Source organism: Bos indicus x Bos taurus, chromosome 3, assembly GCF_003369695.1.
Source record: "Bos indicus x Bos taurus breed Angus x Brahman F1 hybrid chromosome 3, Bos_hybrid_MaternalHap_v2.0, whole genome shotgun sequence".
NCBI lineage: Eukaryota > Metazoa > Chordata > Mammalia > Artiodactyla > Bovidae > Bos > Bos indicus x Bos taurus.
In genome coordinates, this window is record NC_040078.1 from 106493241 (window position 1) to 106603457 (window position 110217).

General features: G+C 49.8%; 3 protein-coding genes across 7 annotated transcripts; all 3 read left to right on the forward strand.

Moving 5' to 3' along the window:
* Window positions 1-23164: 23164 nt before the first annotated feature.
* HPCAL4 (hippocalcin like 4) lies at window positions 23165-35203 on the forward strand. The gene is made up of 4 exons (XM_027537706.1): window positions 23165-23355; window positions 29208-29377; window positions 29522-29737; window positions 31062-35203. Exons 1-4 carry the CDS (start codon window positions 23196-23198, stop codon window positions 31257-31259), a joined length of 744 nt encoding a protein of 247 aa, XP_027393507.1. The 5' UTR covers window positions 23165-23195; the 3' UTR covers window positions 31260-35203.
* Window positions 35204-40237: 5034 nt separating this feature from the next.
* Window positions 40238-58767, forward strand: NT5C1A (5'-nucleotidase, cytosolic IA). The gene is made up of 6 exons (XM_027537707.1): window positions 40238-40542; window positions 48259-48426; window positions 49460-49589; window positions 51035-51157; window positions 53544-53728; window positions 55294-58767. The coding sequence occupies exons 1-6, from the start codon at window positions 40417-40419 to the stop codon at window positions 55657-55659; spliced, it is 1098 nt and encodes a 365-aa protein (XP_027393508.1). The 5' UTR covers window positions 40238-40416; the 3' UTR covers window positions 55660-58767.
* Window positions 58768-79365: 20598 nt separating this feature from the next.
* On the forward strand, window positions 79366-94925 carry HEYL (hes related family bHLH transcription factor with YRPW motif-like). Of its 5 annotated transcripts, XM_027537718.1 has the most exons (6): window positions 79429-79516; window positions 81142-81271; window positions 86940-87002; window positions 88021-88104; window positions 89324-89405; window positions 91965-94925. In XM_027537718.1, exons 2-6 carry the CDS (start codon window positions 81215-81217, stop codon window positions 92636-92638), a joined length of 960 nt encoding a protein of 319 aa, XP_027393519.1. In that variant the 5' UTR covers window positions 79429-79516; window positions 81142-81214; the 3' UTR covers window positions 92639-94925. The 5 variants fall into 5 exon arrangements, with proteins under 5 accessions (XP_027393518.1, XP_027393519.1, XP_027393522.1 ...); XM_027537717.1 differs by lacking the exon at window positions 81142-81271 and having other exon boundaries at window positions 79366-79516; window positions 86936-87002; XM_027537721.1 differs by lacking the exon at window positions 81142-81271 and having other exon boundaries at window positions 79433-79516.
* Window positions 94926-110217: the final 15292 nt, after the last annotated feature.

Here is a 110217-nt window from a genome sequence, read left to right on the forward strand (position 1 = left end):
ATTATTCAAACTAGCCAGTCCTAAGCCTGCTTACCCTGCCTTGTCCATTCCTTCCAGTGAAAACCACAGTAAAGACTCTTTCCACATATCCCCCTCACCCCTTCTGCCTCCTGGCCCACCCTGGTGCTTCCCCATGAGACCCTGGGTGGCAGCCATGCCTCCTGTTTCTAGGGAACTGTGAGCAAACTTCTTCTTTCATGATGATCCGTTCCATTATCTGTGTGTCATGACTGAACAAGTTCCAGGTACCCTTAAAACATTCTGCAGCACCTCCTAATGACAGAGCCTAACAGGAAACCAGCTAGCAAAGCAGAAATGTGGGCTTCAGAGGCCCAGCTCCAGCCTCACAAAGGAGGGTACATAAGGGAGGGTCTGAAGCGGAGAGACCACAGTGGATCGTCTAGCCGGTGTGCGAGTTAAATAAGGTCCGTTTGTGAAGGAGCTTCTAGTCTAGGACAAGATTAGTTTATGACTGTACTGTAATAGTGAAAACCGCACCTTTGAGACATGCTTCGCCTGAGACCACCACACAGGGAAGTCCAGCAGGGAGGGCCTGGGAGAGCTGGGGCTGGTGGGGGTGGTTTGTAACTTGAGATGGGGCTGTCAGAGAAGGCTTCACTGAAGGGACAAGGAGCAAAATCTGCAGGAGGGGAGGGAGTGAGCTGTGCGGTTGTCTAGGAGCCATGTGGATATCTGAGAGCAGAACATTTGGGGAGTGAAAAGAGTAAGGGCAGGGACTTACTTCCCTGGTGGTCCAGTGGTTAAAACTCTGTGCTTCCTGCAGGGGCCCGGGGTTCCATTCCTGGTGGAGGAACTAGGTCACACATGCAGCAAATAAGAGTACATGTGCTGCAGTTAAGATCTACTGCAGGCAGATAATTAAAAAAAAAAAAGAGTATATAGCACAGAAAATTTTTTAAAAATTAATAAGGGCAAGGCTCTGAAATAGGATGGCCCTGTCAGTATTCTTGGGCTTCCCTTGTGGCTCTTTTCCCCAGTAAAGAATTTGTCTGCAATGCGGGAGACCTGAGTTCAATCCCTGGGTTGGGAAGATCCCCTGGAGAAGGGAATGGCTATCCACTCCAGTATTCTGGCCTGGAGAATTCCATGGACTGTATAGCCCACATGGTCGCAAAGAGTGTCAGACACCACTGAGCAACTTTCACTTCATTTCACTTGTCTTCAAGAAATGACAAAGAGAGCGTGTGATGGTCATTTTCTGTGTCAGCTTGGCTAGGGTATGGTGCCTAGTTCTTTGGTCAAACACTAGTCTAGCTAGTGCTATGAAGGCATTTTTTGGTTGTGGTGAACGCTTAAATCACTCGACTTTGAGGAGAGAAGATGTATGTGTTTGTTGGGGTGGGGGGGCGGGGCTCATTCAGCCAGCTAAAGGCCGTAAGAGCAAAAACTGAGGTACCCCTGAAGAAGAAGGAATTCTGCTCCCAAACTACACAGAAATTCTGTTTGAGTTTTCAGCCCTCAGACCCAAGACCACAACATCAACTCTTGCCTGAATTTCCAGCCTGCCCTGTGGATTACAGGCTTGCCTGCCCCTACAATTTAGTGAGCCAATTCCTTAAAATAAATCTCTCTCTCCATAGTTATAATGTGCACCCTATTGGTTCTGTTTCTCTGAAGTCCTCTGACTAATACAGGCCAGGGTAGCAGAAGAGAGTGACTAATGGGCTAAGTACCGTGAGATGGAGCCAGAGATGAGGGGTGGGAGGGAGGAGCCATGGCGTAGGGCCTTGGAGCCAGCAGGAGGGCTTTGGCCTTCATGTGGGCTGGGAAGTCACTGGAGGGTTCTGAGCAGAAGGGTGACACCTTCTGACTCGTGTTTTCAAAGCTTCCCGGGCTGCCATGGGGAGAATGGGCAAAGGGCAAGGGCAGAGGCAGGGAGCCCAGGAGGAGGCAGCTGCAGGGAGGGACACGTGGTCTGGAGGGTCGGGGAATGGCAGTGCAGGTGCTCAGAAGTGAAGAGATGCCTCTTAGACACTTGGCTGTTGGTCTGCCAAATCTGGACTTCAGGGGCCTGGTCTGGAGATGTACCTCTGGTGGCTTTGGGCCGGCCCCGGCCATGACCACACAGGGATGCCGGCCAAGCTCTGCCCAGGACTGAGGCCTGGGTTCTCCACTCAGCACCTCGAGTGTGGGCTGTGTGCTAGAGAGCCTGCCGCAACACCCACACCTCCCCCAGGCAGGTCTCCCAACAGAAGCACTGGCCTCTGTGTCCGAGGCTATCACCCAAGCCTCGGCCCCACTGTTCACGGCACAGGGTCATTCCACTGCAGGCCAGTTATTCACAGAAAACAGAAACAAGCTTGGAAAACCCTAAACCCAGTTGTCTATTAACCCAGCCCTGGGGAGGGCCAAGCAGACAGTCCTGATTTTCTTACCAGAACTGGTTTCTGTTAGTCCTGGCAAGGCAAACAGGTTTCATCTCATGTGCAAACCTAGATTAGTTAGGCTTGCATGTTGTTGTAAGTCATGTCCAACTCTTTTGCGACCCCGTGGTCTGTAGTCTACCAGGCTCCTCTGTCCATGGGGTTTTCCAGGCAAGAATCCTTGAGTGGGTTGCCATTTCCTTCTCCAGGGGATCTTCCACCCAGGGATTGAACCCGTGTCTCCTGCATTGGCAGGTGGATTCTTTACCACTGAGCCACCTGGGAAGCCCCTTGGCTCTGAATAGAGCTATATTAACCAGAGGGAAGTGGCATGGTCATCCTTCAGGAATGGAGACACGGAAAATGAACAGGGGCAGAAGAAAGGAAAGGCTGCTCTTCCAATACCCGTGACATGGCTGCAACATTTAGCTCTGTCCTCTCAAAGCAGCCCAGGTAGGGGATCTGTGGATTGGCATGGGGGTGGCAGATAGCTAAAGCAGTGGGCTAAGTAGGGAGAAGTTTGTGTGGAGCCCATTCATTTATTCAGCAAATAATTACAGCCTACATGTAGCAGTCATTAAGCTCAGTGTAAGGGATGAAAAAGTAGCAACAAGCCGACTCTGTAAATCTGCTGTGCTGTCTTAGTCAGCTCCAGTTGCCATAACAAAGGAGCACAGACTGGGTGGCTCAAGCAGCAGAACTGTATTGCTCACAGTTCTGGAGGTCAGAGGTCCAGGGTTAGGTGCCGCGGCCAGTTCAGTTCCTGATGAAAGCTCCTACCGGCTTTTGGACAGCCATCTTCTCATTGTGTAGTCTTCTTCTGGGTTCTTACATGCCTTTCTTCTGTGTGTATTTTCTAGGGGAAAGAGAACTCCCTCTCTTCTTTTTTTCCCTTTCCTTTTTGGTCATACAGTTTGGGGGATCTTAGTTCCCTGACCAGGGACTGAACCCAGGCCCCCTGTAGTGAAAGCACAGAGTCCTCACCACTGGACTGCCAGAGATTTCCCTCTCTCTTCCTAAGGTCAGCAGATCTATCGAGGGATTAGGGTCCCACCCTTGAGACTTTGTTTAATCTTGTGTGCATGTGTGCTAAGTCGTGCCCGACTCTTTTGTGACCCCATGGACTATAGCCTGCCAGGCTCCTCTGTCTGTGGGATTCACCAGGCAAGAATACTGGAGTGGGTTGCATGCCCTCCTCCAGCGGATCTTCCTGACCCAGGAATCGAACCCACATCTCTTCTGCCTCCTGCATTGGCAGCAGGTTCTTTATCACTAGGACCATCTGGGAAGTCCTTATTTAATCTTAATTACCTTCAAAAACCCTATCTCCAAATAGTCACATTGGGTGTTAGGATTTCAACATGAATTTTGTGGGGATAAAATTCAGTCCACAGCACCTGCCCTCATGGAGACTATAGTTTCATGAAGACTGACAATTTAACATTATAAGAAAGTAAACAAATATATAATTACAAGTCCTCTTAAAAAAGTAAACAGAGTGGGGGACTTCCTTGGTGGTTAAGAATGCAGAGCATGCAGGTTTGGTCCCTGGTCTGGAAACTAAGATCCCACAAGCTGTGGGGCAGCTAAGCTGGTGAGGACAACTACTAAAGCCCATGCACCACAGCTAGAGAGAAGCCTGTGCACTGCGACAAAGAACCCATGGGCTACAATGAAGATTCCATGCAGCCAAATTAATTAATTAATTAAAAACAATAAACAGGGCACTGTGATCGAGAATAGTAGAGGGAATCTAATTTCTACAGGGAGGGAAGTGCTCTGTGAGGGTGTGACATTTAGGTCTGGACCTGAAGGATTAGAACTACCCATTCAACAAGCAGGAAAAAGGTGTTCCCGGAAAAGACACCCACAAGTGCAAAGGCCCTGGGGCACGAAAGAACTTAGTATGTTAGGGGAACTGTAAGCACAACGTTGGCTTTTAAAAGATCGCTCTCCTTTCTGTGCAGAAAATAGACCATATAGGAACAAGAGTAGAGGAAGGCAAACCAATTCCAAGGCTATTGCAGTCATCCATATAAAAGATGATGGTTGGAACTAGAGTCTTAAAAGAAGAGATGGAAAGAATTGACTGATTTTAATATCTCTCAGTTGAAGCTAGACTTGATAGGATTTGATGATTGATTAGAGTTTGGAGACGTGAGAGCAAAGTGAAGAGAATGCTTCCTAGGTGGCTGGCCTGAGCCACCAGATAAATTGTGGTGCCATGTATTGGTGTGGGGATGCCTGTGGGAGGCACACATGTGGCAGGGTTATTCACGAGTTCTAATGGGGATGTGTTTGACTGGAGATTACTAATAAATACCTAACTGAAGAGCCTGCAAAAGAGTCCAAAGTGAGGCCAGTGAGTTACAGAAAAGGTGTGTGGCAGAAGTTGATGAGGAAAGTATTTCAAGGAGGAATCTGTTCAATTGCATTGAAAGCTGTTGAAGGGATTAAGAGGGACAAGAATGTAAAATTGATATTGGATTTGGTAGAGTGGTGGACTTTTGTACTCTGGACTGCCTTTAGGTAGGAAATGAACACTTTGCATTTGCATAGGGACAGAAGAGATAAATCCAGACAGGAGCGGTTTGTAAACTTGGTGATAGAAGGAGAACAGAGTTCCTCTTTTGTCCTAACAATATGTCAATAAAATGACCTCATGAGTTGTGGCCATGAGTCAAAAAAGGCATATGAGATCATAAAAATGCCATCAAACACATTTTAGGTAACATGACCTACGAGACCAACCTGCGACTATAAAAAGGGCTTATGTAACAGTCATGATGGTGAGAAAAACCACCATGGATGTTCCCAGTGCCAGGTCTCACCATCTGAACGTCTCCAGCCATTCATAACTTCAATAAACGACTGGAGATGGTTGTTCGTTAGGATGAGTAACATTCACTGTTGCAACAAACATCCCCAAATGTAAGTGGCTGAACTTAATAGAAAGATATTTCTCATGCATGTCACCGTCCAATGCAGAATGGTGAGGGCTTTGCTCTATAGTCAGTCAGAGACCCAGACTTCTCCCACCTTAGGAGTCTGCCTTCAAGGTTCCCGAAGTCCTCTCCATTCAGCTGATAGATGGAGAAGACAAAGGGTCATGCTTGGAGGTCTGTGTGAAGAAGTGAGGCACATCACTTCCACTCACATTCTGTCTGTTAGTTCTCAGTTGCATGCTTACACCCCAACAGCCCCACGGGGGGTTCCCACCAAGACCAGCATCAAGCCCCCAATGTGTGTGTGAGGGTGTCTCCAGATGACTTCAGCCCTCAGCTGTTGAATTTTCCCAATTGAGGACCCAGACACCAAGGAACTGAAACCCACTGCTTCCCACTCTGCCCTGAACAAAATCCTGCAACTGTATACATTTTAATCCTTAATAAATTCCTTTTCCTATACTAGTCTCATATTTCTATTTATATGACCCAAATTCTAACCAGCTATGGACTTGAACTGAACATAATTGTCACTCCCAGTGGTCAGAGCGCTGCACCCGTGGGTTCTGTATCTTTTAAGAAAACAAAATCCTACTGACTTACTACTTATACAAGTGTTAGAACACACCCACAATAAAACCAAAGTAAAGGGTAAATTATTTAGGCGCACTAACAAGTGAGTAATTGGAGGATAAAGATAACCTGATGATTCCTCTGAAGCACAGAGCAGAGTTCTCCCTAAAGAATGAGCAATGTGGTGTGTGCCGTGGGCAGGGACGTGGGCGAAGCAGCAGAATGCCATCAATTTTTCTCAGAAGTGGCTATTTTAGGAGGCCCGTTTATCAATGTTCATGATGAACATTATATTTCATGATGTTTTCATAAGTTTTTTCATGATTTTCATGATTTCATATTTAATGATTTCATAAGTTCATGATGAACTTATATTTATAAATAATTGATTGTACTATTTATTGCAGTTGCTACTTACCGTTTCCCAACTAATATCTTCATATTTCAACATTTCATCCACTGTCACAGGCTGCACAGGGCACACCCACCCAGCAGCCCTGCTAGAGCCTGCTATTTTGGGGGGCAGGGGGCGGGGTGAACTGATCATCTAGTTAGATGTCTCCCCACCTGCAAGTCTTCCTTTCAGAATTCAAATTGTAGAAACATTTTGCTTGGTCTTTTCAAACAAGAAAAACATTTCCCAGATGCAGGCCATTCCCATGTCCTTACCCCATGCACATCTGGTTTATTCTGGGGCCCTTTCTTTCCCATCCAATGCTCTTCACCTGAGGGCACAGACTACCCTGCTTTTATTTCTCCTCCCTGGGTCTCCAGTTTTCCTGAATGTAAAATAAATAAGATGGACAGGTCAGCAGTTTACAAACTTTATCACAGTAGATTGACTACAGTTCTCTGTGCCAGTAGGACTTTGCTGTTATCCGTGCTGTGTATAATGGCTTGATCTGCTATCCCAAACTCCAGTCCATCCCTCCCCCAGCCCCTTGGCAAGCACAAGTCTGTTCGCTATGTCTATGAATCTGTTTCTGTTTCATAAATGAGTTCATTTGTGTCCTATTTCAGATTCCACATATAAGTGATATCACATGGTATTTGTCTTTTCCTGTCTGTCTTATTTCATTTAGTAAAATAATGTCTAGGTCCATCCATGTTGTGGCAAATGGCATTATTTCCTTCTTCTTTATGGCTGAATAGTATTCATTACACACACACACACATCTGTATATATGCCACATCTTCACATCTTCTTTATCCAGTCCTCGGCCAGTGGAAGTTTAGGTTGTTTCCATGTCTTGGCCTTTGTAAACAGTGCTGCTGCAAACATAACAGGGGTGCATGTATCTTTTTGAATTATAGTTTTGTCTGGGCATATGCCCAAGAGTGGTATTGCAGGATCATATGGCAACTCTAGTTTTCTGAGGAGCCTCCATACTGTTTTCCATAGTAACTACATTGATCCACATTCCTACCAACAGTGTAGGTGGGTCCTGGGACCATGATTAATCCTACTTCTGAAAGGAGGACACCAAACATCAGTGAAGCCCGAGTAGGGAATGTAGGGCAGAGTCGGGACTCCATTCAGACCTGTCCTGAAACCTTCTCTTTTCTTTCCTACGTGCTCACCCAAGAGCAGGAGCTGGAACTGGGGTCCAGAAGTGACCCTGAAACTCACTCTAGCTCCCTGTTGTCCATCAGGAAGAGCGGGATGAGCTTAGCACTTCCCTCTCCATGGCGACGACTCTCCCCCAGGCTTCCCCACTCACCCCCAGCCTCCTAATGCACAGACACCCCTCTGCACCCACAAGCCAACTAGTCCCCAATATCAGGAATGGGGAGCCAGGCTCCTGATCACCTTCTGTACTCTAGGTGTGGCAGGTCTGCAGACTCCCCTCCCAACAGCGCTCATGTGCTCACCCCTCTCCACCACGTGGCAGCACTTCCGGTCCAGGCCCCCATCCCCTGAACCACTCCAGCTCTCGGGCCCCCAGCTCACTCTACACCTGGAAGCCTGAGAAATCCTATAACGCGTGATTCAGGTTGTTCACCTTACCTACCCCCAGCCACAGAACAGCCCGGTGGCACTGGATATAAGACTCAACCCCTCAGCCGAAGTCTTCTCTCAGGGAACTCACCTCTCTCCGGCTGCAAGGGTCTCCTCTGAGCTCATGTGAGAAGCCACTCTTGCCCCACCTCAGGGTCTCTGCCCACGCAGTCCCTCTGCCTGGCACCCTCTTCCTCATCTCTCACCAAGCTGGCCACTCACAGACCTTTAGATGCCATCTTCATTGAGGAGCTTCCCCACACCTCCTGTTTGGCTCCAGATTCCACACCCCCTTACTCCTTCAAGCACTCTGTTGTTTCCCTCAAGGCCTATTATAACAATGCGGAATTATACAGTTATTGGCTTACTTTATGTCTATTGTTCCTGTTTGACTGTAAACTGTGAGAGGGGTTGCCATGTTGGACTCTATGATGGTTAATGTCATGTGTCAACTCAACTGGGCCATAGAGTATGCCTGGGAGAGTGTTTCTGGATGAGGTTAGCATATGACTCAGTGGACTCAGTAAAGCATCTGGGCTTCCCAGGTGGCGCTAGTGGTAAAGAACCTGCCTGCCAATGCAGGAGACATTGGTTTGCTGGTTTGATCCCTGAGTCGGGAAGATCCCCTGGAGGAGGGCATGGCGACCCACTCCAGTATTCTTGCCTGGGGTGTCCAGAATCACATGGACAGAGGAGCCTGGTGGGTTACAGTCCATGAGGTCGCAAAGAGTGGGACATGGCTGAAGTGACTAAGCACGCATGCACGCCCTCAGTAAAGCAGTGGGCCTCAATCCCTAGCCTGGTGGGCCTCATCCAATTCACAAAGGCTCAAATAGAATTAAAAGCTAAGGGAGAATTTGCTCTCTCTCCTATCTCTGAGCTGGGACATTGGTCTTCTTCTGCCACAAACTAGGACTGGGACTCACACCACTGGCTCTTTTGGGGCCCCGGCTTGCTGGTTGCAGACGTGGAAGATGCTCCTTCTCTCCTTCTCTCAATAGATAGACAGATAAATGCTTTTAGTTCTGCTTCTCTCAAGAACCCTGACTAATACAGTCTGCTTCACATTTGTATCCCCAGAGTGTAGTACTTAGTACTACTTTAATCCAAAAATGTGTATTAAATGAATGAATGATGCAAGTTAAGAGAAGAATGATGGAAGAATGATGCAGGATCCGCATAAAAAAGGAGGCTCGGGGTTGTGAAGGTGGCGGGGCTGAGCCTCTCTCATCAGACCCTCACTGAGCCGGTGGCCAGCTTCACAAAGATGAGAGGCCCGTGTGAGGGGAGGAAGTCTCTCAGCTTACACGCCTATCCTCAGTTTTCCAGTATTTGTCCTAATTTCCCTTCTGATCACCTCAAAGGAGAGTGTGTCCCCATTTCCCTTTCGCAGATGGTTCTTCCAAGCTTTGTCGTCAGAATCTTCCTTTTACCCCTTCTCCTCTGCACCAAGAACCCTTCCCCTTATCTCAATAACATCTCTGTCCTCTAGAAGCATCTGAAGTCAGTGACCACTGTCCAGGGGCCCTCTTTTGTTGTCACTTATCACTTTCTGGCTCTGTCTCTGGCCTTTTCCTAAGCACTTAAGATGCATTGTTGCAGACTCACAGATAGAGGAAACAAGCTTACAGTTTCCAAAGGGGAAAGAGGGTGGGGAGTAAATTAGGAGTATGAGATGAACAGGTATACATCACTATATATAAAATAAACAACAAAGGTATACTGTATAGCACAGGGAATCATATGCAATATCTTATAATAATCTATAACGGAACAAAACTGAAAAATTACATATAATGTATAACTGAATTGCTTTGCTATTTACCTAAAACTAACATGGCACCCCACTCCAGTACTCTTGCCTGGAAAATCCCATGGACAGAGGAGCCTGGTAGGCTGCAGTCCATGGGGTCGCTGAGGGTCGGACACGACTGAGCAACTTCACTTTCACTTTTCACTTTCATGCACTGGAGAAGGAAATGGCAACCCACTCCGGTGTTCTTGCCTGGAGAATCCCAGGGACAGGGCAGCCTGGTGGGCTGCCATCTATGGGGTCGCACAGAGTTGGACACGACTGAAGTGACTTAGCAGCCACAGCAGCAACACAATATTGTAAATCAAGTATACTTAAATTTTTTTTAATGCATTTTTACATTTACTCTTCATAACAACTTTGTAAGGTCAGTTCTAATTTTATCTCATTTTCACAAATGAGGTAACCAGAGAGGTAAGGTGACCTGCCCAAGGTCACACAGTGAGTGAAGTTAATGATGCAACCATGGCTGGAAAAGAGGCTTCAACTTTTCGTCTCACCATCTGCTCATGCACCCTCCCTGCTCTTGCTAGAATAAATACTTGAAGGAAGAGCCACCCATCTCTGCTTCAAAGGCCTCAGAACCTTTATGAAAGTGTAAGTCTCTCAGTTGTCTCCGACTTTTCAACACCATGGACTGTTGCAAAGAGTACCTTTGCGTGGAATTCTCCAGGGAAGAATACTGGAGTGGTTTGCCATTTCCTTCTCCAGGGGATCTTCCCAACCTAGGGATCAAACCCAGGTCTCCTGCATTGCAGGCAGATTCTTTACCATCTGAGCCAAACCTTTGGGACCACTAAAAGGCCCCCTTGCAAAGTTAGCCCAGAGTGCCCTCTGCTGACACTGCTTCTTATTGCGCCTCCTGTCTCTGACCTTATGTGGCCTACATTAATTGAGAGTGGTTTGGCTGCAAGCCCTAGAAACCAGCTCTGGCTAACTTAAGGTGAAGAGGGCAGGAGGTAGGTGGGGCGAGCAGGGGATGAACATTAGAAGGGTCAAGGGATAGCTCATAGATTCCAAGACAGGGTTGAACAGCCAAGAAATTGCCACAGAAGGGCAGACCTGGAGACCTCCCAGCAAGAGATTACAGGGCTTTTTTCCTAGAGCACTGCCATCAATGGGCTTCTTGTCCACTGACACTGAGATTTCTATGCCTCTCCATTCAAAATTCCAAATTCCTAGCATTTGATCAGTTATTTCCACAAGCTGTGGGGCCGCATGACAGCTCTCTCCTCTAATGGCCAGGCTGGCTCCTGTATGCTTTGATCTGTTCCAGTATCCCCAAAGGCCCTTGGAAGTGTTAAGAGGCAGCCAGGCATGCTAGGATGTGTGTGTGTATGTGTGTGTGTGTGGCCAAAGGACAGGGCTTGTCATGGGTTCAGTGGCTGAGCATCCCAGGGCCAGGGAGAAAGAGGAGACGTGCCAGAGATGCACAGTGGCAGACAGGAGAAGATCAGCAACTGGATCACGGAGCACATTCCTTGCCCCTGCCCAAACCACTCTTCAGTCCACCCTTTCCATCACCTTTAAAGATTGAAATTCAATTAAAGGTACAGTTTCCCAGCTCTACTCTAAGAAGGGCAGACTTAAAGCTCCAGCTCCTGGGGGTAGGGAGGGAGCTCTTACACACCCACCCCCTTCCTTGTGATTGCTTCTCTGCTGTGAGTTTCAGGGAGGAGGGAGAAAGGAAAAACAGGTTTCTCATGTGACTGCCCATGGTGAGTTTGGGCAGGCCTCTTTGGGCAGGTAGGGTCATAACCGCCCTTCCCCTGCACAAGTAACCACAGAGCAATTGCTGCGCTTTCAGTGGACTAAACCAGGGGTGATGCTCCAAGCATCTAACAACCTCAGTGGCACAGGCACCAGCCCACCGGAACAGTGGCTGGCGAGTTGCCAGTCCTGAAAGCCCCTTTCTGTGTCAGGCCAGAGGCAGATGGGCAGGGCTGATTCCGCATGGTGGTTCAAAAGTCCAGGGAGTCCTACTGGGGTTGGGGCAGGGTGGTAGGGGTGGCAGGTGGCGCTTGAGAAAATGGCTATTTACCAACTGATGTGGAAATGTCTCAATATTTTAATGATTGGTATATTGTTCTGGTAAATTTCAGCCTTTCCACCACTAACCCAACTCACTGACTATAGCCTCAGAGTCCATAGTGACATCCCTACAGACTGCTGTGAGAGATTTGACCCTAAACCATTCTCTTGGATATGGATGGACTCTTTTTTTAATTTATTTTAATTGGAGGCTAATTACTTTACAATATTGTATTGGTTTTTCCATACATCAACATAAATCTGTCACGGGTGTACACATGTTCCCCATCCTGAACCCCCCTCCCACTTCCCTCCCCGTACCATCCCTCTGAGTCATCCCAGTGCACCAGCCCCAAGCATCCTGTATCCTGCATCGAACCTGGACTGGCGATTCGTTTCTTATATGATGTTACACATGTTTCAATGCCATCCTCCCAAATCATCCCACCCTCTCCCTCTCACACAGAGTCCAAAAGACTGTTCTATACATCTGTGTCTCTTTTGTTCTCTTGCATACAGGGTTATCGTTACCGTTTTTCTAAATCCCATATATATGCGTTAGTATACCGTATTGGTGTTTTTCTTTCGGGCTTACTTCACTCTGTATAATAGGCTCCAGTTTCATCCCCCTCATTAGAGCTGATTCAAATGTATTCTTTTTAATGGCTGAGTAATACTCCATTGTGTATACGTACCACAGCTTTCTTATCCATTCATCTGCTGATGGACATCTAGGTTGCTTCCATGTCCTGGCTATTATAAACAGTGCTGCGATGAACATTGGGGTACACGTGTCTCTTTCAATTCTGGTTTCTTCAGTGTGTATGCCCAGCAGTGGGATTGCTGGGTTCTAAGGCAGTTCTATTTCCAGTTTTTTAAGGAATCTCCACACTGTTCTCCATAGTGGCTGTACTAGTTTGCATTCCCACCAACAGTGTAAGAGGGTTCCCTTTTCTCCACACCCTCTCCAGCATTTATTGCTTGTAGACTTTTAGATCGCAGCCATTCTGACTGGCGTGAAATGGTACCTCATTGTGGTTTTGATTTGCATTTCTCTGATAATGAGTGATGTTGAGCATCTTTTCATGTGTTTGATAGCCGTCTGTATGTCTTCTTGGATGGACTCTTGAAACATAGTCACATTTTTCTGTTGACCTTCAGCTGGCAGCACACTAGGTTCCTCTGCAATAGTCCCAGCAAGCCTACAGCTCCCAATCTTAGGTAGCCTTTTTATTTTGAACTTCAAGTTCTGCAGCAGGTGCTGTCCAATCTAATAACCACAATTTTTATGTGATTGTGAGGCTTCCCTCATGGTTCAGCAGTAAAGAATCTGTCTGCAATGCAAGAGATGTGAGTTCCATCCCTGGGTCAGGAAGATCCCCTGGAGAAGGAAATGGCAACCTGCTCCAGTATTCTTACCTGGGAAATTCCATGGACAGAGGAGCCTTGCGGGCAACAGTTCATGGGGGTCACAAAAGAGTCAGACAGGACTTAGTGAGTAAACAACAAATGACAATATGCAATTATTTAAATTAAAATTAAATAAAAATGTTAAATTTATTTCTTCATTAGCACTATCCACATTTCAAGTACTCAACAGTCATGAGTGGCTAGAAGCTACCGTATTGGATAAGCATGGAGGTATAACATGCTCATTGTCACGAAAAGTTCAGTGGATCACTGCTGGACTACAGGTCTGTTTGCTGTAATCCTCGGGAATTGACCACTCTAGGGCACGCTGTTTTCTCTCTCCAACTGGCACTATCACTACATCATCTCTTCACAATGCTTTTTCCTATATTGTCCTACCCCAGCCATGGAAGTAGTGACAGATGATACATTAATTTTATTAATACCTTATGGGTCAGCGGAGACAGAACTGAGAAATGAGTTGACTCCCCTTCCTGATTGTGTGAATTATAATAAATATGTATATTTTGTCTTTAGTGTCCACCTCCACAGTTTCCAAAACCCTTGGAATTTCCTAAATGGATAGAGAATGGTGTCTTTCATCACGTTAATGAGGTGACTTTTAGCATGCACTTGGGTTACCTAAGGATGGAGCTGGTTGCCAGGGGAACCAACTTTTTGGTTGTAAGATTGGAACTTTCTGTCCCTCCCTGGAAGGGGAGGGGGCTGGAGATTGAACTGATCACCAATTACAAAGTTGTTGTCCAGTTGCCAAGTTGTGTCCAACTCTTTGCAACCCCACGGACACCCAGCTTCCCTGTCTCTCACTATCTCCCAGAGCTTGCCCAAGTTCATGTCCACTGAATTGGTGATGCCATCCAACCATCTCATCCTCTTTTCTTTCTGCCTTCAATCTTTCCCAGCATCAGGGTCTTTTCCAATGAGTCAGCTGTTCACATCAAGTGACCAAAGTATTTACAGCATCAGTCCTTCCAAAGAGTATTCAGGGTTGATTTCCTTTAGGACTGACTGATTTGATCTCCTTGCTGTCCAAGGGGCTCTGAAGAGCCTTCGCCAACACCACAGCTTGAAAGCATCAATTCTTTGGTGCTCTACCTTCATCATTGTCCAGCTCTCACGTCTGTATATGGCCGTTGGAAAGACTATAGCCTTGACTATACGGACCTTTGTCAGCCAAGTGATGGCTTTGTTTTTTAAAACAAAGTTTAACACATGTCTTCCCTGCCGAGAAGCAATTGTCTTCTAATTTCATGGCTGCAGTCACCAACCGCAGTGCTTTTAGAGCCCAGGGAGAGGAAATCTGTCACTGCTTCCACCTTTTCCCCTTCTATTTGTCATGAAATGATGGGACTGGATACCATGATCTTGGTTTTTTTTAATACTGAGCTTTAAGTTGGCCTTAAGAAAATTAATTTGTTTATTTTAATTGGAGGCTACTTACTATACCCTATTGTGGTGGTTTTTGCCATACACTGACATGAATCAGTGTACATGTGTCCCCCATCCCAAACCCCCTTCCCGCCTCCCTCCCCATCCTGTCCCCCTGGGTTCCCCCAGTGCACCGAATCTGAGTGCCCTGTTTTATGCATCGAACTTGGACTGGTGATCTATTTCACATAATACATTAGTTGCAATGCTGTTCTCTCAGATCATTCACTCTCCTCCTTCACCTTCATCAAGAGGCTCTTTAGCTCCTCTTTGCTTTCTGCCATTAGAGTGGTATAATTCGTGTATCTGAGGTTGTCGATATCTCTCCCAGCAATCTTGATTCCAGCTTGTAACTCATCCAGCCTGGCACTTCACCTGATGTGCTCTGTGTATAAGTTAAATAAACAGGGTGACAACAAATAGCCTTGTCGTACTCCTTTCTCAATCCTCTTCCATATGGGGTTCTAACTGTTGCTTCTTGACCCGCATACAGGTTTATTACATAGCTAATCATGCCTATATAATGAAGCCTCCATAAAAACCCAAAAAGGAGAGGGTTTGGAGAGCTTCTGGGTCGGTGAACACCTGGAGGTGCTGGGAGAGCAAGGCACCTGGACAGGATGTGGAAATTCTGAGCCCTTCCCACATACCTTGCCCTGTGCATCTCTTCACCTGGCTGTTCATCTGTATCCTTTACCATATCCTTTAATAAATGGATAAACCTAAGTATTAATATTTCCCTGAGTTCTGTGTGGCACTAGCAGATTAATCGATCCCAAGGCACTGATCTGTAGCCAACTGGGCTAGAAATTGTGGGTGATCTGGGGATCTACTACTTGTGATTGGCATCTGAAGTAGGATGGGAGAAGTTGGTAAGACTGAGCCCTTAACCATAAAATCTTCCAGCTTCTATGTCCAGGTAGACAGCATCAGAATTGAGTTAAATTTTAAGACACCCTGATGGTGTCACAGAGAATTGCTTTGGTGTGGGGACCAGAGGGTCAAAAATGAAGTCTTCTGGGTGAGTGTGATAGTAATGTGAATGTAAAGGAGACACACAGTGGGGCTTCCCTAGTAGTCTGTTGGTTGAGATTCCACACTTCCACTGCCAGGGATGTGGGTTCAATCCCTTGTTGGGGAACTAAGATCCTGCATACTGTGCAGTACAGCACCTCCCCCTCCTGACCAAATTTTTTTAATTCTAAAAAAAGAAGACACACAAGAAAAAAAGATGCATGAGGCAGAAAACTGAGGTTCTTCCTTTATACTGAGGATACCCCAAAACTCCATGAGCTAATTGTTGGGATTCCCCCTCCAAGAACTATCAGAAAGGAACCATATGAATAGACTCAAAAGGAAAGAGGGGCGAGGGCAGTTTGTCTCCATCTTCATAATCCTAATCTGTTCAGGTCTCAGTATTCTTTACAGAAACCTACTGGGAGAGTAGCAAGGTTCTCTGGCTAGTTTTGAAGTTGGGCATCTCTCAGCAAACACTGAGGAAGGTGGCTGAAACTAAGTACTAAGTCTTAGTACTTTGAATTTACAATACCAGCCACTTACCTGCTTGCTCTCTCTTTTCTCATCTTACTATGCCCTCCTCTGTATAGCCAGGGGCTGGAAGCCTACAAATGACATTTCTCAGACTTCTTTATCAACTGGCTTCCCGTACAATTCCATTTATTTAAGTTGCTCCATTGTGTCCAACTATTTGCGACCCCATGGACTGCAGTACCAGAGAAGGCGGTGGCACCTCACTCCAGTACTTTTGCCTGGAAAATCCCATGGACGGGGGAGCCTGGTAGGCTGCAGTCCATGGGGTAGCGAAGAGTCGGACACGACTGAGCGACTTCACTTTCACTTTTCACTTTCATGCATTGGAGAAGGAAATGGCAACCCACTCCAGTGTTCTTGCCTGGAGAATCCCAGGGACAGGGCAGCCTGGTGGGCTGCCATCTATGAGGTCGCACAGAGTCGGACACGACTGAAGCGACTTAGCAGTAGCAGCAGCAGGACTGCAATACACCAGGTTTCCCATTACCAATTCCTGGAGCTTGCTCAAACTCAAGTCCATCGAGTTGGTGATACCATCCACCCATCTCATCCTCTGTTGTCCCCTTCTCCTCCTGCCTTCAATCTTTCCCAGCATCAGGGTCTTTTCTAATGAGTCAGTTCTTCACATTAGGTGGCCAAAGTATTGGAGCTTCAGCTTCAGCATCAGTCCTTCCAGTGAATATTCAGGACTGATTTCCTTTAGGATTGACTGGTTTGATCTCCTTGCAGTACAAGGGACTCTCAAGAGTCTTCTCCAACACCACAGTTCAAAAGCATCAGTTCTTCAACGCTCAGCTTCCTTTATGGTCCAACTCTCACATCCATACATGACTACTGGAAAAACCATAGCTTTGAATAGATGGACCTTTGTTGGCAAAGTAATGTCTCTGCTTGCAGCAGCAGGTTGGTCATAGCTTTTCTTGCAAGGAGCAAGTGTCTTTTCATTTCATGGCTGCAGTCACCATCTGCAGTGATTTTGGAGCCCAAGAAAATAAAGTCTTGTCACTGTTTCCATTGTTTCCCCATCTATTTGCCATGAAGTGATGGGACCAGATGCCATGATATTTTTGAATGTTGAGTTTTAAGCCAGATTTTTCACTCTCCTCTTTCATCAAGAGGCTCTTTAGTTCCTCTTCACCCTCTGCCATAAGGGTGGTGTCATCTGCACATCTGAGGCTATTGGTATTTCTCCTGGCAATCTTGATTCCAGCTTGTGCTTCTTCCAGCCCAGTGTTTCTCATGATGTACTCTGCATATAAGTTAAATAAGCAGGGTGACAATATACAGCCTTGACGTACTCCTTTTCCTATTTGGAACCAGTCTGTTGTTCCATGTCCAGTTCTAACTGTTGCTTCTTGACCTGCATACACATTTTTCACGAGGCAGGTAAGGTGGTCTGGTATTACCGTCTCTTGAAAAATTGTCCACAGTTTGCTGTGATCCACATGATCAAACGCTTTAGAATTGTCAATGAAGCAGAAGTAGATGCTTTTCTGGAATTCTCTTGCTTTTTCTGTGATCCAATGGATGTTGGCAATTTGATCTCTGGTTCCTCTGCCTTTTCTAAATCCAGCTTGAACATCTGGAAGTTCTTAGTTTACATACTGTTGAAGCCCAGCCTGGAGAATTTTGAACATTACTTTGCTAGCGTGTGAGATGAGTGCAATTGTGCGGTAGTTTGAACATTCTTTGGCATTGCCTTTCTTTGGGATTGGAATGAAAACTGACCTAGCTGTGTGTGTTTTTATAATTTAGGAACTTCTATTGTCCTTGGTAAGAACACCCTCCTTCCCTACTCTGGATACACATGCTTTAGGAGGAATTGAACTTACCTCCCAGTTCTAGGGGTGGGTAACCCAGCCCTAGCTAAGGAGAGCACTGGATCCCCCTGTTTTCAAAAACTGATTCTGAGTTTAGCCTGGATCCCAAATCAGGCCAATGAGAACCAACCCAGGTGTTGACTGGCTGCTCTGCAAAAGAGAAAGTCTGCTTTTCTGTAGGACTCCCCTGGAAAGGATGGTGGCTAGAGATGATAGCAGATATCTTGCCTTTATATGGATCCCAAGAACCAAAATTGACACTGACACAGGAGAGCGAAGCCACGCCCCAGAAAGAGGTCAGATATTAATCACATTGCTTAAGCCTCTGAATCAAGTCACCCCCTGAAGTCCAATCTACTTGTGGAGTTTTCCCTTGCTAGAGCCACTTTATCCTATTTTTGCTTAGCCCATTGTGAGTTGGATTTTCTGTCTCTTGCAACCAAGAGTCATAACTGATAGAGAAATATGACAAACTCACATGTACTTCCTGCAAGCAAACAAAAGTCACCTCTGGGGAGCTTAAGTTTAAAAAAAAAAAAAGAAAATAAATTTGAGGGAGGGATGTGAAATGGCTCACAGAGCCAAAGGAAAAGCAGAAGTAAGTCTTTGGAAGAAACGTGTACCAAAGTGGTTCTGAGGATTCAGATAGCAGGAATGAATTATAGCATCATCAGGGCGCTGCTCTGGAATAAACCAGAGCTAATCATTTACCACCCTTGAATCACTTTACTCAAGATTCAGATTAGCTTGAGAGGAACAGCGAGAGAGACTATTTAGCCTTATTTGAGTCTTATGACCAATCCTTGTCCATAGGAAGGCAGGACACTTAGATTGATAGTCCCACCAAGACTGTATACAATGGGGAAGGAGTGATTCCCCAAAGTAAAATCTGTTCTAAGCACTTGGCATGTATTAACTCATTTTAATTCTTAGAGTAGCCCTTGGTATAGGTACTGTTACTATTATCCTTGTTTTATAGATGAGGAGATTGAGACGCAGATAAAGTAACCTGCCTGTGGTCACCCTGCTGGAAAGTGATAGATGCAAACCCAGGCAGCCCAGCCCCAGGGTCTATGCATTTGACCCACTACACCACAGGGCTTCTGCAGCAGAAAATAAATGAGAGCAGGGCCATCAAAACACAAGGTCTCCTGTAGGTAATGCTCAAGGGAGAGAGTATGGGGAATTTTTTAGCCACTGTGTATTAACAAGAAAAAAAAATAATAGATTTCTATTTTGAAAATTAAAAAAAAAAAAATCCTGCTTAGCCAATAGAGAAAAGGAAAGAGCCCAAAGCTGGTGATCTCACTCTCTCCCAGCCACTAAGAAGACTACAAAATATCTAGAACCCAGGGGAATTCCAGCTGTCACCAGGCTGCACTGAGAAGGCTGAGGAAACCCAGGGAGTCAGGAAGCGTTATTCATCATAAAGGCACCGTTTGGGACCAGCAGGGGAAGAACGCTAGCATTTCGGCAGAGCAAACTGAAGCGCCGGCCACTGCCTACAAATGTCTGCCCTCACCGAAACCCCGCTGGACTCAGTTCTTCTGTGCCCCCTTTTGGGGGTCTCCTACACAACCACACTGCTCCTTTTTCCCTTCAGGCTGCTCTGCCCTCCTCATTCTGCCGAGCCCCTTCCTTCAACATACCTCACAGGTGCTGCCAAGCCTGAGAACAGATCGGTCACAGCAAAACTCCAGAACTTAAACCTCACTCCTCTGGCTCAGCCTTTAGCTGCAGAACAGTGGAAACAACAGCTCTGTTCTGAACACTCTCCTTTCCCAGGAACACAGGTCAGTTAGTGGTCAAGAGCATGCACTTTGGGGACTTCCCTGGTGATCCAGTGGCTAAGATTCCAAGCCCCCAGTGCAGGGGCCTAGGTGCAATGCCTGGTCAGGGAACTAGATCCGCATGCTGCAACTAAAAGATACTGCCTGACCCCACTCCAGTACTCTTGCCTGGAAAATCCCATGGATGGAGGAGCCTGGAAGGCTGCAGTCCATGGGGTCGATGAGGGTCAGACACGACTGAGTGACTTCATTTTCACTTTTCACTCTCACGCATTGGAGAAGGAAATGGCAACCCACTCCAGTGTTCTTACCTGGAGAATCCCAGGGACGGGGGAGCCTGGTGGGCTGCCGTCTATGGGGTCGCACAGAGTGGACACGACTGAAGCGATTTAGCAGCAGCAGCAGCTGCAACAAAGATCAAAGATCCCACATGCCACAGCCAAGACCCAGTGCAGTCAAATAAATAAATATTTTCATTTAAAAAAGAGTGTGTACTCTGGAGTGGACCGAGGTTGGAATCTCTGTCACTGATGGGCTGTGTTACAATGGGCAAGTTCTCTAACATTTCTGAGCTGCCATTCACTGTCAAGAAATAAAATAATGATACCAGGACTGAAATTTAGTCTGTACACACTGGTATAGCAGGTTGTTAAAACATCAAAATATTTCTAAATTGATTGGTAAATGGTTAGCCTAGCCTTGGGCCCCTATCTTCCTAGCTTCTCTTTTGCCTGCTCCCCTTGATCCAGTAACTAAAGTGTTCATTTTTGGAAGAACAGAGTCCTTGATCTAAAACTAAGGCCAGCATCCGTTCTGACTGGTAACGCTTGTGCCTGAACTGGTTGTTAGATATTTTAAATGTCACCCTTGGCAGAAGTCATATTTGGGATGATACAGATAAAGGACTTGGCAGAGTGTCTGGTACATAGTGAAGCAACTCAGTCAATGTCAGTTGCTATTGCTTTAAACATCTAAAGGGCAGAGGCAGGATCAAGATCAAGTCTCAAGTGTCATAAGCTGGTGAAGATGGGTTATGACTGGCAGTTCAGGAACAGTCACAGGGCCTGTGATGATTCATGGGCAAGGCTGGCTAGATGTCCTGCCTGGTTTAAAGAGCCAGAGGAGGACCAATATATCCCACTGGGCTTTGCCTTTCTAATGCCTTGGGGGATCAGAAAAGAATATTCCAATCCAAAGCCCTTCCCATTGAGGATTTGAAGGATCTTTAAAGAGAGACAATACTGTGTACTGGCTACAAGTGTGGACTCTGGAGCCAGACTGCTTGAATTTAAATCCCAGCTCTGCAGCTTACCAACTATGAGAACTTGAGCTAGTTATTTAACTGTTAAATGCCTCAATCTATTAAATGGGAGGGATAGAAGTACCTGCTCTGGGGTACTTTCCTGGCAGTCTAATGGTTAAAACCGCGTTCCAATGCAGGGGTTGCAGGTTCCATCCCTAATCAGGGAGCTAAGATCTCACATGTCTCAGGGCCAAAAAACCAAAACATAAAATAGAAGCAATACTGTTAACAAATTCAATAAAGACCCAAAATAGTCCACATTAAAAAAAATCTTTGAAAAAATGTACCTGCTGCAAAGAGTTCTTATGAGGAAAAAAAATAGGCAATACATATAAAGTGTTAGAATAGTATTTGACACAAAGTAAGCTCTCTATATGTCACCTATTGTTAAGAAGCTCATAAGTGTAGCAGAAAGCAGTCGGATTCATGTCCACAAAATTCTGTCCAGAATGACAGTCTTTCTTCAGCCTCCTAGTTGAAATTCTTCCCCTGCCTCCTGTGTCCCTGGGCCTCCTGTGTCAGCTCCCAATTTTACAGACTGAGGAAGGCACAGAGAGGGAAGGGTCTTGCCCATGCTCATCTGTGGACTCCCTGGCAGAGATGGGATTCCACCTGAGTTCCAGAGTCCGTTTCCAGCATCTCACGCTGCTTCTCCCCACTTGCTTATGCCTTGGTTATGATACCTGTGAGCAGGAATGAATTTTTGCTCTTCTCTGGGTTCCCAGGGCCAGGTGCTCAGGACGTGACAAAGTCAGGGTTTTCAAACACCTGTCTTGGGATGTCACCCAACTAAGGGGCCAGGGACGTGCCAGGTATGCTGTCATTCTGCTAGTACCTCAAAGAGAAGACAAAGCCTGCAGCTGGGAGGATGGGACGGCAAAACAGATTCAAGGGGGAACGGACGCTTCCTAAGGAAAAAGAGAGAACTCCACTGGCTCCTCCCCAGGGAGTTTGGCTCTGAAGTTTCTGGGATCAAGCCTCCACTCTCGGCAAGGTTATCCTCATCCCCTATCGCCCCTCCCACCTCAACGCCCTCAAAATTGGCAAAAGGCCCCGCCTCCCTTTCAGCCCCCTGTCCCCCAACATTCTCTCTCCGATTCAACCAATCCCCAGAAGCCCCGCCCTACTTTTGACAGATCCCTAGACGCCCCTCCCCGCACGTGGCCCAACCCGAAGCTATCTGCTCCCCTTTCGCCCCCGATTTGGAGTAAAAGGGTTCCTTATTATCGCCTTGGGTTGGAAGCTCTCAGCTGCCAGTGCAGCTGGGGCGGGCGGCTGGGCCCGGCATTGGGGAGACCCCCAAATGCGGGGAGGAGGTGTTCCCAGGGCCCTGAAACCTTCCAGACCCGCTCAGTGTAAACCGCTTCCAGCTTGTGTCAACATCCGAGGCCAGAGACTGGCGGGGGCTGGGGACAGGCTCCGTCTACAGGACGGAAGACGGGAGGGTGGGAAATGGAGGGGTTCATGGGGCAGGCAGAGAGATACCTCTCGGGGAGATCCCGTGAGGCCTCCTAGGACTCCGTGAGAAGTAACGAAGGCCTGTGTGGGGGAAGGATCGAAATTCTAGCGTGGGGTTAGGTCGAGGCTGGGTACTTCGCCATCCTCGCCCACCTGCCATGGCTTGGGGGGAGTGGGTGTGTTGGGGGAGGCGATGAATGATGTGAAGGCGTGGGCTGCTGACCACCTCATCTCTTCCCTCCCCACTCAGTTCCTCGTGGCCCTTCTCCGATTTTGGGTGGGATGTGCGGGGGAGGGGGGATCACATCTTGTGACTCATCCCCTTTTCCATCCCCACCCTCTCTGGGCCCAAGAAGGAAAGGCTTAGAGCCTCTGCTGTGGTTCTTCCGTTCCCATAGCAACCGTGCAGTTGTTTTTGCGAATCCACTTCAATCGTGGACACTTTTAACCTCAGACGATGGCCTGGGGTCTGAGTCTCGGGGCGGGATACAGGCGAAGGTACAGCCCTCCCCTTTTCATCGCGACTCTGGGAAGGTCAGGGAGGTCGGGCGAGGCGCGCTCCTGTAGCGGGGCCTCACTGGCCACCCGGTCCCCACCTGAAACCCCGCCTGCCACTCCGCCTCAGCCGACCCAATCAACGCCCAACATGCCCGGGGTGAGGCGGGGCTTATGCAAATCGTGTCGCCTCCGAGCGACAGAGTGATCCAAGAGCTGGGAGGCGGCTTCGGAGCGGACCTTGGAGAACCTGGAGGCCGGCCCGCGAGCCCGTCTCGGTCCCCGCGACCCGCGGAGGCTCAGAGTCATCCAGCGACCCGGCGAGCGGCCTCAGGTAACGCGGGTAGGGCCGGGCGGAGGCACGTATCCCCTCCCCCTCCACTCTCCATTCCCTCGTCTTCTGCTCCCTCGGATTCATCTCCCTGACCCCTGATTCCACCATAGGCGGCGGCTTATGGGGGTCCCGCCCCTGGCCAGGGGACCACCCACTCGAGTCCTGGCCCCGCAGGTCCCAGGGAAGCAGGCAAAGAAGCCTCCTTAACCCCAAAGCAACAACTGCTCTGGTCCCCAACACACACACACACACACACACACACACACACACACACACACACACACACACACACACCACACACACACACACACACACACCCCTGGGGGTGTGGTGGCTGATGCTAGAGGAACCCATCCCCCTCCCCCATGGGTAGTCAGCTCAGCCCCATGACCACCTCCCACCTCCACAGACAGCCCCTAGCCACACCACCCAGCCCCAGGAGCAGTTCACTGCACTTCACACCACAGTGTCCCTGTCCCGAAAGACAGCCTCCACCTCCACAGAGAGCCCACTCCCACTTCACACAGCTCCTCAGACCATCTCCACCTCCACTTCTCAAGCTGACAGAGCTCACAGCATACCTGGGGGCCACCCAGTTCTCCTCCTCATGACTCTCTCTCAGCAGGCCCCCCTCCCCATGGTCTCAGTGAGAGACAGAGGCCCATCTTCCGCCTCTTTCACCTGGCTTCAAGATAAACACTACCCCTCAGCAGACCACCCAGACCTGTCAGTCACTGCTGCCAAGGTCCCAGCCTCCTCCGTTCCCCTCACCCCTCACGGCCAAAGCACCAAGTTTTCTCATTCCACCTCTCAAATATCGTTCTAATTCATACCCTCTCTGGCCTTCTTGCACCCAGCCAGCCGCTCCCTCTCCCGTCTTCCTTCTGCTCAGTGGGGATCATGCCAAAGCTCCATGGACTGTTTGGCTCTTTCCCTAAGGCAGCCTGAGTCTGGAGGGCAGAAGAACTTGCCTTTGCTGTTTGACCAAGTCAAACTTCCCTCTCTGATCCTTCATGAGATAGCAGACAGAGGGTGGGTGGGCAGGACAGAGAGTGGATCTGATGAGACGATCTTGGATAACCTTCCAACTCTGACGCACTCTGATTCTATGGCTAATTATGAGAAAACAGGACCCTTTTTTTCTTTTCCTGAACCGTTAGGACATTTCAGAAAGGAGGTCTGAGGGGCTTTAGTCCTCACCAAAAGGACATTGCTTCTTACCCAGGCCTGGGTATGGGCCTCCCCCTTCCTACACACTCTCCAGGCTCAGGCTCCTCCTTAGCAATTAGGAGTCCCTTCTTGACCAAGAGCCCACATGACATGGGCAGCTCCAAGGTGGAGGTAATCAACAAGCCCACCTTTGGTTTATCATCCCCTGCCACTCACTAATAAGAAGGAGAAGACCTAGCTATTGCCGCCATGGCTGCTGCTTGGAGAAGAGCAAAGGGAGGAGAAGAAAAAAATCTCCTGACCAGGGAGCTATTGTCACCATGGCAACAGTCTCAGCACCAGCTCCTCTGAAGCTTGGTGAGGGTGTGGGATTATTGCCTCCCTCAGTTCCTCCCACCCTCTCTGCCACCTTCCCATTTGGAGCCCACAACTCTGAGTTCTGCCCTCTGAAAGAAACCTCTGAGCCCAGAGGCACAGTGTCTTCACGCATGGGGAAGAGCCAGCTTCTTCAGAGCTGGAGGCAGCCCTCAAGAGGAGCCTGCCTACGTTCAGCCAGGCCACAGCTCCAACAGAACATGCCCCCGCAGGTTCTGGCCTTCTTCCTGCTGATGGACTCCACTTGACCTTGGGTGAACTCTTCCTTTCCTCAGATCTAGGTTCTGTTGTCTCTAAGAGGGTGCAACGGCAGGAGAACACAGATAAACAGCCTGATGCTGTTCCAAGGAGAAAGAAGGGGGTTCTGCCCCTTGAGTAATCCACAAAGGGACATTCATTGAACATCTCTGGGTTCCAGAGTAGGTCTCTGCAGGGCACCTCTGTCCTGCCACAGAGGGCAGAGTGGGAACCTGTGTGGGCAGCTACAAGAGGGAAAATAGGAATAAGGGAAGATGACTTTTCTCACTGTCCGAGCTGCTCCCAAGCAGACAGGGTTAATATTGGGAGAGGATAAGCTCTTTACCATTGAGCAAAATGTCTGGAGAAATGTTTCTGGCCCAGACAAGAGAGTAATGCAAAACTCTTCCCCAAATCAGGCTCCATTCTGGAATTCTAGAACACCAGGTGAGAATCAGAGAGCTCTGGAGTCTACACACCTGTCAGGATCAATTCTGTGGCCTCACAGGGTCTACTCATGCCCAGAATGCCAAGTCCAGGCTGCTGACTGTCCGCTCTCCAGTCTGGGAGAGGCTGATCATAAGGAAGTGGGCTTTAGTCAGCCCTGAAGGCTGATTGTAGCTGCATCAGCCCAGAAGAGAAGGAAGGATTATGAACAACAATTGAAGTAGGTTCTGACTGAAGTATGTAGTTGTGAGGGGAGTAGTGGGAGGTAAGGGTAGACAGTTGACTCGAGACATGAGATTTTAGAGGGTTCTGGAGTTTAAGGGGACCCATGGGTAGAGCAACCCGTAGCCTACATTGTACCTCTGGGCAAAACTAGAGAAGACATTCTGTTGAACAGAGGAATCACAAGGAAAGCCCTCCTTCTGAGGCAGCTGAGTCCATAGGATGGCTTGGCAAACAGTGCCTCAGCTGGGTTTCAGCCCCTTTGGCTGTGCCCCTGACCCTGACTATGCAGTGGCGGGGGCGGGGAGGAGGGGCACGGGGAGAAGATGTGGTGTACATTCCAGGAGCACTTCAAAAGAAGGAACAATAGGCCTTAGTAGCAAGTGGGATCTAGGGAAAAGGAAGAGGGGAAACTAAATGTAACTATGATTGTATTCCCTCCCTGATCCCAGGGAGGGAAGGAAGGGTCATGGAGGGAGAAGGACCATCACAGGTTGAGGGTGAATCTGGCTGTAGGTGTGCTGAGTCAGAGGCCCTGGTGGTCCACCCCAAGGATGGATATTTCCTAGGTATCAGATAGTGTGACTTGGAGCCAGCAAAATGGTCCCATCTATGCCAAGAGGCAGAGCAGAGCCATAGTTTTCCTGGAAGGCAGGTAGGAGTCTGTAGTGGACAAGAGGTGATTCAGAGAGGGCAGTCCAGGCAGGTGGCATAGATTCAGCCTGGGTGTAACTTTGAGCCAATTTTCTCCTCCCTCTGGCTTCCAGTTTTTCACTAACATAAGGGGATGATCTTAAAGGGGATGATCTTAAAAGCTTTGGCCTGCTGACCTAAGAGTGGTAGAAGGAATGAAGAGAGATGAAGCCTCCTTCTTAGTCCCTGGTGGGCCAGGAATCAAATGGGGACTGAGAACAGGTATGGCCAGGAGACAGAAAATGGTGGGAAGGCAGCACAGAGCGGGGGAGAGAAAAGGGGCAGAAGGTAAGAGCCACATAGACTCCATCACACACACAAACACACACACACATACGTGTGTGTGTGTGCGTTCTGGCAGATTTGCAGTCTTATACACTGACGTGCTCCCACCCACTCCTACTGCTTACGCAGACACTTGGGTACGTCTCACAGGAGACAGAGGGAGAGGCTCTGCCTCCCCCACCAGACACCACTACCTCTGCATTCTCGAACTTTCTTGACGGTACCTGAGCCTTCAGTGTGCTTTGGAGGAGGGGGCAGCTGAGAATGGAGCCCGCCTCCTTCTGCCCATGTGTGTTTCAGTTGTGCTTTTGATTCCGGTCCCAGGACAGCTGTGTGGGACCCCCTGGTTCCAGGTTCCCGAAGATGGCATGCCTCCCCGTCCCTGGCTTTCCCTGGGAGCGTATAGGATTCATCATCCTCTGGGGGTGGGAGGCAGGCGAGGATGTTGCCGCCTCCACTGCTTCTTGATCTTCTTGATGGCCCTGTGGAGGGTCTGAGATCCAGAGGTATTCTATAACTCAGGAGTCCCCAACCTCTGGGATCTAACGCCTGATGGTCTGAGGTGGAGCTGATGTAATAATAATAGAAATGAAGTGCACAATAAATGCAATGCACTTGAATCATCCTGAAACCATCCCCCCACCCTGGTCTGTGGAAAAATTGTCTTCCATGGAACAGGTCCTAGGTGCCAAAAAGGCTGGAGATCATTGCTTGAAGTCATGAAGCGAGAGAGGGCATGGAACTGACCAAACTCAGACCTGGCTGTCTAGGGTACTCCCAGCAGTAAGGATTAGAAGCCACACAGGCATGCACTGGGCTGTGGAAGTGGAATTCCTTCTGCAAGCCTGCGGGTGTCCTTTTCCAGAGTGTCTTCATGACAGGCCACCCTGCAGCTGGGGTCTGGCACTCTTCCAAAGAGACTCAGAGTGGGTCAAATTCACCTCCCAGGTCATGTCCTGGGGAAGTCAGGCTCTAGCAGGACGTTCCCCCCATGGAGGTCTGACAAGAATGTCAACTCAGCCTTCAGGGCCTGCCAGGGGCCTCACTCCAGCCAGGCTTCCTGGGGAGGGTTTGTACCTCCCTCTGCAGGAACTTCCTCAGGCACAAGATACTTGAGGGGCTCATGGTCCCACTGGGACCTGATTCTTCACCCTCCCCAAACCTGCTTCTCAGAAATACCACCTCTATCCATTCAGCCCCGGTTCTGAGCATTGGCAGCAGTCCTCTGTCACTCTCAGCCCCACATCCATTCAGTCCCCAGGTCCTGCCAGTGCCTCCTCCTAGCATCTCTCAGTCCATCCACATCCCTCTACCACCCCACCCTATTGTCATCGCCTCCCACCTGAACTCTGCAGCAGAGCTACCCCTCCTCTCCCGACCCAGGTCATGTCGTACACTGTAGCCAGGGAAAAATCTGAAAAATGCATTCCTTCTCTGTGGGTTCCCAGCACCATATTGTAAACAATCTATAAGTATTTATGTAAACCACAGGAGCTTCTGTGCCCCACGCCAAACTCCCTGGCATGGATTTAAGGTGCTTTACAATCAGCCTCTTTGATCCAATTATGAGTTAGTGAAGTCTGGCTCATGTTGACTTTATCCCCATCATCAGCACAGGGCCTGGCACATGGTCAGCCTCAATAAATGCTCAGGGAATGAATGAACTAATGAAAAGGAGAAGACAGTCAGGGTCATCAGGGCTACCAGCTAGGATTTCTGTTGTACAAAGGAAGGAGGGAGAGAAGCTTCTTGCTCAGGTGCCCTGGAAAGTCTTGAGGAAGGACTTGGGAGACAGCGCCAGGGGAATACATGAGGAACCTGCCAGGTAGGAGAGGAGCTTGTAGTGGTGGGTAGAAGCTGAGTGCAGAGAGCTCTGAAGAGCAAGGAGAGGATTACGACTATTCTATGGGTGTAGGGAGCTATGGAAGGTGTAAAGAGGAGAGGAAAGAATGAAGACTGTGATTTGCAAACCGGTCAGTGAGAAAGAGGAGAGCTGAGCCCTGGGAGGCTAGAGACCCTGGTTGCCAGGGGAGGAAAACTGCTGTGAGGATAGGGGAGGGGCCTGCTTGGAGAGGAGGCCCTGTAATCGGGATGTAATAAGGGGAAAGCCCCCACTTTGTGTGCGGGGAAAGAGGGGAGCAGAGGAGAGGCAGGAGCTTCTATGGGAAGGAGTGTGGTGGAATGACAGAACCCATCTGTAGGAGGCGGGGGTGTCCACCGTGTAAGTGAGAAGAAGACCCCTCCCCCCCTACCCCCGGCTGTGGAAGGAGGGGGGGGGGTGGTCCTGGCTGTGGGAATGTGGAGTTGGTTAGAGGAAGGGGCTGTTGTGGAGAAAGGGAACCCCGTCCTAGAGAGACTTGGCGGAAGGCTGCAGAGGTGACGGCCTTGCCCTGGACCAAACTGAGGGAGCCCCTCTCCGCCAGGCCCTGCCATGGGGAAGACCAACAGCAAGCTGGCCCCAGAGGTGCTGGAAGACCTGGTTCAAAACACCGAGTTCAGTGAGCAGGAGCTGAAGCAGTGGTACAAGGGCTTCCTGAAGGACTGCCCCAGCGGCATCCTCAACCTGGAGGAGTTCCAGCAGCTCTACATCAAGGTAAGCGGAGCCCAGCACTCCGGGGGCGGGCCGGACGGGCGGGGGCGGAGCCAGGCAGCCATGGGGGCGGGGCCAGGCAGCCAGGGGGCGGGCCGCGAGCGCGGGGCTGTCGCTGGGCTCCAGCCCCTCGTGTCCTCGCCTCAGTTCTTCCCCTACGGCGACGCCTCCAAGTTCGCGCAGCACGCTTTCCGCACCTTCGACAAGAACGGCGATGGCACCATCGACTTCCGGGAGTTCATTTGCGCCCTTTCGGTCACCTCCCGCGGCAGCTTTGAGCAGAAACTCAACTGGGCCTTTGAAATGTACGACTTGGACGGTGACGGGCGCATCACGCGTCTCGAGATGCTGGAGATCATTGAGGTGGGTTGGGTATACACGCTTCCTGTCTTCGCTGCGAGGGCCGTTCTCCAGCCACCCTCCGCTCAGGCCTCGGGAGCCCACCACTCCCTCCTCCCTCTTCCCTCCTCCTAGGATCCAGCGGCTAGCCTTGGTTGGGTGTTCAGAATAGGATCGGTCTTGTGCTAAGTACTTTACCCAACAAGTCTAGGGGGTAGGTACTGTTAGAAACCCCATTTTACGGTTGAAGAAATGTATCAGGTGATGGTTCTTGATCCCAAATCTAAGGAGTCTGACTCCAGAGTCCCAAGATCTTAACTCAGTGTTCTTTCAACAAATATATATTCTTTCAACAAGAGTCCAAGTTCTTAACTCATTCTTTCAACAGAGACTGCCACAAGCCAGTCTCTGTTCAAAGTTCTTGCTTTCACAGGGCATTCCTTCTACCAAGAAAATTTAACAAAACAAAGCCTATGCTATGTCAGGCAGTAAGTATTACAAACAAGATACGCAAAGCAAAATAAGGGGAGAGGGCAATGAAGTAAAAGTGATTTTGTGTAAGGTGAGATTTGAGGAGTAACCTGGATAAAGTGAGGGAGCTAACTGCATAGGTGTCAGGGGGAGGAGTGTTCTGTGCATGGGGAAGAATAAATGCAAAGACCCCACTAGACTGTGTTTCCAGTGTTCAAGGAGTGGCTGGGAGCCCAGGGTGGTGGGAGAGAAGTGAGCAAGGGGAGAGTGGTAGGAAGAGGTCAGAGAGGTAGTCAGGAGGCCGTTTCTTAGCATCATCTGGGGTAGAGACTTGACTTTCTTCGAAGTGAGATGTGAAGCCCTTAAGGGCTCTCTCTATTCTCCATGTGGAGAACACACTGAGCAGGTGGGAGGGCAGCAAAAGTAGGGAGAGACCAGTTGCGAGGCTTCCAACAGCAGTCTGGTCACAGGGGGATGGAGGCGACAGCCACGGAGCAGTGGAATAGCAGGCGGTGGCTCGTTATTGGACCTATTCAGAATTAGGGCTGACAGAATTTGCTGTAAGATTAGACATGGGTGTGAGAAAAAGAGAGTCAAGAATGGTGTCGAGGCTTTTGGTCTGAACATCTAGAAGAATGAATTTGCTGTTCACTGAGACAGGGCCCTCTGGGGCAGAAGCAGGTTGGAGGTGAAGAGTTGGGTAGTAGACATGTTTGGTGTGAGATGCTGATTAAATAGCCAGTCTTAGTGACTATACATCACCTTCCAGTATCCTCACACGGCCCCTTGTTCTCCATGCCACCCCTGGGTCCCTTCGTACATCTCCCATCTCCTGTCCCCGTTGTGAGTGTTCACATCCCCCTTCTTGCCCCACCAGGCTATTTACAAGATGGTGGGCACTGTGATCATGATGCGCATGAACCAGGATGGGCTCACGCCCCAGCAGCGTGTGGACAAGATCTTCAAGAAGATGGATCAAGATAAGGACGACCAGATTACACTGGAGGAGTTCAAGGAGGCGGCCAAGAGCGACCCGTCTATTGTGCTGCTGCTGCAGTGTGATATGCAGAAGTAGAGGCTGGTGAGGGGCAGGGCCTCTGGCCAGGAGGGGCGTGGCCACCTCCCAACCCAGTGACCTCTCTGGCTGGCCCTTCCTTAGGGGGAGGGGGACTCCAGCCTCACTCTCTGGCCCACCCACCCCTCTGCCCAAGCCCTTGCTCTCCTCAGTCAAGATCTTTAAGGGACCACCTCACCCTGGAATAGAGAAGATCCTCAGGTATTTAATGGCCTAGCCCCAGCCCCAGTCTTGGCCCAGAACCAACATCTGCTGGGCATAGGGGAACTGGTTTTTGCCCCAAGGTTCAGGGTAAAGGCAGGGGGGCTGGGTTCTGCTTTGAAATTCTGTTCTTCTGGGATTGTGCTTTATAGGATGTGGTCCTACAGACCCCAGTTAAAGGGCCAGATTGGGTCTGTCCTTCACTGAGGACCCAGAACCCTTAAGGGTGGTCTGTGCCCTGTCCCACAACTCTACCTGGCCCCTCCGGCCCCAGCCTTTGGAGTGTTCACTCAGTCCTTTCTTCAACTAATGTTTATTGAGCACCTATTCAAGGCCAGGCACCGCTAGGTGCTAAGGCTATGGTAGTTTACAAGACACATTCTGGCCCTCTGGCAGCTCATAGGGTAGTGGTCAGGGACTCAGACGGACATTGAACTCAGGTGAGGAGAGGGTACAGCTGGTTAGTTTGAGAGGAACAGTTAAATCTTTCTGCTCAGCTCCACACAGAGCTGCAGAAGGATGAAAGGGAAAGTATTTGGAAATCTAGGAACCACATCAGTGGGGATTTTAAGAAAAATTGAAATTGATGTAATACTTATTTTTTAATACCCTTTAAAAGAGCTAAACTCATTTTATTAGTTGAGGATGTTAAAACATACTTTATATTACTTGGTTTCTTGTAAAATGATTAAATGAATATAGAAAGTGCTAATTTTCAGGGGGTAAAAAAGAGCTGAGAGAAAAAGAGGAAAATATCACCCAGCTTACCAGATGACACATTTTCTTATCAGGCTACATCCTGAACTGTCACTGTCAGCAGCTTCTGCTGCTTCCTTTTAAATGGTCTTTTTTTCAATTCAGTGAGCAACCCTCTACTGTGCACTTAATGCTGGTTAGGTGCTGACTTCAGTAACAGAGAACACAAGGCTTGCCAAGAGTGAGACAGAAGTAGTTCCCACATCTGGATTTGGTCTAGTTTAAGGATGGGCTTTGTTCTTTCACTGCTCCAGAAGCAGAAGGAGCTAGAAGAAGAGGACCAGCCGGCCACTGTTTAGGCTGCCAGGCTGCATTTATGGATTAAATGCCTAAAAGCATGCCGGGCATGCTCCACTTGAAAGGCTTTTTCTAACTCCCAATCCTGAATCTGCCAGGTAATTTGTCATCTTCCAAGTACACTGGCTTTGCTTTTCAGTGTCTGCTTTCCAATTCTGGATCAGTGAGCTCTACAGCTGCATGCTTTGACTGCCGGAAAATTAATCTTGCTTCTTCATCAAGTCTTTCACTTTACTTTCTCCTGTACTTATAATCAGAAGTTAGCTTTGATGTGCAGTGACAGTGGATTTCCTCTTGAACTGCTGGTGAAAACAGTCTAGTTCACAGGTGCTGTCAACCCAGTGTGGGAGCAGGGAATGATTGCTGGGTTGGGGAGTACAAGAGTATATCTTCAGGAAAGGGATGCGGCATACCTCTTACTTCTGAGTCCTCCCTCTCTGCAAATGGAGACTCGGGGAAGCTGACTTTTTCCCTCAAACTCTCCTAGACCTTCCTTCTTGCTGCCCTTGGAGATGGCAAGTCCACTGAGTTGTCACCCTCTTTTCATCCTTCTGCCTATGACCAGCCACATGGTCAGGCTGGGGAATTCACATCCTTGGGCAGTAACCAGCAAGTTTTTATCCAGTAATGCCTCAAGGGATGTTCTATTACTCTCAGGAGCTGGCTGTTAAGTCTGTTTTATGCTGCCAGTCAGCACCAGAGATACATAGGACTCTACAGCCCAGCTCAGCTTTGACTTTCAGTGGGAGACTTTTTACAAAGTGGGGTTCCTATCCCCCAAATGTTGACTCTAACCTAATTCACAATCACACAGAACTTCATGCTTTAGATCTTGCCATTGACCCCCATCTCATTCTATCCTCACAGCCTAGGGAAATAGGATTCTTCATTCCATGTCTCCACGCTAGGAAACTGAGGCACAGAGTGGAGTTCCTAGCGCATGAGCACAGCCAGGAGGTGGCACAGTGCCCAGACTTGAGCCCGGGGCTCTATGAGGATCTCTTCCCTGCTCGTTCCTCTGACTCTGAGTGGTACAGAGGTTGACCGTAAAGAAAGCTAAGTTGGTTTTGATCCTTTACAAGCGTCCTTCTAAGAAGTATCTGAGGCTCTGGTCTTCCAAAAAGAAATAGGAGCTTGATTGAAGCCCCCACGTTTTCAAACATCTTATTTTCTATTTCTGGGCAGCTCTGCTAACAGGTCAGTGCTGTCTTAGGAGGCATCTGACTCAACCTTGGAAGCATCTTGCAGTGTCTTTACTATTTTCCTCCCTAAGGGAACTTTTTTTTCCCTCTCTCTTTCTTTCTTTCTAACTGGCGGGAAAATCCTACTCATGAAAGCATGATCACTCCAAGCTTCTGGACACATACCATGGGTGATACTTGCTGTTCAGGTCAAAGGTTCTCAGCCATCCCAGCAGGGTGAACACATAATGTCAGGCTGGGAACTGAGACCCCCATCTTGCTCATGGGAGGAGCCACAGGCAGGCCAGGCTTTGCTCCCACATGCTCCTGGATGTCCTAGGGACTGTGTGCTTGGGAATTCCTGTGGTAGAGCACCAGCCCTGCCTTGAGAAGAGAGGCAGTCCTCCTATCCCTGCCCCAGCAAAGAAGGGCTTGCCACAGAGTTAGCAGAGTATGAAGTATGACTTGCATAGACACGAAAACATATGGACAGTTAAAATGTTGATATAGCCAAACTCTCCCTTGAAGTTCTGTATCTTTTTGCAGCAGCTCTGTGAATTGCAAGGTCCCCAATCTGCCTTCTAACTGTATTTTGCCCTCATTCATCCTTTTGGGCTAACTGATGAGCCCTTTGTTTCTTCTCTCTGAAAATCATCACTGGGACTTCATGGCGATCCAGTGCTTACGATTCCACGCTCTGACTGCCAAGGATCCGAGTTCAATCCCTGGTTGGGGAACTAAAATCCCACAAACCAAGTGACTCAGCCAATATATATATATATATATATATATATATCATTATGAAGGGGAACTTCAGATGTCCACTCTAGTCTTTTGAGTTGTAGTCAAGATTATATGACTTACCTTTAAATCAAAAGTTAAGAAAAAGGAAGCCCATAAGCAAAGGCACTGAAGTGTTTCCTGACAATAGCACAGTCCCTCGAGGAAGAAATTCATCCTACAGCAGATCAAGAGAGGAGGAGAGGGGAGAAAAAGGAAAGAGAGAAGAGGCTGGGCAGGGGAGTAAGCTGACCCTGTAAATACTTTTACACAAAAATTTACTAAAACAACAAGTATTTCCTGAAGATCCACCCTGGGTGAGGCTTTGTGCTGACTTTGGAGATCACTGTGGGGGCAAGAATACATTGCTTACATATTTTATTCATCAGTTTTGAAAAAATGTCATTCGAAGCTGCAATTGAAAAGTCTCAGAAAAATGTGGAATTTTCTTTCCAAAACTTTCAGGGTTTTCTTTTACTTTTTCCAGAGGGTGGAACAGGACTGGGCCTCCCAGGGCATCTGGCCCTGCTTGCTTTGGTGGAGGCCTGGAGAAGTAGGGGGCGCTGGGTGGCAGAAGGGGGGCCTCCCAACCCATTCTCCAGCGTGGCCCCCTCTCTCCTGATGTGCTCCTCCTGGTTGTGCCTGCAGTGACTGTCCTCACTGTTCAACCCTGTGCTGTGTCGTGTATTTTTTTTTTTCACTGACATTGAATAAAAAGTGTGACCGTGCTGGGGGCCTCTTCTCTTCCTCCATTGGAGACAGGGCTGGGGTGAGGAGAAAAAGGGGAGAAGAGACCTGAGGGAGCTCACACAATGGGGGAACCTCGACATCCTCCTTGGGGCAGAGGTCCTTGTTCCAAGTTACAGGGGACAGAGACCCACTCAAGCTAGTTCACAGCAAGGGGTGAGCAGATTACAAGGGACCCTAAAGATGGAAATTCAAGAATGACTGGGCCTCAAGAGAACAGGCACTGTCAGTGGGACCTCTGCCCTCTCATCTCTGGGCCTTGAGGGTTCTCATCCCTTTGGCAATGTTCGCGTCTATACTCTTTTCTTTAGTTTCTCTTAAGACCCCTTTGGTTTCCCTGCACAAAGTGGCTGCTTCTTCAGCTCTGTATCCAGACTCACCAGTGACTAACAGCTCCCTTCCGTGTCTCTTAATTCAGTTTTCAAGCAAGGGAATCTGATTGGTTCAGCTTAGATTTTCCTGGGAGCCCTTGGTCCATTCATCGGCGCCAGACCAGATGCTGATTTGGGGGGCCTGGGGGCAGGAGTACTGTCCCCAAAAGGGAGCTAGTGGCGGCAGACCTTGGACTCAGTTTCTCCCTCTGTCCAATGGAAGACGTGGTTAGAGCCCACATGAGTTAGTGGGCAGAGGGCAGCGGGGACAAAGGCCAAGAGTCGGGATTACAATTAGTCCACCTGGTGCTCTTTGCACATGTTAGGAAAAGGTGCCCCTTTGAATGTAGCAATCCCATAAGCAAGCAGCTAGGCCAGTAGATGGCACATTTGAGCTAATGAGAACGATCTACCCCTTTCTGAACAGTCAGCCTGTCATGCCCCAGTTCACAGCTTGGCAAGGGGCACACAGCCTGGATCTCAGCCCCTGCTTGCCCCCCTGGTCAGGGGTGTTGTGCAGACACTGTTCCACCATCTACAGGAGCCCAGAGCCCTGAGACCCGCTTACGCTGACCCAAAGGTGGTGGGGTGGGGATGGGAGTTGGTGGCAAAGTGTTTTTCTCAGAACATGCCCCCCTCAATAGCCAGAGAAGCACTGTTCTCTGCAGGGAGTGGGGGCCAGTGAGGGGGGAGCGGTCAGCTGCAGGTGTCTGCTTCCTCCTGAAACGCTCAATTACTTTCACAAGGGTTTTCTCAAGGACGCTTGGAGGGGGCCAGCTCCCTTGACAGGAAGCAATTAGGACAGAGGAGGGAGGCTGACCTGGCCTCAGGGCAACAGAACCTAAGGAGGTGACTCAGAGGCCTGAGAACTGGGGGGGCTGCTGTTTCCAGCTGAAGCCACACTGGAGGGAGGGAGAGCCTTGTTCCTGCCTAGTTTGAGGGCGCAGGTCAGTCCACCTCCTGCTTTCACATTTGCCTTCTGCGCCATCTGGCCCTGAGGATCCAGAATGTTCCTCCTAAAGCGTGGATGTTACCACGTCAGCTCTCCAAGCCCTGCTTCTTCCTCCAGTATAATAAGCTTCTTCAAAGTCCCTCTCCACCCTGTCACCTGCTGACCTCAGAAACCAGCTCTGCCCCCTACCATCCCTCCTGCACATGGATCACTGTGAATTGCCCTCCATTTCCCTAAGGGATCTCTTAGGCTTCTGTGCTTCTGCGCAAGCCACTGCCCCTCCCTGGGCCAGCCATGCCCCCATCTCAGTGATCTCCTCTGTGAAGCCCTCCCAGATCTCAAGCAACTGGCCCCTCGCGTCCACACAGTCCATCATAGTCACCAAACAGCTTCCCATGCGATTCCCTGCCAGCTGAGCTGAATGCACACTTACGTCTCTGTTTTAAAAAAAATTTTAAAGGAAATGAAGGCTCAGAGAATGAATGGTAAGGCCAGGACTTGAACTCAGATATCTTAACCTCAAGGCCACTATTTATCATGCATTCTCATCCGTGGGGAGTGAATCCAAATCTGAATGTGAAAACAGAGGTAACAGACCTCAAGTTCTGTGCTTCAGAGGAGGGAGAGTCTTCCCTGGCAGGCCAGGGGGTAGAGGAGGGGTAGGGGAGGAGGACAGGTGAAGGATGAAGCTCCTGTTCATCAAGAGAGCAGGAGGTGGTGTCCACCCCTGGTCTTGCTAAAGACCAGCCCACAGGGGAGCAGTTCAGGTAGAATCCTGAGTCCTCCCTAGATGGGCTTTTCCTGTGCTTTCACCTGCCACAGGGAAAGATGGATTCTCAGCTCATATTGTCCCAAATTAATAACCCTGGAGAAGACAGAGGCAAACCTCCCAGCACCTGTATATAAGAGTATAGGAGAGTGAGTGATGCAGCTGAGGTCATGTGCCCATCCTGGCTCAATCACTGTGTCCAGGGAAATAGGGTTCTCCCATTGGGCAGGTCTATGTCACATGCCTATTCCTGTGACCAGGGAGGCAGGGCCTGTTACTAGAAGAAGAGAGTGGGAAAGGATGCTAGTCAGCAAATCCAATAGCCACCAACTTCTGAGGAACATTTGTAGAAGTGATGTGGAGAATCTCATGGAAATTTAGAGGTGGGGACTATAGCCAGGCTTCAAGCTAGGACTTGGGAAACTGTCAGGACCAGAAGTAGCTCCCTCTCAGGGCAGCATGGTTTCTCTTTCATGGAGTCTCTGCTGCCTTCTGCTCATTGCTTCCATCTTTATATCCTGGTGGGCTCAATCTGCTCACAGAGTTTTTGCCTCCTCTCCGCTTTATGTTGCACATAACTACAGCTTGCTAAGGCCCATCTAGGTCTCTTAGAAGCCAACTATATTTTGTAGTATTCTTAGCTTCTTTTCCTATGGTTGACTAGCCAGCCTCTGTTTCCCAGTTCCCAGTTCCCGAGGAAGAGAAATCTGATTGGCCCAGATCTTTCCTTTCAACTCAGGCTACACAGGTCAAAGGTCACTAGACAGCAAGGGGATGGTTCACCTTTGCATCAGGTACTCACTGCCAGCCAAATAACGACTATACATTCTCCTCCTCCATGAGGCACCTGAGAATAATGGAAACCCTTCCTAGAATTTCATTATTTATTGTTGTGTAGCAAGACACCTCAAAACTTAATGCCGGAAACAACAAAAATGTATCATTTTTCATGATTCTGTGTGTTGGCTGGGCTCACCTGGGAGATTTTGTTGCTTCACACGCTGTTGGCTGGGGTTACTCATCCCACAGCACCCCACTAAGAGATGGGCTGCGACTGAAACCGTTAAGATGGTCTCATTCATATGTCTGCAGCTGAAAGCTGCCTGAGAAATCATTGGCTTCTGATCCTCCAGGGCCTCACTGCTTCTGCATGTGAACTTTCCAGATTTCTTTACACTGTAACTGGCTGCCAAAAGGGCATAAAAAAGATCTGCAAGGCCTCTTAAAGCTTAAGCTTGGAAACCGCACATCACTTCTACAGCACTCTATCAGTCAAAGCAAGACACTGGGTCGACTCAGATTCAGTGCCACCACTGGAAGGGAGGAATATTCAAGTCACACTGCCAAGGGGCAAGCAGGATGGGAGAGAGTTTGGGGCCGTTTATGGAAACAATCTACCATGAGTGGAGAAAGACAACTCTAAACATACTTCCCTCAATCTTAAAATGTCTTGTTATGATTACAGTAAGTCCCCTACATACAAACCTTCAAGTTACGAACACAGATGTGAATGTACAATCACCTGGCCAATCGTGTCAGTTCATGTGTCTGGTGTATATTGTCACATGGGTGCCTCCTGTACAAGTGGTTGTGCTTTTGTGTATTTTATAGCACTGTATAGAGCACAATAGTACAGTATCTATTTCAAGCCCAGAATGGCCAGAAGCAAGCATAAAAACAGTGGTGATGTAGCTGGTACTGCTGTACTTTTCAAAGTACTCTACTGTAAGATTAAAAATATTTCTTTCATTTTTTGTGTTTGTTTTATATGTATTATTTATGTGAAATATATTATAAACATAGTACAATGCTATATAGCCGACTGTGTTAGTTGGGTACCTAGGCTAACTTTGTTGGACTTACAAACAGATTGAACTTACAAATGTATTCTTGGAACGGAATTCGTTTGTATGCAGGGGACTTACTGTATTTCTCCCTTCCTCCCATGCAGTTTGGTTGGTTCCTCCCAGGTCATGATGGAGAGTGGGCAGACCCCTGCATTCTGTACCCCATCCCAGTCATACTTCCTCCAAGCTCAGCCGGTATTTTTCTCCTGCTGCCCCCATCCACCTTTGCACTCTTTTAGACACACACAGAGATGTCCCTTGATCGCTTCCTAACCCGTGCCTTGGAATGAGTGGCATCAGTGTCTACACCTCGGGCTCTGCATCAAGGAGGACAATGCTCTAGAACTCCAGGACGGTGGTCCAAGACTCCTGGTTTCCTAGGCTTTTCTATCCTCCTTCCATCTAACCACTTTAAGGCCTGTAACTAACCAAGCTCAGCCGGTGGGACCTGGGAGGGTGCGCCCCCTGCTGGCCATCGATGTCTGGTCTGGGTTCCTAGCCCCGCCAAGGGGAGCCTGGTGTTGCCACCGACTTCAAGGGTCCCTCCGCCTTGTTGGGGAGGAGCTGACGGGCTGGGCCCTCCAATGTGGCTCCCGCTAGAAGCAGGTTCCTGCTCTAGCAGGAACTGTCCATCCTGCTGGATGGAGCTGTCCATCCACCACCTCCTCTCCCTCCACGAAGTTGACTAGGATCCCAGGAGACATCGCTCAGGGTTCCAGGGTCCTGGCATCAGAGAGGAAATACGGTGGGGGCGGGGGAGGGGAGGGGAGAATAGCTTTTTAATTTTTTTTGGGGGGGGGTGGCTAGAATTTCATTTTCTCCTTTGTGGATCACCACCCTGGGTTTAAAAAAAAAATAGTAGTCAGGCTTCCCCTTCTTTCGGTGCCGTTGACCGCCTGCGAAGAATAGGATTCCCGCAATCCCGAAACCTCAGCAGCCCGAAGGCCTGGTTTCAGGCTCAGTCCTGCGAGCCGAAGGGTCTAAACCCTCAGTAGGGGTGGGGCGGTCGGGGAAGGAGAGCTCAGTGTCCCGAAATATAACTCCACCAGCAACAGCAGCTACACACCGCCTGCCGACTGGTCGGGTTGAGCACCCAGCGCACTGCCCCCCCTCCTGCCGGCCCGCACGCGCACTCTCCCGCGGCTGCCCGCCCCCTTCTCACGCCCTGGACGCGCCTCTCTCCCTCCCGCAGCCCAGTCCCGCCGGCTCCGCTTTCCGCAGCCTCCTGCTTCGGCCAGGCCGGGTCAGAGCCGAGCATGGAACCCGGGGAGCCCCGGGAGCCCCGCGAGCCCGGGCCAGGAGCAGAGACCGCCGCGGCCCCGCAGTGGGAGGAAGCCAAGACTTTCTATGACAACCTCGCGCCCCAGAAGAAACCCAAATCAGTAAGACCAGGGCATGGGTATGGGGCAGGGCAGGGTGAGGGTCACTCTAGGAGGGGTCGTCAGCCCTTCGGAGAGGGACCCGTGGTGCCCCTCCGAGAAGGGACGCAGGTCCTCATCACCAGCATATGCCAGGCCGTTGGCACAGGCTCCGTTTTATTTTGAGAGCTCTGGTCGGGTGTTTTTTTTATCTCGGGACTCCGGTTCCACGCCAGGATCCTCCTCCCCCATGCTGTCATCAGGGCCCAGCTCCGAGCCGCGGCCCAGCCGGGGGCACGGGGGCAGCACTTGTTGGCAAAGCCGGTCAGCGGCGCCTGCAGAAGCGCCGGGGCTCAGGTAACCGAACTCTGTAAATCCGGCTCCTTGCTGTGCGCTCCGGTTTCTGCCATCCTGCGCACAGGGCTCCGGCTCGGGGTCCCAGGCTCCCTGGGTTTTAAGAGAAGGGAGCTGCACTGGAATCTGCGCTCTGAGCTTAGGGCTCTGCGTCCCTGACTCTGGGGTCCCAGCGCTGGACTGTGCCCCAGCTCCGGGCTCTCCTCCCCTCACAGGGTAGCCCTCGCTGGCATCAGCGTTTCTGCTACCTAGGTGGTCGCCTCAGCCCTCCAGGACTCACACAGAGGAGGAGTCTCGTCTCCCCTTGGTTCCTGGGCCTTGCTTACTCCAACTTCCCCGATCTCAGAGCTTGGGAAGGGGATGGAGGATGGAAGCTAGCTCAGAGCATCCTCCAAAGAGCTCCAAACTGACCTTAAAGCACCCTGCTGCTTCCCTCCAAAGACCCCTTCCATGAGGCCCACCTGGTCACCAGTCATTCCCTGCTGCACCTCCAGTCCTGCTCAGCAGTGCAGATTGAGAGAGGAATTAGGCTGAGTCCCTGCCCCAGGAGCTCACAGAGACCCTAGATATGGTGAATGCCCAGGTGAAAACCTTAGCAGTGGGAGCATAAGGCAGTGACTGCCAACTCAGGAAGTCTTGTAGAGGTGGCTTGGTTTGAGCTGATCTTAAAGCCCGAGTAGGTGGACCTTCCCAGACAGGGAAACAGGATGAGCAAAAGACACACGGTCGATGTCTTTGAAACTGAGTGAGAAAGTAAAATGCAGGATCTTTAGGAGAGGAGTTGGGAAGATGCCAGAGACCCACAGAGGGCCTTGAGTGCTGCATTAAAAAGTCCAGATCTTATTCAGTGGGGTTGCTGCTGCTGCTGCTGCTAAGTCGTGTCTGACTCTGTGCGACCCCATAGACAGCAGCCCACCAGGCTCCCCCGTCCTTGGGATTCTCCAGGCAAGAACACTGGAGTGGGTTGCCATTTCCTCTTCCAATGCATGAAAGTGAAAAGTGAAACTGAAGTCGTTCAGTCGTGCCCGACTCCTAGCGACACCATGGACTGCAGCCTACCAGGCTCCTCCATCCATGGGATTTTCCAGGCAAGAGTACTGGAGTGGGGTGCCATTGCCTTCTCCAGTGGGGTTAGAGGTCTTAAAATTAGGCTCCATGAAGACCCATGTTTCAGGGTGTCTGCTTACAGATGAAGTCAATTCATTTTCTTTCTTCCTCAAACTATGTTTTACAAAAGTAAAAATATGTGATAAAACTCAGCTCACTCAAATGTGTTGGTGGACATGTTAGCACCTTGCAGACCGCCAGTGTGTTACCTTATGCTACAGGTCGATGATCTCTTTTAGCAAACCTCAGAATGAAGTTTTTATGGTGATCTGTTTTAAAAGAAGAGTATCGTGAGATTGCTGACAACTGTGGTTGAGTTTCCTGAGGCTTGTAGTTTAAAATAGAACAAAACAAAAAAGCCTTTTTACCATTCGCAGCCACTTATTGGTATGAATCAGGACTTTCTCAATGCTGTGCAAAACCCAGCAAATTGAAACATAAACAAACTGACTAGATGATGAAGTTTAAATTCTCACTGGCCTCCTGTATTCATTGGTGGACATTAAATATAAATATACCACAAACATCTGAATACATAATACATTTGAATTTATGTGTGTGAAAGTGAAAGTTGCTCAGTTGTGTCTGACTCTTTGGGACCCCATGGACTGCACCATGAAATTCTCCAGGCCAGAATACTGGAGTGGGTAGCCTTTCTCTCGTCCAGGGGATCTTCCAAACCCAGGTCTCCCACATTGCAGGTGGATTCTTTACCAGCTGAGCCACCGGGGAAGCCCAAGAACACTGGAGTGGGTAGCCTATCCCTTTTCCAGGGGATCTTCCTGACCCAGGAATTGAACCGGGGCCTCCTGCATTGCAGGCAGATTCTTTACCAACTGAGCTGTCAGGGAAGCCCTATTGAATTCATGGTATGAATTTATACCAATAAAATATGGTACTATATGGTTTACATATTGGGGCTCTCCCAAAAAGTTTATTTGCATCAATGTCAACCTACTTTTTAAACAAGTATGAAAACCATTATGAGCTACTACAGGATTTTTCAACAAGGGATTAACTTGGTTCGTTTTCATTTTAGCAAGGTCACTTTGGTAAAGTGAGGCTGTGTTTGTGGATGGCTTGGAGAGGGTGTGCCTGGTAACAGGCAGAGCAGTGAAGAGGCTGGTTCCTGCCTGGGGAGGAAGCTGGACTAATGTCACAGCCTCAGGGATGGAAAGAAGGGGATGGAGACTAGGGTGGTGAGTGGAGCTCACCAGTCCGTTTCCTCCGGGAGCTCAGGCCCAGTCGTCAGTTATGACCTCTCGGTCAGTCCCTGGACCTTGCTGTTCTCTGGGTGGCAAGGAGACTGGCGGCTTCCTGGCCCCTACTCCTTCCTGTGGGAACCCCTCCCCCCACTGGCTATTTTGGGGGCTTTGGGCCTCCTGGGCTGGTCTGGCCTAGACTTATTCTCATCCCCCGGCTCCTGAGTGAAATAGTTAACCCTGAAGGTCTATATGAGGCCCTCACCTCAAGAGGTCAGAGGACTTCCTAAGTCCAGACCTATCTTGTTCCCCTCTCCTCCAGCAATTCTTCTGTCTCTAAGTCCTTCTAGAAACAGCAGTTTGTGGCCATGTTCCTATCTTGGGCCCAACAGGCAAAATCCCAGGGCCTCAATGCGAGCTCTTCGGGCAGGCAGGTGGGGCCAGGTTGCCCTGCATGACGCCTCAATCTTGTCCCTGAAGCAGGAGTAACCAGCCGGTTCCCCAACACCACTCCAGTGAAAGACAGAGAGAGCTGGAGGGACCTGGCTTCTTGGAGTCCAGAGCTCTTAAACTGAGACCTTGGTCTGGCATAGAGGGTCTTTCTGATCCATGGTTCAGTCCGATGTCTGGACTTCTTCCTGATTTCTGGAGGAACTGCCCTGAGGTACACCTGATGGCATTTGACAGGGTGGCCTCCCTCTGCAGCGAGGTCCAAGGACATCTCTAGGTGCTTGGCTTCTCCCCAGCTCTGAGCAGCCCCTTTCCCCTGTTCTTTCAGCTCTGCCTGGAGCCTGGACAGGCTGTTCCTCTCTTCCAGCTGGGATCTGAATTTTCCACAGCATCTAAGGCCCTCTAGGCCCTTAGACTCCTCCTCACTTGTACAGAGTCAGAGCAGGCTAAGCAGGAGAGCAGGGTCCCATCCTGGGACTCTCCATTTTGGGGGTAAAGAGTCCTACCCTTTGAAACCTCCGTCTGAAGGCATGGTGCCCCTCACCAGTTCCCCCAGATCTGGAAAGGGAGGCCAGGAGGGTAGGGAAGCATCCAGGACAGTGGATATAGCAGGGGTTGGGGTCTTCCAGGAGTGCTTGAGGAGGGGAGTAGAGGTGGGTGGTGCTGCTGTGTGGACGGAGGCCAGAGGCTTAAGATCTTATCCTGGCTCTGCTGTGGCTTTGCTGGATGACCTCGAGTAATACTCTGCCCGTCTCTGGGCCTCTTTCCCCATCTGTCAAAGAAGGAAGTGGAGACTCCTGGGACTGAGGCAGCTGGGATCTTTTTCTTGCAATGGCCAGAGGTGGGATGCAATGGGATATGTGCAGGTCAGCCGGAGAAGACCCAGGACACAGCAGTCTGGCAGGGACTGTGGGACAGAAAGTGAGGAGCGAGACCTTGGCTGGCTGCCTGGGCTGGAGCGGCGGCTTGGGAACCTGCCTGAAGGGGCTGGGAGGGCAGCTGGCTCTCTGTCCTTGAAGGGGTGATGGGCTGTCCCTGGGGCAGTAAGTCCAGGGGGCGAGGCAAGCTCAGCTCCTGCCTTGAAGGCCAGCAGACCTCCTGGGTTTCTGAGAGCGGGTCTCCCCACCCCCCTCGCAACTGTACTCTTACCGTCCCAGGCCATCCCTCTATTACCCCTTTTCTTTAATTTTTACCTTCCTTCCTTGAAGGCTCACAGTGGCTAAGGGGGTTGGGAGGTACCCAGCCCAAGGACACACAGACACTGGGGGTGGTTGGTGGCTGACAGAGTTACTGGGCTGAGCCCCAGATGACGGTCACCTGTCCTGCCAACACCTTAGACTCGCCCTGCTGGCCCCACACACTGTCTTGAATGGGGTAAAAGTCAAATGCAAACTGAGGTCTGCCTCATGAGTCTGGGGACTCTGGTCTTCTGTTCCTACTTTGAGGTTCTAAAGCTTCATTAGCCACTATGGCTACTTAAGTTTAAACTGATTAAAATTATATGCAATTAAAAATTCAGTTCCTCCTTCTCACTGGCTGCATTTCAAGTGGCTCTCTAGCCACATACAGCCACACGGACAGTGCTGGACATTTCCATTTTCACAGAGAGGTCTATTGGACATTGTTCCTCTAGAGGAGGCATGGACCTCTGCCTTGGGGATAGATCATAAGCTCCCTGGGGGCGGGGATCACATCTGTATGGTCCCCCAATCAGTGCCTGTCACATGGTCATCACTCAGTGTTGTCAACTGATTGGGACCCAGGCTTGACTCCAGAGAGAAAAATTGGGATTGACTGCGTGGCTGCCAGGGCTGCTAGGAGCAGGCCACAATGCAAGGTCCATTTATGAGCCTTGCCCCCAACTTGAGTCCCTGCTTCCTCATCTGTCGAATGGGAACCATGGTCCCAAGATTGCTCAAGTCACAGAGATGTAGTGGGACTCTCTAGACAACTGTGAGTCCCTTGGGGACCTGCATTCTCATCCTCTGCAGGGATTATGCAGGGTCCGGCTGCTGCCTGTGGCGGCATTCCCCTCTCCCTATTCCACAGGAGGTGCTGAAGGAGTTCTGAGACCCTCGTGGGCCCCTGAAAGAAAGCCTTCTGGCATCTGGCACCTGCCTACTCTTCTGGGCTCAGCTACACTCTGCCCCCATGCACAGGGCTCTGCTCACCTTTGTGAAGGCACGGCATGTGTTCACAGCTCCTCATGCCTTCCTTCACCCCACTCCTCCTTCAAGGCTCTGCTGAGACGCCACCTCTCCCATAGCAGCTTCCTCTGAACTTTGCTTTCGCCTGGTTCTAGCATTCATTTCAGGTCCTTTTGCACCTCTGTTTACCCATCTTTCTCCCCCACCAGCTTCTGACTCTCAGGGCAGGAGCCGAGTCTCTACCAGGACCATCCTCAGGCAGAGCCCAGGTGCTTGGCACAAAGAAACAATAATAAATGTTTATCAAATCTGCGTCAACTCAAACAGTATTCTCTGAGCGTCTACTATATTTCAAGCAATTTGAACAGTTAAGGGCACTGCAGTGAAGTTTCTTGTTCGTGTTAAATTTGTTATGGCAAATACTGTCTTTCATTAAAATAAATTGCTTAAAAGTTCAGAGACATTAAATATTTACTGAGCACCTACTATATGCTAAGCACAGTTTGGAGGACTAGAGATACAGTAAATGAACAAGATAACTCTGGTTCCTGCTCCCTCATAACTTAAGCATGGTTCCTGCTTCTAGAACTCTGCCTAGAAACGGAAATAGTTAAATAAGCAATTGCACTTCCCTGGTGGCTCAGTGGTAAAGAATCCACCTGCTAATGCAAGAGACTCTGGTTTGGTCCCTGGGGTCAAGAAGAGCCCCTCGAGTAGGAAATGGTAACCCACTCCAGTATTCTTGCCTGGGAAATCCCATGGACACAGGAGTCTTGTGGATTACAGTCCTTGGGGTCGCAAAAGAGTCAGACACGACCTAAGGACTCAACAACAACAACAGATAAGCAATTATGTATATTAACATATATGCACATATATAGTTGTTGTCAGAGGTTTATTGAAAATATTACAGCAGAGCAGAAAGATTCAAATGGCTCCACATGGTCTTTTGAAATTCATCCCAGCTGTAGGCTGAGTGACCGGCAGATTGGACAGACTACCAAAGTCCAGGAGATTCAGCATTTCCTTAGTGTCAAGCATCTACATCAATGAATTATACTAAAAGGAAAAAATTTACTAAGTTTACTAAAATTTTACTAAAAAGGAAATTGGTAGGAAATGTAGCAAGCCCATTACTAGGGATAAGGGACAGTTTTGTAAAGATGATATGTAGTTTGAGACCTGAGGGTTGAGTAGAAGTTGGCTGGATGGGGAGTCAGGGAAAGAGCAAATCAGGCAGAGAAAACATCCAGTGTAAAAGTTCAGAAAAGGGGTGGGGGAAGATGTGCTCAGACATAGAAAGGTCAGATAGAGCAAAGCAGGGTAATGAGAAGGTAAGAGAGGAGACAGAGGTAGGAGTCTCATGAAGGGCTTCCTACTCCATCCTCAAGGCTGCTGATCAGAGTGTGAGAAGAATTTGATGACAGTGGGTGCATGTGTGCTAAGTCACTTCACTTGTGTCTGACTCTTTTCGACTCTATGGACCGTAGCCCACCAGGCTCCTCTGTCCATGGGGTTCTCCAGGCAAGAATATCGGAGTGGGTTGCCATGCCCTCCTCCAGGGGATCTTCCCAACCCAGGGACTGAACCTGTGTCTCTTATGTCTTCTGTATTGGCAGGCAGGTTCTTTACCACACAGAGGGCACTACTGAAGGGGGTGGGCATGATCAGATCTGAATTTGAGAAAAATCCCCTGACAACAATATGGACCACATATTGGAGGGAATAAGAAATGGTGATGGCTGGCCCATGGTAGGGAAGACGGGAAGAAGTGGATGGATTCTAGTAGAGTGGATAGGTTTTGGTGACTGATTGAAGGGAAAGGGAGCAGAGGAAGAGGGAAGACTTGAGGTTGACTTCTGGGCTCTGGGCTGGGGGATGAGTGATTGGTTGTGCGGAGCACTGAGATGAGGAAGAGGGGAGCGGGGTGAGGCTTGAGGGTGGACAGATTGCTGTCCTTGGGAATTCAGCCTTGGGCATGATGAGTTTGAGTGTTTGTTAGTCAACTGGGCAGTTAGAAATAACAGTCTGGAGCTCAGGAGAAAGATCTAGGCTGGAGACAGATTTTCTTCTATAATTGTCATGCTTCTGGGCGCCATTTCTTCCCAGGGGCGTGTAGCTCCCATTTTATAAAGGACACCTTCTGAAGACCATCTTGAGCATCAATCATACTCTGGCTGCTTACACTGTATTCATTTTTCTGTCATGTCAAGCTGGGCAGCTAGACTGCAAACTCCCTGAGGACATGGCCTCCCACCAGATTGTCCTCCTCCTTGGGGAGCCATCGTCTCCCCCCAGTCCCCAGCTGGGTCCTTCACAGAGGGGATCCTGATCTAGGTCTGTCCCTGCCCAAGACTGGGCTCCTTTAGGGCAGAGGCCAGGCCTGGGCTCTCTCCCTGCCCCAGTTCCCAGAAAGGCTGGTACATGAGACCCGCCTCAGGGAAGTCTGAGGGTAGACCCCTTCTCCTGCATCCCTGCAGCCCAAGCCCCAGAATGCCGTCACCATCGCTGTGTCCTCCCGAGCCCTGTTCCGCATGGACGAGGAGCAGCGGATCTACACGGAGCAGGGCGTGGAGGAATACGTGCGCTACCAGCTGGAACACGAGAACGAGCCCTTCAGTCCTGGACCAGCCTTCCCCTTTGTGAAGGTGAGGGGCAGTCCCACCACTGGCCATACAAAGCCTTCATGGGCATTAGCTAAAAGCCCTCCCACGGGAGTTGGGGTTGGTAGATTGCATTTAGGATGGATAAACAAGGTCCTACTATATAACACGGGCAACTATATTCAATATCCTGTGATAAACCATAATAGAAAAAATAGGAGAAAAGGAATGTATAAAAAAGTATATTCTGCCGCAAATCTTGTTATAATTTCAGACATAGTATTCATCCAAGGAACACTGTTTTTGTTGTGTTTTAATCTTTATTTATTTGGCTACACCGGGTCTTAGCTGTGGCATGCGAACTCTTACTTGTCACATGTGGGATCTAGTTTCCTGTCCAGGGATCAAATCTGGGCCCCCTGCATTGGGAGCCCAGAGTCTTAGCCACTGGACCACCAGGGAAGTCCCCCCAAAGAACACTGTCTTTTATTACAGATTAACTAGAGAGGAACATAATAATGTAACTGAAAAATACCTTAATCTAATATATTGAACTATTTTATATTTTGTATTTATGATTATCTACTGAATTTGCTTTCACTTAAAGAAATCTTAATTACTTCTTATTTTTTTAAAAATAAAAGCACTCCCTTAGGGGTTTGAGTAAAGGAAAAGGGTCCCCTCTGGGTAGTGCTACCCCACAGGAGCGTGACTTGGCAAGGGGACAGCCATTGTGAGAAGAAGAGTCCTCCCCATCCCCTGAACGAATGCAGCCCCACTTCAGATACCCAGCTTAGTTCATGGAACCTGAGATGAATTTCGACTTCCACTCACCCTTTTAGTGAGGTGTCAAAATCTAATAATTTACATTATTGAATGGGCAATAATCAACCCATACAAGGACAGAGATTAGGAGGTGATAGTCCATGTCCACTGATCTGACCTCGAGCCCAGCCCCTGACTTCCCCTCCCCTCCAAGCATTGGATCCCAGCCCACCCCTCATCCACAACCCTGGCTACTAACCCCAGGCATCAGTCCCTGGGGAGTCTGAGCCCTAGGACCCACTTTCCCATCCAGGCTCTGGAGGCTGTGAACAGGCGGCTGCGGGAGCTGTACCCTGAGAGCGAGGACCTCTTCGACATCGTCCTGGTGACCAACAACCACGCTCAAGTGGGTGTCCGTCTCATCAACAGCATCAACCACTATGGTAAGCATGACAGCTTTGGCCATGACATGATCCCTAGCGGACACCCAGGGTTGGCATCCCAGCTCTGCAGGGTGCAGGTATGCCCACTGGAATCTTAAGCCCAGTGGGGTTCTGGTAAATAGGCTCTTTCAAAAAACAAAACCACCCCTCCCCAGACTCTGATCATAGCGTTGCCATTTTCAGGGTGTTAATATTCCCATTGTGGCTGATGTCCAGCTATCAATAACTGAACAATCTAACTGGCTCCAAAGTCCCTGAATGTTTGACATTTGGCCCTTGTAAGCTGGTACAAGCCAGCTCCAGCACATCCTTGCACAGGCCCCACTCCCTTTGCGATGCAATTGGATATTTGCTGCCTCTGTGTCTCAGTTTCTCTTTGCAGTGGGGCTGACAGGTCTTACAGGGCTGTTGGGGGAGGCAGGTGCAGTCGTCAGAGTGAACAGACTTTGTGTCTTAGTCCAAACTCTTGACTGAAAGTAATGGACCCTCTAGAGCCAGCCTTAGCTCAAGAGAATGATTTCTTACTAGGTTATTGGAGTGCCTCTTGGAACCACAGGGAAGGAAGTAAAACTGAGCCCAAAGGGCCTGAATCCAAGTACTGGTAATCTCTCCAGGGCTCTTTTTCTCTCTGGACCACAAGAGCCCTGATTTCTGCTTCTCTCAGCAAACCCATTCTTATTTTCCTTTGTTGTCTCTTTTTCTCTTTCTCCAAACTGTGTTTCTTTGCTTTTCTTGAATATGGCCCAAATTTACAAGTTTACGAGTCCTTGTTTTCAGCAAGCAAGAGAACCAGTTGGCATTGTTTTAATCCTAATTTCAAACTCTTGGAAGCAGGGGTGATATTAAAAATATTTACCCACTTTGTGACACAAGCTCCGAGGAATAGGATGGACACCACCTATGGTACTGAGGCAGGGTCCTGAAGGACCCCTGCTGTGCCCTTCCAAGGTGGACCGTCGTGTGTGAGGGGCTGGGGCAATGATGCGGTAACTCCGTGGGTTCAGAGCAGCAGCTGTTGACTGACAAGCAAAGTTTTACAACCTGCACAGACATGGGTACCAGTGACTATCAACCCAGGCTGGAAGAGAATCTGACTGGCCCAGCCTGAGGCAGGTGCCTACCCCGATACAATCAACTACGATCAGGAAGGATTGACCGTGAATCACATGGCTGGGGACCTGCCTTTGTAGTACTGTGGTTCCCTGACAAGGGGATGTTACTGTGAGCCAGGCAGCTCCTTCAGAGATGTGGTCATCCCCATTTCATGGATGAAGGATGGGGGAAGCTCAAAGAGGGGAACGCTGGCCTAAAATCGCTCAGAGAATCACTCTGCTGCCCCACCACCACTCAGAACCAAGATGGCATCCACTGGACACGGAGGGACCACTCTGAGGTGCTGAGGGTTGACCCAGACATCACCTGGCTCCTCTCTACCTCCTCCCCAGACCTGTTCATCGAGAGGTTCTGCATGACAGGCGGCAACAGCCCCATCTGCTACCTCAAGGCCTATCACACCAACCTCTACCTGTCGGCTGATGCAGAAAAAGTGCAGGAGGCCATTGATGAAGGTAAGTCAAGCTGGAGAAGCAGAGTGTGGGGGATCTGGCAAAAAGGAGTGTAGGGAGCCAGTGTCAGAGATGGGCAGCCTAGTCCTAAAGCTCTGAGCAGGCTCTAGGGGTTGCCATGGTAACTGGAAGGGCAGTACCTCCCTTAATTCCTATGGCCTGTCCTGTCAACCCTGAGAACAAGGTCCCATCTGTTTCACTCATTGCCCATCTAGTTCCCTCTCCCACCTCCTGCCCTACCATGTTGAGGATGCTTTTACTCATCCACATCACCCAGCCGTCAGTTTCTGTGGGAACCCTCTTTGCAGCCCAGAAAGCTATTCCCTTCTAAAAAAATCCTCCAGATCAGTAGGAGTTCTGATTCCTGTGTGACCATGGGCAGCCTCTGTCCCTCTCTGGGCCAGTGAGGAAGGAGATCAGTACTTTTCCAGCAAAGCGTAGAGCAAAGTGAGTCAGTTATGCATATATTCATTCTTTTTTTAGATTCTTTTTTCATATAGTTATCACAGAATATTGAATAGAGTTCCCTGTGCTATACAGTAGGTCCTTGTTGGCGCTTTGTCTTGTATATAGTAGTGTGTGTATGTTCATCCCAAGCTTCTAATTTACCTCTGCCACCAATATTTCCCCTTTGGAAATATTGTTTCCAAATAAGTTTGCTTTGCAGCCAACAATGTGTTCGCTTACTTCTTCCTCTCTCATGCTATCTCCTGCCTAGAAGCCTGGCCTCTCTCCCTGCTGAGGCTTACTCACCTGAGCTGCATGGGGCTCCAAGAGGCTTTCTTTAAGCCCAAAGCAGAACCCATTTTCCTAGACAGATGTCACACCCTCTGGTTGAGACCTTGGCACTGTCCTGCTTGAGTCCCTCTATATGTCTTTAAGTTAAGCCCAGGCTGGGGAGCAGGGCATAGTCAGAAGGGAGGCCCTGCTCAAGATCAGATGATTCTGGTTCATCCTGGCTCTAGCACTGGCAAAGCTGAGAAGGAAGCTGGCCTGATGTCCAGGGCCTGAGCTTGCTTATAGCATCCTCAGGCTAAGTGAAGGTGAGGTGAAGTCGGCATTGCTCACTCCTCCCAAAGCTCTGCCTCTTCCCAGGCCTAAGGACCCTAGATCCCCAAAGAGCAGGGCTGACGTGGCCTTTGGAGAGGTAAACAATCAAGGATGGGCTGAGCACATTGGCCAGGTCTCCAGCCTCCTGAAACTGCTCTCTGTCATCCAGTGAGCTCTAGTCTGGAGCTAGGGTTCGCAACAGGCATACTGGACCCCATGGAGAAGTCCAGAGTCTGTACTGAGTCACATGTCAATAGTGCTGCCTCCCATGGCCACCCGGGTTACCCCAGGGAAACTTTAAAGACCAGGCAGCCCTAAGGAGGGCATGTAGGGGTGGTTTACCTGCTAAGTCGTGTCCTATTCTTGCAACCCCATGGATTGTAGCCTGCCAGGCTCCTCTGTCCATGGGATTTCCCAAGCAAGAATATTGGAGTGGGTTGCCATTTGCTTTTCCAAGGGGTCTTCCTGACCCAGGGATCAAACCAAGATCTCCTGTGTTGCAGGCGGATTGTTTACCATACCAGGGAGTAAGGCATACCTGGCTGTAGACTAGGAGCTGCCCACAGTGCCCCCACCCCAGACTGAAGCCTGGGATCCCTGGACAGAGATGAAGCATCCTTAATTTTATCTGGGTCTAGAGAGGGTGAGGGTCTTGCAGGAACCAATAGTAAGAGAGTAACTGAGGCCCAGCCAGGGTCAGGAGTCCTTCCTGTAGATCTACATCAGGGGCCTGTGAGGAGCCCCAGGAAGGACAGTGGTGACCTGGGGGGCCCTGCCTTCTACTCAGGACTGATATTCAACTGTCCACACCAGTCTGCCCTTTCTAGAGTGTCGAAAGGCCCCCATACTGATGCATAAAGATAAATAGCTCCTGCCCTGTGCCTTCCAAGTGCCCTCCTGTTCGCTGGGAGCCCCTCGCCCCAGACCTTCCCTCAAAGCAGCAACTAAAGGGGAAACCCTGGCTTAGTCTGGGGTCCTCAGAGCCCTACTCAGAGATAAAGCCACTTTCCATTCCTTTTTTTTTTTTTTGGCCTCATTTCATGTAGCATGTGGGATCTTAGTTCCTCAACTGAGGATCAAACCTGCATCCCTGACATTGGAAGCCCAGAGTCTTAACCACTGGACTGATAGGAAACTCCCTCCGCTGTCCACTCTTACTGGCCTGTTTTGTAATATTCTGAATGTTGGCCCTCCTTTGCTGGGCCCTGAGTCCTGGGTGAGGCAGATGGGGCGACGATAGGGTGAGATAGCCCTCTCCTGGCCCCCCAGGCAGCTGAGGTGGGTGTCGGGGTGCCTATTACCCAGATGAGGGGGGACAGTCTTGCCTCTCTCCATGCAGGGATCGCAGCGGCCACCATCTTCAGCCCCAGCAGGGACGTGGCTGTGTCCCAGAGTCAGCTGCGCGTGGCCTTCGACGGGGACGCTGTGCTTTTCTCGGACGAGTCAGAGCGCATCGTGAAGGCCCATGGGTTGGACAGGTTCTTTGAGCATGAGAAGGCTCACGAGAACAAGCCTTTGGCCCAGGTGCTCCACACACTCCTGGGAACCCTTCGGTGGAGGAAGGAAGCTCCCCAGAACCTGCCCTTGGCTGGAACCTCCAGCCCAGAGTCAAACCCCAAGCTCAGCCCAGAATCCAACCAGGGCCCCTCCCCAGGCCTCCAGCGAGCCTTTCTCTCACCTTGACCCCTGGCCCCCCTCAGTAAGCTTCTACCTCTTCTCTGAGCCCCCACTGCTCTCATGACATTCCTACCCCCTCTTTGAAGCCCCCATTCTCTCTTGAAGCTGCTCTCTGAAGCCCTCTGCCTCTTTGCAGCTCCTTTATGAAGTCTCTGTCCATTTCCTGGAGTCCCCATCCTCTTGCTAAATTCCCATCCCCTCTCTGAAGGCCTCTATCTTCTTTCTGGGTCTCCATCCCTTCTCTGAAGTCCCCATCCCTCTCTGAATGCCTCACCCTCTCTCTCTCTGAAGCTGCCCTTCCCTCTCTGAGATTCCCCCACCCCTCTGAGCAGGGTCCCATCCTCTAAAGAAGCCCCCGATTCCCTCACTGGAGGAAAGGAAGAGCCAGACAAGTGTCCCTCCTCGGGGCAGGGAGATCCAGCTGGTGTGGGGTCTGGGGCAGCCCGTCTGCTCTGGACCATACCAGCCCTTCTCACTTTCTGTCTTCCATCCATTGGCCAGGGGCTCGGGGATCCTCACTCACCCTCAAACTACTCAGAGTCTCCCTAAGAGCAGAACATGACCTAGAGCTGGTGGAAATCCCCTGGGGTCGGAACTACTGGGATTCTCCAGCCCTTGGGGAGCTCCTGTCTATGCCTTTAACAAAAATCTGGGTGCTCAGTAACCCCAAAGTCCCTCTCTCCAAGAGCTCAGCTGGCTTTAGCTATGACCCCTGAGTGTTCATTTCACTTCCTTTCTTGTTGGTCCTTCCTAAATCCTTGGGAATCCAGAGCAGGACGGTTTTGTGGGGTTTTTTTTGTTTGTTTGTTTGTTTTACATTAAGTGAGAGGCAGAGCCCCAGGAGACCTCTGCTTTCCCCAGGTCACCCAGCAAGTGAGGGGTCTCCAAGATTAGAAGCACACCTTTCCTGATCCTTTCCCTGATCCTACGAAACTGGAGCACGACACTCTGAGCCACCCATGCGCCCCAGGAGCAGGGTCGATACTGGGCAGTGACACACTGGTCTGTCTGTCCCAGTAGTCTGCAACCAGAATCCATTCTGTTTAAAGGGTGCCCATGCCATAGTTACTAAATATTTTTAATCTCCTCCCTGCTGATGAGCACAAAAGCCACACTTACAGAGCTGTAGGACAGACACCCATATACCTGGTGGGCTGCTATAGTAGCAGGGGCCCAGGTGTGTTTTTTCTGACACAGCAGTGTGGACACCTAGAATGCCGTGGGTACCTACAATCCAACTGATGCATGCAGTAGCCTGAGCAGGCAGAGCAGAACTGAGAGATTAATAGGGATCCTGCAAAACACTCCAACCACAAACAGCAAGATCTTAGTGCTGTAGGGAGCCCAGCTGGTGAGGGGGCAAAGTGTTTGGGAGATGGGTAAGCTCATAGCGTTCCTTCACCTTCTTGTAGGGCCCCTTAAAGGGCTTCCTGGAGGCACTGGGGAGACTGCAGAAGAAGTTCTACTCCAAGGGCCTGCGACTGGAGTGTCCGATTCGCACCTACTTGGTGACAGCACGCAGTGCAGCCAGCTCGGGGGCCCGGGCTCTCAAGACCCTGCGCAGCTGGGGCCTGGAGACGGATGAGGCCCTGTTCCTTGCGGGAGCACCCAAGGGCCCCCTTCTGGAGAAGATCCGCCCGCATATCTTCTTTGACGACCAGATGTTCCACGTGGCTGGGGCTCAGGAGATGGGCACGGTGGCCGCCCACGTGCCTTACGGCGTGGCTCAGACATCCCGGCGGACCTCACCTACGAAGCAGGCCGCCCCAGCGCAGTAGCTGAGCCACCAGCGCCACCCAATGGACCTTTCTGGTTCCCCACCTCTCTGCCCTTCTGCATGTCTGCCCTCATCCCTGGGAGTGAGGTACCTGTAGAACACTGCAGACGGGGCCAGCATCCTCACCAGCCCTCCTTTTAGGCAAACACTGTGCCATGATCCTGGCTCAGAAAGTAAGACTGTGCACAGTAGCTGGGTTTCAGGGGGAAGTTGATGAGACTGAGGGTGGGAGAGTCAGAGCAGCCAGGATGCCTCAAGGAGGGCTGCTGAAACTAGCTCAGTGTAGTACAAAGAAATGGGATCTGGCTTCTAAGCTCTGTCTTGGCAAATTAAGTGTATGACTTTAAGCTCCCTTGCAAGGGACTCTAGGATGAGGTGGCCTGCCCCTGAGGTGCACTGGTGAACACTCCGTCCTTGCAGGAACCCCTGCAGCCCCTTCGTCACCATCTCCGAGGAGAACGCTCACTACTTGATGAGTCAGTTTCCCCATCTTCTAGGTGGTCTTCAAACTCTCCTTTAGCTAAAGAAGCTTGGGTTTTATGAGATTGCCCTTTTTGAAGCAAGCATTGTATGCTGGGGCTGCTCCTGATATATATGGTGCTTTTGTACAAGTTATAGAAGGATGAGGTCTTTGGAATGAATTACGAAAAGAGAACCATTCCTGTGAACTGACCCAGACCACACTGGGGTGCACAGCTTGGTTAGCAGGATATAGGCTGGATTTCAGCACCTGCTGGCTCCTCAGCCCAGAGGCCTTTGTCAAATGGGCAAGATGCACAATCAACCACAGCCACTTCCCTACAGTTTTACACATTTGGGAACCACTGGACTAGACGACCTGTCTGCTTCCTGCGATCCCCTGAGTTATCAAGGGTCAGCAGACAGGTGCAGGAGTTTGTGGAAGGAGTGGAGTGAATTTAACCTGCATGCAAACTCTCCTATGGCCAGCAGGGGGCACTGCCTGATCAATGCTTCCTTTGCTTTTGTGTGTTTTTTAGCCAAATTTGATTTGTTCCTCCCTGCCAACTCTCTCATCTCAGCCCTTACTCCCTCAGTGGTTGTATCCTGCTCTGCTGCCAAGCAGCCGTGTTGGTGGAGGAAGCAGTGGAGAACTGGTGTTTACCATGGCAATCCACTCCAGCACTCTTGCCTGGAAAATCCCATGGACGGAGGAGCCTGACAGGCTACAGTCCATGGGGTCGCAAAGAGTTGGACATAGGCTACAGTCCATGGGGTCGCAAAGAGTTGGACACGACTGAGCCACTTCACTTTCACCTTTCATTGTGAGCTCAAATGCATGGAAGAAAGCTCAATGACTGAAGTGGGAAGTCATCCAGGATTAGCCTGAGGGAAGGCCTGCCTGGGGTAATGTAGGAAGTGTGAAGAGGTCTGGTTTGGGCTGTGGCTGATTAGTGAGGAAGGAGTGAAATGTCCACTAGCAAGATTCTCCAGCGCTGGGATTCAGAGTGGAGGTGGTGAGCTCACTGTCTCTAAAGACGCTGCGCAGGGACTCCAGGATGAGGTGACCCGGTGGGCTTGCAGGATCCCCTGCGGCGCCTTTGCCACCACTTGCAGGGGAGAACTCTCATTGCTTGATGAATCAGCCTCTTCCTTTGCTGACAAGCCTGGCTCTCTCTGGAGAGAAAGTGGGAGCTCCAGTGATTAATCCCACAGGAAGACCCAGAGGGATAAGCAGACATCAGTGGTGGGGACTGATTGTCTAGCTCCCCAGGGGGAATCCCAGCTGTGAGCAACCACTTTATGAGGCAAGCCAAAGGTGCGATTGGAGGTGTGTGCAGGGGAGCTGGAATGCTTCTGGGGGCAGGGAAAGGAGTGATGGGCAATGTGGAGCCTGTCCTTTGTCCTTTTGAGGACTCAGCCCAGGGTCCGAACGGCCCAGGTTCTGGGCAATGTAGGGCATAGTAGCAGAGTCAGACAAATAACCCAGGAGGGAGAACAAAGCGAGAAGACTGAGCTGGCTCTGGAAATGAGCGGCAGTTTGTGTGAGAAGAGTCCTGGGCTCGCTGTCCCTCTCAGTGCTGGAGCAGCCAGGAGTCTGACTGTGGGGAGGAAGGGTAAGACCGTGCCGTGGGTGGGGAGTGGAAGGTGCTGAGGCAGCTCTGCTGACGCCTTATCAGGGAATGAGCAAGTGATAAAGGTGTCCTTGCACAAGGTCATTCCCAGCCACAGCCAGGATCCTCCCCGGCCTCCAGTCAGAGGCCCTGGTCGGGAGCTCTTTCCTCTGCCGAAGCCCTTGGCCCAGCCAGAGATACTGTGAGGCCTGAGGACGACCTCGAGGAGATGAAAAGGAAGTGAGGGAAGGAGCTCAGCCCCAGTCACCCTTGCTCTTGGCCGAACCACACCAAGGCCTTCTGCCTCGCCTCCCTCTGGGGTCAGAATCACCGGTTGGATGAGCCTCTGGGGCTCTCAGAGCTGGCCGGTAGCCATAAGAAGCCTGAGAGTCTGGGCACAACCGCGGCTCACTGCTTGGACTGGGCTGAGTGAGCAGGGTGGACACGTGCACTCCGAGGGCAGCACCAGATGTCACCTAATTAAGACACACCCCAGGGACTCTGAGGCCAAGAGGTCCTGCCTCTAGGGCCTCGTGATTACAGGGCTGATTCTTCCAGGGCTCTCGGGAAGCAGGAAGATATGACGTGGAAAGCAGCAAGATAAGGTGCGCTAAAAGCTATCTATTTCACTGGAGCACGGTTAATAGACTTGGACAGCCCTGGGCAATGAGAGACACGAGGGTCCAAAGTCTATAATTGAAACCATAAATGAGCATTTCAGGCCTGGAAGAGCTTTCAGTGGCTGCCATAAAAGGCCAGAAGTCCTGGGGGCAGGCTGAGGCAGCTGCCAGACACACCTTCTGATCATTTCAAGTGGTGAGGAGGTGTGCTGGGGAGAAGATTGTTAATTGTGTCAGCAGGCAAATTAAAAGTGAACGTGAAAGAGGAGAGTGAAAAAAGCTAGCTTAAAACTCAAGATTCAAAAAACAAAACAAAACAAAACAAAAAAACCTGAAGATTCAAAAAGTGAAAATCCAGTCCCATTCCAAAACCGGTGTCCGGTCCCATTACGTTATGGCAAATAAATAGAGAAACAATGGAAACAGTGACAGACTTTATTTTCTTGGGCTCCAAAATCACTGCAGATGGTGATTGCAGCCATGAAATTAAAAGACGTTTGCTCCTTGGAAGAAAAGCTATGACCAACACAGACAGCATATTAAAAAGCAGAGACATTACTTTGCCAACAACGGTCCATCTAGCCAAAGCTATGGTTTTTCCAGTAGTCACGTATGGATGTGAGAGTTGGACCATAAAGAAAGCTGAGCACCTAAGAATTGATGCTTTTGAACTGTGGTGTTGGAGAAGACTCTTGAGAGTCCCGTGGACTGCAAGGAGATCAAAGCAGTCAATCCTAAAGGAAATCAACCCTGAATATTCATTGGAAGAACTGATACTGAAGCTGAAACTCCAATACTTTGGCCACCTGATGCAAAGAGCTGACTCATTGAAAAAGACCCTGATGCTGGGCAAAATTGAAGGCAGGAGTAGAAGGGGATGAAAGAGGATGAGACGGTTGGGTGGCATCACTGACTCAATGGACATGTATTTGAGCAAGCTCTGGGAGTTGGTGATGGACAGGGAAGCCTGGTGTGCTGCAGCCAATGGGGTTGCAAAGAGTCAGACACAACTGAGCAACTGAACTGAGGCAAATTAAAAAGCCATACAAGCACCAGAGCCCCTGGCCCAGCCAGGGACTGAAGCAATAGAGCAGAGAGGACACAGCTTCTAGCCAAAAGCATGGCACTCCTGCAGAACATGTCCCAGGAAATACTTACCAACCAAGTCCCAGACCCAGCGGAAACTGCCACTTAATTAAAACAGAAGCCCTGTTACTACACACTGAGATTTCCAAGGTCACTGCAAAACAGTCCTCTCCGCTTTCTGAGAACCCAGTCAGAGCGATGGGGATATAGCAGAAGATGCCAGAGGAAACTGAAATCAGAAAGAAGTCTAAATCCAAGGTGGATTCAGCATTATAATGATATTCAACTGGTGTGCACCAGTCCAGCCAAACTGGTGCTTATAATACTGAAATGCCTCCGTAACAGTTATAAATAGCATTGTCCTGAGCCCCTGAGTGCCCCCTCCCCGTTGCCCTGGCCCCTCTATCTTCTCACGTTTCAGCAAAAAGGGGCTGTGGGAGCATGATGGATGGCCAGTGTCCACTCTGGTGGTCTCCTGGGTCTGCTGGCTTAGAGAGGTAAAGTGAGTTGTCCAAAGTCACACAGCTGGGAAGTGGCAACAGGAGAACTCGAGCTCATGTCTGTCTGATGCTGGGAATCAGGCTCTTAACTGTTCTGCCAAATGGCCCATCCACGTGCATAGATGTGACGCTTCTTAACACCGGACAGTCTGTTGAACATATTGACTCCCTGCCTGGCAAAATGCCACAATAGACTTGAGTGGGTACATCTTTGTTGCAGCTTCCTAAACAGCAAAGAAGAATTTAAGCTAGAATCAAACATTTGCAGACTTTCTGAAGCACCTCCAGACACCCCCATGTTCTGTGGAATCCATATGTTTGGGCTGATGCTGGGTTTGGCAAACTGTGGCACCTTGGGCCAAATCTGCTGCTGCTGCTAAGTCGCTTCAGTCGTGTCCAACTCTGTGCGACCCCCTAGACGGCAGTGCACCAGGCTCCCCCGTCCCTGGGATTCTCCAGGCAAGAACACTGGAGTGGGTTGCCATTTCCTTCTCCAATGCATGAAAGTGAAAAGTGAAAATAAAGTTGCTCAGTTGTGTCCGACTCTTCGAGACCCCATGGACTGCAGCCTACCAGGCTCCTCTGTCCATGGGATTTTCCAGGCAAGAGCACTGGAGTGGGTTGCCATTGCCAAATCTAGCCCACCAGCTTTTCTTTCAAATGATTTTCTTTATGTCTGGCTGCACAGGGTCCTGGCTGCTGCGTGGGCTTTTCTCTAGTTTCGGCAAGCAGGGGCTACTTTTTAGTTGCGGTGTGCGGACTTCTCCTTGTGGTGGCTTCTCTTGTTGCGGAGCAGAGGCTCCAGGGTGCGTGCAGGCTTCAGTAGCTGCAGCACGTGGGCTTAGCAGTCGCGGCTCCAGGCTCTAGGGGGGCCTTTGGCAAGTGCCTCAACTTTCCTGGGATTATTTTCTCCCCTCAGTCACGTCTGACTCTTTTTTGTCACCCCATGGACTGTAACCCGCTAGGATCCTCTGTCTATGAGATTCCCAGGCAAGAACAGTGGAGTGGGTTGCCATTTCTTTCTCCACCTACCACCTGTTTTTGTAAAGAAATTTTATTGGAATATAGCCATGCCCATTTGTTTACATATGTCTTCAGCATTTGAACTACAGCAAGAGAGTTGAATTGCTTCAGCAGAAATCAAGGAGGTGAAAAATTTCCTCTGGATCTTTGTAGGAAGAGTTTGCTGACCCCTGGGTTAAGGCAAACATCCCTGGCCTACTCCTTAGTGGGAGAGACCAGCTTACATCCATTCGGAGGTAGAGGCTGGCTAGGTTGCAAAGGAGGGCAGCAGGAGTAGGTTCTGTGCCCAGCTGCGGGCATCATCAGGGGTTGTAGGCATTGGGAATCTTGATGCTAAACACAGTAGGCCCTTAGCATCCGAAGACTGAAGATTTCAAGGTCTGTTTTCAAGTGCCTTGGCACATAGTAATTTGGAATTTCGATGCACACGTATGACTTGAGTGCTGGGTGCAGGGCAGGCAACAGGACCCCTGGCTAAAGCTGAGCCCAGCTGGCTAGCTAGTATCTGCTCAGCACAGCCGTGTGGTTCTCAGCTCATGAGTGCCCCTGAGGAGTTTCTTGAGAAGTGATAAGTGCTGGTAGATACATGGGCCTTAGGTAAATATTAGTTTGGGATAAAGTGAAGTGCCCCCTGTTGACTTAAGGACCTGGATCTAACGAGTCATCCACATGCTGTCTGTGGAAGCAAGAAATAGCTCTTCACAAAGAGGATTCCAGGGAGAATTTCAGCTGGCTCGGAAGTTACTGATCAAGTAAGATAACACTCAGGTGAAAGCTGGAATGTCAGTTTCCTTGTGGTTGTGAGAGAGTCACAGACATACATACCCTCATGCTGGAATTGTGGGTCAGGGGAAATCTGGAGATTTAGGGAATGGCAAGTGTAGAAGTGGTGCTTACTGCCATGATCGCTGGTGCTGTTCCACAGTAGAAGGATACCCTTCAGTGCTAAGCGCAGACCTGGCTTCAGAAGCCTTCTCAACCCAGCATTCTAGGCAGCCACCACTGGTGAGCTGGAGTTGACACGGAAGATGAAAAACCTGTTTTGCCATCCCTGTTAGTGGTGGATATTGCTCTCCAGGGCGGTGTGCAAGGCCCTGAATGTTCGTTCTCCGATGCTCTGCTGCAGCTCTGAGGATGCCAGGGTCTCACCTGGCTAGGTGAGAGGAGGGAGCGGGGGGACGGAGAATGGCATGCTGGGTTGGCGGCTTACTTAGAAGGGGTGCCTGAGGACTTCCCTGGTGGTCCAGTGGTTAAGAATCTGCCTGCCAATGAAGGGGACACCGTTTCGATCCTTGGTCTGGAAAGATTCCACATGCTGTGGGTCACCTAGGCCCATGCTCCCCAACTGTTGAGCCTGTGCTCTAAAGGCTGCGGGCTGCAGCTGCTGAGCTTGCACGCTAGAGCCTGTGCTCTGCAACAAGAGGAGCCACTGCGATAAGAAGCCGGCGCATCACAACTAAGTATCCCCCACTCCCCACAACTAGAGAAGACCTGGTGCGGCCAAAATTGAAATAAAATAATTTTTAAAAAATAAAAGAAGAGGTGCCTGAGAAGCAGTGTCTCAGGTTTCACTGTCTTCAAGCAAAGTACAAATGCCCCTCCTACCAGTAGGGGGCACTGCAGGCCAACACTCTGCTGCTGGCCGCAGTTTCTGGTTTTCTTTGCTGATTACTTTTCTCTCCCATGTTACTTGGTGCTGTGCTGGACTCCTGCAAGTAGCTCAGTCAAAAAGGACTTTGGGTGCTTTGAAGATGTTCATTAAACATACCTTTGTGATGAGCTGCTCTTACCAACAACCACTGTGATGGTGTGTATGGACACACTCATATGAATATGTGCAACAGGAAAAAAACTGCACACATGCATGCTTTTTGTACATGTTGTGGTTTTGTGGGTTTGTATAATGTTTTGTGGGTGTGTATAACGGGGCAGATAACTCTGCTAATGACTGAATGTGTGTGTGTGTGTGTGTACAGGATGGTTATCTCTGTTAACCAAGGGGTCCTGGGTATACTGATGGCCAGCCCTGCTTCCTGGAACTAGTCCTGGCTCTTCCTGTCATCTCATGGGCCTTTGCACATGTGCAGTGTGGGGCCCTCTGAGGCCAGGCCCCTTATCTATTTCTCCAGCTTCTATCCTCTGGCAAACAAGGTCTTGGCTCCTCACCCTCTGCCTCCCACCCTTCATCCCTGCAGCCTTAAAGACAAAGCGGTAGAATCACTTCTGAATGCACCTGCATCACCATCTACATTTATTTCTTCCCTTCTCTTGACAGTCCCGAGGCCAACATGTACAGTCGGGCAGATTGTGCACTGCACAAATGCAAATGGAGCCATTTACACTGTGAGTGATACCTCCTAGGCATTTATAAAAGCCGCTAACAGTACCCAGCTTCCCTGGTCATCTCATGGCCATAGCTAGGAAAGCTGCTTTCTTCCCTGCCCTCCTGGTCCAGCCTGGCCTACACTGGGACTGTCCTCCACTTGGGTGTTCTGGACTGATCCAGAAGGGACTTACCCTTGGCCTTGATCAGGAAGTATCTGATGGGTCATCCCCCAAGAGGGCTTTGGATTCTGTTTATGAAATTGAAATATGGCTGGCAACTTTTCGGTCACAAACCAAAACTCTGCAGACAGGAACCCTGAGTTCCACACTCCTGGCCTGCAGGTGAATACATCTTCATGAGCCAACTGTTAAAATGGGTCTGCTCTGGAATTAGGGTAGAAGCCTCAAGGCTGGGCGTGTAGCTGCATCAGATAGAAAATGATGAGGTCACTATAGACTGGACATCTGGGCCAGGCCACAGACTCTGATGCCTCCAAGGGCCAGGCAGGAGACATGAATGAGCAAGAGGATTAGGCAAGGACTGTAGCAAAATGGGGAACACAGATACTGTCGTCTGACATGGTTGCTGCTGTGTGGGAATGTGGGCTGCTGTTGCCAAATATTCCTCTCCATTTTCCAAGAGAAGCTAGAAATTTGGACTTTTAAATGTTGGCAGATATTATGGATTTAGAAAACACTGTGCATGCCAAATAAAACACATCTTACAGGCCAAATCCGGCCTCTGAGTTTCCAGTTTGCACCCTCTGACCCAGGCTTGGTGAATTGGGTTTTTCAGAAACGAGTAATTAACAGTATGAAGATATAATACTCAGACTCACAGAGCTTTGGATCCTAAGAGACCCTGGAGATAACCTGGTTCATCCCTTTGTGTGTTTTAAACTGTGTGCATATAAACTCCTTTATTAACAGTACACATGTCTCTGGGCTTCCCAGGTGGCGCTAGTGGTAAAGAACCCACCTGCCTAATGCAGGAGACTTAAAAGATAGGTTTGATTCTGGGTCAGGAAGATCCCGTGGAGGAGGGCATGGCAAACCACTCCAGTATTCTTGCTTGGAGAATCCCATGGACGGAGGAACCTGGCAGGCTCCACTCCATAGGGTCACACAGAGTCGGACACAACTGAAGCAACTTAGCTTGCGCACACACATATCCTTACGTTCTAGTGGAAGTGTTAGTTGTCCAGTCGTGTCCAACTCTGTGGCCCTGTGGACTGTAGCCTGCTCGGCTCCTCTGTCCATGGAATTCACCAGGCAAGCGTACTGGAATGGGTTGCTATTTCCTAGTCCAGGGGATCTTCCCCACACAAGGATTGAACGCAGGTCTCCTGCACTGCAGGCAAGTTCTTTACCATTCAACCCACTAGGGAAGCCCATATCCTTAAGTTCTAATTTCTACTTACAAACATCTTGGTACCCCCACTTTAGAAGAAGATTTAAAATGAAACCTCTACACACAGTGGGCTTGTGTCTACCTGTCAGAAGCCCTATTTTATACCATTTGTTTTATAGTAGGTCTACTTCAGTCTTTTGCAAACATGGGCTGCCCTGGCCTTCCTTATAACCTAGCTTCTCTCGGTTACTTTCCGTGGTAGACCAGTAAGTGCCTCCTTAAACAGGTGGAGCTCGTGTTTCTTCATCTGTGGGGCTTCCCTGGCCTGGGGGTGAGACTGCTCCCACTCTTCCCAGCATGGCCCCTCCGTGGTCTGCCCTCAGCCCTCCGCAGGCCCCAGCCCTGTCTGGCTCTGTAACATTTACCCAGTCACAAAAGAAAGGGTGCTATGTGCTTGCTGGCGTGGGTTCCTCTCACTGCTCATGCTTGTCCTACTCCTAGTGTTACAATCTGGCCTTCTGCTTCTTAAAAGCCACTCAAATAAATAGAAGACTTTTAAAATAAACTTACATTGCCTTCTTGTCGCCCCCTCACAATTGTACTCACCAGCTGGCTCAGGGTCCCTTCAAGGAATGCCAATAGAGGGACTCCCCTGGTGATCCAGTGGTAAAGAATCTGCCTTCCAATGTAGGGGATGCAGGTTCGATCCCTGATCAGGAACTAAGATTCCACATGCTGCTCAGAGCAACGAAGCCCACACACTACAGCTAGAGAGCCTGCGCTCTGCAAGGAAGACCCAGTGCAGCCAACGTTTTTAAAAGATTAAACAAAGAAATGCCAGTGAGGACCCATGGAGTGAGCAGGCCTGGTATCTGTCCCATCCTTGAGTATCAGTCCCTTTCCATGGTCTCTCCCTATCCACTTGAATGCCAACTTGCAGGGAGATGGTGTGAGCCCATCAGAAGGCCAGCTTCCTCCAGAAGTGCTCTCGGTGTGGACTCAGTATCCCCATCTGAGACTACGAGGGGGTGGGGAGGGGGACGGAGTGGGAGGAAGAAGAGGAGCTAAGAGAGCATTCGAGCTGCAGAAGGAAGGGAGGAACTCAGATTCCAGCCTCGGCCCCCACGTCATCTGTCCTCCAGCACCTCCGCCCCCGCCCACAGCCCACCCAACCTAGGGTACCTCTCTTCTGCTCCATCCACCACCTTCATTTCTCCTGCACTCTCCTTTACCTCTGTCTGTTGAGGCCCTGTCCAGGCTCATCTCAAACACAACTTTCTCAGCTAGGCTCCCTCAAAACTCTGTGTATCGAGGGACAGATCACTTCCTCCCTTGAACAGTATTTAGGTCCACGCTTCTTTCTCCCGTAGCCCAACAGGGCATCTTCAGCTTTGGTTTTGGTGTCCTCCAGCCTGAGTAGCTGTCAATCAACATGCCCATCGTCGAATGGCTGAACTCAGGGCTGATGGGACTGAGCCAGCTGTTTGCAGCCGAGGTTGTTTCTGAACTGGTTGTAAAGTATTTTAATTATCTCTTCTCAAAAGGAAACCAAAAGCATGAGAATCTTATGGTGGATTAGTTTATCTGTTGCTATGTAACAAATTACCCCAGTACTTGGCTGCTTAATACAACAAACATTTGGTATCTCACAGTCGCCATGCCGCAGGAATTCAGCAGCAGCTCAGCTGCGTGGTTCTTGCTCAGAGTGTCTCGTGAGGTTGTTACTGAGCCAACAGCCGGGCTGCCATCATCTGAAGGCTTGACTGGGGATGGAGGGAATGCTCACAAGATGATGTGCTTGTATGGCTATTGGCAGGTGCTCTCAGTTCCTTGCCACAGGGTGGCCTGAGCGTTCTCACAACATAGCTGTTTGCTTCCCCTAGAGTAATCCAAGAGAGAGGAAAGCAAATTTGCTCTTAAAAACTGCCTTTTGGGACTTCTCTGATGGTCCAGTGGTTAAGAATCTGGCTTCCAAAGTAGGGAGTATGGGTTCAATCCCTGATTGGGGAACTAAGATCCCATATGCCACAGGCAACTGAGCCCATGTGCCCTCGTGCCCATGTTCCAGAAGCCAGCACACTGCAATGAAGACCAGGCACAGCCCCAAATTTAAAAACCGTCTTTTATGACCTCGCCTCAGAAGTGACATAGTATCACTTCTACCATCGTCTACTGATCACAAAGACCCACTTGATCCAGTGTGAGACAGGACCATACAATGGTGTGAAACACTCGGGAGTGGAGATAATCAGGGGCTGTCTGAAGTCGACTCCCTTGTATTATTATACCCCCTTCAGCCTAGAATAACTAGGGGCCTCTGTGTTTATCACAGCTAGTTCCTTGCCTCTGGCTAAAACTAGACCCAAATTTTTAAAAAAATAATAAATTAAAAAAAGGAAACTTAAAAAAAAATTAGACTAGACCCAAATGTGCTTCCTCAATTCTCCAACATGAAGTCCCCACTTCCCACCCAGTCACCAGGGATAAGGTCCTTCTTTATACTCCTGCCCAGCAGACTCATTCAGGAGCCCTGGGGTAACCTACTTAGGAACGTCATGGAAACTTTGTGTTCTGAGTGTCTTGGTCTCACTGTGAAGTTTCTACAGCGTCCATGAGGCTAGTGGTACTGGAGCTGCTTACGCTGGTTTGTACCCAATGGACCATATCTAAGGTGAGTGGAAGGGCAGGGGTGGGGAGGGGCTGGCCCTTGCCTGCTAGGACCTTGGATGAACAGACTCAACCCTCTGGTGCCAGAATTGAATCTTCTATTTTCTGACATGATCTTAGACTAGATTTGGGAGCAAAAACCCAGCAACATGGTTGAGATGGAACTGTGGCTTACAACAGACAGAGAAGGAGCAATGGGATGGAGAAATGAGGGACACGCTTCTTTCTCCTCCTCTATTCTTTTCCTTTTCCACTTGCAAAGCTCTCCTAAGACCTGAGAGCTATGTGTTTTCTTCTTTTGTCTTTTTTTTTCTTATTGGTGGTCAGTTTCACTTGCTCATAAATTATTTTTTAAAAACTTTACAAACAGATCAGTCAAGAAATAAAATCACAAATTCACATCTTAACAGTGAACAGGATAGACTCTGTTCTAAACACTTAATCCAGGGACGTCCCTGGTGGTCCAGCGTTAAGACTCTGTGCTTCCACTGCAGGGGACACAGGTTCGATCCCTGGTCAGGGAACTAAGATTTCACATGCTGTGTGGTGTGACTGAAAAATTAAACAAACACTTAATCCAAATCAATCCATTTCATCTTCACAACAATCATATGAAGCAGTTACTATTTTTATCCTCATTTCGCAGATGAGGAAACTAGGGCTCAGAGAAGTATGTTAAGTCACTAGAGGTCCATAGATAGTTGCAGAGCTTGATTTAAGTTCAAGTTGTCTGGCTCCAAACTGCATATCTTAAGTGCTATACTATACTGATTCTCATGTACATTTTAAGATTAAACACATGTAAAAAACTTTGAGTTTACACTGTTAGTTTGAGATATGCCTCAGAGGTAATACAAATAATTTTTGGCCATTTGGATTACTCTAGGAGAAATGTTTGAGGAGTGGTCTTTCACAGGCACCTCTGGAAGAAGCTGAGCCATCTTTCCAAAGACAAAGCTACTGGTTCCCCTTGCCCCGTTGTTTTTGGATCTGGCAGGAGAGGCATGGCTGAGCTATTCTGTCCACATCTTGAAAAAAGTGAAAACCCCGTCTTCGAGACAGAAAACAAGTTGTCCGAGGACACATGTCTGTGATGCCAGGCTGTTGCTCCAAATTCAGTGCTTTTCTCTCTGAAACCCTGTAATTTCACCTGAATTTTCATTCATCTGTCAAAATCCCCCTTAGAAGCCTTGTGAAGATCCAAGTGGTTTAAAGCTCACCCCTGTGCTATGGTAGCAAAGCCATTGCCCAGGCTGCGAACTTGTCACCTGCTTGTTGGGCTGGGTGACCTTGCAAAGCACACAACCTCTGCAGCTGCCAGGAGGGTACACAACTTGTAGGTACCTTCAGGAGAACTGGTTGGGAATGCAAACTGGTACAGCCACTATGGAGAACAGTGTGGAGATTCTTTAAAAAACTGGAAATAGAACTGCCATATAACCCAGCAATCCCACTGCTAGGCATACACACCAAGGAAACCAGAATTGAAAGAGACACGTGTTCATGTTCATCACAGCACTGTTTACTAGCCAGGACATGGAAGCAACCTAGATGTCCATTGGCAGACAAATGGATAAGAAAGCTGTGGTGCATATACACAATGGAATATTATTCAGCTATTAAGAAGAATGCATTTGAATCAGTTCTAATGAGGTAGATGAAACTGGAGCCTATTATACAGAGTGAAGTAAGTCAGAAAGAAAAACACCAATATAATACATTAACGCATATATATGGAATTTAGAAAGATGGTAACGATGACCCTATATGCGAGACAGCGAAAGAGACACAGATGTATAGAACAGACTTTTGGACTCTGTGGGAGAAGGCGAGGGTGGGATGATTTGAGAGAATAGCACCGAAACATGTATATTATCATATGTGAAACAGATGACCAGTCCAGGTTTGGTGCATGAGACAGGATGCTCAGGGCTGGTGCACTGGGATGACCCAGAGGGATGGGTTGGGGAGGGAGGTGGGTGGGGGGTTCAGGATGGGGGACACATGTACACCCATGGCTGATTAATGTCAATGTATGGCAAAAACCACCACAATATTGTAAAGTAATTAGCCTCCAATTAAAATAAATAATTGATTTTAAAAAAGAGAGAGAGAGAACTTGCTGCAAGGAGTATCTTTAACTTCTTCAGCTACTGTCTCTGTAGATCTGCCTAGAGGGTGTGTTTCCCAGGCCGCTCTCTGTCAGTTACTGGGCCCAGTGGGAAGACCACAGCCAGGCTACATGGGGCTCCTCTAATGGACGGGTTTTGCCCTAGGCCTGACCAAGACTTTCTCAAAGCTGCATTGCAGCCTAGGGCTCTTCCTCCCCAATCCTCCTTCTTGCTCCCTCCCCTTCACAGGTGTCAGACCTCCATCATGGTCAGAAGGCTCTTCCTGCTTCCTCATGCTCACTCCCTCTTTCCTTAAGAGTGATTTCCTCAATAAGTCTCCTGCACCGCCAATTCATCTTAGTGTGTGTTTCTTAGGTTCTAGGACCTAGAAGACTTGAATGATATACCCTCTCTACGCCATAGGCCCTACAACCCATCTGCCCCTCAACATAGCTTGTGTCTGATGGTCTTACAATTCTCCATCATTGCTGAGTGGTGGAATAGAAGTGTGACTTCCCTGTCACCACCAGGGGACATAGTGGAATCAGTGGTAGCCATAGCCAGAGGCAAGAAACAGCTGCTTTCCACATCTGGGGTTCCCACCCTATCCATACTCTGTCTCAACACCACCCACTTCCTAGCCTCCAGACCCTCTGCCTGGAGGAAATTTCAGGGTAGAGAAAAAGGACCTCAGGGCTTTGGACTAGGGTAGGAGCCCTGAGTTCCTTTTTTAAAAAATTTACTTACTTTTTTTGGCGGTGCTGCACGGCATGTGGGATCTTAGTTCCCCAACCAGGATTCGAATCCTTGTCCCCTGCAATGGAAGCACAGATTCCTAACCACTGAACCACCAGGGAAAGTGAAAGTCACTCAGTCATGTCTGACTCTTTGTGACCCCGTGGACTATACAGTCCATGGAATTTTCCAAGCCAGAATACTGGAGTGGGTAGCCATTCTCTTCTCCAGGGAATCTTCCAATCCAGAGATCGAACCTAGGTCTCCCACCCTGCAGGAGGATTCTTTCCTAGCTTAGACACCAGGGAAGCCCTAGAATACTGGAATGGGTAGCCTATTCCTTCTCCAGCGGATCTCCTGACCCAGAAATTGAATGGAGGTCTCCTGCCTTGCAAGCGCATTCTTTACCAGTTGAGATACCAGGGAAGCCCGAACCACCAGGCAAGTCCTTCTTTTTTTTAAAAAAATTGATTTTTATTAGAGTATAGTTGCTTTGAGCTTCCCAGGTGGCGCTAGTGGTAAAGAACCCTGCCTGCCAATGCAGAAGACCTAAGAGACATGAGTTGATCCCTGGGTCAGGAAGATTTCCTAGAGGAGGGCATGGCAATCCACTCCAATGCTTTTGCCTGGAGAATCCCATGAACAAAAGAGCCTCGCAGGCTATAGTCCATGGGGTCGCAAAGAGCGGGACGTGACTGCAGCGACAAAGCACGCACAGACAGTTGCTTTACAATGTGGTGTTAGTTTCTGCTGCACAGCAAGGAGCCCTGAGCTTTAATCCTGTCCCTATGGCTAAGTTCCCTTCTCTGGGCTTCAGTTTTCCCCATCTGTACAGTGTGACTTTGGCTTGACTGGCCCGGGTAGGGGAAGGGGGATATAAGGGGGTCTGGGTTTAAGAAACGCCTTGGCAGCTAGTGATGACTAAGCTAATTCTTCTGCTTGTTAGGACTTCCCAGGCGGCCCAAGTGGTAAAGAATCCACCTGCCAATGCAGGAGATGCAAGAGATGTGGGTTCGATCCCTGGGTTGGAAAGATCCCCTGGAGAAGGGCATGGCAACCCACTCTGGTCTTCCTGCCTGGAAAATCCCATGGACAGAAGAGCCTGGTAGGCCACAGCCTGTGGGGTCACAGAGTCAGACATGACTGTGAGCATGCACACACACTCGCTTCTGCTGTTGAGACCAGACCAGACGGTACAGGTTGGAAGCTCTACCTGACAGCATCAAGGGAGGCCAGGCCTAGAACCATGCCTGACTATGGTCTGATCCCACAGGTTGCTGAGTGCCATGCCTGGACTCCTGGGGGTGGCCATCTACCCCGGGACCGACAGCTCCCTGAGGAGCCATGGTCAGGGGAGGTAAGCAGACAGTAGTGACACGAGGCGGTCAGGCTGCCATAGAGGGAAGCATGGAAGTACAAGGAGGCGGTACCAGCGCCCGAAGGAGGATGGACAGGCCTCTGAGAGAAGGACTTGTGCTGGGCTTTAGAGGCAGAGGACTTCCCTAGTGGCTCAGATGGTAAAGAATCTACCTGTAATGCAGGAGACCCAGGTTCTATCCCTGAGTCGGGAAGATCCTCCCGAGTAGGAAATGGCAATCCACTCCAGTATTCTTGCCTGGAGAATTCCATGGACAGAGGAGCCTGGTGGGCTATAGTCTATGGGATTTCACAGAGTCGGACACAACTGACTGACTAACACAGTTACATTTGAAGGCGGAATAGAATTGCCCAGATAGAAAAGGGAAAGCCTTTCAAAATGGACAGAATACAAAGACTCAGAGGCATGAACCTACGTTATTTGTGTGTCCTAAAACATAAGAGAAACGGCAGGGCGGGGGTGGAGGTCAGGGAAGCGCTGAAAGAGTAAGCTGTGCCCATAAAGGACCTGCAGTAAGGTTGAGGATTTTACAGCCTTTATATTGCCCTTAGACGGCTTAGCTCCATTTTACAGATGAGGAAACTGAGGCCTCCCCAGAGATGGTGAGGGGCTTTGACAGGAATGCTCTGGGCAGTGTCAAGACCAGATCAGGCTTGGGAGCCAGAGGCCAAGTGGTCCTCTCCTTGTTGGGTGGGCAGTACCAGGGACCAGGCTCTCCCCCACCCCTCATGGCCATCTGACTTCAGGGAGCAGGGTGTCCTCAGCCCCTCCCCTTCCCCCACTCCCCATGTCCTTATCCCGCTGACGTCATGTACACATGGAAGAGAAATTCGTGGAGATTCCAGAAAGGCCAGAGCGTGGGAACCCGGACAGACGCTGCTGGCGCCGCCCCAGCAGCAGAGTGTCTGGATGCTGCCTAAGGGGCTCTGGGATGCGTCCAGGGCCTCCAGGTTCCTCTGTTACAGGCCAACCCCCAGGGCTTGAGAAATCTAGGCAAGCCCTGACCACCTGGCCCCGGGGGGCCTATGTGGAGCTTTGCGCTGCCTGCACACAGGTGTGGCAGCGTGTGGGCATCAAGACAGTGGGCCAGGCTAGTTGCTCTCAGGGGTCCCAGGCTGAGCCTGCTATAGATGAAAAAGACCCCTTTGAATTCTGCAGCCCAGGGATTGGGAAAGGAACCAAAGCAGTATTGTCCATCACTCCCCTGGACAGGGAGCTGGGAGAGTGTGTGTGTATGTGTGTGTTATAGGCAGACAAACAGACATAGACAGATGGCCCCAGCCCCCACCCTGCTGGCCCCAGGGGTGGCTGTGCACCGCCTGTTCCGCACATGTGGCTCCCAGCAGCTGCACATTCCATTAGTGACCAGCTGTGGCGGCAGCTGGGGAGGTAGGGAGTGAGCACTGATGGGTCCCAGGGGAGCAGGGGAGGAGGGCAAAGGGAGGACAGGAAGGGCCTGGGAGGAGCAGGAGTCAGGGAGGCGGTGAGGCAAGGAGGCTCAGTTTGTTCTCAGGATGGAATACTGAGTAGAAAGGCAGTGATGGGGAATGCTCGACGTCTGGGCAGGAGGCCTTGGCAGTATGTACCTTGGCAAAGAGAGCCTGGGGGAGTTCCAGGGTGGCTAGGTTCTACTTGTTCGAGGTGTTGGCACACAGGTGGACCGACACGAGTGTAAGGAGAAAGACTGTGCAGTTGGATACATAGGTCTGGCTCAGAAAAAAGGTCTGCATTAGAGATTAAAAATTAGGGAACCAGGACTTCCCTGATGGTCCAGTGGCTAAGACTCCAAGCTCCCAATGCAGGGGGTCAGGGTTTGATTCCTGGTTAGGGAACTAGATGCCACATGCTGGAACTAAAAGATTCAGCATGCCTCCACTAATACCAGGTGCAGCCCAACAGAAAGAATTGGGGAATGATTGGCTTATAAGAGGTAAAGGCATGGGAGGAGATGAATCACCTAGAGAGAAAATACATGGAGACAGAGGCTGAGCCCAAATGCTAACATTACCAAGTACTCCTTCTAAACAACAGGCATGGCGCTATGCATCTCACTTCATCTAATTCTTACAACAAGACTATGGAGTGAGTAGTTTTGTTTTCATCTCATTTTACAGATGAGAAAACCAAGGCACGGGAAATTCTTTCTTATCCCAGCTCACCTCTTGCCTCACTGTGTGGCCGCTAGGGATGTTCTGTCCCTCTTTGGGTCTCAGTGTCCACAGACACATGGAGAAGGGCAAGGGCCTGCAGAGAGAGTGCTGAGTGGCACCCAGGTGCTCCAGCCACTTCTCCCAGACCCTGGACTGGGACTGCGCCTGTTGTAACTCTGCTGTTTTCCTGTAGAGACCTTCAGGAGCCCCCAGCTCCCTCCCCATCGCTTGTCATTCACTAATATTTACCAAACACTTATTATGTGCCAAACACTGCTTTGTTAGGAGAGGATGAGGAGCAAACAGTTTGGTTTTTGCCTTTATGTCCCAGAGACAGATATTAAGTTATCACATGATTAACTACCAGCTTCCCAGGTGGCGCTAGTGGTAAGGAACCACCTGACTATGCAGGAGACATGGGTTGGATCCCTGGGTCGGGAAGATCTCCTAGAGGAGGGCATGGCAACCCATTCCAGTACTGTTGCCTGGAGAATCCCATAGACAGAAGAGCCTGGCTACAGTCCATAGGGTTACAAAGAGTCAGACACGACTGAAGCGACTCAGCACCCCCACACAATGGCTGTCCAGAGCATCTCTATGACAATCACCCTCTCCTCTAGGACGCCCAACACCTCTATCACTCTGCAGTTAGGCGCTCAGTGTCTGGCCCAGCAGAGGGCTCTGAAACCCCATTCCAACATATGGCCCATGTGCAATCTAACCACTGGCACCAAGCCATGTCTGTCTAGTTATTTGACTACCAGCCCTAGGAGAAGAAGGGGGCTGACCTAATGTGGGCTCAGGGATTACGAAAGTATCGTTTTGTGTTTGCACGTGTCTTTCTCTTAGATCCCCTGGACTGGCTGCCGAACCCGTGTTCCCGACCCTCTCTGACTTGGCCCCAGGTGCTCTATTCTTGTTCAATTTTCCTCTTCCACCCCCAGAGTTTCTCTGGGTATAGTTCACAGGGATCTAGGCTAAGTTCTCCTCCTCCTTGCTCTGCACTAGCTCTTTGAGACACCCCATGTACCCTGGAGCTTCAGCTGAGAGTCCCCAAATCCCTATTCCAGCTCAGACATCTCCCTGAGTTCTCCTCCTGGGTGTTCTCCATGGGTCACACAAGCAGTAAGGTCACAGTGCATTTACCTTCTCGTGTGTTTCTCTTTGGTGCCTGTCACCTTCACCCACTCAGTCATCCAGACAGAAGCCCTGCATCATGTGGATTTGTTTCATCTTTTTTCCCTTCTAAACCAGAACCTATTGCCTGGACTATTGTACGAGGCTTCTGATTGGTCCACCACACTCCAGGGCATGAATCTGGTGCCAGCCTACCTGGGTGGAGTCCCAACTTTACCATTTACTAGCTGTGTGATCTTGGATTAATTACTCAGCTTCCCTATGTCTCAGTACAATGGGATTAAAATAGAGTAAAAATAGTAACTTCTATTATAGGGTTGTTGTGAAGTTTAAATGGGCTTCCCTGGGCTCAGTAGGTAAAGAATCTGCCTGCAATGCAGGAGACATAGGAGAGGTGGGTTCGATCCCTGGGTCAGGAAGATACCCTGGAGGAGGACATGGCGTCCCATTCCTTGCCTGAAAAATCCCGTGGACAGAGGAGCTCGGTGGGTCCAGAGGGTTGCAAAGAGTTGGACACAACTGAGCAACTAAGAACACCTGTGAGGTTGAAACGAGTTAATACATGTCAAATAGTACAGTGCTTGATACCTGATGCAGTAAAAGCACAATAAAAATTTATTTTGGCGTTGGTATTATGATCATTTATTTATTTTACAAGTTTATTTTTAATATTTATTTATTTGGCTGCATCAGAGCTTTATTTGGCTGCATCAGAGCTCAGCTGTGGCATGCAAGATCTTCACTGTGGCCTGCGGGATCTTTTTTTTTTTTAGTTGCTGCATTCAAACTCTTAGTTGCAGCACGTAGGATTTAGTTCCCTGAGCTGTGCTCCGCTAAGTTGATTTTGTCGTCTCTGACTCTTTGTGACCCTGTGAACTGTAGCCCGCCAGGCTCCTCTGTCCATAGGATTCCCCAGGCAAGAATATTGGAGTGGGTTGCGGCGCGCTCCTCCAGGGGATCTTTCCGATCCAGGGATCCAACCCGCATCTCTTGTGTCTCCTGCATTGGCAGGCAGGTTCTTTATCACTAGCACCAGGGATCAAACACGGGCCCCTTGCATTGGGAGTGCGGAGTCTGAGCTATCAGACCACCGGGGATGTCCCTCACAACAATTTTAAATGTTTACTCTGCATGAGACACTTTACTAGGCACTAAGGGACATGATAATGAAAAACACAAGTGACTTCTACCCCCAAGAACTTCACAGTTAAGGTGGAAGCGCCTTCATAGAATCCACAGAGGGATAGTTTCCTGCTGCTCAATCCATGCCCTATTCACTTCCATCTTAAAATAAAACAAAAGCAAAAATAAACAAACCCAGATTCCACGTCTGCCTCCAGTTATTATCCTAGCTTACATTCCCATCGTAGTCAAGCATCTCAAATGAGTTTATTCTGCTCTCAAATATTTATTGCACATCTACCTAACGCCTGGCATTGTACTAGGTGCTGGAGAATCAGCAGGGAACAGGAGAGACAAGTGTCTACCCTCAATGAGTTTATCTTGTGGTGGACGACACAGATGATAAATAAATATCTCAACCTATCAGTGGTAAAGAATCCACCTGCCAATGTAGGAGATGGCAGATTTGATTCCTGGGTCAGGAAAATCCCCTGGAGAAGGAAATGGCAACTCACTCCAGTATTCTTGCCTGGGAAATTTCATGGACAAAGAGCCTGGCAAGCTACAGTCCATGAGATCGCAAAGAGACGGACACAACCGACTAACCAACAACCATGAGCTTAATAGATGTTGTAAAGTAAAATGGTGTGAGGCAGGGGGCACAAAGTGATCCGAGGATGTGTGGCCATTTTAGACAGGTGGTCAGGAAAGTCTTCTCTAAGGACGTAACATATGAACAAAGACCTGAATAAAGTGAGATGATGAGTCCGAGACAATTGGGGGAAGAGGATTCTGGGAAAATGGAACAACCAATTCGAAGTCCTGCAGCAACCACAGGCAGGAAATGTCAGCGGAAGGGCACGAAGGCTCTAGTGCATGGGTGAACAGGAAAGGGGCAGAACCCAGGGCTTGGGATGGCCTCACACCCAGGAACGCCCTGGCGGTCCTGAGAGTTACTAGGGTTGCTTTCTTTCACTCTCAGAGGTGCCCCAGTCTCACATGTCACCCTGTGTATAGGCCACGGTAAGCAGTTGGCATTTTATTCTGAATGTCATGGGAAGCTTATGGATGGTTTTGAGCAGGAAGTGATGTGATCTGACTGACGTTTTAAATGATCATGACCGAGTCCTTGAAACACCCTCTGGCTCCTGTAACCCCCACCCTTGGCTCTCCTCCACCTCCCGGCTGTTTCTTGTCAGCCTCCTCTGGCAGCTCTTTTTCTTCTACTCAGCCTCTAAATCTTGGGGGTTTCTCTAGACCAGTGGTTTTCAGTGGGTGGGGGGTGGGGTAGGGTGCAGGATTTCTCACCCAGGAGACATTTGGTATTATTATCTAAAGACATTTTTAATTGTTATGACCTGGGCAGGTACTGCTGGTATGGAGTGAGTAGAAACCAGGGATTCTACTAAACATTCTAAAGTGCACGGAACAGCCCCAGGCAATAAAGAATTTTCCAGCCCAAAATGTCAAGTGGGACTGAGGTCAAGAAACCCTGTCCTAGGGACTTCCTTGGTGGCCCAGTGGCTAAGACTCTGCACTCCCAATGCAGGGGGCCTGGGTTCAATCCCTGGTCAGGGAACTAGATTCCCATATGCCATAACTGAGTTTGCATGCCTGTACTAAAGATCCCGCGTGCTGCACGAAGACAGACAATCCTGAGTGCCACAGCTGAGACACAGCGCAGCCAAAAGAATAAATATTTTTTAAAAAGAAAGAAAACCTGTACTAGATTAGCACTGTCCAACGGAAATAGAATGGGGAGCAGCATATACAATTAAAATTTTTCCAGCAGCCACAAAAAAATCCTAAAAAGACAAGTTAACTTTTAATGTTTTATTAATCCAATATGTTTAAAAATTACAAAATCTCAACATGTTATGACTGCAAACCTCTCTTGGTTGAAGTTTCCATTCCACTAATGGGTGCCCACGGAAGCTGTGTGAGTGCCGAGGACATCTGGAGGAAGAGAGCCCACAGGTGTGGCTGGTGTGACCGTCAGGGTCTCCCGAGGAAGCCCAGGCTGTCAGTTCTGCCTGTGCACGCCAGCTGTGTTATCTGTGTGTCTGCATGTTTGGGTCTGTGTACTTGTGCTTAGTCGCTCAGTCACGTGCAACTCTTTGCAACCCTTTGGACTGTAGCCCACCAGGATACTCTGGCCATGGGATTTTTCAGGCAAGAATACTGGAGTGGGTTGCCATTTCCTCCTCCAGGGGATCTTCCTGACCCAGGGATCCAACCCACGTCTCCTGTGTCTCCTGCCTTTCGGGTGGATTCTTTACCCATTGAGCCATCAAGGAAACCTGTGTGCGTGTACCTGGCCATGAGATACTGTCTGTGGTCATGTGTGGAAGGGGGCATGGGATGGTTTCGTCCCGGACCATAATCAAGTGTCCCCAGGCAGGTCTTGCTGAGGGAGTGAAAGTGCAGTTATTCTCAGATGACCAATCCCACTCTCCCAAGTGGGGCTGGGGTGGGAGTGGCTTTCTCCGTGTCCTGGTGGGTGAGTCAAAGGGAAAGACTTCGCTGGTGTCTGACCCACCACATGGAGATGGCCTTCCCGTCTCCTCCTCCTCCCTGCTCATGAAGTCCACCTTCCAGGATGCCCCATTTGGTTTCCTTCTGAGCCCTGGGGGTCAATCCTCTGGTCCATGAGGATGGCAGATGAATCTCTGAGACTCTTCCTTGAGTCTCCCTTCCCAGGAGCAGAGCAGTAGGAGCCCCTGCCGAATGAACACTTTGGTCTGTTGTAGGGGAGTCCCATGAAGGGAGGCTGGAGACTGCCACCCACTCCTTTTTGAGGCATCGCTTCAGGAATGGGTCTTCTCCGAGACTTCTTGGCCTCTCAGGACAGCTTGGCCTCTAGTGAACTGATTCCCAGGGACACCCAGCACCCCCACCACCAAGACAGGTTCTCAGGCACCTTGGCCAGAGCCGGTCCTGCTCAGGTGGTGCAGCCTAAACTTCCGCCATCCCTTTTGGGATGACAGCCGCCCCCTGCCCCACATTGCACTTGTTCTCCACCCTTTCGAGAGAAACTGCTGGAGGATTCTGGTCGAGGATCAGGCCACCGCCACCCCCACCAACCTTCCCAAACCGGACGTGTCTGCCGCCCCCAGGACCCCAGCACGACTAGACCTCGGCAGTCTGGGGCATCGCGGAGTCAGCAGCGCCCCGGGGCGAGCCAGGGCCAGACGGGGACCCCCTGGACTCCCCGGGGGCCTCCAAGGGCACCTGCCCAAGGCCACCCAGCTCGCGGCGGCCGAGGCGGCGGAGCGGAGCCGGACCTCCCAGCCGTCGGTGGGGGCGGCAACCGCCCGGGGCCTTCCCACGGCTCGGCCAGCGCGTCACAGCGGGGGCGAGGGGGCGCCCGGGGCTGCGGCGCAGGAAAGGGCCCTGGGAAAGGGCGGCGGCGGCGCCCCCGGGGCGGGGCCGGGGCGGGGCCCGACTTCCCGGCTCGCCGCCCGCGCCGTCCGGCGGAGACCCGTGCAGCCCGCGTTCATGATGAAGCGGCCCCGGGAGCCGAGCGGCTCCGACAGCGAGTCCGACGGACCCATCGACGTGGGCCGCGAAGGCGAGCTGAGGTAAGGCGGGCTGGGGTTTGCGGGGCGCGCGGAGGCGAGCCGGCTGCGAGGCCGTCCGCCGGGCTGGCGAGCGCTGGGCGAATCCTGGGGCGACGCAGGTGTGGCGCCACTGTTACGCACACGAATATCCAGGATCCCGCGCGTCTCCGCCGTTTAGGGCTGGGGATGCTTCATGGAGGGAGAGTTCAGCTCGGGGTCTGAGGTCCGGTTGGCGATGTCTTTCTAAGTGCCCGGGCGAGGCTACTGGCAAGGACTTTCCCTGAAGATCTTAGGAACCCTCCCGGGCTGTTGGTATCACACCCCCGGTTCAGAATGCAGTGGCTATGAAGAGTAACCACACCTTCTTAATTCTACTCTAGCTTGGGTGCACTTTTCATATACTGCTGCTGCTGCTGCTAAGTCGCTTCAGTCGTGTCCGACTCTGTGCGACCCCATAGACGGCAGCCCACCAGGCTCCCCCGTCCCTGGGATTCTCCAGGCAAGAACACTGGAGTGGGTTTTCATATACTACACACAGAAAAATTTGCAGGGGAAGAAAATACCCCTTAAGCAAACTGGACTTTGGAATTAAGGTTTGAATATTGAAAAAAATAATCGCTGGCTTGCCCATGGGCAATGCAAGGGCCTCGACTCCAGTCAATTCCAGTGCCCTTTCTACCACAAGAGCCTGTTGCCAATGTCTTTCAACTCTTGGTACATTTTCAGACCTGGTGTCAAACCTGTAGAACAAACTAGACTTGTAAAAGCTCTGCTACGTCCAAGTTTTGTGAACAAGCTAAGTTTCGGTTTCTTCATCCGTAAAATGGGTATAAATAATAGATCTGACCTCATAGGATTATTAGGAAAATCAAATGAGATAACCTATATCAAAAGCTTCACACAGAGCCTAGTACATAGCAAATGCTTAATTAGTATCAGGCACTCCATATGTGATACCCAGGACTTGAAAGAGCAGTGGGGACTGACTGTGAGCCTGCAGGCCTGGGTCCTAGCCTCAAATCTGCCATCAACTCACCGTTTGACCTTGGGCCATTGCTTTCTGTTTGTGAGCCTGTTTCCTCATCAGGAAATAAAGGAGAACAGGGAGTAGAAAAGGGAGGCCTCCTGGCTCATCTAAACCTGAATCTCTAGACTAGATTTGCAAAAGGAATTCCGTTCATTCTTAGGGATGTTTCTGAGAGTATGTCATAATTTCAGTGAGCTCCAGTTTTCTGAGACCAGGGGATCCTTTTCAATCACAAGTCCAGTAAAGGGCCACCACCTTCCAATTATTTCTAGCTTATAATAGGAGGTAATTTCCTGTCCATGAGGTTTGGGGGTATATAATACAATTCCCTATGCAACTTACTAGCCTTTAAAAATTGTTTAGCAGAAACTGCTATTTAAAGAATCAGTTCTCTGAGTCTGTGCCTGCTGGGAGCAGAGGAAGGGACCAACGCCATGTGGTGGGGGGGTGGGATGGGGGGGTTGGGGGAGGTGTCTCAAGCTCAGTGTCATTGGGTCTTCATGAATCAGAGGCGTGAAATTGGTGTCAGAGAGCTAGGCCAATGGGAGCTGGCTTCTGTCCTCCCAAGAATTTGCAGCCTGGTCAGTGACCTGCCAGGTCACACAAAGTCCATGGGCAGGATGGAAGATGGAAGGAGAGACAGACTGTGAGCTGTGAGGGCACCTGAACGGGGAGAGGTCACGCACAACCAAATGTGCCAGGAGGACTTCCTGAAGGCAGTGGCATTTGGACTATGGCATAAAGGATCGGTACGTAGTTGTTTTTTTTTCCTATACAACATTTTGTCCTTTCAACCAGAGCCCATTTTTTGAGACTGTCTAGATTCTCTGGCGAGCAGACCCCCTCAGAGGAGAGAAAGCAGTTGGACATCTGGCAGAGGCGGACTTATAGACCCCTCTTTGTAGCACTCACCAGAAGGCCCTCCCCCAGGCAGACATCAATGCTTTAATTCAGGGAGCGCTGAACGATGCCTGCTGTGGCCCAGACCCTGGGCTGGGTGTGGGTGGGAGGGGGGTGCCCAGATGTATCCTGCTCAGCCTCTGCCCTCAGGGAACTCTCTGAGAAGAAGAGCTTCATGGACAAAGAAAGCCAGATAAACAGTGGCGAGGGCCAGGGGACTGAAGCAGCCAGCCTCTCCCCAGGGTCAGAGGCAGGGCTCAAAGCCCTCCCCACTCAGAGTAAAGAGCAGGGCGTGTTCTGTTGTCACTGTGGGCATCTGCCTGGTGGCCGTGTCCTGCCCCACATGTGAGAATCACCCTCAGAGCTCCTATCTGAACCCAGCCCCCTGACACATGTGGGTCCAAACTGGGAATATACCTTTCCCCTTCCCCTCTGCAAAAATTTAATGAGCACCATGCCACATGTCAGGCACTGGTTCAGGGTCTGTGGGCTGCTTCTACATGATTTGAGGCACATGGTGGCCTTTGAAGTCAGACAGACTTGTGTGTGACTCTCACCACCATTAACTTAGGCAAGTGACTACCCCTTTCTGAATCCCAGTTTTCTTCCTTTACAATATGGGGATGCTAATACCTTACCTCACAGGATGAGGCTTTGATAGGGTAATGGACTTAAGGCATATCCAAATAAAGCTGCTCTCTAGGGATTTCCCTGATGGTTCAGTGGTTAAGAATCCCCTTTGCAATGCACAAGACACAAGTTCCATCCACGGGCAGGGACCTAAGATCCCACATGCCGTGGAGCCACTAAGCCCATGGGCCACAACGAGAGAGTCCTTGCACCTCAGGGAAAGATGCCCTGTGAGTCAATGAAGAGCCAATGCAGCCTAATTAATTTTTAAAAAAACTGCTTTCTAAGGGGTCACTGTTTAGTTGGAAGGTGCCATGTTCATGAGGCAGCATGGTCTGATGAAAAGCCTGGATGTCTGTAGACTGGACTTTGTGTCTCTGTCCCTTCAGCTATCAAATGATTATTTTTCCTTACGGTGAAATGGCCCCAATACTTAACGCACAGAGTTATTGTATGATAAATGAAACAAGCAAATGTGGAAGTGCTGTCTAGAACAGAAAGTACTGGCTATGAAGTATACACGGTGGGATGATGACTACATGGGGAGCAGTGGATGAAAAACCAGTAGACTTGGCTTCAGCTCTGGAATTTCGTTTAATTTGCTGTGTGACCTGGAGCAGATCCCTTCCCCTCTCTGAGTTTCCACATTTTACAAATGGGCTGAATGCTCTGTGAGAGCCTTTCACTGGAGACATTGTGAGTCTGCCTCTGGTTGATGGAAAATGAATGGGGTCACCTGCAAAGGCTCCTCAGGGTATTTCTCTAAAAGGAACTGAGGCTGACCGCTGACAGTGGTCATGACTGGTGGCCAGACCACCTGGAACGCTGCCTCTCCCTCAAGAGACCACCCCAGAATTCTGGCTAGGGATCCCTTGATGCCCATGGAACCGATCTTGGGACTCAATGTATTTTCTCTGAGTCCCTGAAAATCTGCTTTATTTTCAGGCTCTCAGTCAAGAAGCTCTCACACCCTCTCCCGGTGTCAGGGCCAGATCACAGCCTGGAAAAGAGCTCGCTCTGGCTGGGCTCTTGGGAGCTGTACGGCTAAGGGGACTGGAGGGCTATTCAGACAGACAGGAAGTAGGAATTAGGAGGGAAAACAATGCTGAATTTGGAGCCAGAAGACATGGATTCCCACGTGGGCTTTGCTTCTCAGCAGCTGCATAGGCTGGGCAAGCTGCTGTAGCTCCCCATGCTCAGCATCCTCATCCGTGAGATGGGGCTCTCCCTCAAAGGAGTGAAGTATTAATACCTGTGGTGATGCCCAGGTGAAATGGGGCTCTCCCTCAAAGGAGTGAAGTATTAATACCTGGGGTGATGCCCGGGTGAAATGGGGCTCTCCCTCAAAGGAGTGAAGTATTAATACCTGGGGTGATGCCTGGGTGAAATGGGGCTCTGCCTCAAAGGAGTGAAGTATTAATACCTGTGGTGATGCCCAGGTGAAATGGGGCTCTCCCTCAAAGGAGTGAAGTATTAATACCTGTGGTGATGCCTGGGTGAAATGGGGCTGTCCCTCAGAGAAGTATTAATACCTGTAGTGATGCCTGGAAAGCTGTGATATGAGGCATGCCTGTGGGATACAAGAGTGGAGGGAGAGGGATGACACTGCAGAGAATCAGGAGGGTGGGGAAAGGGATGGCTGAGCTCCCCTGAAAGGGGGGTGTCAGCCTCCAGCAGATGGTCCCTGAGGAGGGATCAGGCTGAGAGGCAGTGACGCGCACAGTGCTAACCCAATACCCCTGGAGACACCTTACCTACCCTGGAGGGACAAAGGCCCTGTTTCTTAGTAGACCTTGGCTCTTGTGGCTTGTCCGGAGTGAAGCTTTGTAAACAAGCCGCCCTACAGATCTCAGGATCTGGCCCCTTGAGCCCTGGGCCTAGCTTGCTGAGCCATCCCTCCCAGGAGTTTTCACCCGCCTTACATTCTTGTCCAGATGTTTGGATGGAAATAGCCTTTTCCAGATGTAGCTGGACAAAGCCAGGGCCATAGCAGTAGGTTTGGCAAATGTTGATCTGGTCTCCCTTGCAACCTTCTCTCTTTGAGCAGTGATGAAAATGATCCAGCCTCTAATGCCAAGAGCGTTGTCAAGTGGGCTAGAACTCTCCGGGTGAGCCACATATGCTGTTTCATGAAGGCCTAAGACGTCGATTTTATGGTGTCACCTCTCTGTCCTTCAGTGATGCCAAAGGCAAGGGCAGGAGACGGAGCTCAACTATGAGCTCTGTCATGTTCTAGGCTTTGCTGAGTACCGGGTACAACTGTGAATGAGACAGACATGGTTCATGGCTTCATGGAACTTATGGACTTCATGGAGAGATAGACAATCAAGTATCGGGTGGGAGGGGTGATGTCAGAGAAGACTGCCCCAGGAAGTTGGCATTTGAGTTGAGATCTGAAAGGTGGTAGAAGTTACTAGGCACAGGGGCTGGAGTTGGTGTGAGGAGAGGGGGTGGACCAGGGAAACAGTATGTGACACCACAAGAAGGGATTAGTGCATTCACAAGCTGAGCACACAGAGCCGAAAAGAGTTGCGTCTAGGAGGTGACGGGCCAGCGGGGCTACCTGAAAGATGATGGCCTTGATCTTTGGGAAGTCGTGAGGAGTTTAAGAGAGAGACATGATCTGATTTTTTTTTTTAAGATTAAAAAAAATTATTTATTTTTGTCTGCGCTCTGCCTTCGAAGCTGCACATGGGCTCTCTAGTTGCAGTGAGTGGGGGCCACTCTCTGGTTGCAGGACTCGGGTTTCTTATTGTGGTGGCTTCTCTTGTTACTGTCTTCCCAGGTGGCACCGTGGTAAAGAATCTACCTGCCAGTGCAGGAGCTGCAAGAGATGTGGCTTCTATCCCTGTGTCGGGAAGATCCCCTGGAACAGGAAACAGCAATCCATTCCAGTGTTCTTGCCTGGAAAATTCCAGGGACAGAGGAGCCTGGTGGACTATAGTCCGTAGGGTCGCAGAGAGTCGGACACGACCGAGCACAACACAACCACAGTAACCTCTGTGGTTACAGAGCGTGGGCTGCAGTGCTCGGGCTCCGTAGTCGTGGTGCAGGGAATCTTCTCCGAGCAGGGATCGAACCCGCATCCTGTGCATTGGCAGGTGGATTCTTAACCACTGGATCACCAGGGAAATACTAAAGAGTTTTTTTTTTTTAACTTCTTTATTGAATTTGTTACAATATTGTTTCTGGGATTTTTTGTTGTTAATTTATTTGGAAGATAGATGCTTTACAATTTTGTGTTGGCTTCTGCCATAAAACAGCGCTAATCAGCTGTTAAGTATACATATTTCCCCTCCCTCTTGAACCTTACCCCACCCCACCCCTACCCCATCCTACCCTCTAGGTTGTCACAGGTTGAGTTCCCTGGTATACACCAACTTCCCATTAGGTATCTATTTCACCTATGGTAATGTATATGTCATTCCTTCTGTTTTATATTTTGGTTTTTTGGCCACGAGTCATGTGGGATCTTAGCTTCCCCGACCAGGGATCAAACCTGCACCCCCTACATAAGAAAGCAAAGTCTTAACCACTGGACCACCAAGGAGGTCCCAGTATTTGCATTTAGATGATCACTCTGCCTGCTTGTAGCGGGTAGTGGGATACAATAAACTCCTGCAGACTAGAAAGGTGATAGAGGCTTGGTCCTAAGATTGGCAATGGAAATATGGGGGACAGATGTAAAATATATTTTAGACATGAGTGGGCAGGTTTTGATGGGATAGGTGAGGACAGAGAAGGAATCAAAGATGGTGGTCGAGTGCTCACCTTGCAGAAATGGGAGATGGGTGCCTTTGCTGAGATGAGAACCCGGGCGGGGGTGGGGGGGTGCGGGGAGGTTTTAGGTGGAGAGGAGCTCTTGGGTTCCTGTTCAGATGTGTGTCTGAAAAAGCAGGAGTCCCCTTGTCTGCAGTGATTTGTGGCTGTGATATCTTCAATGGGAGCTGGGCTCTGGGGGTCTGGGGCCTGGCCGAGGGCAGCCAGTCCAGTCCTAGGTCTGAGTGGGGCCCCTGGCATGTTGGCCAAATGAATGATCCTAAGTGCAGCCCAGCAAATCCCCTTCACTCCAGGAGAGCCTCTGAAGCAGGAGACCCTTAAGACGGCAAGCAGTTGGGCTGAGAATATCAGACGGGCACAGAAAGCCCCAGAGGGCTGAGCCTCCTCCACGTGATGGGAACTCCTGGGGTGTGAGCAAACATCCATCCTTCAGCCAAGCGCGGCGGACCGGAGGCCCGAAGCGATGCGAGGCTAGGGCTTTCTGGGCAGGCCGGGGCCGCGTCCCCAGAGTCCGAGAGGGGCCTGTGACCCAGATGCTGCCTCCCCCTCGGCCTGGCCGCGCAGCGTGGGAGGAGGCGGCAGCTGCAGGCGGGCGGAGGGCGGGCGGCCGGCGCGCCCGGCCCGTGGGAAGCGGCGGCATCTGTTCTTTCCACGCTCGTTCCCAGCGGCTCCCTCTGAAACCCAACCCGCCGGCCCGGCCTTGCCGCCGCCGCCGCCCGTGCCCTCGCCCGCCCCGCCCGGGGGATCGGGTTGCAGGAGCCGGTTGGCTGGGTGCGGTTCTCCCGAGGGCGAGGGGCAGGGGCCGAGGCCCAGTGGGTCAGGTCCGGGCGAGAGTCAAGCCCCCCCATCCCATGGCCCCAGCCGCCGGCCACACTGGGGCAGGAAACTCGGTGCAGGGGAGGACTTGGCCCAAGGAGAAAAGAGCCCCCGGGGAGAAGGGGAGAGAAAGCGTCCCCACCCACGCCTGCCCTGTGCCTCCTATCCCCGGGCCTGGGAGACCTCGGGCGCTGGGAGGGGGCTGTGCCCGCCTACAGCCGGCTCTGAGGTCAGCCCAGGCCAGGGAGATGGTCCTCTAAAAAATCAGCCTTTCTCTTCCTCTCCAGCCAGATGGCCCGGCCGCTGTCCACCCCCAGCCCTTCACAAATGCAAGCCAGGAAGAAACGCAGAGGGGTGAGTGTCTTTCTCAGCAGATTTGCGGAACAGAGGTTTGCCCTGAGTTCCCAGGGGCCTGGCCCAGAAAACCCTGGTCAGAAACACCCCCCAGGGGGTGGGGGGAGCGGGGAAGTGATGCTGCCTGGGTTCAAGTCCCAGTTCTGCCGGTAGCAAGCTGAGTGACCTTGAGCAGGCACTTAAGCTCTCTGTGCCTCATTGTCTCATCTGTGTAACTGAAATCAGGATGGTACCTTCCTCAAAGGGCTGTTTTGAAGTGAATTAATGTAATGTGCTCAGAACAAAAGGTGACACGCAGCTAGCCATTATTAATTATCCCAGTCTTCCCCACTTATCTCTGAGCCTGGAACTTTCACTCCCTCCCAGTGTGCTGAGGGGTGAGTTAGGGGGACAGAAGAAGGATGTAGCCATGCTTCTGTCCTGGAAGTCCAGAGACCCAGAATCCGGCAGAGACCAGCCCCACCACTCACTAAACAAAAAACCTCCTCCATCCAGCCTCATTCTCTTTGTCAGTAAAATGGGCGTCATAATTTCCATCCTGAGATAAGCATTCCGCTACCAGTGTCATGAGCTGAGAAGGAGCTCTTGGGAATGAAAGGCCTTCCCAGCTGCAGAGAGCCATGCCTAGGACTCCTTGACTTCATGACCCAGCAACTGAAGGGGGTCTCCCTGGCCCAGCAGAGGTCTCCAGGGTCTGCTCTGGGGCTGTGGCTGGTGTTTGTATTCTAATTGATTGGTGCCCTGTTGTATCAATGGTTAAATGTGTTGAATACCACTCCTCAGATCAAGACAAGAGATCTGAGTTCTATTCCCAGCCTTGAACTTCCTTGCTGTGTGACCTTAAGCAAATTGCTGCCCCTCTCTGAGCCTTATTTTCTTCCTCCATAATGTAAAAATGGATTTATTGCCCTCACAGGAATATTGTGAAGGAAGACATGAGTCAGTGCCCATCAAAACATGTTGGAAACTGTGATGAAGTGCCTACTTGGTTTTTGTTTCTTTCCTCATTGCTTTTTAGATCATAGAGAAACGGCGCCGGGACCGCATCAACAGCAGCCTTTCTGAACTGCGGCGCTTGGTCCCCACTGCCTTTGAGAAGCAGGTATGTGACACTGCTGAATGTGCTCAAGGAAATACAGCGTGGGTTGCAGATAGGATTCACTTCTCACGGCATCTCTTATTGATTGGTGGCAGCTGCCTGAAGTGCCATGAAGTGCCTGTCGATGGCCAGGAATAAGGGTGATGGAAATTCAAATTGACCAAGGTGTCTTAGGGGCTGTGGCTTTATGTCCATCATCGGGTTGAATTCAGTCCTCAGAACGATGCCGAAGGATTGGGACTATGATGCCCATTGCACAGGTGAGGAAACTGAAACACAGAGAGGTGAGGTAAATTACTCCGTACTCCAGATCACACAGCTAGTAAATAGCAGAGTGGAACTGGAACAGACTGTGTGATCCTAAAGTGCCCTGTCCCTCGGCACTACTGACATTTCCAGAGCTATGTGAAAGTAGAACAGGCTGCTTGGGGAGTAAGGCTCTGTCATTGAACATGCTGGGGTGGAGGGACTCCAGTCGGGAGTCAGACAGTTGAATCAATCAGACAGCCTCAAAGACTCTCACTGTGTGCACTATGGCACCATCATAGGTCCTGTGACTTCCTTTTGCTGGAGAGAACAAGTGAGTCGTTCCACCGACCTTTACTAAAACCTTCACAAGCCCAGCCATGAACTAGACTCAGTACCTACCTTCAAGGGACTCGCATGGAGAGTCCAGCCCTTAGGTTTCACCTGGGAGACCAGGTGATGCTGGAGTCTCCAGAAACATTTCCCAAGAGAGAATGAAGGACGAGCAGGTGCTTTGGGGTAAGACTATGAGCCAGATCTTGGGTGTGTGTGTAGTGAGTATGAAGTTGGATTTCTGGAAAAGCTGATCTAGGAGGCAGGTGGGTATGCAGGAGTGACATTCTGGTGATGGTGCTGGAAGCCACGGAGGTAGAGGGGACCCTCTGAGGAGATTGCACAGAGCAAGAAAAGTGGGCCATCACCCACTGGGAACACCACTGTTTTAAGGGTCAGTTAGAGCAAGAAGACAGGGGAGGAGGGCGTTTAGGAACTGATGGTAGAGCAGGCTAAAATGAGAACCGAAGAGAATCTCTTAGCTTTGGAAAGCTTGGCCAAAAGAGAAGCCCAGTTTCAGGCACTGGTGGAACTGGAGGAAGAGGGGAAAATTGAGGCAATGAGTGTTGATTACCCTGTGCAGGGGAGGTGAGTGACAGAGGTCAGCTAAAGACCATCGCTCTTCTGTCTTCTGTACACACAGGGCTCCTCCAAGCTGGAGAAAGCTGAGGTCCTGCAGATGACGGTAGATCACTTGAAAATGCTCCACGCCACTGGAGGCACAGGTACTGATCCTAAACTCTCCCGGAGTCATTCCTACAGCCAGTATTTGGGGGCTGGGCCCTGGGGATACAGTGGTGAGCAAAGCAGACACGGTCCCTGCCCTCGTGGAGCTCACTGTTCACAGAGGGACTGAAGCAAAGCTTGTCTCTCTTCTTCCTTTGGCATCACCCTCTCTGCTTTCATTGTCTCCCTGTGTCCTGGCCTTTCTTCAGCTCCATTCCTGCCAACCTTGAACCTTGGAGGAACTCTTCTATAACAGACTACTGGTCCCTCCCTTCCTCCAGGGCCTTGTTAAGCATCGGCCTGAATGAGCGCATTCTCAGTGCAATCCCAGTGGGAGATTTTTAGCCATGGCGGTTCATTGGTGTGCCAACCCACTGATCTAGGCTTCTGGACTCTTGTGATCTTGGTGGTGTTGGGGGGAACTTGCCACACTCACAGTTAAAGATCAGTTGTGGGATGGTAGTAAGATGCAAATGTAATTCATTCTGTGATTTTGAGCTAGTCCACTACAAAAAAGTCACGGAACTGCGGTTTTTAAAAGACTTCTGGGCAAATGGAAATTTTGAAGCTGCTCTGTGTGTTTTCGTAATTTCACCGTTGGGAAACTGTGAAAGCTCCACAGACCTTGGCTGTGAAGACTTAAGCCCTGAAACCTTAACTTGCTACCCGTCAAGGAGACAGTTGCATTTTAAGTGAGCCAGCCTGGTGCCTCTCAAGCCTTGGTGTGCAGCGGTGTCATGTAGGCGCAGGCAGAGTCGTGGGTCACAGCCCAGCCATCCCAAGGCAGCAGGTCTGGATTGGAGTGTAGGAATCTGCCAGTTTAGCAAACATGCCTGGTGACCCTGCTGCAAGTAGTGACTTGGAAAACTTCCACTAAAGGAATGCATGGCTGACAGTGGAAACTGTCTCTAATCAACCAAGGGAGGAGACAGTTCAAGCTACATTTATATTTATCCAATTTAAAGAAAAATAGTGACTAATATTTTGGCATCATTTTATAGTTTCCAAAATGCTTTCTCTAATGTTATCTCATTTGATTCTCATAAGAATCTCGAGGGTGGGTGGTGGTGTCCTCACTGTATTCTGGCTAAGGGCTGATGGAAAGACAGAGAATTGTGGCTGAGAGCACTGGCTTTGGATCTGAACCCTGACTTTATTGCTTACTAGTTTTAGGACCTTAGATGATTGATTTAAGCCCTTTATTCCTCAGTTTCCTCATCTCTGAAATGGGACTAATGATAGGTTTTTATGAGGTTCAAATTAGCTAGTGCAAATTAAGTACTTAGGAAGAACCCAGCAAATGTCAGTGAAAAAAGAACAGTCTACAGAGAGAGGTGATTTACTTTGCTCAAAGTTGCACAACTAAGTAGACACCAGGGCCAGGTCTTGCCTCCAGGGAGGCCTGGCTCCAAACATAGTCTCCTGCCAAGCTGTCCCTCTATGGGGGCCTCAACCATGAACCAGGGGACTGATATCTGTTGCCATGATCATGAGGCCAGTCCTCAATGGGGCTGTTCCATCCTTGCCCAGAAGGTGACTGAGAGAGGGCAGGAGTGGAGAGGCAGTGAGAATGTGAATACTCTTGTTGGCAGTCCCCCTGGTCACCCCAAATTAACAGGTCCCCAAAACAGGGTCTCTGGCTTGAGGGCAGCAGCTGAGGTCCAGGGTGGGATCCTGCTTCCTAGACTGCACTTTGTGCTGGGAAACAAACTCGAATACCTATGGGGGCCCAAGCAGTCATATAAATGATAGTTCACTTTTCATTTGTTAGGTATTTCTGCGCACCATTTCATTTTGTCCTCCCTTCTGTGTGTAGCAAGTACTGTTACATGCCCATTTCACAGCTCGGGAAATTGAGACATGGAAAGATTAAGAATCTTGTCTGTAGTCAGAGTGCTGGTTAAGTCCATGGTCAATCAGCTGGCCTCCGAAGACCTCACGCTCCATTGCTACTCTCCGCTCCCCTCTCCAAGGACTCTCCCAGCTCTGATGGCTCTTACACCACTGCCCAGCATCCACCCCATCCTCAGAGCTGTTCCACACCTCCGTGTACACCTGGCAAGCGTCTGCTTAAATGAAGTTATCTTGGCCACAGAGTTTCTTCTTTGGGTTAATCATGAGTTATGATGAAAACAATATATTTTATAATGCTCTGTGGTTAGTGAATTTATTTGGTCCTCAGACCTCACCTCCTCAACCCCAGGTGTGTGTGCGTGTGCTCATTTGTATCCAACTCTTACAAGCCCATGGATTGTACTCCACCAGGCACATCTGTCCATGGAATTTTTCAGGCAAGATACTGGGATGGGTTGCCATTTCCTCCTCCAGGGGATCTTCCTGACCCAGGGATCAAACCTGTGTCCCCTGCATTGGCAGGCGGGTTCCTTACCACTCCCACTTTACAGATGGGGAGACTGGATCTCAGAAAGGTGAGGTGACATGCCCAAGGTTACAAAGGGGGTGAGTGAGGAAAGCAGGTTCAGAACTCAGGACAGTCTGATCTCAGGCTCTGTGCTTGTCCCCTGCCCGGCATGCCCTCATCGTGCCTCACTTTTCAGGATTCTTTGATGCTCGAGCCCTGGCGGTCGACTTCCGGAGCATCGGTTTTCGGGAGTGCCTCACTGAGGTCATCAGGTACCTGGGGGTCCTGGAAGGACCCAGCAGCCGTGCAGACCCCGTGCGGATCCGCCTTCTCTCCCACCTCAACAGTTATGCAGCCGAGATGGAGCCTTCACCCACACCTCCCGGCCCCTTGGCCTTCCCTGCCTGGCCCTGGTCCTTCTTCCACAGCTGTCCAGGGCTCTCTGCCCCGAGCAACCAGCTCGCTATCCTAGGAAGAGTGCCTGGTCCCATGCTTCCCAATGCCTCCTCTCTGGCTTACCCCATCCCGGGCCTCCGAGCAGCCCCCTTGCGCAGAGCTGCTGGCACCATCCTGCCAGCCCGGAGGAATTTGCTGCCCAGTCGAGGGGCATCTTCTACCCGGAGGGCACGCCCCCTGGAAAGGCCAGCTGCCCCCCTGCCTGCGGCCCCCAGTGGCAGGGCCACCAGGGGCAGCCACATGGCACCCCTCCTTCGGTCTCCTTCCCCTGTCTCCCCTGGCATGGTGGGGTCTCCTGCTTATATGGCTGTTCCTGCCCCCAGGCCCTCTTCCCCGGGGCTAGCTGGGAGGCCAGCAGGAGCTATGCTTTGCCGCTCCTGGGTCTCCGAGATCACTGAAGTTGGGGCTTTCTGAGCTGGCTTTGCCCCCAGGAAGGAGGAGAGTTCTTTTTCTAGGAGTTCTAAAAACGGCGTTGCCTTTTCTGCTCTGCTTCCTGGACTGGTTATGTATGAAGGTATCTTCACCCATCCAAGGAACCCTCCTCCTTTGGCCCATCTCCCCTCCTCACTGCTTGTCCCAGCTTCTCCTGGAGCTGTTCTGATCTCAGAGTCTGGGTCTCATGTCCTCCCTGGACAGAGGAGTCCCAGGAGAGTCCCCCAAGAACTGTGCCCGGACCCCCTTTCTGCCTGAGAACACAAGGGGCAGGAGGCGTTAATCTCAGGTCTGGGAACAACGCTTTAAAAGGCCCAATGACCTAAGGCGTGCTGCTTCCCCAGAGATCAGACCCCAGCCAGGCACAGTGGCTGCCTGGCTGCAGCCTTCCCAGGCCCCTGGGCCGGAACATAGTGTCTGTTTCACTTCCTGAGATAGAAACCGCATGGGGCCACTAAGAGGTCTCCTGGGAACCCTGTCTGCCCCAGCCCACCTATCTGCTCCCCATCCCAGTGAACCCCAGAACAGACCTGCTGTCCACCACAGCCAAGACTAGGGACTGGGAGCCCAGCAGGGCCGGCACCTACGCTCTTCCCAGCTGCTGACACCCACCCTTCAGGTGACCACAGCTCTCTGCACACAGCTGGGAGGTCTCTGGGCTCCTTGACTGGGTGTCCTCACCCCCAGGCCTCAGACAGTGTCCCCAGACAGGAGCCAGGCTTGTGCAGCAGAGAACCCGGCTCCCTGCCTCCCGGATGGTCACCTCCTCCGGGCCTGTGGCCCCGTCGGATACACAGCACAGAAGCCGCGTTCCCACGTGACGGCGTCCAGAGAGGAATCCTCTTGGGAATCAGCACCAGACGTTTGTGCTGCCTGGTTTGCATCCGGCTCACGGAGCCCAGACGGCTGGGATCGCCAAGGGCTGTCAGGCTGGACAAAAATAGCTGTGAGGAGGGGCGAGAAGAAGGACAGTCAGAGGCGGCTCGGCCCTTCAAGGTCACGCAGTGGGTCGAGGGCCTGGGATCCTCTTCACCTGGGATTCCATGTGCTGGCCGGCTTTGCCCAAAGGCCCTTGGGTTCCCCAGTTCCCGCCCGCCACTTTCCCTCTAAGGGGACAAACGGCCCAGAGATGCCCCCAGTGGGACAGAAACTGAACAAGATGGGGAGGGCCAGAGCTGACACACTGCCCGCCCAGCGCTGCCAGATGGCTGTTAAAATGAAGAAGCACTTCTGTGCCTATTGACAAGTATCTGCTTTCCCCGACTGCCTCCGGGTGCCCCCACCACGTGGCTTTTGCCCAGGACCCTGGGCTGGTTAACGCCTGGCTGCCCCAAGGCCTTGGGGCCCTCCGGCTGGCAAGTCATTGGTGCTGACTGTGCGGTTATCAAATGCTTCTATCACCCCTGGAGGAGTCTCCTACCCCTACCCTGTGATGGAACTACCATCCCCAGAGGCTGAGTTTGAGGAGACTGCATGGGCTTAAAAAGTAGAGTTTGCAAAAGCCCTGGGGAGAAAGGGCCCTTTCAGACAAGTGGGTAGGAGAGCAGAGATCATTTAAATGACCCAGAAAGCTCTTTTGAGAAGGCGAATTCCTCAAGGAGGGATAAAGAACTAAAGGCATTCTTTTACGCCTCAGTGTGAGGTGGTTGGATCAGATTCTGCTGTCTTCCACCTCTTTCTGTGTGGAGAGAGAGAGACGTCATTTCAGGGAACAGGTCCCTGGCCGGGATTGCTGCTGAGGGACACAGAGACGGAGGGGGGCTGCCAGCAGGTTCCCTGGAGTTGGGAGGGGCCACAGAGGTTGGTGGTGGAAGGCAAAGACCAACTTCACCTTTCTTACAAGGGGCAGGCCCCTCCCCCACCTCCTCTCTTCCCTGGCACCCTCCTCCTCCCCAGCCACTGCTCCCCGGACATCAGGTCAGTGCTCCAGTCCTGCAGTTTGACCACCTCCTAGCCCAAGAATCCAACATCTCATGGCAGGATAGTGGGAAACGTTTTTCACGTTTCAAATACCCTGTTTCAAAAGAATCAGTTGACACCGTTGAATGAGGTAGGAATGACCCAGGACCTTCAGCGTCTTAGTTGCTCTCGGGTTCATTCTCCCTGAGAGACTGTGGGGGAAACAGTGACTCTGTGTATTGGTTTCCATGGCTGAGGGCACGTGTATCTTTGTTTATGTTCCCAAACCTTTCTGGTGCCGCTGACTCCCACCCCATCGTTGGGGTTGTCACACATATTCAATAAAGTTTTTTTTTAGCTTTTCTGAAAACCTCTGCAAAGTTCTACTTCTTGCATGTGTCTGGAGTCCATCCATTTCTCTCTGAGCCCACAGCCCCGACCCTGTTCTGGCCACAGCACCTCTCCCCAGATCTCTGCCCTCCGAAAGGTCACTCTGCTTCCTTCTTGCTTTGCCAGTCAGTTCTCAGCACAGCCAGAGAGAGCTCTAAACATGCAAACCATAGCATATCAACCCTGGTTTCACGTCCTTACTCCACTTCCCTATTATTCTAAGGATAAAAGCCGAGCTCTTTTTTTTCTGCTCCCAAATTCACTTTCAGCCTTTTTCTTGCCAATCTCAAGCTTGTTGCCTGTGCTTCTCCCACCCTGGCCTTCCTTCATTTCTTCCTTACTCCAGCCTCATTCCCATTTCTAGGACTTCGCATCTGCTGTTCCCTTTGCCAAGGATGCTCTTCCTCTACCCTTTGCAGGCTGAAAGCTCTTCATACCCTCAGGCTTTGGCTGAAATGTCACCTCCTCAGAGAGTCCCACCCTGACTACTGGGCTTGACTCTATCTCAGAGTCCTCTATTCTTTTTTTCTCATATGGAATTTACCATTGCACATCCATTTGTGTGTTTACTTGCTGGTGAACTGTCTCCCCCACTGGCGCATAAGCTCCATGAGGCCAGGGACCATGCCTGGTTTGCACTCCACCCTGTATCCAGTGCCAAGCACGGTGCTGGGCTCAAAGTCAGGGTTCAATCAATATTTGTTGAAAAAATGAACTGGGGGAGGTGAGGAATCTTTTAGACTTGTGTTATTGGATGATTCGGGCTCCTCTGGGCTGAACCCCGTGCTGGTCAACTTCAGGGGGTGGCTGGAGAGCACATTGAGAGCCAGGGCCAGGGGACTGGAAGTTCTGGCCAATGGTGAGGGGACTCTGGCCAAATAAAAGCACGAGCGTGCTTGCTCTGGAGTGCACTCTGACAGCTGGGAACAGGCAGGCCGTTTCTGCCAGAAGGTCTTGTTCTCCACTCTTGGCCCGGTTCTCATCAATGGATTTGGCTTGTGGTGAATCCAGGCAAACATTTACAGAGGTCTGCTCCATGCCAGGCCAGGCATGGCAGAGCCAGAGGTGATGAGGACAATGTCCCCCTGAGGGGGTGCACCCTCTAAGTGGCAGCTGGGTGGAATGAGAGTGAGAGGGAGGTCTGTTGAGAAGGCTAAGGGGTATCAGCCTCTGCTTAGCAGGGGTCGTGAGGGAAGGAAGTGCAGGAAGGAAGCCTTCCTGGAGGAGGATGAAGGGAGGTGTTCTAACCATGAAGGGAACATCCTTTGGGGCAGCTCTGGAAGATGGCCTGAGACAAGCACTGTTTTCAGTGGCAGAGTGAAAGACAGGTAGTCTGGGCACTGAAGCCAGACTTCTCAGGTTCAGGCCCCATTTCTGTTCACTTATCAGGACTGTGGTCTTAGGCAAGTTACTTAACACCCCTGAACCTTCTCATCTTTAGAACAGGGACGATAGCTGTCATAGCTACTGTTAACTGAGCAGTAGACTACATACCACTGTGCTAAATGCTTTTCTTGGAACATCCCCATCTTATTACAATATAGAAGCTGGGCAAGACATAGTCTACTACGGCTAGGCAACAAGTGAATGGATAACACACAGAAAGTCCTTGGTACAATGCCAAGGGGTATGTATGAAACATATGAAATGCCCGGTCCAAGCCATTAGTGTTATTGATGGAAAGAGGCTGGATCCAAATTGTGAATGTCATGCCGAGTTTGGACTTCAGCCTATAGGCAGTGGAAGCCATGGAAGGTTTTGCCAGGTGAATGCCAAGCTCAGACCTTGTCTAAGAAACTTCTCTTTGGTGTGGTATGGACACCTGGGAGGAGCAGTATTCAGACTCAGTGCCACCTGTTCACTGGAGACACCTCAATCTTTTGAAACATCAGTGTCCAGGCTCTAGAGATGATGGTTTAACTTACCTGCAGTGGGATTTGGGCATCCCATAAGGCAATGTGAAGAATCAGGACTTCTTTCTTGGTCAAGGTAAATTTCAACTCAATAGGTGGTCTGGACTCCAGTTTATGAGCCTGAAAAGGCTGCTGCCTTCTGAAAAGTAGAGAAAAGTTAATTTCCACAAGGGCATCTCTGTTCTCCAGCACCATCCTAGTCCATGGCCCATAGTAGATACTTAAGAAACTTTATGTGTTGAAAACTTTAGGGACTTACACAGTTGCCCTCTGTATCTGTGGCTTCCACATCCACAGATTCAACCAACCACGGATCGAAAAAAAATTTTTTTTTTAATTCCAGAGGGACTTCCCCAAGGGTCCAACAGTTAAGACTCCACGCTCCCATTGCAGCAAGCCCAGGGTTCAATCCCTGGTCAGGGAACTACATCCCACAAGCCACAGCTAAAAGGTCCCACATGCTACAACTAAGACCCAGAGCAGCCAAATAATAAAAGAAAAATAAATAAATATTTTTAAAAAGACATTAGCTTCCTTCCCTCCTTCCTAGAGAATGAGGGTGGGAAAAATCACATCTGGATATCATCTGATCCCATTAATAGCAGCAAACATTTTCAAGCCCTTGAGCTATATTATCTCATATAATCATATGGATGATATTTCATGTAGTAGTAGGTTCTATTATCATTTTACAGGAGAAATTGAGACCTAATTTGTTAGTGAAAGTATCCAAGGTTCAAAACACTAATGAATTTTCTAACCAAAATTAGACTTCCCTGGTGGCTCAGATGGTAAAGTCTGCCTACAATGTGGGAGACCTGGGTTCAATCCTGGGTCGGGAAGATCTCCTGGAGAAGGAAATGGCATCCCACTCCAGTACTCTTGCCTGGAAAATTCCATGGACAGAGGAGCCTGGTAGGCTACAGTCCATGGGGCCGCAAAGAGTCACTGAGCGACTTCACTTTCACTTTCAACCAAAAGTAAAACCTAGGTCTGTCTGATTCCATCTTAAAAAAAAATATATATATATATATTTATTTGACTGCACTGAATCCTAGCTGTAGCATATGGGATCTAGTTCCCAGGGATAGAACCCAGGTTCTCTGAATTGGAAGCTCATAGTCTTAGCCACCGGACCACCAGGGAAGTCCCTGTCTGATTCCATCTTAATACGGAACACAGCTTCTTTCCCCAGCGGCCTCTTGTAACACAAACCCAAACCATTCAGTGGCAGGTCATATAGGGCTGGTGGTCTGGCCTGCCATGTTAGCCTGGGAAGACCTTCAGCTTGGCCATGCTCTTTTCCCCAGTGCTAGTCAGAGTAAAGCTCAGCAGCTGTAACAAAGAGGCCCACAAATAACTCCGTGGACAAAAGAAGACGGAAGTTTATCTTTCACCTAACTGCCTAGTTGACCATTCCAGAGCAGCCAGAAGCTATATCCATTGCAGACATTGTAGAGCCCAGATTCCTTCCATCATGATTCCCTGCCATTCTGCAGAGCATTCTCCCTGCATTGTTATGCTAGGTCTCCCTGAATTCAAGCCAGCAGGAAGGGAAAGAGAACTTGGCAGAGATGTGGCCACAGACTTAAAGCCTGGGCCTCGAAGTAGCACAAAGGTGTCCTATCCATCCACATTTCCCTGGTGAGAACGTTAATGAATAGCCACATCGAACTGTGAAGGAGGTTGGGAAATGAATTTTTGCCCAATTCTCTGACATAAGTGTGAATAAATATTGGTAGATAGTTTCTATCACTTCACGCTTACCTCCTATCCTGGGAGGCTAAAAAGAATGTGGGAATCAGCGTCATCAGTAGCTACCACCTGGCTGGTTGTGTGTATGTGTGTGTGTGTGTGTGTGTGTGCGCACTTGATCTGGAAGACAATTCACTTTGAGTTGGAGGAACCAAGTATAGGGGCTCCACTGGGGTAGGTTGGATACCCATGAATAGCATTGTGTCCACTGGACCCAGGTCCCTGGAGAAATTGCCTAGGGACACACCGTGTAAGAAAGGAGCATTTGTTGCTCTAGGATGCCCAGTGGGTGCCCAGTGGGCGCCACGCTGGCTGATGATCAGCACCTAGGGACTGTGTACCACACGGAACCCTAAGGGCCTTTCTGCATCCTGTCTCCCACTTGGGGAGGAGGCACGGATAAATGCTTACATCTTCCCTGACCTAGATGGCTGTTGTGTCTTTTTGTCTTCCCAGCTACCAGGGACACAGCCAGCTCAGGAGCTCTGGGTCTCACAGGGCTGTGGGTTCTGTTTATCTAAGTTGAACCTCACGTGAATAGAGCCTCTGAGATGCCTTCCATTAGTTACTTGACAGCAGGTGAAAGGGGGCCAGGTGCCGAGTCTCCAAAGACAGACATCCAGGCTCTGGATTCTTCTTTTCTGCTTCATGTATGAGTTAAAAGAGGGCTTCCCAGTGGCTCAGTGGGAAAGAATCCACCTGCCAAAATGCAGGAGACACAAGAGAAGCAGGTTCGATCCCTGGGTCAGGAAGATCTCCTGGAGTAAGAAATAGCAACTCACTCCAGTATTCTTGCCTGGAAAATTCCGTAGATGGAGGAGCCTGGCAGGCTACAGTCCACGGGATCACACAGAGTAGGACACGACTGAGCGACTGAGCATGCGTGTAGGAGGTAAGAGAAGCCAGGCTGTTGTTCAGTCCGTGAGTCTCAGAAAGCTGCTGGCCCTCAGCCCAAGGGCCATTTTTAAAAATTGGAGGACAATTGCTTTACAATGTGGTGTTGGTTTCTGCTGTACGTTAATATGAATCAGTTATAAGTACACATGTGTCCCTCCCTCTGGAACCTGTCTCCCATCCCACCTCTCTAGGTTGTCACAGGGCGTTGAGCTAAGCTCCCTGTGCTACACAGCTGCTTCCCGCTAGCTGTTGTACACATGGTGATGTATGGGTGCCAATGCTGCTCTCAGGCTGTCCCACCCTCTCCTTCCGCTGCTGTGTGCGCAAGTCTGTTCTCTATTTCTGCAGTTAGTCCCTCAGTCGTGTCTGACTCTGAGACTCCATGGACAGAGGAGCCTGGAAGGCTACAGTCCATGGGATTCGCCAGGCAAGAATACTAGAGTGGGTAGCCATTCCCTTCTCCAGGGGATCTTCCTGACTCAGGGATAGAACCTGGGTCTCCCACATTGTAGGCAGATTCTTTACCATCCTAGCCACCAGGGAAGCCCTGAGACTACTCAAGTGGGTTGCCGTGCCCTCCTCCAGGGGATCTTCTCAACCCAGGATCAAATCTGAGTTGTCTCTTATGTGTCCTTTATTGGCAGGTGGATTCTTTACCACTAGCTCTTGTCTGGGACGGAGAAGGCAATGGCACCCCACTCCAGTTCTCTTGCCTGGAAAATCCCATGGGCAGAGGAGCCTGGTAGGCTGCAGTTCACGGGGTCGCGAAGAGTCGGACACGACTGAGCGACTTCATTTTCACTTTTCACATTCATGCATTGGAGAAGGAAATGGCAACCCACTCCAGTGTTCTTGCCTGGAGAATCCCAGGGTCGAGGGAGCCTGGTGGGCTGCCGTCTATGGGGTCGCACAGAGTCAAACAGGACTGAAGTGACGCCCAAGGGCCATTTAAATTCATTCCTGCCAAGCTCAGCTCAGGTAGTAAAGAATCTGCCTACAATGCAGGAGACCTGGGCTCAATTCTTCTGTCGGGAAGATCCCCTGGAGAAGGACATGGAAACCCAATCCAGTATTCTTGCCTGGAGAATTCCATGGACAGGGGAGCCTAGTGGGCCCCAGTCCATGGGGTCACAAAGAGTTGGACACGACTAAGCAACTAACACACACACACACACACACACACACACACACACACGGGCCATTTAAATTCAGGCTTTGGGCAAAATCTGGATTCCATTCCTCTGCTCAAGGAAGTCCACTGTGGCAACACCCTGTCCCGGGCACCCCAGGTATTCTGTTGGAGCTTCTGAAGATTAACTAACCACTCATTGCCTACAACTCCAGCAACCCTGAAGGGAACCAGTCAGCAAGCATGAAAAGCAGTGATCCTTTATGTCACACATCAACAAAACATTTCAAAGTGCTTTCCTATGCATCACCTCACTTACAGCTCTCAACAGTTTGGTCAAGGGAGTCAGGGCAGGAATTATTATCTCCATGATGCAAACGAGAAACTGAATCTCATTTCAAGTAAAATGATCTGCCCAGATTGGAATAATAGTAAATGGCAAAGCTTATTTGGACAGCAGAGGAAAGTCTCAGATTGTAAGCAGGCACAGAGAATTCATATAACATTATCCAGTTACTACCAAGTATGTACCATATGCATATGGTCCTGAACCAAGTACCTTCCATGCAGAGTGTGTGTTTATCTTCATAACTCCATGATTTAGACTTTGGTTCTATCATTATCTCCATTTTACATACGAGGAAACAAAGGCTCAGAGATATTAAGTAACTTTCTCAGGTAACACAGCTATTAAGGGGCAGAGCTCTTAACTGCCAAGTTCCACAGTCTGTCAAGTGCTGTAACTTCCGTGTTCACCCCTTAAAGATATCAGAGGTGGTGCTCAGGCCTCCAAAACAGCTCCTAGTTTACACCTCAACGCTTTGGCCTCAGACCCATTGGTATAAACTCAGCCACTCCTCAGGACACCCCTCAGCTCTGTCTGCCTTCATAATAACACTCCATGTGCCAGGCATCCATCTAGGTTCTGGGATTCAGCAGTGAATAAAACAAACCCCTAGATTCCTGGAGCTGACATTCTTGTTAAGGGAGACAAACGATAAACACCTGGACAAAGACACACATGCGGAACTTCCCTGGCGGTCCAGTGGCTGGGACTCTGCGCTTCCAGTGCAGGGGGTCCAGGTTCGATCCCTAGTCGGGAAACTAGATCCTGAATGCCACAACAAAGATTTCGTGTGCCACAACTAAGACCCAGGACAGCAAATAAATAACTAAAAATATCTTTAAAAAAAAGAAGACATACATGAAATGCTTGATAGGAAAGAAGGATAAGGTGGCTAAGGGGGCAGAGAGTGACTGGGGAGAGGTGCTGTTTTATACAGGCTGGACAGGCAAGTCCAGAGTAGCCGTTTGAACAGACACTTAGAGGGAGGGAGGAAGCCACGAGGCCATCAGTGAGTAGGGCATTCCAGGCCAGGAACATCAAGGGCTAGTCCCAGAGGCCAGTGTAGCTGAAGTGTAGACAGTGAGGGGAGGAGGGTAGCTGAGGATGGTGGGAGGCAGGTCATGGAAGAGTGTTAGATTTTACTCTGAATGAGGCAGGAAGGCCTGGCAGGGTTAAGTGCAGAGAAGACTCATGATCTGATGAGCATATCAGGAGTCATGCAGTTAGGAACAGACTTAGACGGGGCCAGGGTAGGAGCAGGGAGGCCATCTGAACCTCCCCAATTCCATGACCTCCTTCACACTACCTAACTGCCTGCTAGCCAAGAACTCACCATTCCCCCAAAATGGCTCCTTTGGGAAATCCTGACTTCATACAAGCCCTTCTCCAGCCACTGCATCTCACCTCAAGCTCCCTCTGCTCAACCTTCCCATGGTGAAAACTTTCAAACTTAAGAAGGTCTTCAGGAATTCCCTGGCAGTCCATGGGTTACGACATGGGCTTTCACTGCCAAGGACCCAGGTTTGACCCTGCTGGGGGAACTCGGATCCTGCAAGTCACTCAGTGTGGCCAAAATAAATAAATAAGTAAAACTTTTTAAACAGTCTTCAAATCACTGACCCCACCACCCCCTCTCCAGTCTTTGGTCATGACTGAGTGACTTCACTTTCACTTTTCACTTTCATGCATTGGAGAAGGAAATGGCAACCCACTCCAGTACTCTTACCTGGAGAATCCCAGGGATGGGGGAGCCTGGTGAGCTGCCGTCTATGGGGTCGCACAGAGTTGGACACGACTGAAACGACTTAGCAGTAGCAGCAGTATACACACATCACATCTTCTCTATCTATTCATCTGTGTTTTATGTGAAAATCAGTGAAGATTCTATAGGCCCAGCAAGTAGAAGGCACTCACTATTATTACTGGTATTTTTTTCCCTATGTTGGCTGATATTCCAGAAAATGGGAGAATATTGATCAATATTAAGGAAAATATTATGTTCAAATATTATGAATAGTGTGTATTGACTGATTGCCATTCTCATTTAAACAATGAAGCAAATATAGGAAGTAACCTGGTCTGGTTAAAAAGATGCCTGGACTAGGAATCAATTAATTTAAATTCTAGTTTCATTTTTGCTACCCACGGTTAAATCTGTTAAGTTTTGTGGACCTCAATTTCCTTGAGCTTAAACTGGATGATTACTGCAGGGCTTTCCAGCTGTAAAGTGATGCTCACAACTTATTGAAAAAAAAAAGGGGAGGGGTCTGTCTTAACCAACTGGAGAGAGAGGCTCTCCTTGCAGGTTTGATGAAGTAAGTGGCCACTTTGGAGCTGTAAGTGGTCTCTAGGGCCTTGGGGGTGGCCTTCAGCCAACTGCCAGCAAACAGCTAGGGTTCCATCAGCCATCACACGATGAATTCTGCCAACAACCTGAATGAGGTTGAAAGTGCATTTTCCCCCAGGAGAGGCTCCAGATGAGCCTGGCCAACATCATGATTTCAGCTTCCTAAGACACTGAACAGAGGACCCAGCTAAGTCATGCCAGGACTTCCCACTTACAGAACCTTGAGATAAGTGTGTATTGTTTAATGCACTAAGTTTGTGGTCACAGTTACACAACAATAGATAATTAACACACCAGGCAAGACCTGAATCTTGGTTACAACCAACGTCCTGCCTGTCTTACACTTGCTAAAAAAGAGTCATTTGACCAACTAGAAAAGCCATTGGTTTGATTTGTTTCATAATCAGAAACCTGTTTGTTTCATTATCAGCTCTTCCACCAGGCTTTTCAAGATAACTACAGTATAACTTGGTCTCTCTCCTCACAACCTCATTGCCCTACCTGAACCATCATCAGAAGATGATCCCCTCAAAACAAAAGAAAAAGAACCAAAAAGAGATATGATGGTCCTGCTTCATCCCTCACATTGAATATGGAGCTTTTAGGTGACCTTGAGAATCATATTATTTTCTAAAGTCAACAGTATGGAGGTATAATTTACATCTGATAAAATTCAAAATGTACAGTTCAGTAAGTCTTGACGATGTATACCTGCAGGTAATCACCACAATTGCAGCATAGAACATTTCTGTCACCCAGAAAGTTCCCTTCTACTTACTGCTGTGAAGTCAATCACCTGCTCCTACTCTAGCTCCCGGCCATCACTGATCTGCTTTCCATCACTACATTTGTGCCTTTTAAAGAATTTTCATATAAATGGAATCGTACAGTGTATAACCTTTTGAGTCTGGCTTCCTTCTCTTCGAATCATGCTTTAGAGATGCATCAAGTTCTGTCCATCAGCTGTTCCTTCCTCTTTAGAGCTGTAGTATTCCACTGCAAGTATGGACCACACTTTGTTGATTCGTTCACCTGTTGATGATCATTTGGGTTGTTCTCTGAGAATACAGAAAGGTTATTTAGAAGTTTATTTTGGGAGTACACAATATGTTTCTATCATTAACGTTACTAATTCAAAACACTGCTGCTGCTGCTGCTGCTAAGTCACTTCAGTCGTGTCCGACTCTGTGCTACCCCATAGACGGCAGCCCACCAGGCTCCCCTGTCCCCGGGATTCTCCAGGCAAGAACACTGGAGTGGGTTGCCATTTCCTTCTCCAATGCATGAAAGTGAAAAGTGAAAGGGAAGTTGCTCAGTCGTGTCCGACTCTTCGTGACCCCATGGACTGCAGCATACCAGGCTCCACTGTCCATGGGATTTTCCAGGCAAGAGTACTGGAGTGGGGTGCCATCGCCTTCTCCACTAGTTCTTTCTTAACCTTTAAAACTCAGCCTACAAATCATGTTTGAGAATCTAGCAGATTTTACCAAGTGTTATTAAGGGACTTCTTACAAACTTGCCTCTTCAAACATTTACAGTACATTTATAAATGAATACCTTTGATTTCCTTTTCCAGTATCTCATTTGCCTGATATAAACAAAACCTTCCTAAAGTTTCATTCTTATAGATCTAATAAATCCAACTTATAAATATGATGAGCCTTAAGTTCTCTTAAAAATCTATTTACATATGAAGCTAAATGTATGGAGATTTCTTTTTTAAACAGAAATGTTATTAATAATACTCAAGTTTTAATTCTTGTTTAGCATGCTGTACTTACTTAATCCTAAGGGGCTTTCCAGGTAGCACTAGTGGTAAAGAACCCGCCTGTCGATGCAAGAGACTTAGGAGACGCAGCTTCAATCTTTGGGTCAGGAAGATCCCCTGGAGAAGGGCATGACAACCCACTCCAGTATTCTTGCTTGGAGAATCCAATGGACAGAGAAGCCTGATGGGCTACAGTCCATAGGGTTGCAAGGAGTCGGACATGACTGAACGACTTAGCACACACACATGCACTTAATCCTAAATCTTCCTTAGCTAAGTTGTATACCCACATCAGGTACTTTCTAAAAGAGAAAGTTCCACCCAGGTAGCAGAACTTAACTCTTAACCTTCCTAGGGTTGAAAGATGTGTTTCTGCTTAAGAGGAAAAAAAAAACAAAACCACGGCCGTCTCATCCATTGAGGTCACTGGTCCACTAAGAAAGACAGCTGTGAGGCTGTGGTCTCCAGCCACATCCTCACCAGGACCTCAAATTCCGTTTGTGAAGGTGAATCTCTGATTCAGTTCAAAGAGCTACGGAGAGGCCCTCAATACATAGCTGGTGGGGTGAGTGAAACTGTGACAGTTATTGGCTTTGGGGGCTCTTTCTGTTCGATTCAAGAAGGACTGAAAGCTTCTCACTCAATCTGAGAAGCTGGCAAGCTGACCACACTACACAGTGGTCCAACAGGTCCTTTCAAGCAAAAACCTGTGAGTATTTGCAGGTAGATCAGGAATAACAAATATCTGGTACATGAACAACCACTCTCTGATCCTGTCTGCGTGGCAGACATTGCTAATCAATCACCACATGCCTTCCCCTTGTTAAGACAGTGCTACCCTGGGCCAAACCCAGTTAACTGAGGTTGGCATATAAGGTGCCTTCCCTGGACTAACCAACTTTGGTGAGAAAATGAGGCCTGTCCACTTGGCTGTTACTCGGGGCTGGGTTAATGGGTAACTGGGCTTGGGGCTTGTCCTGTCTTCTGTGAACAACTGTGACCTGCAGTGCAATGACCCCATGCAGTGAACAGTGGGGAGGAGGCCTGGGTGTTACCCACTCTTAGGGAGTGGGTGCTTCTGCTGAAGACCCCTTGTTGGGAGGTAGGGGGGCTGCAGCAGGCTCCCTAGGACACAACCCAGGCTTGAGGTTCTGAGTGGAGAACACAGGCCCCAGTCCCAGGCAGAGCTCCACTGGCCTCCCTGGGTGGTCGTGGGCGGAGTCAGCTCAAAGCCGCCGGAGTCACATCCCCAGCCCAGGCCCTTAAAGTCCAGATTCAGATGCCCAACAGCCAAGTGTCTAAGAAGCGTCCAAACTAACAGGCACAAAACCAAAGTCCCGATTCCCACCCTGCCCCCCGTCCCTGACACTGTCCTCCCTGAATCCTCAAGGTCCCAGGATTTGATAGTTCTGTCCTGCTAGTTTTTCAGGCTAAAGTCCCTGGAGTTGTCCTTGACACCTCTTTCTCTCACAGCCCACATTGGATCTGTCAGCAAATCCTATCAGCTCTGTCATCAAAACAGATCCAGAATCTGGCCACGTCTCACCACCAGCACCTCCAGCACTTCTATCCTCCAGTCCAAGCCCTCGGTGCCTCTCCATTTCTCCCCCGGATCTCTGCGGTGGTCTGCTCCCTGGGCTCCCTGCCTCCATTTTCCCTGCAGTCCATTCCCCTAACAGCAACTGCAGGGGGCTTGGAACACAGAAATCAGATGAGGCCCCCCGGTTTGCTCAGAACCTGCCAATGTCTTACCAGCCCACATAAAGTCCAAAGCGCTTGCCAGGCTTCAAGGCCCGACAAGATTGTCTCCCTATTCCCCGCCTCACCTCTGGTCCCATGTCATGGTAGTCATCCCATTGCCCTCCATCTTTTGCTACCCTGGCCTCTTTGCCACTCCTTGAAGACATTCTCTCTGCCCAAATGCTTGACTTCCAGACATCCACATGGCTCCTAGACATCCAGAAGTTGGCCCACTCTCTTCTGGTTTTTGCTGTAATATCACTTCGATGCAGCCTTCTCTGACAATCCCAGTTTATTTATTTATCAAAGAATTTTTTTGATGCGGACCATTTTTTGGTTGTCCTGAGTCTTCTTTGCTGTGAGAAGGCTTTCTCTGGTTGTGGCGAGCAGAGGCTACTCTTCACTGTGGGGCACGGGCTTCTCACTACGGTGGCTTCTCTCGTTGCAGAGCACAGCCTCTAGGTGCTTGGGCTTCAGTGGTTGCAGCATGCAGGCTCAGTAGTGTGGTGCATGGGCTTAGATGCTGTGCAACGTGTGGGATCTTCCTGGACCAGGGATCAAACCCATGTCCCCTGCATTGACAGGTGGATTCTTATCCACTATACCACCAGGGAAATCCCTGACAGCCCCGTTTTCAACTGCAAGTCCGCCTCAAGCCCCGTGCTCTGTCCCCTTCCATGCTCTATTTTTGGCCATCTTCATTACTTATGCTAAGACAAATACAAACTTTTTCTTATTTTGTTTATTATTCATCTCCCTCCCTTGAATGTAAGCTTCAGGAGGCAGGGAGGTCTGTGTGTGCATGTGTGTGGTTGCTCCATCCTTGGTACCTACAATGGTGGTAGTATTAGAACGCAGGAGCCACTTAATAAATATTTGCTGAGTTAATAATAACAGTAGCTAAAGTATTTACTGAGTGCCAGACGCTGTTTCAAAAATACTTTTCACATATCATCTCAATTCATTTTTGCCATAGTTTCATGAGCAAATCCTAATATCCCCATAGACAGATATGGAAACTGAAGCACAGAGCTATTATGGTGCTTGCTAGTATGTGTTGAGGCCAGAATTTTAATCCAGATAGCTGACTCCAGATATTGACTTCTTAGCCACTCTGCTATATTGCTCTCAAATGAATGAATTAATAAATGAAAAAAAAATGAATGAGTTATTATTGCAACCACAGCAGAAACAATGAAGTTTAGAATCAGACAGAAGTAGGGTAAAATGCCAGATTTTCTGTGTACTAGATTACAAGATTTGGATAGGTTTCTTATCTTCTCTAAATCTCAGGGTCTTATGGGCCCAAATGGGAAGATCTACCAAATGTTTGCTGTTTCAGCCGTTTTGTTATACTGGACCTGTTTTTCACGTCGACTCAATGGTCATAAATTTGAGCAAACTCCAGGAGACAGTGGAAGACAGAGGAGCCTGGTGTGCTCCAGTCCACAGGGTCCAAGAGTCCTCACACCAGGCGGAACACCTGTTTTCAGTCAATCACTGCCCTCTAGTGGTCAGTCAAAATAACTCATACCTTCTATGTGAAACACAGTCCTAGTGTAGACCCAAAGCCAGTAGTTTCTGCAGGTAAAATAGTCCAGGGTTCTTGATTCCTTTGGTGTCCTAGATCCTATTAGTCTTCAGGGGCTAAGTGAGGATCAGGCTTCCCCAAAGGGAAGCAGAAAGGACTAGCCCAGATGGGTCTCTGAATGGCAGATTGACTCCAAGGACATGATCCTCATGAAAAATAAGTCACCCTAGGGACTTCCCTGGTGGTCCAGCACCTAAGACACGACCTCCCAAAACAGGGGGGCCAAGTTCAGTCCCAGATCAGGGAACTAGATCCTACTTGTCACAACTAAGAGTTAGCATCCTAAACGAAAACATCCCACATGCCACGACTCAAGATCCTGCATGCCACGACAAAGACGGAAGATCCTGCAGGCTGCAGCTAAGACCCAGTGCAGCCGAATTAATAAAAATACATATTTTGAAATAGATAAATAAAATAAGTTATCCAAGCTCTCCATCCAAACGTGTGTGTGCTCCGTAGCTCAGTCATAATCTACTCTTTGTGACCCCATGGACTGCAGCCTGCCAGGCTCCTCGGTCCATGGAATTTTCCAGGCAAGAATATTTGAATGGGTTGTCACTTCCTATTCCAGGGAATCTTCCCCACCCAGGGATCAAACCCACATCTCTTGTGTCTCCTGCTTTGGCAGGTGTATTCTTTACCACTGCACCCCCTGGGAAGCCCCATCCAAACAAACACACAAAAAATTGTGGCAGGTTTTACAGTTGAGTTTCTCAGACCTTCCAAGAACATATTCTACGTAAATGACAGTTAATTTTATGTTAACGTGGCTGGGCCACAGGATATACAGACATTTGGTCAGATATTATTCTGGGTGTGTCTGTGAGAGTATTTTGGGATGAGATTATCATTGGAATTGGTAGATGGAGTCAGCAAATTGCTCTGCATAATGCAGGTGGGCCTCATCCAATCAGGTGAAGGCTTACCTGAGCAAAAGTTCTGAGTAAGAGGGAACTTGGCCTGTCTGACGGGTGGGCTGGGCCATAGGCCTTTTTCAGCCTCCAGAGTCAAACTAAAATGTCAGATCTTTCTGGGTCTCAAGCCTGCTCCTTTTAGACTGGAACTTATACTATTGATTGTTCTGGTTCTCAGGCCTTCAGACTCAGAGTGAAGCCACCAGCAGCTTTCCTGGGTCTCCTGCTTCCCAACTGCAGGTCTTAGGACTTCTCAGTCTCCACAATCATGTGAGCCAATTACTAATAATAAATCTCTTCCTCTCCTTAAAGATAGATAGATGCAGATAGATAGGTACAGACACACACACTGTCATACATACTATCGGTTCTCTTTCTCTTTCTCTAGAGAACCCTGATTATTTTATGCAAACTGTTTTAGGAGATGGAATAAAAGGAAACTACCTAACTCATTTTCTAGTGTTAGTGTGACCTCGACAGCAGACCAAGGCAAGGTACGTAGGGGCAAGAACGCCAGAGAATAAGCCTAATTGTAATTACAAGATGCAAAAATCCTATATAATAAAACAGAAAGCAGAATCCATATTGTACAAACATATAGAAACATATAGTAGGGTTTAGCCAAAAAAGTGAGGGTAGTTTAACACCAGAAAAAAATTCCTATATTCTGAACCTTAATATACTAAGAGATAAAAAGCATATTGAAAAAGCCCCTGATGCTGGGAAAGATTAAAGGTGGGAAGAGAAGGGGACAACAGAGGATGAGATGGTTGGATGGTATCACCAACTCAATGGACATGAATTTGAGCAAGCTCTAGGAGTTGGTGATGGACAGGGAAGCCTGGCATTCTGCAGTCTATGGGGTTGCA

Bases quoted from the DNA above. Each gene is read 5' to 3' on its own strand.
- HPCAL4 (XM_027537706.1), top strand. From the start codon at position 23,196: ATGCAAATCGTGTCGCCTCCGAGCGACAGAGTGATCCAAGAGCTGGGA. The intron at 23,356-29,207 runs GTAACGCGGGTA...CCTCTCCGCCAG, and splicing joins GACCCGGCGAGCGGCCTCAG to GCCCTGCCATGGGGAAGACC. The intron at 29,738-31,061 runs GTGGGTTGGGTA...TTGCCCCACCAG, and splicing joins AGATGCTGGAGATCATTGAG to GCTATTTACAAGATGGTGGG.
- HEYL (XM_027537717.1), top strand. From the start codon at position 79,434: ATGATGAAGCGGCCCCGGGAGCCGAGCGGCTCCGACAGCGAGTCCGAC. The intron at 79,517-86,935 runs GTAAGGCGGGCT...CTTCCTCTCCAG, and splicing joins GGCCGCGAAGGCGAGCTGAG to CCAGATGGCCCGGCCGCTGT. The intron at 89,406-91,964 runs GTACTGATCCTA...CTCACTTTTCAG, and splicing joins CCACGCCACTGGAGGCACAG to GATTCTTTGATGCTCGAGCC.
- NT5C1A (XM_027537707.1), top strand. From the start codon at position 40,417: ATGGAACCCGGGGAGCCCCGGGAGCCCCGCGAGCCCGGGCCAGGAGCA. The intron at 48,427-49,459 runs GTGAGGGGCAGT...TTTCCCATCCAG, and splicing joins CAGCCTTCCCCTTTGTGAAG to GCTCTGGAGGCTGTGAACAG. The intron at 51,158-53,543 runs GTAAGTCAAGCT...CTCTCCATGCAG, and splicing joins GCAGGAGGCCATTGATGAAG to GGATCGCAGCGGCCACCATC.